This window comes from Balaenoptera borealis, assembly GCF_965194805.1.
Source record: "Balaenoptera borealis genome assembly, chromosome: 5".
In the NCBI taxonomy this organism is placed as follows: domain Eukaryota; kingdom Metazoa; phylum Chordata; class Mammalia; order Artiodactyla; family Balaenopteridae; genus Balaenoptera; species Balaenoptera borealis.
Window position 1 is genome coordinate 16,092,788 of NC_138862.1, and position 144,179 is coordinate 16,236,966.

The following is a 144,179-nucleotide window of genomic DNA, read 5'->3' on the forward strand; positions in this document are numbered from 1 at the left end:
CAGCAATTAGAGAAGAAAAAGAAATAAAAGGAATCCAAATTGGAAAAGAAGAAGTAAAGCTGTCACTGTTTGCAGATGACATGACACTATACATAGAGAATCCCAAAGATGCTACCAGAAAACTACTAGAGCTAATCACTGAATTTGGTAAAGTAGCGGGATACAAAATTAATGCACAGAAATCTCTTGCATTCCTATACACTAATGATGAAAAATCTGAAAGAGAAATTAAGGAAACACTCCCATTTACCATTGCAATAAAAAAGAATAAAATACCTAGGAATAAACCTATCTAAGGAGACAAAAGACCTGTATGCAGAAAACTATAAGACACTGATGAAAGAAATTAAAGATGATACAAACAGATGGAGAGATATACCATGTTCTTGGATTGGAAGAATCAACATTATGAAAATGACTATACTACACAAAACAATCTGCAGATTCAGTGCAATCTCTATCAAACTACCAATGGTATTTTTCACAGAACTACCAATGGCATTTTTCACAGAACTAGAACAAAAAATTTCACAATTTTTATGGAAACACAAAAGATCCCGACTAGCCAAAGCAATCTTGAGAAAGAAAAACAGAGCTGGAGGAATCAAGCTCCCTGACTTCAGACTATACTACAAAGCTACAGTAATCCAGACAGTATGGTACTGGCACAAAAACAGAAATATAGATCAATGGAACAGGATAGAAAGCCCAGAGATAAACCCACACACATATGATGGTCACCTTATCTTTGATAAAGGAGGCAAGAATATACAATGGAGAAAAGATATCATCTTCAATAAGTGGTGCTGGGAAAACTGGACAGCTACATGAAAAGAATGAAATTAGAACACTTCCTACCACCATACAAAAAAATAAACTCAAAATGGATTAAAGACCTAAATATAAGGCCAGACACTATAAATCTCTTAGAGGAAAACATAGGCAGAACACTTATGACATAAGTCACAGCAAGATCCTTTTGACACACCTCCTAGAGAAATGGAAATAAAAACAAAAATAAACAAATGGGACCTAATGAAACTTAAAAGCTTTTGCACAGCAAAGGAAACCATCAACAAGACAAAAAGACAACCCTCAGAATGGGAGAAAATATTTGCAAATGAAGCAACTGACAAAGGATTAATCTCCAAAATATACAAGCAGCTCATGCACCTCAATATCAAAAAAACAAACAACCCAATCCAAAAATGGGCAGAAGACGTAAATAGACATTTCTCCAAAGAAGATATACAGATTGCCAACAAACACATGAAAGGATGCTCAACATCACTAATCATTAGAGAAATGCAAATCAAATCTACAATGAGGTATCACCTCATACCAGTCAAAATGACCATCATCAAAAAATCTGCAAACAATAAATGTTGGAGAGGGTGTGGAGAAAAGGGAACCCTCTTGTGCTGTTGGTGGGAATGTAAATTGATACAGCCACTATGGAGAACAGTATGGAAGTTCCTTAAAAAACTAAAAATAGAACTACCATATGACCCAGCAATCCCACTACTGGGCATATACCCTGAGAAAACCATAATTCAAAAAGAGACATGTACCACAGTGTTCATTGCAGCTCTATTTACAATAGCCAGGACATGGAAACAACCTAAATGTCCATCAACAGATGAATGGATAAAGAAGATATGGCACATATATACAATGGAATATTAGTCAGCCATAAAAAGAAACGAAATTGAGTTATTTGTAGTGAGGTGGATGGAGTTAGAGTCTGTCATACAGAGTGAAGTAAATCAGAAAGAGAAAAACAAATACTGTATGCTAACACATATATATGGAATAAAATAAAAATGGTTCTGATGAGCCTAAGGGCAGGACAGCAATAAAGACCCAGACGTAGAGAATGGACTTGAGGACATGGGGAGGGGGAAGGTTAAGCTGGGACGAAGTGAGAGAGTGGCATGGACTTATATATACTATGAAATGTAAAATAGGTAGCTAGTGGGAAGCAGCCGCATAGCACAGGGAGATCAGCTCAGTGCTTTGTGTCCACTTAAATGGGTGGGATAGGGAGGGTGGGAGGGAGATGCAAGAGGGAGGGGATATGGGGATATATGTATACGTATAGCTGATTCACTTTGTTATACAGCAGAAACTAACACACCATTGTAAAGCAATAATACTCCACTAAAGATGTTAAAAAAAAAAAAAAGAAAGAAAGAAATTGAGGAGAGGTAACTTGCCAGAGATCACACACCTAGTTAGGTGTGGAGTCAGGAGCCAGACTCAGGTCATCTGACTCCAGCTTCTTTACCCACTGGGCCACACTGCCTCAAGGCAGTGTCTTTATTCATTCACTCATTCATGTAACAAATATTCATTTAGTGCCTACCTCATAAGGCAAGGCCCCTACCCTTTTGGGGAAGTCAAATAATTTGAAAGGAGTATGGTGTCATGACAGGCACAGACAATGGGAGTAATGAAAAAATACATAACCCAGTCTGGAGGACACGAGAGAACGTCCCCAGTGAAAAGTGATATCTAAGTGGGGTCTTAAACAAGCAGGCAAAAAAGAAGCTGTGGGGTAAGGATGAGCTTCCCAAAGAAGAGAGAATTACAGGTGCAGGGGGCAGAAGGAGAGAGAGAGAAAAAAAGGTCTATAGGTAACTCTTAAGTGGGCAATGTAACCAGGACATAGAGTAGAGGTGAACGTTTATGAGAGCGGCTGGAGGGCCAGGCAGAGGCTAGATCATGCTCCCCGAGTCTGAGGATGCCCTTGAAAGATACTAAGCAAATAAGAGTAGCTTTCTCTTGAGAAAAAGATTGCTCTGGCTTAAGTGTGTTAAAAGACTGGAAAGTGAGGACCAAGAAGACTAGACAGGAGACTGATCTGGTCGTTGGAACAACAGATTTTGATTGTCTGAACTGAGCTGACAATGGAGGTAGTGAGAAGTGGCAGATTATTGTCCTGTGATGTAAAGCTAGGTCGCACAAAAATAATGAAGCACAAATACTATATGTATGATGAACAATACTTATAACACACACACACGCACCACAGATATATTTTTAAATAATTTTTCAAAAGCATCCAAGAGAAAAACATCCAAGAACAAAGGGATTACATTTAAGAATGAAAAAAGAGAGGATAAATTAGGAAGAAATCATTAAGAATTCATTAAATTGTAGTTACTGCAAATAGTCATGTCCCAGAGTAAATCTCAAGGGATCAGTTTTTCCTGCCACTGATAAGTAAAGGAAATCCTAACAAAAACAAACAAGAAAGGATTGCACAATTTGGTACAATTAAAAAAATAGAGATGGTTGATTCGAGGTACGCAACAGCCAAAATCACGTAGGCACAGCTTCCAGAAATTGAAGCACAGGATAAACACGTGCCAGGAGGCTGCACCCAAATTCCAACTACTCCTGTTACATAAATTTTCTTCCACCTTCCCTTGGCTCATTCCAGCAGAAAACAGGATTCCTGAAATCAGTCATGAGTCCTAAGTTTGCCCCATCCTCTGACATCCATGTCTCTTCATGCCTCTTCCCTCCTACACTTTTGGAATTGTATTTTAAATACTTACTAAATTTTATTGATTTAGGGTGTCTCTCATTTGTGAATACCACGGCACAGCATCACTTTATGTATAAATGGTCAAAACAGGACTAGCTCTTTTTTTAATCTTTAATAATATCTTCTTTTTTATTAATTTTTATTGGAGTATAGTTGCTTTACAATGTTGTGTTAGTTTCTTGCTGTACAGCAAAGTGAATCAGTCATGTGTAAACATATGTCCACTATGTTTTGGATTTCCTTCCTATTTAGGTCACCACAGAGCCCTGAGTAGAGTTCCCTGTGCTATACAGTAGGTTCTCATTAGTTATCCATTTTATGCATAGTATCAATAGTGTATATATGTCAATCCCAATCTCCCAATTCATCCCACACCCCCTTCCCCCCTTGGTAACCATAAACTTGTTCTCTCCATCTGTGACTCTATTTCTGCTTTGCAAATAAGTTCATCTCTACCATTTTTCTAGATTCCACATATAAACGATATTATATGATACTTGTGTTTTCGCTTTGTTTGGCCATGCTGCACGGCATGTGGGATCTTAATTCCCTGACCAGGGATCGAAAAGCAGGACTAGCTCTTAACATCTTTCCTTTGTGGTCCATCCACATTCTCACTGGACTGCCTCAGTGTTAATGAAATAAGCATGGCTACAAAAGGCAGGGCAGTGGAAGGACTAACATTTACTGAATATCTCCTATGCACTAGGCTCTGAGATGGATGCTCTTCATGTGGTATCTTATTGTTTTAGTTCTCATATCCCATGAAGGAAGTGGGATTATCTCCATTTTACAGTTAAGGTTACCATTTAGAAACTTTCCCCAAAGTACTCAGATCTTTATTCCCAAAGTCAGGTCTAGAACCTCAGTCTGATTCCAAAGTCTACATTTTTTCTGCTACATCACATTCTAAAGTCCTTTAGTCTAAAGTCCTCAGGAAAAAAGAATATTTTCTTCCTTCATACTTTGGAAAGACAGCAATAGGATTAAAGAAAAATTTTAAAGAAACTGGTCCCCTGAAAAATGGCAAAATAGGAAATATTTTATAAAGGTCACTTCCTTTGAAAAATCCCAAGAACTCTGCATTTTGTTCATGTTGCAATTTAAGTAAAAAGGTATTTTTTGAACTTTAATTAAGAATTCATTAAGGTATTTTTTAAAAACTGTAACCATATGGAAAAATGTTGGTATTCTTGAACAGAAGCAGTGGTATAGAAATATGAAAATGGGTTCCATAGTCAGACAGAAATCCTGCAATCCTGACTTTGCAATTTATGAACTACATAGCTTTGGGCCAGTTATTCAACCTCCCGGACCATTAGTGTCCAGCTCTGAAAGATGTAGGTAATAGAACTTCTTTGTGTGTTTGCTGTGAAGAGTAAATAATAGAAGTAAGGAGCGTAGCATAGTCCCAGCATATTATAGGTGTTCATAAATTATAGGCATAAGTTGAATATCATTATTTTTTAACTGCGGGTGATTCAACTGTGCAGCCAAGTGTAAAAAGTGGCAGTCTGAACTATTACACATAGAATGGATGGATAACAAGGTCCTACTGTATAGCACAGGGAACTATATTCAATGTCCTGGGATAAACCATAATGGAAAGGAATATAAAAAGGAATGTCTATATAGGTATAACTGAGTCACTTTGCTGTACAGCAGAAATTAACACAACACTGAAATGAACTATACTTCAATTTTTTAAAAAAAAGAAAAGAAAAAAGAATTTCAGTAAAAAGTGGAAGCTCTGCTCAGTGGTTTTAAAAAATACTGATGCCTTGGTGCACATCCAAGAAATGTTGATTCAGTTGCTCTTAGGTGAGGCCTAGGTCCTGAAATCTTGAAAACCTCCGCCGTGTGATTCTAATATCCTGCAAAGTTGAGGCTGTCTGGGATAGAACAGTAGTGGTGGTAAATCGTGGTGGCAGCAGGGGATGGAATGAAGACTCCAAGCCCTCCTAATAGCTTTGACACATCATAGGGAAGGTAGCATGTGGACACCTGTTACACAGGAGGCATTGTTTACTGGTCAGTGCTGGCCAGACATGCTGTGGCAATCTGCCAAAAAGAGGTCTGCAGCCTACCCCCATCCCATGTAGGGAGACTCCACTCTCCCTTCTTGCTAGCCCATACCAGAGGGAAGAACAAGGCAGTGGGAATTTTAAAATTTTTGTTGGGGAGAAGAGTATTTCCCAATTTCTTCCTCTAAGCCGTAAAGAAACAGGCTTATCCATACCAGGGAGAAGATAATCTTTACACCAAAATTGAAATTTTAAAATGAATAAGACTGAGTTTTACATACATTTCTGATTACCTACCACTGTGTACCATATCATTCTAAAATGTAGTGGCATAAAATAGCAACTATTTTATTATGCTTGCCTCCGTGGATCAAGACTTCAGAAAAGCATAATGGGGATGTTTCTCTGTTCCACAGTGTCTGGGACCTCAGCTGGAAAGTCTCAGTCAGTTATTTTCACTAACATAACTGATACCTAGCCAGGGATAATTTAATGGCTCAAATTTTGACCAGAGTTAAATACGGCTTCTGCCTGTTACTTGAGCTTCCTTGCAGCATGGCAGCTTCCAGCTAGTCAAACTTATTATGTGGTCTAGGACTCCAAGAAAAACTGTCAGCTGGTATTTTATAACCTCAGAAATCACATAGCAATTACATCTGTGATTCTCTGATGGTCAAAGCAGTCCCAAGATCACCCAGATTCAAGGAGAGGGAACAGAAACAACACCTGTCAATGGTAAGAGAGTCTTGGAGAATTTTCCGATATTTAAATAGGTCTGAGCTAATGCCCAGAGTGACAGGAAGTTAGAGACTCTGGCCAAGATGTTGGTAAGAGACAACATACCAAGCAGGAGGTAAGATGGTTATACAGTGCATTTGGGAAGGAAGAAGCTATTAAAATAAAAGTTTTATGTTTATGCCATATCCCTTTGAGAATCCTCGATAAACCACTTACAACAATATTCCATATGCAAGAAGAAACCAGAATCCGTACACTTATGTGGAGACAAAAACCAAGAAATCTATCATTTAAATATGACCCGTTGCCACATGCTTGCCTCTCTGCTTAAGAGTCAGTTTCCTCTGAAACATTGACTAATTAAGAATATTCTGAATTAGGTATCTTTTCAAAGTTAAAATAAAAGTTAGAATTTTCAGTTATAAACCTCTTTATAAATCTTATTTGTACATAACCCTGCCAAATATACTGCGATGCGTTAGCATAATTTACCCCTTGTCTCAAATTTTAGGAAAATAAGTGTCTCTCTCAGGATCACGAAATGAATGTACGCAAGCCTCATATTTTAACATATGACCCAAGATAGGTGCTACTTGGAAAGCAATGGATACTTCCTGAAATAGTATATCTTGTTAAAAAAATGTTTTGAAGAGTCCTTTACAAACTGAAATAGACAGGGAAAGCGGGTGATTGCATGCCTTTCCCTATAGCTGGTAGTTGCAATCTGCTGCACTCTTTTTCCTAGAGAGATACTAACTGTGACTCATACCAGCTCCTGCTTTGAACACAGCCCACAGACACTGTGAGCAGATGGGCTTTTTGGCACTAGAACCACCCTTTGCTGTCCACCACAGGTGAGTAGTAGGTACCCCCTTAAATAAGCCACAACTGCTAATTCAAGAACTAGCCAATTATGAACATGACAGGCCAACTCATGGCAGCATGCTATACATATTTAAAGAAAGCTGACAGTCTTTGGACTCTACTTAACTAAAGTAGTTTACACATATTAGAAAATGGTAGCCAATCACTGTATCAACAATCATGCCAGTTTTCATAATTGTATGTTACCTACAAAACAAATTAGGAACCCTTTCTTCAAATAGGTAAACATTGCAAATGAGATTGTAAGATTTTCAATTACGGTGGTAGCAGAAAACACTGTGCTACAACAAAGGTGGGAATTAAGAACATGAGAAAACACTCAAAGAGATGATAGGCCACACTAATTTCAGCCAAATATGTGTGAAGAACTCCAACCCATATGTAAGGAGACATGAATTCCCCTTAAACCTCAAAACCTCCATAAGGGATCAGGCAGACAATTGAAACTACACCCTGTGTAGGGTGTGTGCACACAGTGGGATGGAAGTCTAGGGTGGGAGAGAAGAGAAGGAAGAGTATTCATTTTTTATGGGACACACCATCCATAGCTTAAAAGACTTCTGAAGGATGTGGGGAAAATGGAACCCTCACACGTGCTGGTGGGAATGTAAAATGGTTTAACCATTTTGGAAAAACAGTCCTGCAGTCTCTTAAACCATAGGCCAGCAATTCCACTCTAAGGGTTTACACAAAAGAAATGAACGTATGTGTGAATGTTCACAACAGAATTACTCATAAGAGTCAAAAACTGGAAACAACCTAAATGTCCTCCAAGTGGTAAATGGATAAACAAAATTTGGTACATTCATACAACTGACTACTACTCATCAATAAAAAGAATGAACTACTGATACATGAAAAAACATGAAGGAACCTTAAAAATATTATACTAAGTAGAAAAAGTTAGACACAAATGACTACATAGTCTATGATTCAATGTACATGAAATTTTTAGTGAGGGCAATATTTGGAGACAGAAAACAGACAAATGGTTGCCTGGGGCTAGGAGTAGGAGTGGGAAATTACTGCAAACGGGCAGCTGTGAACTTTTTATTGTTTGACAAAAGTGTTTTAAGTGTCCAGATTTTCATCAAAAATTACGAGTCATACCAAGAACCAAAAAGACCTTCAACCAAATAAAAATGACAATCAGTAGATGAAAACACCGAGATGACAGAGTCTGAAGGAGTTACTTAAAATTTTTCAGTAATACATTATATATTTGTAATAGGATGGTGGCTTGGTGACTTTAGAAATTAATAAATCACTTAACAATTCACCATTTGAGACGAACAGATAAACAAATGGTAGTAAATCTGTACAGTAGGATATACTTAACAATAAAAGGGAACAAACCAGTGATATATCTGACAACGTGAATGAATCTGAAAAACATTACATTGAACAAAAAACCCTGGATGTTAAAAAAATACATACTCTGTGATTCTACTTAAATGGAACACTAGGAAAACTGATCTACAGTGATAAGAGAATATCAGTAGTTGCTTGGGAAACTGGAAGGCTAGAAGACAGTTTTGGATGTGATGGAAATGTTGTAGATCTTGACGGTGGTGATGGCCACTAATTTGTGGCTAAGCTCAGTCTGCCAGGTGTGCATCTGGGCTCTGTCATTTACCTCGGCAGGTTAGTTAACCTTTCTGGGCCTCAGGTCCTTCACCTGTAAAATGGGCATCATAATAGTAGTGTCTAGTGCATAAGGTTGTTGTAATTGTTAAGAAATGGGTTAATAAATATGAAGATGTTAGAGTGCCTGAGAGATAGAACTGTCTAGATGTGTTAGCCATTATTGTTGTTAACAAAGAACAAAGTTATATAGGCATAAGGATGTTTGTTACAGTGGGGTTTTAAAAAGTAAAAACCGGCTTGCATAGAAGTGGAAGCTATGATGCTTTCACCTGATGGAATATTTTGGAGTCATTACCTGCATTACCTGAACATTAGAGAACCTGTTAGTATAACTTGTGGTGTTAATAGTTCACATGAGAAAAATCAGGTAAACATCTCAACAAAGGCAGAAAATAAATGACATAAAATCCAACATCCAATCCTTATATAAAGCAAAATAGGTCAGTTTTTATAATCACATCAAAAGCCAGCATCAAATTTAATGATAAGACTTTAAGTTTTCCATTCAAATTACGCAAACAAAACAAAGGTGCTATCACCACTACTACAATTCATTGTTCTGGAAGCAAAATTCAATGTAATCAAATAAGAAAAGTAAATAAGGACTCTACACACTGGAAAGGAATATACATAATTGTCATTATTAGAGATTATATGATTGCATAAAAGGTTGAACTAAAGTGGCTGGTTAAAAATGTCATTTATAAAAATGAATAGTTTTCCCACATATAAGTGATACTTAGGGAAAAATAATTAAACAAGCTCTCAAAAGAGCAAAACAAATAATTAGGAATCATCTTAAGAGTGAATGTGCAGAACAAATACGAAGAAAATATTACAACTTTGCTGAGGAGACGTAAAAGGAAAGTTGAATAAATGTTCCTGTATTATTATCAATTCAATCTTCAAAGAAAATCAATCAAAAAGGAACAAGACTTTGGGAGGTATTTGACAAAACTATATTAAATTCATCCAGAAGATTAAATACACCAGAATAACCAGGGGAAAAAATTTTTGGAGAAAATAAAATGAGAAAGGACTTATTTTATCAAAGGTTAAAACATAAAATTCCAGGAGCTAAAACATTTAGTGGCAGGACTAGTATATTAGTGATCTATTGCATAACAAATGTCCCCAAAACATCAGCTTACACAACACAAGTTTTTATCTCATCGTTTTTGTGAGTCAGGAATCTAGGCATGGTTTAGCTGGGTTTTCTAACTCTGGGTGTCTCACAAGGCTACAATCAAAGTATCGTCCAAGGACATGGTCATCTCAAGACTCAACTAGGGAAGGATCTGCTTCCAAGCTCACTCATTTGGCTGTTGGAAAGATTCAGTTCCTCACAGGCTGTTGACTAGAGATCTTCCTCATTTCCTTGCCATATGCCCTCTCCATAGGGCAGCTCACAACATGGCAGGTGGCTTCACCAAAGCAAGCAAAGAAAAGGGAGAGGAAGGGAAGGAGGGGAAAAGTGTATCACTTTGAGTCCTAATAGGAAATTGATGGTGCACTCAAATTGGGTAATTTGAGTAGAGTTCAATAGGCTGTTCACAAAGGTAGAGCACAGTGTAGAAAAACAAGCAAGGCTAGTTCAGTATCCTAGGACTCAAATAGCAAGAAAAGGAGCAGATATCAGAGGAGGAAGGTAGGAGCTTGGGAGAGAGAGAGAGAAAGTTTGAGAGAAGAAGCCAGCCTCCAGCAAGCAGACCAGAAAGAGTCTGGGGAGTAAATACCCCAACCTCTTACTGCTTCCTCTTTCTAGCTTCCTGCAGCTGCTCCCATTGGCTGAACCCAGCAAAAAGCTAGAAGCACATTGATATGATCCACATGCAGATCAGTCTCCCAGGGAACAAGCAAGGTGGAGAGTGGTAGAGAGTGGAACTGGAGGGGCCCATGGAAAACATTCTTCATAGCAGAGTGTCATTTTCTAATCCACACAAAAGTGTCACAGAGTTGGCAGCTATCTTAGTACCCCCATTTTATAATTGCAAGAAAACAGAAATAATTTAAATGTTCATAACTGAATTAATGTACATGATACAACAGAATGCTATTGAGCTTTCTTTAAAGAAATTATAGTTTATTTTATTTTCTTTATTTTTTAATTTTTATTGAAATATAGTTGTTTTACAATGTTGTGTTAGTTTCAGATGTATAGCAAATGATTCATATATATATATATATATATATATATATATATCTTTTTAGATTCTTCTCCATTATAGGTAATTACAAGCTATTGAATATAGTTCTCTGTGCTATACAGTAGGTCCTTGTTGGTTATCTATTTTATATACAGTACTGTGTATATTTTATCCCAAACTCCTAATTTATCCTTCCCCCCACTTTTCCCCTTTGGTAACCATAAATTTGTTTTCTATGTCTGTGAGTCTATTTTTGTTATATATACAATGGAATATTACTCAGCCATAAAAAAGAATGAAATAATACCATTTGCGGCAACATGGATGTACCTACTAAGTGAAGTAAGTTAGACAGAGAAAGACAAATATCATATGATATTGCTTATATGTGGAATCTAAAAAATGATATAAATGAACTTCTGAGCTTTTTTAAAAAAGACAAATGAGGAACATGTTTATGGACTGGTCTGAAAAAGAAACCAAGACATTTTAACATGTTAAATAAAGTATGAATGATTCTCTCAATGTATGTGTGCACTTCTAATAACACGTAATGTGGAAAATATTACATTATATAAGAATAAACTTTTATACACCTGGAAATTTCTAGAAGGATACCTGAAGCTCTTAAAAGTGGTTCACTCTAGGGAGTGACGGGAAGGGGGAAGGGACTCTTGGAAGGAGCAGAGAATAGGAGACTCCACATTTTCATTTTATATTACTCATAATAACAAAACAAAACTTACAAGTTTACTTTGGCAAAAACTCTTTTTAGTATTCTTTACCAGAGATGTGATAATACTGTGAAAATACAGATGATATAATATTAAGGCAGGGCAAAATTTCATACACAATATGATTATAAAAATATTTTTTTAAAAATATACAGGGGGAAAAAAAATCTTTAAAAACGAAACACCAGACATTACCAGTGGTTGTGTGTAGGTGGGATTACTGGCATGTTTTAACTCTTTGTATTTCCTAAATGCTTTTAATGAGAATATGATACTTTTACAATGGAGAAAGGAAATATTCTAAAATCATGGTTTTAAACTTTTAAAGAAGTGGAAATCACTTTCAAATGAATTCTTATGCAGAACCCCAATCATAAGAATAATATTTAAATATTTTGTAGGTGAATTTTGAATGTTCAAAGTTAAAAATATTGGGGAACATCAAATATAATAAGATATTAAAACACCTTCAATCTCATTACATAAAGATACAGAAAAGTGGGTATTGTTATCAGTCATCACTGAATGTTTAAAAAAAAAAAAGTACAAACACATTATTAGTACTTTTTTAAACCAAGTTCTGATTTCTCAGTTTTGTTCTTCATTGGACAAAGAAACAGATTCTAGGAAAATTTTGAAAGCTGGAAATGTTAAGTTTAAACATGAGAATAAATAGAATTTTTAGTCCTAGCTTAAGCTGAATAGGTAGTTTAGTTCTAAAAATCTCTACATATAGTCTTCTTATCAGGAGAGAAAAGATGGTTATAAATTGTATTATTTCAAGAGTTTGGATGGAACCCCAGATTTCTAGAATCTGGAAAAGGAGAAAGACAAAGGAATGTTTGTCTTTTTCTTTAGTGATGCTCACCCCCACCCACATAGCTCTCCACAAAGAGTGAGAGCCATGTGAAAATTCTTCTTCTCATTTATGACTAAATGAAACATTAGAACACTTGCTGTAAGATATAATTTTTAAGGGAAGGTTAGCCAGTCTTCTTGGAAGAAGAAATGAAATCATCCAAAAAAAGCACTTTGGAAACTATTATGAAAATGGGGAAATAAGCCCTTCCTCTTGTGAATAAAGATTCAGTGTTACTGTATCTAGTAGCGAATAAGCTGAAAATAGAAACTGTTAAACAGGGAGCTTAATGTCTGTCGATACAAGAAAGATAAGTTTACATAAAATTTACTACCCAAATTAGAAGTTCATGTTACCAAAAGACAAAAATTCTACTGGAAAAAAAATAATTAAAAAAAAAATAAAAATAAATAATAATAAAAAATAAAAAAATAATAATCATTCAGTACTATGCATTCTACTATTTACGTGAACAAGAATCATTACCTCGTAAAGGGGAAACGGCTAACTGGGTGCTGCATGAAATAGCATTGGATAACTTTTATCTTTTATTAACTCAAGAACTGTAGAGTTATAAGGGATTGAGATGTACAGCATAAACATAAGTTTTTCCATTGAGAGATTGTAAAACCCACATTCTGAACAGAGGTCAAAATAAAGTTCACTGCCTGCATTTCCTCACCTTCTTTATCATAAGGATTTTGAAGTATGAGAAAGCTTCATGTGGACATTCTTAGGAAAGATGAAAAAATGTTTTTCATTTTTCCCCTTGTACAATCAATTAAAATATGAATTTTAAATGTAAAGTGTGAATATAGCTATAATTTCTGATTTTTAAAAAATTATTTTAATAGGCTTTATTTTTTAGGGCAGTTTTAGGTTCAAGGCAAAATCAAGAAGAAGGGGCAGATATTTCCCACATACCCCCTGCCCTCACTCATGCATAGTCTTCCAGCTTCTCCATTATCAACATCCCCCCTCCCAACCAAGAATGTACATTTGTCACAATTGATGAACCTACGTCAACACACAATCATCGGAAATTCGTAGTTTACATTAGGGTTCACTCTTGGTGTTGTACATTCTATGGGTTTGAACAAATGCATAATGACATGTATTCCCCATTTTAGTATCGTACAGAGTAGTTTGTCCTAAAAATTCTCTGCGCTCCACCTATTCATTCCTCCCTCCCCTGATCCCTAGCAACCAATGAACTTTTTGTCGTCTCCACAGTTTTGCCTTTTCCAGAATGTCATACAGGTAGAATCATACAGTACGTAGCCTTTTCAGGCTGGCTTCTTTCAATCGGTAATATACATGTAAGTTTCCTCCATGTGTTTTCATGGCTTGATAGATTTTCTTTTCTTAACACTGAATAATATTCCATTATCTGGATGTACCATAGTTATTTATCCATTCACTTACCAAAGGACATCTTGGTTGCTTCCAATTCAATGGTTATGAATAAAACTGCTTTAAACATCTGCAGTTTTTTGTGTGAATGTAAGTTTTCAGTTTCTTTGGTTAAACACCAAAGAGTGCAATTCCTGGATTATATAGTAAGAGTATGTTGAGTTTTATAAGAAATCACCAAACTGTCTTCCAAAGTGACTGTACCATTTTGCATTCCTACCAGCAAAGAATGAAAGTTCCTTTTGCTCCACATCTTTGTCAGCATTTGGTGTTGTCAGTGTTCTGGATTTTGGCCCCTTTCAAAGGTATGTAGTAGTATCTCACTATTGTTTTAATTTCATTTTCCTGATGACATGTAATGTGGAGCATCTTTTCTTATGCTTATTTACCATCTACATATCTTCTTTGGTGAGGTGTCCAGTGTTAGTTCTTTATTTTTTTTTAATTGACATATAGTTGATTTACAGTGTTGTGTTAACCAGTGTTAGTTCTTGGGAAAAATACTCCTCAGAAGCATAGTCAAATCCCTTTCTGCAAAAGCACAGCCTCAAGAGCGGTCAACCTCAAATTAATATCCCTGCATAAATTTCACAAAGCTTTCAAGTGAAGAAATTCTTTCCTTTAGAAGAAAATCTGGGGTTTGCTAAGCCAGCAAATGGCTTGAAATATGGAAACCTGGATTTCAGACTCTGCTCACTCTTAGAAGCTTTGAGCAAGACACAACTTCACTTGACCTCAGTTGCTTCATTTCTAAATCAACAGGTCCCAGATGACTATCACATCCCATAACTCCCACCGACATCATCCCATAAATACCTGTTCTAAGAAATCCAGGTTCAGGTGAAGATTGTTCTGTAGCCTGGTTCTGTGTTTCCTCCTAACATCTTTTCCCGCAAGATCACTTATTTAAACATTTTAGCTTGTTCAAGATAATGCCCTATGATAAACCTATAAGATAATTATGTCTCTTATAGCCAAGCATTCTAAACAGATACCTTTTAGCTAACAGTGTAGCCTACACACTGCTTGTTCTTAATAAATATTTGCTAAAATGCATTAAAGAGTATAATCTGAACCATTTGTCTTCATAATTACTAAAAAGCATCAAATTAAAATGTGGGTTATATTTTCTTAAACCATTTCTCATGAATACAAAATTTGAATTGGGTAGAAATAATAAATTTTAGGTATATTCATGAAACATTTCTCAAAATCATTGGCAAGTCACAACATTATATCTTTGCAGCATACTACTATATTATGTTACTACTCAGCTGTAGTAGCATAATATGACCTTTAATAGGAGTAGTATTCTTATCATAAAATTTGACTAAATATCTACCAAAAAGCTCAAAGTCCTAGGTTTGAAAGAAAATATTAGTAGAGATAAATTTGTGTGCATATTTTTAACATTTGACTGACACCGTTTGGAATGAAAGAATATAGGATTTACAGGCCAGCTCTGTCCCTGTAAGCTGTAACTTGGGGCAATTGATTTTAACCAATGGCCATCACTTAATAATGGTCCTCATAGTTTGGTGTGTGGAGAGTAGAAAAAATACACGGAATCCCAATTTAACTCAGATTTTTGTGCTGATGGCACAGGAAGCTCGGTTCTTTTGTGACAGTTAGCTTGATGGCTCTGAGAAACAGCTTGGGAATGGCATCAAACCACCACAATGTGTTTTGTTGTAATGGAGGTGGTGGAGGTCATTGTGGTTTCAGTGGCTGAGTTTGCAGAGAGTGGGCAGAGAGCAAAAAGTCACCGAAATTTATCTGCCCACGCTCTGCTATAAGGTGAAAGTGTGAAGCTTCTCTGAAGTTGCAAGTGTGAGATCGTTTGCAGCTCCGACAGCCCTGGGTCAGGTCCATGCTTCCAACGGTGGATCTTTTGGATGTTTACAGAAACATATGCCTAAAACAACTTCACCCTCTTCGGCTGCCAGGATGAATGCCCCCATGGAGCAGGTCTGAGCTGTTTTTAGGGGCATGGCTCGGGCAAGCTGTTGAGAAATGTGGCCTACTGTGTACAGGATTCCTGACATAGGTAATTAGGGCTGACGGTACAGTTTTCAGAACTCTCCCAAATTAGAGGAGGTTCATGCTAGGTCTGGTCTTGCCCAGCTCTCTCATCATTGTTTCCTGTCTCTCTGGTAAGGGTCCTGAGGAGATGCTTGCCAAGACGAGCACATGGAGAGACACACTTACCCTAGTAGTTGGCAGATCAGAAACAGAAACTCAGTTGCCTGAGTTTTCGTCTAGCGTATTTCGCAACCCCACTTGGGGAGGGTAAATAAACCATTACTATTTATTCATTTGCCTATGAAAATAATATTTTAACTCTTCTGCTGGATGGAGTACGCATCAACACAGAACCCTTTGCCGTACGCTCTGCTGTGTGTACAGTCTGGCCACAGACTTCTTTTGGAAGCTCCTAGTTTAGCTTCTTTCGATTTACAAGACATCCACGTGGAGGTTCCTGAGGAGCGATGTGTTCAAATACTTGAAATACCCTAGGCCTCATCTTCCTAATCTTTAACACACCGCTCTTAACAAAATTGATTTATATTTTTCAACCATGAAAATATAAGAACTCAATGTGGTTGTGAGTTCTGGAAACCATCCTTCTTGAAAGTACTTACTTTTTTTGAGTCTTTAAAATATTCAAGAATAATTACAAGACATGAAATCCTAAATATCAAGTAATGGGATACTACTTTTGTCCTCCTCCACAATTTTGGGATTTCTCGCTCTTTCATACAACTGCTGATTGATTGAGAGAGGAGTCCCTTGACTTTCTAATTTTTTATTAATAAAGCATGAAAGAATTGTTGCCATTAAAGATGAATCCAAACCCTTAAAGGGATGGTAAATATGGGCAGAGACATAAAAAATATGGGAAGAAATGGGACCCCCTCCACCTTCTAAAGTTCAAAAGGACCCATATGAAATGGAAACACATAGTGTTAGAACAAGAAGGGACTTAGAAAATATCTACACCCCCCCCCACCCAGCTTTCCATTTCATAGAGGAGTACACTGAGGGAAGAAGTTTGGCCCTTTGTGACCAAAGTAGAATCAGAAAATAGATTTCCTGTTTCTTTCCATTAAACCAGACCTCCATTACTAAATCAAGGTAAGTCAACGGTGTTCTAGAAGAAAATCTGCATGCCACTCCACCTTTTTGTTTGTAGCATTCAATCTTGTCCTTTGTTTCACAATGTAGAATGAATAAAGGGGAGATAAAACAAGGGAAATATTGCAACTGGTGAGACATGGTTACTTCCTTATTGCAGTGGGTATAGAAATAAAATATAGGGTGTTCCACAAAGTCAGGAAACATAGGATAAAAAACTCACTGTCAAAAATGCGTCAGTTATATTGTCAAACAGCTTAGTCTGTATTTCTTCAATTTTCAGACCCCTTAAAAAGTATAATGATTATACTAATGCCCTGTACTTCCAGAATTTTTGGACAGTCAGTAGTGTTCTTTTAGAGTTTTTTTTTCCATTTTAGCAATTAGGCCCATTGCTTTAAATCTAGAGCAAATCCACCTCACTTGGAAGCATCTTGAGCCTATTATTTGACAATATAACTAACATATTCTTTAAAAGTGTATCCTATATTTCCTGACTCTGTAAATACAATATAGAATGGGGACCAAAAGACAAACAGCAAAAATTTATTTGTCAAGAGATGCAGTAGATGAATAATGTAAGCTGGCTTATACAAGTGGCTAAGACCTTTTGAAAAATGCTGAATATGTAAAACTATGCTCTGATACTTTTGAACTACTTAAGCCTTAAAAAATACCAAGCTCATTTTTTTTTTAGAATGTGCTGTTTTGATGCTAGAGTTTAAGCTCCCCAAAGGTAAAGGGGTATATGTCAGTTTCATTCACTGTGAGTTCCCAGCAGTTGGAAATGTGTCTTGGCACGTAGAAAGCATTCAATAAATATTTTAAAATGAATGCTACCATAACATGGAAAAAAGATTACTTCGATTTGGCTAGTGAAACAAACAACAACTCATCTGAACATGGAGCAGTAGAGCAAAATCCCCAGCGACTCTTGTTCAAGTATGAGTTGCATAATGAGAATCTCTCTGACCTTGTAAGTTATCTAGAAATTAAATCAAATATGTCAGCTTAACAAAGACACCATGGTGAGTTATCTTGCAAATTCATCTTCTGCATGTCTAAGGAAATACAGCCCCTTTTGACAGACAGCCACAATTCATGGTTTCATGATATAATTGACATAATTGCAGCACTTAAAATAAGTTTTTCTTACTTTTGGATAGCTCTTACCATTCTCTAATGCACAGTGTATATTTTTAGAAGAGGATATAAACAGTGAAGAACAAACATCATAATTATACCAAGTATGTTCACATCATTCTTTTCTAAAGGAAAATTTCCTCATTGCAAGTAAGTTATTGTCAAATATATCTATATAATAGAAACCTAATTCTGAGAGGCTGCTACTTTCATTGGTAGGATGAAAGAAAGGCACTAAGGGAACCTAATGATTTATAAAGAAACTGAGAAAGTGGAAAATATTGGGAATTAAAATAAGACAGAAGAACCAAGCTTTGAGTTTCTATGGTATCAATAACTACCACCTTGCAGTTGGACGTGGAGACTCTCCTCCACCTGCCTGACATACTTTCTGGAAAAGCCTAGGTTGAGGTGTGAGGTATGTAGGCGGGGGCCCCAGAAAAAAATTATGAAGAAGAGTTGTGTTCATTTTGAAACAAAGCAGTGTGTAGATCATAGAAGAGCTACTGCTGGAGGCGTGGGCAGAAAACCCAGGCAACTTGACTGTGAAAATGCCAACCCAAGTGGCTGCATCTCAAGAAAGAGAATTTTATGCTAAATCAATCTCTTTGGGGCATGAAATAGAATCTTTTTTTCCCTAGCAATATATTTTTCCCAAGCATGAGTTGTAGAATCAAAGAACCATTGTTCTCATCTGAGTCTCACCACTGGCCAATGGTGGGGCGCTGGGCAAGTCTCCCTCTGGTCATCTGTTCTGCATCTCCAAATCGGAGAGAACAGTTCCTCTTCTCATGTCTGGAGGGGCCTTTGCACAGGGTCTGGCATACAGGAAACCATCAATCAGTGGTGGCTACTCTTTTTCATCTTTTGTATGAAGGGGTACGGAAATTATTTTTCATTTCTTTTTGTATTTTCCCTTGGTATTTTAATCAAGTTCTTTTTGAAAATATTGAGCTCTATGGGAATTCCCTGGCAGTCCAGTGGTTAGGACTCTGTGCTTTCACTGCTGAGGGCGTGGGTTCAATCCCTGGTCGGGGAACTAGAATCTTGCAAGCTGTGCCGGGTGGACAAAAAAAAAAATATTGGGCTCTACCCAAAGTGCCAACGTGGAGTAAGAAAAGGTGATATTGTCATTGCTTGGATTTGAAAGAGAGTGGCAAATGCAGGGAGTCCTGGCACAGGAGCTGCAGTTCCAAGAGGTATCTCAGCATGAAAGGCAGGGGCACCAAGGAAAGAAGCTGGGGAATCTGGGACAGTTAGTCCTCTCCTTATTAACTGGTCCGTATTAGATATTCTTTTCTTTTCTGGCACTAGACTGTGTGCTCTGTTCATTTATGTGTTTAGTTACTCATTCCATTCAACACAAATGCCAGGCATTGTACTCAGTGTGGGGGAGGGGATAGATAATGGCTGGGAGCCCAAGTGAACTCTTTCAAATCCCAAGATCCAGGAGCGGAACAGACAAGGAAACTGACAAATGTAATGCTGGATGATGAAAGGAAAGGGTTTCAGGAAATGTTCCCATGCAATTCCATTTCTGATAAAAGACCACTAGTTTTGGTGCCAAAACACATGTAGATACGGTAAAATATTTTACTGATATTATGTATTACAATATTTATTGTCTTTCAAAGAGACCAATAAAAAGAAATAATTACAGAAGGGTTTATTTTACTTTATTAGCAAAGATAGTTTGCATATCCAGGAACCATTTTATTTTTTGAAAGAGAGGGAAATTCTCTGATTATTCTACACTGAAATCAGATTCTTCTTCCATTTCAAGTTTTATTATAAGAATTCATCATCATCATCATCATGAAGAACCTAGGGGCAGGACAGGAATAAAGACACAGACGTAGAGAATGGACTTTAGGACACGGGGAGAGGGAAGGATAAGCTGGGACGAAGTGAGAGAGTGGCATGGACTTATATATACTACCAAATGTAAAATAGATAGCTAGTGGGAAGCAGCCACATAGCACAGGGAGATCAGCTCGGTGCTTTGTGACCACCTAGAGGGGTGGGATAGGGAGGGTGGGAGGGAGATGCAGAGGGAAGAGATATGGGGATATATGTATATGTATAGCTGATTCACTTTGTTATAAAGCAGAAAGTAACACACAATTGTGAAGCAATTATACTCCAATAAAGATGTTGTTTAAAAAAAAAAAGAATTCATTATTGCCACAGGTCAGAAGCACCCATCCTCCAAGGAAGTCTAAAAGTGAAGAAAAATAGTTCTTAATTAATTAGTCAACCAATCAAGTAATTCATTAAAATCATACAAATAGATGCATTTATTCTTACATCTCACTTTTCTTCCATCTTCTACTTCTTGAACTCGTCTTGATGCCCAGGTCTCTGGGTATGTCAATTCCTGCATCTTCTGGCCTGGCTCCAAACCACAGTGATTTTGCAGCTGCAAGAGCACTGCTACAGAGTCAGCTAAAAGAAGAACAAAGTGGACTTTTATAAACACCAAAGCCACCAAATGAAATAAAAAGATGAAGTCAAACATATAGAAGCAGCTCACAGTATAGGAGACATGGTTTAAGGCAGGAATCGGGGAACCTCAAGGGAGTTAGTTAGAACAGAGTCAGACTTCATCTTATAAAAGGAATGCTGGTATAGGCCTTCCCTGATGGGAAAACCAAAGAGACCTTCTCTGTCTCTTTCATATGATAGCCCTCAAGGATAGGAAAGATAAATCTGGGGATCACAGGCTTCTGTAGAGAGCCTTGCCTTTCTCATGAACTTACATGTCTGGCATATCAGCCTGATGTGATGAATTACGCTATTCTTCCCCACATTGGCTCTCTTCCTTGTAGGGTGATTACACATCCCAGCCCATTTCCAGGTGACTCAAACTGCCTCTCTATAGGTGGAGTATACTTCTCCGTCATCTTACCAGGTTTGACCATACGACTTGGCTGAGCCAATGAAATGTAAGCAGAGGTGAGAGTGTGCCAGTTCCTAGCAAGCACTTTGAAGAATCACATTTTTTCAGCCAATTCTGTTTTTCTCTCTGCCACTAAAATAGCACGTCCCAACTAAGCACTGCTCTTTTGCTGGTTCCTGGAAAGAAGGGATACCTGGAGTGGAACTGTAGCCACTGATGAACCACTATCACCATGTAATGCAAGTTGGAAATGAAAATGTGTTAGTGTGAGCCCGTGGGATTTGGAGACTGTGTGTTACTGCAGCTAAACTGACTAATACATCTGATACCACAGAGTAGTAGTACAACTCCATTGGGATAAGCATCTCACCTCTAAGGGCATCCCATCCCTTAAGGGACTTGGATTTTATTCTAAAGATGAGCCAAAGGAGATTAAATAGGATTGGTTCAAGCCCTATATCATCTGTAGTCTGAAAGTACCAGGGATAAAAGAACAATGGTTGTACCACGCTAGAAGAGCTGGGTTGCTGTAAGGTAAGTCATAGTTATCCTGACAAGTCATAATTAACTGTTACACATTTCTGGGAGTGGCCAGCAACTAGATCAATCTTGAAGGAATGGGGCATAGCACAGGTTTATATTTGCCCCACTACAACCCATTTCTTGGAATCCACAGCAAGTTAATTTGTCCTCCATTCCTGGAATCCAGAGAATAAACACACACGGTCAGGGCTATTAAAGGGCCACTAAAGAGAAACTACTTGTTTGGGCTCCCAGTTCTGCAACTGCCTTTATGGCCCCACCTCTTCTTTTTAATTTGTTTGTTTATGGGCTGTTTGACAGCTCTACTGCTAAGCCAGTGGCCTCGGGGTGCAATTCCAAATACTTTAAAACTCAAAGTTAGCATGTTGTTTTTTTTTCAAATCAATTAAAAGCATTTAAAAGTATCTGGAGCAGAAGCCAAGAGCAACCGAAGTCCTAACCATCTGGACAGGCCCACAGGGACTGACAGGGCCTGACAAACTCCATCCTGCCAGGACCAGCAGGGAGGGGAGAAGAACTGTGATTCAGAAAATGAGTTGGATGGCAGAAGAGCAGGGCTAGGCAGAGGGGATCTGTTCCTAGAATGCCGCTGCCTAATCCAGGAAGGACAGACAGGGCTGGGAAGCTGACCACAGGCATAGCTGCTCCCCAATCCCTGGCAAGCTTAGCTTGGTGGAGGGGCCCAGGCCTCCTGAGAGCAGCAAGCAATGAGCTGACTGGTGCAATCAGAGATGCTATCTACCGTCTTTGGAGTGATTCTTCAGAAGATTAGTAGCAAAGAGGATTCATTCTTCGGCTACGCCCACTAGAGGGGATGACTCACCCTCCGGGACATAAAAGTCTGGAAAGGATGAGCAGAAAGAACTCAGGGAAGGCAAAGCTCGACTGAAGCAAAACAAGTATTTTCCACGGAAGTCCTATCACGGAGCAGCCACAGCCGGCAAGGACGTTAGATCCAGCTTCCTCCATCAGGCCAGTCCCCTTCCTTTACAGATGAAGAAGCTGAGCCCAGAGAGGTGAAATGACCCACCTAACACCACAGCCAGTGAGAGCATGGCAGAGGCAGGGCTGAGGACCAACATTCCCATCTTCTGCTGAGAACTCTTTCTGAGTCCCCACACTGGCCTGTCTGCAATAAATATAAGGGCTTTGCAGGAACCCTTAATGTCCAATCCAGGTCAGCAATGAGAAGGTGTGACCGCCACAGGAAGGGCTTATGACTCTTGTTGCAATTGACAAGTGATCAGCCCAGGACAATCACCTTTCTACTCTAAATTTCCAAAAAGGATAAGGGGATAAGATATTGTTGTATGGATATTATCTACGTATTGTGGAGGGGAAAATCAAACCATGTGACCTCCAAACCACCGAAACTTCATATTGGAGAATCCTGCAAGTCATCCACGTTGTCAGGGGTACGGAGCCTCCCTAATGAGAATTCCATAAAGCGTAAGTAAGATACATCACCCTCCGCTGGGGCGGGGGATAGGGAAGGTAGGTGGGTGGAGAGGAAAGGGCCTAGAAGAGGAAGGAAGATGAGGGAAGTGCTTAACAAAAACATTTACTGACAAATAATGAAAACAAAGAACTTGGCTGGGGTGGGTGCTCTTAAATTAGGTTTTCACGTGAGAAACGAAGCAAAGGACTCATCTGAAATCTTTGCAGGGAGAAAAGAGAGCTGTTTTAAAACACTGGAGTGGGGCTTCCCTGATGGCGCAGTGGTTGAGACTCTGCCTGCCAATGCAGGGAACAGGGGTTCGAGCCCTGGTCTGGGAAGATCCCACATGCCGCGGAGCAACTGGGCCTGTGAGCCACAACTACTGAGCCTGTGCGTCTGGAGCCTGTGCTCCGCAACAAGAGAGGCCGCGACAGTGAGAGGCCCGCGCACCGCGATGAAGAGTGGCCCCCACTTGCCGCAACTGGAGAAAGCCCTCGCACAGAAACAAAGACCCAACACAGCCATAAATAAATAAATTTTAAAAAACAAAAATACACTGGAGTGACAGAAAGATCTTAGAAATATACAGAAAAATGCACATTTCTGTAGATTTCCCTCACCCTTGCCAGTTGCCATACTTTCGTTTCCTCCCAAATCAGATTCTAAACAACCATTCAGCAAAATATAATACATGACATCCTAAAGAGACAACTTCAGCTCTCAGAAGAGCAACTTAACTTCATTCTACAGTCATTTTCAGGCTTCAGTGGAAGATGCTCTTCCCTGTATCACTTGCTTGCCTTCAGACGGCACCGAATGATGAAGTTCACAGGAGGAAACACTTCTCTGGTACTTGCTGGATTCGCTTAGTCACTTCATCAAATGGCCTCTCATGGTGCCTGTTTCTGCTATGTGGGACAGACTGTAACCAGAGTTTCTCTTTGCATAAACCACACAATAACCATAACCTCAGAATAGCTTTCAGGGAGTACTGAGCTGTGACAAAACTCAAACAACAGTGTACATTAAAGGGTTTCAAAGAATCACTGAGGCATCTGAATCCTTCTGAAAGTGATTATATCACCAGGTTACCTAATAGGGACCAAAACCTGTTTGAAAATTAAGAGAGAATGAGAAAATAGATAGGCAATGTGATACCATGTAACTCGGGCTTTTCCTCTGCAAAGAAAGCTAAAGCAGACACAAGAGGGCACTTGAGCCCATACTCATTTTAGAAGCAAATTCTTTGTAATTCCCTCCATTCTCCTAGTCCCCTCACCTCAGGTCGCCACCCGCCCCCCTGAACCTGTTCCTTAAAGGAACTAAAACCCACCTACAAAAGGGAAAATATTCAGTGGATTGATTTTAAACTCCACACAACAATGCATCACATCTTAGAGCAATACTGATGCTAGGATTGATATTAAAACAGAAATTTAGTCTTTGTCCAGAGCAGTAACTTTATAGCCAACTCTTGATCACAAGGCATGATGGGGTCACAGAGATAGCATGGCTCACACTCAATCCAGAAGCCTTTTCTAGTTTCAAAATCACCCTCCCCAAGAAGGGTGAGCAAGGCTGGTGTGAGAGAAACCAAATTGGTCAGTTGGAGTTTCATTTCCCTCCATTCAAGAAGTCATGATGAAATGCCACAAAAGTAACTGCTTTAAAAACCGCCTAGATTCCCCAGGTTATTTTAGATTACCTCATGGGAAAGAGCAAAATATATGTGTGCTTGTTCATACACACACAAAAAACTTTAACAAACGTTAAAGTACAGATTTTTATAGGCTACATTATCTGATCCTAATTAATAAAATTATAAGTAAATAATAAAAAGGTGATCGAAAATATCTTAATTACCTGGGCTTTAAGAAATAACCTCCAAACTAATCCTAGGTTCGTTTTCTTCCCACTAGTTAAGACCTCAGATAGGGTATACAATGTGAGCTGAATTGGGTCCTCCTCAAAATCCGTATGTGGGAATCCTCTCCACTAGTGCCTCAGAATGTGACTGTTTTTGAAGAAAAAGTCTGTAAAGAGATGATTAAGGTAAAATGAGTTTGTTAGTGTAAGTCCTAATCCAATATGACTGATGTCCTTATAACAAGAGGAGATTAGGACACAAACCCACACAGAGGAAAGACCACATGAAGACGCAGGAAGAAGACAGCCTACTACAAGCCAAGAAGAAAGGCCCTAGGAAATACCCACACTGCCAACACCTTGATCTCAGACTTTTAGCCTCCAGAACTGTGAGGAAATAAATTTCTATTGTTTAAGCTAGCTAGTCTTGGGAATTCCCTGGCAGTTCAGTGGTTAGGACTCAGCGTTTTCACTGTCAAGGGCCTGGGTTCAATTCCTGGTCGGGGAATTAAGATCCCCCAAGCTGTGAGGCATGGACAAAAAAAAAAAGCTAGCTAGTCTTTGCACTTTGTTAGGGCAGCCCTAGCAAACTAATACAGTATATTAACTCTTTCACAGTTTACATACATACCCCAATGCATACATTAGTAAGTCCAAAATTCAACATTAAGAAGTCACTTAAGGGCTTCCCTGGTGGCACAGTGGTTGAGAATCTGCCTGCTAATGCAGGGGACACGGGTTCGAGCCCTGGTCTGGGAGGATCCCACATGCCGCGGAGCGGCTGGGCCCGTGAGCCACAACTACTGAGCCTGCGCGTCTGGAGCCTGTGCCCCGCAACGGGAGGGGCCGCGATAGTGAAAGGCCCGCGCATCGCGATGAAGAGCGGTCCCCGCACCGCGATGAAGAGTGGCCCCCACTTGCCGCAACTGGAGAAAGCCCTCGCACGAACCGAAGACCCAGCACAGCCAAAAATAAATAAATAAATAAAAATAAAAGTAGCTATAAAAAAAAAATTAAAAAAAAAAAAAAAAAGAAGTCATTTAAAAACTAAATACAATCTCTCACATTTAATGTTTTGTTAATGTGCACAATTCACTGGAACCGTGTCTGAATAACTGAAATTATGACAAGGTCAGCCTGGAAATTTAGGCTATAAATCCTTAACACTTTATCCAACTAGGTTACTATCATCTCCATTTTAAAGATGTGAAAAATGAAGCCTTAAAAGGCTAATCAACCTGTTCATGTTGTGCAACTGGAAAAGGGAAGGGCTGGTATTTGAACCTAGGTAGCCAGAGTCAGAAGTTGTGTTTTTGGGACTTCCCTGGTGGCACAGTGGTTAAGAATCCGCCTGCCAATGCAGGGGACACGGGTTCAAGCTCTGGTCCAGGATGATCCCACATGCCGCGGAGCAACTAAGCCCGTGCGCCACAACTACTGAGCCTGCACACCTAGAGCCCACGAGCCACAACTACTGAGCCTGCGTGCCACAACTACTGAAGCCCACGTGCCTAGGGCCTGTGTTCTGCAACAAGAGAAGCCACCACAATGAGAAGCCTGCACACGGAAACGAAGTGTAGCCCCGCTCGCCACAACTAGAAAAAGCCCACACGCAACAAAAAAGACCCAATGCAGCCAAAAGTTAATTAATTAAAAAAAAAAAAAAAAAAGGAAGTTGTGCTCTAAACCACTGTGGGACACTACCTCCCCAAGCAGGGAGAAAAGAGACTGTGATAAATTCTGAGCTTTAATGGCTGACAGAAAGGCTGTATCACTGGCAGAAACAGAGAATATCCCAAAGTTTTGTTTTGAGGAAAAAGCTAATGAGTTGAATGTTAGCTCTGCTAACTCCCACAGGGACCCCGAACAAAGAGCTGGGAGGAAAATAATGGGGCTCCCATTATTTCTCCACTCTCCCAAGTGGAGAAAAAGGAACCCTCCTACACTGTTGGTGGGAATGTAAATTGGTGTAACCACTATGGAGAACAGTATGGAGGTTCCTTAATAAACTAAAAATAGAGCTACCATATGATCCAGCAATCCCACTCTTTGGTATATATCCAGAAAAGATAAAAACTCTAATTTGAAAATGTATATGCACCCCAATGTTCATAGCAACACTATTTACAATAGCCAAGACATGGAAGCAACCTAAATGTCTATCAACAGATGAATGGATAAGGGAGATGTGGTACATATATACAATGGAATATTATTCAGCCATAAAAAAGAACAAAATAATGTCATTTGCAGCAGCATGGATGGACCTAGAGGTTATCATATTGATTGAAATAAGCCATACAGAGAAAGACAAATATTATATGAGGTCATTTATATGTGGAATCTAAAAAGTAATACAAATGAATCTGTATACAAAACAGAAACAGACTCACAGACACAGAAAACAAATTTGTGGTTATCAAAGGAGAAAAAGGGGACAGGGATAAATTAGGAGTATGGGATTAACAGATACACACCACTATATATAAAATAGATAAATGACAAGGATTTACTGTATAGCACAGGGACCAATATTCAATACATTTTAATAACATAATGGAAAAGAATCAGAAAAATATATATACATATATATATAAAACTGAATCACTTTGCTGTACACTTGAAATTGTAAATCAACTATACTTCAATAAAAAAATAATAATGGGGTTCCTTCACAGAAGCCGTGGAAGTAGATAAGACCTCGAAGAAGATCATGAAGAGACAGGAGAATGACAAGGACTTCATCTGAGTAGGGCCACAGTTAAGCTGAGAATGAAAAAGAGGCATCTGGGAAGAAGCCAGAGAGGGAGAGCAGAACCAGGGATCAAGGGTAAAATAATGTTAAGAATACGGTGGTAAATACATTAAATAGCAAACCAATGATTTGTGTCATTAGCAAATTGAAATGTGCTACATTAAACTATTATGACGGCAGGCAATAGATTGGACTCAACTTTCTAATACTGAGTTATTTGGGTTGCTATATGATAAAAAAAAAACTAGCATATTTTAAAACAGTTGTCAGTGTTCTCTTAAGTATGAAAAAATGTAAAATACATAGAAAGAGAAACATACTATTGGCCTTGCAAGTAATCACAATGATCTGAATATGAAAGAATGCTGTAAAATCACTTTTTAAGTTCAGAAAAATATTTAAGGGGTAAAATATCCAACAGAAAGATAGTTACATTTTGACAAGAGAATGGATATTAGTAATGGAAATATCTAGTGATCCCTAATTAAGAAATTAAAGCTGTAGTTTACTAAGAAAAATATAGAAACCCTGTGGCTTGGCTAAATCTATGAAAAGAAAAGATCTTTTAGTGAAGTATTATTGTTAATAGAAAACTACATATATTCCACACATTTATTGTCATTTTTCAAAAAATTATACTAAATCTTACTACTTAACATAGAAACTCTGAGTTGGAAAGGTCATTTAAGCTAAATCAGCCCAACATATATATCAGCAGGAATTCCCTCTGCTACATTCCTAACAAATGGTCATTCAATAGTCCATATCTTTGCCTCCATTAATTATAGAAAGCTCTCCTTAATATTGACTTTAAAACTGCCTCCCTATAACATCGATCAAATTCTTCCCTAGAGACAAGATAAAACAAGTCTGGACCGAAATAATTAGCCTGTTTCTCATTAATTTCCTCTTCTGCACATTCCTAATTCTTCTATTTGATCTACTAGAACATAGTTTTCAGACCCTCCCTGCTGGGCCATCATTATTTGTGTGCATTCCAGCTTAGCCACTGACCCTTAAAATGTGATGGTCAAATTTTCACACAATACTACAGCTATGTCTTGACCATTATAGTTGTTATTCAACAAACAATAACTGAGGATCTATTAAATGCAAGACACTGGGAATATAAAGGGGTATAAAACACAGCATTTAGAACTCAGATCTTCTGGGGAATATCTGCAGTATAAGACTGGGTTAAGTTTCTGGCAGCCATGTGGTATTTTGGTCTCACAGAAAATTCACAGTTGACTGATTTGTCCATGTTTTATTTTTGTTTTCTCAAAAACTGCTGTCAACAAAGATTTGTGTATCTTATCATTGTAAAAGTGACCTTTTGAAGCTGACAATAGGAACTAACATATTTCATGTCATTTTATAGCCAGTTGTCCAGCCTGTTGAGATCATTTCAAGCCTCTCATCCCAGCTTTGTAAACTGCACATTTGTAAATTTTATACATAAGGCTTTTATGTTGATGTCCAAGTCACTGATAAAAATTTTCACAGGAACAGTCCAAGAACAAAGAACAGTGGCATGTCTGGAGAAATTTACTGCCAGGTTAAACTCCCTTGATTTATAGCCTCCCACGTGATTGTCCAACTACCTGAAACGGCGTCTGTTTGTAGCATCAACGATCCTGCATGCCTCCATCTTGTTCTTAAGATTATTCAGATAGCCTTTATCCAATGCAGTACAATAATAAAGATTGCCAAGGGTTTATTTATGCTATTTATATTTACTTCTATGGGAAGAAGAAAAAGAAGAACTGTACAGATAGCTAACTGATAAGAAAGCCAAAGGAGGAACCAACCACACAAACAACAGCAGAAACAGTCCATAAAGAAACCACAGGGCTCCAATAGTGGGGCACACCACCAAATCATGTGTAAATGGTCCTGAGAATGCAGAAATCTTTATCCCTTTAGAAAATGTCCATCTTTCTGGGAAACATGCTTCTTCACTCTCCCAGGAATATTGTGAAATAATTTGGGGTGTGAAAAAGGGACACACGGTATAAATGTTATAGGATGTAGATGCAATGATTATAGACATGGAGGACACCTGCCTGGGTCATGGAAGACAGTCTTCATGGACTCTGGCAAGAGCTGATCATTTTTTGGACAGTATTGAGACTTGTCCTTTTTGGTTATCAAAGGTAGTTTTAATTTGAAGTTGTTTCTTACTTTATCTTCTTCTATGTGGATTTTGATCCAGTGATGACAACTGGAGTTCCCAGAGCTAATAAGTATATACTTTGTCTGCTATTTTTATGATGATCATAAAATCTGGGATAAAAGAAAATGGGAGTTTACTTTGACCTATTCTTAGCAAATATATGTTAGTCTTTTATTGATTACCATCTTCTGTTCCAAGAGTTCATCAGTCATCTATCTAATAAATGGTTCTAGACGTCTCAACTCTATTTTTTAAACATTTGCACATTACCAGGTTTCTCTTCCTTCTCCAATTTCCTAATGTCTCTGACAATACATCCTGAAGACCTTTATACTCTGAGAGGCAATTTATCTATACTGGAGGCATGATCACATTTAAGATCACTTGAGGCTCTCTTACTCTCTCTTTCTAAATCCCAGGGTTGGTGACAAAGTGGAAAGAAAACAACTTTGGATTCAGAAAATCAAATATCAAACTCCTGGCTCTGCACCTGTTAGTTGTGTGATTCGGGGCAAACTGCTAACCCTAACAAGCCTCATTATGTTTCTCTGTAAATTGTAGATACCTCATAATTCACAGGGTTACCATAAGAATTAAATGAAAATATGCAAGCAAACCAAATAAATTTTAAAAAATCAAATAAAATCCAGCAATATATATTAAAAGAGTTATATAATATGACTAAGTCGGTTTTATCCTGGAAATGCAAATGTGGGTCAGTCAATGCAATCCATCATATAGAGAGCCTATAGAAGAAAAACCACATGATCTTATCAACTGATCAGAAAAGGATTTGACAAAATTCAACATCCATTCTTGATTAAAAAGACAAAAACAAAAACCTCTCTGCAAACTAGGAATAGAATCAAACTTCCTAAACCTGATAAAGGGAGTCTTTGGAGGACCTTCAAGATGGTGGAGGAGTAAGACGTAGAGATCACCTTCCTCCCCACAAATATATCAAAAATACATCTGCATGTGGAACAAGTCCTACAGAACACCTACTGAACGCTGGCAGAAGACCTCAGACTTCCCAAAAGGCAAGAAACTCCCCATGTACCTGGGTGGGGCAAAAGAAAAAATAAAAAACAGAGACAAAAGAATAGGGACAGGGTCTGCACCTCTGGGAGCGAGCTATGAAGGAGGAAAAGTTTCCACACACTAGGAAGCCCCTTCACTGGTGGAGACGGGGGGGTAGGGGAGTGGGGGGTGGGCGGGGGGAAGCTTCGGAGCCACAGAGGAGAGCGCAGCAACAGGGGTGCGGAGGGCAAAGCGGAGAGATTCCCGCACAGAGGATTGGTGACGACCAGCACTCACCAGCCCGAGAGGCTTGTCTGCTCCCCCGCCGGGGCGGGCAGGGGCTGGGAGCTGAGACTCAGGCTTCGGTTGGATCGCAGGGAGAAGACTGGGGTTGGCAGCGTGAACACAGCCTGAAGGGGGGCTAGTGCGCCACAGCTAGCCGGGAGGGAGTCCGGGAAAAAGTCTAGAACCGCCTAAGAGGCAAGAGACCATAGTTTCGGGGTGCGCGAGGAGAGGGGAACCAGAGCACCGCCTGAAGGAGCTCCAGAGACAGGCGCGAGCCGCGGCTATCAGCGCGGACCCCAGAGGCAGGCGCGAGCCGCGGCTATCAGCGAGGACCCCAGAGACGGACATGAGATGCTAAGGCTGCTGCTGCTGCCACCAAGAAGCCTGTGTGCGAGCACAGGTCACTCTCCACACCGCCCCTCCCGGGAGCCTGTGCAGCCCGCCACTGCCAGGGTCCCGTGATCCAGGGACAACTTCCCTGGGAGAACACATGGCGCGCCTCCGGCTGTTGCAACATCACACCGGCCTCTGGAATGGCAGGCTCGCCCCGCATTCCGCACCCCTCCCACCCGCTGGGCCTGAGTGAGCCAGAGCTCCCTAATCAGCCGCTCCTTTAACCCCCTCCTGTCTGGACAAAGAACAGACACCAGAGGGCGACCTACATGCAGAGGCAGGGCCAAATCCAAAGCTGAACATACATATTGATAATTACCTTAAATATAAATGGATTAAATGCTCCCACCAAAAGACATAGATTGGCTGAATGGATACAAAAACAAAACCCGTATATATGCTGTCTACAAGGGACCCACTGCAGACCTAGGGACACATACAGACTGAAAGTGAGTGGATGGAAAAAGATATTCCATGCAAATGGAAATCAAAAGAAAGCTGGAGTAGCAATTCTCATATAAGACCAAATAGAGTTTAAAATAAAGACTATTACAAGAGAAAAAGAAGGACACTACATAATGATCAAGGGATCAATCAAAGAAAAATATATAACAATTGTAAATATGCACTCAACATAGGAGCACCTCAATACACAAGGCAAACGCTAACAGCCATAAAAGGGGAAATCGACAGTAACACAGTAACAGTAGGGGACTTTAACACTGCAGTTTCACCAGTGGACAGATCATCCAAAATGAAAATAAATAAGGAAACACAATCTTTCAATGACACCTTAAACTAGACGGACTTAATTGTTATTTATAGGACATTCCATCAAAAAACAACAGAATACACTTTCTTCTCAAGTGCTCATGGAATATTCTCCAGGATAGATCATATCTTGGGTCACAAATCAAGCCTTGGTAAATTTAAGAAAATTGAAATCCTATCAAGTATCTTTTGCAACCACAATGCTATGAGACTAGATATCAATTATAGGAAAAAACTGTAAAAAATACAAACACATGGAGGCTAAACAATACATTAATAAATAACTAAGAGATAACTGAAGAAATCAAAGAGGAAATCAAAAAATGCCCGGAAACAAATGACAATGAAAACACGACCACCGAAAACCTATGAGATGCAGCAAAAGTAGTTCTAAGAGGGAAGTTTATGGCAATACAATCCTACCTCAAGAAACAAGAAAAATCTCAAATAACAACCTAACCTTACACTTAAAGCAATTAGAGAATTAAGAACAAAAAAATAACCCAAAGTTAGTGGAAGGAAAGAAATCATAAAAATCAGATCAGAAATAAATGAAAAAGAAATGAAGGAAACAATAGCAAAGATCAATAAAACTAAAAGCTGGTTCTTTGAGAAGATAAACAAAATTGATAAACCATTAGCCAGACTCATCAAGAAAAAAAGGGAGAAGACTCAAATCAACAGAATTAGAAATGAAAAAGGAGAAGTAACAACCAACACTGCAGAAATACAAAGGATCATGTGAGATTACTAAAAGAAACTATACACCAATAAAATGGACAACCTGGAAGAAATGGACAAATTCTAAGAGAAGCACAACCTTCTGAGACTGAACCAGGAAGAAATAGAAAATATAAACAGACCAATCACCAGCACTGAAATTGAGACTGTGAATAAAAACCTTCCAACAAACAAAAGCCCAGGACCAGATGGCTTCACAGGCTAATTCTATCAAACATTTAGAGAAGAGTTAACACCTATCCTTCTCAAACTCTTCCAAAATGTAGCAGAGGGAGGAACACTCCCAAACTCATTCTATGAGGCCACCATCACCCTGACACCAAAACCAGTCAAAGATATCACAAACAAAGAAAACTAGAGGCCAATATCACTGATGAAGATAGATGCAAAAATCCTCAACAAAATACTAGCAAACAGAATCCAACAGCACATTAGAAAGATCATACATCATGATCAAGCAGGGTTTATCCCAGGAATGCAAGGATTTTTCAATATACACGAATCAGTCAATGAGATACACCATATTAACTAATTGAAGAATAAAAACCATATGATCATATCAATAGATGCCTAAATAGCTTTTGACAAAATTCAACACCCAGTTATGATAAAAACTCTCCAGAAGGTAGGCATAGAGGGAACCTACCCCAACATAATAAAGGTTATATATGACAAACCCACAGCCAACATCATTCTCAATGGTGGAAAACTGAAACCATTTCTACTAAGATCAGGAACAAGACAAGGTTGCCCACTCTCATCACTATTATTCAACATAGTTTTGGAAGTTTTAGTGACAGCAATCAGAGAAGAAAAAGAAATAAAAGGAATCCAAATTGGAAAAGAAGAAGTAAAACCGTGACTGTTTGCAGATGACATGATACTGTACTATACATAGAGAATCCTAATGATGCTACCAGAAAACTACCAGAGCTAATCAATGAATTTGGCAAAGTAGCCAGATACAAAATTAATGCACAGAAATCTCTTGCATTCCTATGCACTAATGATGAAAAATCTGAAAGAGAAATCAGGGAAACACTCCCATTTACCATTGCAACAAAAAGAATAGAATACCTAGAAATAAAACTACCTAAGGAGACAAAAGACTTATATGCAGAAAACTATAAGACACTGATGAAAGAAATTAAAGGAGATACAAACAGATGGAGAGATATACAATGTTCTTGAATTGGAAGAATTAACATTGTGAAAATGACTATACTACCCAAAGCAATCTACAGACTCAGTGCAATCTCTAACAAACTACCAATGGCATTTCTCACAGAGCTAGAAAAAAAATTGACAATTTGTATGGAAACACAAAAGACCCTGAATAGCCAACGCAATCTTGAGAAAGAAAAACGGAGTGGGAGGAATCAGGCTCCCTGACTTCAGACTATACTACAAAGCTACAATAATCAAGACAGTATGGTACTGGCACAAAAACAGACATATAGATCAATGGAACAGGTTAGAAAGCCCAGAGATAAACCCACACACATATGGTCACCTTAACTTTGATAAAGGAGACAAGAATATACAGTGGAGAAAAGACAGCCTCTTCAATAAATGGTGCTGGGAAAACTGGACAGGTACATGTAAAAAAATGAAATTAGAACACTCCCTAACACCATATACAAAAATAAACTCAAAATGGATTAAAGACCTAAATGTAAGGCCAGACACTAGAAAACTCTTAGAGGAAAACATAGGCAGAACATTCTGACATAAATCACAGCAAGATCCTTTTTGACCCACCTCCTAGAGAAATGGAAATAAAAACAAAAATAAACAAATGGGACTTAATGAAACTTAATAGATTTTGCACAGCAAAGGAAACCATAAAGAAGATGAAAGACCATCCTCAGAATGGGAGAAAATATTTGCAAATGAAGCCACTGACAAAGGATTAATCTCCAAAATTTACAAGCAGCTCATACAGCTCAATATCAAAAAAACAAACAACCCAATCCAAAAATGGGCAGAAGACCTAAACAGACATTTCTCCAAAGAAGATATACAGATTGCCAACAAACACATGAAAGGATGCTCAACATCACTAATCATTAGAGAAATGCAAATCATATCTACAATGAGGTATCACCTCACACCAGTCAGAATGGCCAACATCAAAAAATCTACAAACAATAAATGCTGGAGAGGGTATGGAGAAAAGGGTACCCTCTTGCACTGTTGGTGGGAATGTAAATTGATACAGCCACTATGCAGAACAGTATGGAGGTTCCTTAAAACACTAAAGATAGAATTACCATATGACCCAGCAATCCCACTACTGAGCATATACCCTGAGAAAACCATAATTCAAAAAGAGACATGTATCACAATATTCATTGCAGCACTATTTACAATAGCCAGGACATGGAAGCAACCTAAGTCTCCATCGACAGATGAATGGATAAAGAAGATGTGGCACATATGTACAATGGAATATTACTCAGCCATTAAAAGAAATGAAATTGAGTTATTTGTAGTGAGGTGGATGGACCTAGAGACTGTTATACAGAGTGAAATAAGTCAGAAAGAGAAAAACAAATACCGTATTTTAACACATATACATGGAATCTAAAAAAAAAAAAAAAAAAAAGAATGGTTCTGAAGAACCTAGGGGCAGAACAGGAATAAATATGCAGATGTAGAGAATGGACTTGAGGACACGGGGAAGGGAAAGGGTAAGCTGGGATGAAGTGAGAGAGTGGCATTGACCTATATACACTACCAAATGTAAAATAGATAGCTCGTGGGAAGCAGCCACATAGCACAAGGAGATCAGCTCCATGCTTTGTGACCACTTAGAGGGGTGGGATAGGGACAGTGGGAGGGCTACCCAAAGGGAGGAGATATGGAGATATACTTATACGTATAGGTGATTCACTTTGTTATACAGCAGAAACTAACACAACATTGTAAAGCAATTATACTCCAATAAAGATGATTAATTAATTAATTTAATTAATTAATAAAGGGCATGTTCAATAAACCTTTAAATATCATCATACTTAATGGTAAAAGAATGAGTGCTTTTCCCCTGAGATGAGAAATATGCCAAGGATATAAACTCTTATCATTTTTATTCAACATTATACTAGAAGCCTAACATGTACAATAAGGTAATAACCAAAAAAGCCTACATATTGGGAACAAATACATAAAACTCTCCTTATTTGCAGATGATATGATTGTCCACATAGCTAATCCCAAGGTGTTTACAGAAACAACAGCAACAATTACAGCAACAGCAACAACAGTAAATCTCCTCATAATAAGTAAATTTATGATTGTCACATGATACTAGATCACCACCCAAAAATCAATTGGATTTCTATCTTCTAGCAATAAACAATCACAATCCAACATTAAAATCACAACACCAGTTACAATAGCTCCAAAATGTAAATAGGTATAAATCTAACAAAACATGTGCAGAATCTGTTTGCTAAAAACTATAAAACATTAATGAAAGTAATCAAAGAGGACCTAAATATGTTGAAAGACTTACTATGTCCATGGATTGGAAGACTCAACACTGTAAAGATATAAATTCTCCCTAACTGATAAATAGATTCAATGAAATTTAATCATTGATTAAATGATTAATCATTAATCATTTAATACATTTAAATGAAATTTTATCTAAATTCCAGCAAAATTTCTGTAAATATATGCAAACCAATTTTTACATTTGTATGGAATAGTTAAAACAATTTTGAAAAAGAAGAATAAAGTTGGAAGAATCATGCTACTTTATTCTAGTATTTCCTAAGAATTTACAGTAATGAAGACAACGTGGTACTAGTGAAAGTTTAGACATATTGAAGGATCAATTTCCATTGAGGATGCAAAATTAAACCTACACAAATATGGCTAATTAGTTTTGACAAAGTTTCAAAGACAATTCAGTATAGAAAGGTAGTCATTTCAGTTAATGGTATTGGGATCATTGGACGTTCATATGCAGAAAAAGATACAATAGGCTATACTCCAATATAAAATTAAAAGTTAAAAAAAAATACAAATGAACTTATTTACAAAACAGAAGCAGACTTATAGATACTGAAAATAAACTTATGGTTACCAAAGGGGAAATGTGGGAGGTGGGAGGAATAATTCAGGAGCTTGGGATAAACACATGCATACTACTATATATAAGATAGATAACCAACAAGGACCTACTGTATAGCATAGGGAACTCTACCCAATATTCTGTGATAACCTATATGAGAAAAGAATCTAAAAATGAATGAATCTATGTATATGTATAATTGAATCACTTTGCTGTACACCTGAAACTAACACATTATAAATCAACTAAACTCCAATAAAATTAAAATTTTTTTAAAAATTTAAAAAAAGGAAAGCAAAGCATCTTCTCGCTAGAGGAGTCAAGACTCATGGCCAACAAAAAGAATGAATGATATTTTTAAAAATTAAGAAATGGTATGACAACAGTGAAAAGAAACTGTATCATATAGGAGAAGAAGAAAGAAAATATAATATGTAAATATTAAAGAATCTAACCTAGAGAAAACAAAGCAAATAAGAAACAGAGGGAAATTTTTCAGAAGAGCTTTAAGTAATAGAATAAGTCAACAACAACAACATGAATTTGACAATATAAGAGCACAAAGATTAGAATATAAAGGATACTATAATATGAAAAGGGAAAATGCTTTTCTTGGAAATAAAATGAGGATAAAAACGATGTCATTAAATATAAGCAAGATAAGAACAAGAAACAAATTAAGACTGAAAGAGCAAGAAACAAAATCAACTTACTTATCTTTAGAAAAATGTTATGATCACCACAGTAATGTAAAGGAACATGGGGTACTTAAAGAAACACAGAGAAACTGCTAACATAGTTTCTCTATATAGGCCCCCAACAAATATATAATTGGTGTCCTGGAAGAATAATAACAAGTGGAACAAGAAAAGAATTACAAAGATATTATTGCAAGACAGTATCCCTGAAACAGAGAATGAAATCTGCACAATGAATGAACATGAAAATTAGGTACAGCATTCTTTACATTGATATATGTCCCTTTAAGTTAATGAACTTCAAGAATGAAAAAATAATTACTGAGGCATCAGAAAAAACTAATCACCTCCAAGGGGAAAAAAAGTCAAGCCTCAGACATGTCAACATTTCATGCTCAACTGTAAATGAGAATTGTCTGCAGTGTGCTGTCCAATATGAGAGCTACTAGCTTCACATGGCCTTTGAGCCCTGAAATGTGGCTAGTTCAAACTGAGATGTGCTGTAAGTGTAAAATACGTGCTTGATTTTAAAGACTTACTATGCAAAACAGAATTTAAAAATCTCATTAATAATGTTTTATATAGACTACATGTTAAAATGACATTTTGACATATTGGGTTGAATAAAATTTATTATTAAAACTAATTTTACCTGTTCTACACATTATTTTTGTTTTGTTTTGTTTTGTTGGATTTTTTTAATAGCAATTTATTTTATTCTCATTAAAAGTTCTATTTTTTTATCATCTTTATTGGAGTAATTGCTTTACAATGTTGTGTTAGTTTCTGCTGTATAACAAAGTGAATCAGCTATATGTATACATATATCCCCATATCCCCTCCCTCCCACCCTCTCTATCCCGCCCCTCTATGTTGTCACAAAGCACCGAGCTGATCTCCCTGTGCTATGCAGTTGCTTCCTACTAGCTATCTATTTTACATTTGGTAGTGTATATATGTCCATGCTACTATCTGACTTTGTCCCAGCCACCATGGAGAACAGTATGGAGGTTCCTTAAAAAACTAAAAACTAAAAATAGAAAACTATAAGTCAAAAAGAGTCATGTACCACAATGTTCATTGCAGCACAATTTACAATAGCCAGGACTGGAAGCAACCTAAGTCTCCATCGACAGATGAATGGATAAGGAAGATGTTGCACATATATACAAGGGAATATTACTCAGCCATAAAAAGAAATGAAATTGGGTTATTTGTAGTCAGGTGGATGGACCTAGAGTCTGTCATACAGAGTGAAATAAGTCAGAAAGAGAAAAACAAATACCGTATGTTAACACATATACATGGAATCTAAAAAAAAAAAAAATAGTTCTTATGAACCTAGGGGCAGGACAGGAATAAAGATGCCAACTTAGAGAATGGAAGGGTAAGCTGGGACTACACATTATTTTCAATGTGACTACTAGAAAAATTTAAATTACATATGTGGTTAGCATTATATGTCTATCAGATAACATTGACCTACACAGTTCTTTAGGAAAGAATATAATAACCACCCAAGGTGTTTTAAAGTAATTTTTAGCAGGCATACATTTTTTAATATAAAAAAAGGAAATTCAGATCTTATAAAACTTTACTGAAGAAACTCCTTGATGAAATTCAGAAAAGAATCAAAATAAAGGACTCAAAATTGAAGAAGTCATGGTAAAGAGGGCTAGTGATGAGCACTGTATCCATTTAAATGTAATAATACCAAAAAATACAGGAATTACGGTTACAAAGCAGATTATAAGTATTATAAATCTTGATAATATAAAAAGTAACAATATAACAGGGGTCAACAAACTTCCTGAAAAGGGCCAGATAGTAAATATTTTAGGCTTTGTGGGCCATATGGTCTCTGTCAAGACTATTGAATTTCACTGCTGTAGCTCAAAAGCAGGAATGGATCATACATAAACAAATGGGTTTGGCTGTTACACTAACACTTTACTTACAAAAACAGGGACATTTGTCCCCATCAAGACTACTCAGTTTCACTGCTGTAACCCAAAAGCGAGGCTAGACAATACAATAAAAAAATGAGCATAACAGTTGAGCAAGTTACAATAAAACTTTATTTACAAAAACAAGCAGCAAGCCAGATGTGGTTGTAGTTTCCTAACGTTATAACAGAGGGAAGGGAAAAGAAATGTGGTACAATAAAATCCCCATCTTCATAGTGAGTGTTTAAAAACTATCATCTAAAATTGAAATATATTGTTTTTTTAAACACATAAAATCCATTTTTTAATTTTATATAATTTCCTTTAAAGAGGACTTTTCACAGAAAATAATATCTTTGGAGATTAAGAAATCAGTCTAAAATTCATTTATTTCCTCCATTTCACCTAAGTTTGATTTTATCTATCAGTTCAATTCAAATAATGTTGAAAAAATTTCTTATTTAAGAAAATTACTCATAGATTCTTTTCTATGTCACAGGATTAATGTATTCCTTCACTGTTGCTGTTTAACTTTTTTTATAACCACATCCCCAAAAATGAGTATGATTACATTTCTTTAAAATGGTCATTGAAAAATATTTTTACCCATCAATTTCACTTGCAACTGAAAAACTTCAGAGTATAAAATAAGCAATTGTGTTACAATTACGATCTGCCATGTGGGTCTAACATTCTCCAGATTTGACCCATCAGAACCATCCCTGCTTTTTCTCTGAGCTCCATACTGTTTTTCTGTAAAGCGTTAGCTATACTTTAAAATAAGCCACTGTTTTTGTTTTTTCAGCTTAGGCTCATTGGTCATCTCAGGTCAAATATCCTGATACTCTGTGATCCCCTCTCATATCATCTGACCCTAAAAATATATCCCTCCAAAGTCAAAGAATGTGTTTTTCTCTTCAAGTCATTTTGACAGGTATCCAATTCCTAAACTAAAGAATTATAACAAATGGAATTTAGGGCGTGAAGACCACTGAGGGGAGAAAATCCTTTCATCAAGACCATTGTGTCCAGTCACCATTTCTGCTCTAGTTTTTGTCCTTTAGTTAGGAAAAAAAAAAAAGAGCCCATTCTCTGAAGGTAGAGTCCTGTTCATAGAACACAACTAAAATCAAAAGGGACTTCCCAGTTCTCTGAGAAAAACAGCAACTGGAGCTTCATAAGAAAGTGCCAGTAACTCATAAACAACTCAGATATCTTTTACAAGGGAGATTAATTTCCAAAACGATAAATCTTTTGCCTGATACTTGTTCAAACATGAACTCAAACTGCCTGAACCCTTTACCAGATACTGTCTTTCAGGATAATTTCTTTTTTTAATGCTTGAAAAATCTTACTACAATTCCATGCATGGCTAGAGCAACTTGAGCAAGGTTGCCAATCATTAATTAAATGCTAACTATTTAAATGTTAATGATTTTAATAACTTCTACCATGTATTTGAACATTAATCCAAATATAATGGTTCAGGCCTAAAAAGAAAAAAAGAAAAGCTTTTTAACCTGAATAATCCCCATAATCCCTCACAAGTAATCTCATCTCAATAACCATCCATTTTCTGAAAATCGCCCTCACTATGATAGAACCAGTTTATCGTAGAAGAAAAATGAAGTTCCCCATACTGTCCCAATTATATCTATTTTCTTCTGATCTCATCATGGTTCTTAGGCTTTGTCGTCTTGGTGGCAATGTATATTGTGAATTGTAAATTTTTATGATAGATATATTTACTCAAAGATCATTCAAATACTTAAAAACAATTGACTCTTGAAGAGAAAAATCTATTCCGGACTTCAGATAGGATAATTCTCCTGCACTCCTTAAATAGTAAGGTACATCATCAAACCCAAAGTGCCAAACACTCAGGGTCCCTACAGAAATAGTCATTGTGTTTGTTCAGCTGCACATAACCCCACCTATCTCAGCCCCATGCATGCCTGGTATATTTAGTAACCGTTCAAGTTGCTTATCTTTCTTTAGCATATTCCTTAATAATCCTAAGTAAGAAACTTCTGCCACTCTAAAAATGTTTGCCCATTTTGCTTAGAGTCAATGAGTCTTTTGGTTTGATATTCTTTCACCCATGCTCTGACTCAGAGGAGTTTATCACTTCTCCACAAAATTCCATTAAAGGAGTTTAGATATGAGATTGTATTAGCAATGTAAGAATCACCGGTGTCTGCATCCACAAGAGTAGCATTGTGGTAACCACCCAAAGGCAATATGAGAGTCAGAATGGCTGGGCCAATGAAGCCCGTTGCTTTGCTGCAGGATGTCTTGATTTTTACATCTTAGTCAGTGATGAGGAGAGGAGTGAGTAAGGGCTATGGTGAATTTGTATTAATATATCCAAAATATTGGTAGGTGCTTTCTGGATTCCAAAGAAAAAGGATGAACTACTAAATAATTTCTAATGAAGCCTCAACAAATTTTTGTTCCAGGAAGACAAGGAGAAGTTGCTGTATTTGTTCTTTTTTTTTTTTCAATTATGAATAAAGAAGGAAATAAAAAGGAACACAGGTATTTAAACAGCAACATCTGAGATCTAGATTCAATTCTGGAAGGATGTTTAGATCCATCAGTTAAATATAGAAATGATTTACTGGATGAGTTTGTAAACTTCCCACATGTCAGGGTTTTAAGATCCTGAACAGTCATTAGAAAACAACCACTTACTCTGGACTTACAAATAATCACTTTCAAAAAAAAAATCATGGGTCCAAAAACTTTAATAAGTCTCCCTCACTAGTACTGACAATCTGTCTAATACTATGGTTACAAGCATGGCTTCTGAGCCAAACTTCTTGAGCTCAAATCCAAGCTCTGCCATTTATGAGCTTGGTCAAGTTATTTATGAGCTTGGTCAAGTTAATCTTTTGGTGACTCAGTTTCCTTGTCTGTAAAAGTATCCACTTCAAAAGACTGTTGTAAAAATTAAATGTGTTAATTTAATGTGCCTGGTGCATGGTGAGCATTACCTGTGATGGTTGCTATATTTTTATTGCACATCTCACTTTTCATTTCTCACCAGGATAAAATACTTTGTTTAAATTTAATTTGCTTAATGTCTTTATAGATGTAGCCTACTATGGTAACCTGGCATAAAGGCAAAGAGAGGTGAATTATTAAATTCTATTATTCTTCATCTATTCACTCACTTTATGTGTTCACTCATTTATTCATCTGGCGTGTATCGAACATCTATCATGAGCCCTGTAGAGTGTAGGACCCTGAGGGCACAAAGGCAAATAAAATATAATCTTCAGGGAACAAGAGCAAGGCATGTATGCTACTAAGCACATCAATGTCACAGGTCTTATGATAGAAGAATGAACAGTGCACAGTGGAGGTATGAGTGAGGGAAAGAAGAATTCCACCCTGGAGAAGCGTTAGGAAAACTCCATTGAAGAAGGGTCCTTTGAGCTGAGTACTGAAAGATGAGCAAAGTTTCCCTGGGGTCTGGGTCAGTTTGAGAACAGGTTCTTCTACATGCTCAATACAGTAGCCTTAAAAAAAAAAAACATAGCCCAGCTTGAAAGAAGGAAAAGGGAACAAACCTGTAAGTTCAAGACATGAGAGGGAAATCAAATGCAAAGAAGTCAATCAAGCTGACTTAGCAGCCTCCCAAGGGGTTGTCAGCCCTCCTGAGGAATGGAGGCTGCGTTTTAATGTCCAGGCAAGAAAAAGAAAAGGATACAGCCCATGTGAGGTGGAGAGCTGAACTGAGATCTCTGCACTTAGCCAAGGCCATCTATGAAAAGGTAACTAGAAACACTCTACCCACAAGCCTAGAGAAGCAGCAAGTACGTTTGCCATCTGCCTGAAAGTCAGAGTGGGGAAAAATTTGAAAACCCCAAACCCAAGCTACACATGTATGTGAGGGTCCAATTTATATTTTCCCCATGGTATCAAAATCCCAAGCTAAGACATTAGCATAAAGCTGGTGTAGGACCCAAGAAACCACTAGAAAACTAGTCAAATTGGTACTTCCACTGCCTAAAGCACTACTCCCATGGGGGAAAAACTAACCCCTAATGAAGATGATCTCAAAATAAAATAAAAATAAAACATATCATACAGGGACTTCCCTGGTGGCGCAGTGGTTAAGAATCTGCCTACCAATGCAGGGGACACAGGTTCAAGCCCTGGTCCAGGAAGATCCCACATGCCACAGAGCAACGAAGCCTGTGCACCACAACTACTGCGTCTGCGCTCTAGAGCCCTCAAGCCACAACTACTGAGCCTGCGTGCCACAACTACCAAAGCCCGTGCACCTAGAGCCCATGCTCCACAACAAGAGAAGCCACTGCAGTGAGAAGCCTGTGTACTGCAAGGAAGAGCAGCCCTGCTCGCTACAACTAGAGAAAGCCCGCGTGCAGCAACAAAAACCCAACGCAGCCAAAAACAAATTAATTAATTAATTAATTAATTAAAAATAAAATATCACACAGAGACACACTAGGAATCAATCCATCATCACAAGACAGAGTCAGTAAACATAACAAATGGAAAATTCACATTACAAAGACTAGATATGATAGATCTGAGCAAGACTTTAAAATAAATATGTTTTAAATAACCAAGGAGATAAAAGAAGGGATAGAAACAATGAGAGAACAGGATAATGATGCAAAAAGACGAAAAGCAGAGGTTAATGCAGCATGGTCCCTTTAGATAATTACTTGGAACTTAGCACCTCTAAAGTGGGTAGGTGGGTGGGGAGTGGAGAGATGTGGGGTGATTGTGTGTACTGGTGGGGGAGCAGATGGGGGAAAATGGAGAAGATGCATCAAGAGATAACCCCTGAGAGGTGGACAGGATCAAGTTATGCAGGGTCTTGGATGGCATCCTAAAAAGTTTAACTTTACCCCTTAGCAAAGGGAAGACTTCGAAAAGTTTTAATCAAGAAAGTAATGAATAGATTTCTTTTAGAATGTTCTCAGCAGTAATTGGAGAATGCTTGAAGGGAGATAAGAATGAAAAAATGGAGACTACGCAGAGGATTTTTTTACAGTAGACCATATATCTTTAGTTCCAAACTGAATTTACAGGCCCAAGGAACATTCATATACACTAACCAGAGTTCCAAACTTGGATTGCCCTGCAAGCACCAGCAGAGCCCCAGAAGCTGCAGGACTGCTCCCAGCTTTAACGCACATGGAGCACTTATGCTTTCAAACTTTCCAGATATTGGGGGTACAGAGAGAAATAAAACATGAGCTCTGTGTTTCTCTCCTCCAAGTTCTCACAAACTAACAAGAGAATGAGACATGAACATAAATAATCATTACACACTGTGATGTATATGAGAGGTACGAACAGAACACTCTGGAGGCTGGGGCAGAGGGCTGTAGACAAAGGCATTACAGAAGACGTTTGAGTTGAACCTTGAAAGAAGAATAAGAACATTCAAGGTAGAAGGAATTTTGTAACTGCAAAGGCTCATCAATATGATGTAGTTTCAGGAAGACTTCCAATGAACTTCATATAGTGGTGATATTGTGTCATATGAGTCATCATGCTGTGTACGTGAAGAATAAAGCTTTACCTTCAGGGAGCTTCTAATGTAACAATAATTCTTTTTTTTTCACTTTTTTATATTTTTAATTATAGTTAATTTACAATATCTTGTTAGTTTCAGGTATACAGCATAGTGATTCAGTTATGCATATATTTTTTTTTCCAATTCTTTTCCCTTATCAAAATATTGAGTATAGTTTCCTATGTTATACAGTAGGTCCTTGTTGATTATCTATTTTATATATAGTAGTGTGCGTATGTTAATCCCAACCTCCTAATTTATCCCTCCCCCTCCCCCTCCCCCCGCTTTCCCCTTTGGTAACCATAAGTTTGTTTTCTATATCTGTGAGTCTCTCTGTTTTGTAAATAAGTTCATTTGTATCATTTTTTTTCTAGATTCCACATATAAGTGATATAATATAATATTTGTCTTTCTCTGTCTGACTAGTATGATAATCCCTAGGTCTATCCTGGTTGTTGTAAGTGGCATTATTTCATTCTTTTTATGGTTAAGTAATAATCCATTGTATGTATATATATATATATATATATATATATATATATATATATATATATATATATATATATATATATACTACATTTTCTTCACCCATTCATCTGTTGATGGACATTTAGGTTGCTTCCATGTCTTGGCTATTGCAAATAATGTTGCTCTGAACATTGGGGTGCATATACATTTTCAAATTAGAGTTTTTGTATTTTCTGGATATATACCCAGGAGTGGGATTGCTGGATCATATGGTTATAATTCTTTATTTTGGTAAACCATAAACATTTTACAAGCATTACACACATTCTCTTATGTTATCCCCACAATAACTCTGCAAGGTTGGTCTTATTCTACCCATTTTTGAGATGAAGAAATTTATTAACTGAAAAGTAATTAAAAACAAGTGTGTGTTATCATGGTAATGGGTCCACAGTAGTTCCAGCTCACAGAGAAATTCACAACTGTTGTGGTCAGTTGTGAACCTAGACCAGAACACCATGTTTTTCTTTCACTCTTCCTGCTCTGACAAGGTGACTATAGGGTGGCAGAATATGCCACCCCAAAATATGCCACTTCTGGCATAAGGATTATTTTGAGCTGAAGGCAGTTGAGAAGAAGCGGATATAAGAAAAGTTCTCTGTAATCCTCCTATTTGCCTAAAAGCAGGACATAAATTTACAAAGGTATCCCCTCTCCCTTCTCTACCAGGAAGGAAAAAATTAATCACCAGAGATAAGTTAGGTTCTTATCAGCCTGGAGAAGGCACCAGGGGGATCCACATAACAAACTTTACTAATTAGCCTTTATCTACCATTAGTTCCCCATATATTTGCCTTCCTACAATTTACTGCCCTAGAAGCTCAAAGTCCTTCTCCTTTGTCTTGTCATGTTTCTAAAAATGCAGTTAATGTTCCTTCGCTAAGGTGCTATATAAGCCCAAATTCTGCCAACCTTTTGAGTTACTCATCTCTGAGTATTCCCATGTGTAAGTGTGAAACACATGCAAATAAATCTGTTTGCTGTTCTCTTGTTAATCTGTCTTTTGTTTGTCCAATTTACAGAGCTCCAGCCAGAAAACCCAGGAGAGTAGCGCAGAAAAAAAAAATTCCCCTCCCCTGAAAGTACTCCACCTCTGTTCAGCGGACAAATCCAGAACTTTTGGATGGTGGGTTGTCCAGAGACAACAGATTACTGAGGGCGAGTTGATCTCAAGAAGAGTGTGGTATTGACACCCTCCACGTCCTGGTCCTTCCTTCTACTCCCTGGTTCCACTCTGATGATTCTGCGGCCTCCAGACCTTCCTCTCATGTACCAATCACCCTTTTGCTATGTTCTCCTCATGGTCTGAGTCTCAGACTTATATGGTGTTTACAAGCAAGCATCTGAAACTGCTTGCGTGGGTGTTTGATTAGAGTCTGGGAGTGCCCCTGGGTTGAAGTGAAGGTAAGACAGAGGGAAAGGGAAATATCAGGTTAATATTCAAAATAACCTCTTCATTTGTGTTGCAGCCTACAGAGGAAATTGGAGATCAGAAAAGGAACCGCTAATTTAAACTTAGGAAATGTGCCAAGACCAGAGCTGGGCTGGGATGGAAAAGAGGCATTTGGAAAGGAGAAAGAAGCTTATAAGTCTGAGGACTGGATGGGACCTGAGAGATCTTGGGAGTCTGTCCTCCTGTCACCTTTGCATCTTGACCTGGTGGGAAGAGACACGTAAGCAAAGATCCAGTTTGGACCAAATGGAGCCCTGAGAGGAGGCCAACCTAACAAAAGATGTCATTAATGTCAGGAAATGGTGGGAGAACAGGAGGACTCAGAGAAATATAAATCTGTGAATAATGAGAATTTCCTTTGATAAACAGAGCCAGTGTTAAAATTTTATTAAGTACATAATTCTTGTCCATTAAAGCGTCCAATCTCTTAATGACCTGGGAGACCCTAGGGGAACAAATTGTTCTTAAGAATGTACTATTTTTTTGAACAGCTGATATTCATTGTATCCTCCTACTCACAAGCACATTAGAGTTAGTGGGACTTAAACTGCTCTCTCTTCGAGGGGAAGCTACCTCTTGGTTGTAAATTACACATCTTTGATTGAACATCAAATCTGCTAGACCACTAGCAAACTATTGAGAAAATTAATATTCCACCAGAATATACTATCATTTAAATCTGTAAACATACTTTGAGTTCTGGGGAAGAACAGCCATAAACAAACTCTTGGTGTGGAATTAAGTCAAGTCAGTAAACCACTCTTAGTTTAGTGCAGGAGCTGGCAAACTTGAGATCCCTAAGGCCAAATCTGTGTGCCACCTGTTTTTGTAAATAAAGTTACATTGGAACACAACCATGTCCAATCATTTATGTATCGTCTGTAACTACTTTCCTGTTACAATCGCAGAGTCCAGTAGTTGTGAAAGAGACTGGATGGCTTGCAAAGCATAAAATATTTACTACCTGGCCCTTTACCAAAGAGTTTACCAGCTCCTGGTGAGTCGTAGATTTGTTGATTGCAATATGTGATTAGGAATACATCCCGATCCTACCTATTTTCCTCTCCCCAATAAACATTTATTGAGCACCTATTCTGTAATAGGCAGTGAAATAAATAGACACTGCAGGGAGAGGGGTACAAGGATGAAAAAGAGAAGGTTCCAGCCAGGAAAACTCTAAAGGCTGAGAAACATGAGTTATTTCAAATTGTGTGCTAAGTACTGAGATAGAAATATGTGCTGATATTATGAAGGCAAAAAAGGAGGAGAACTTACCAGAAACTAGAGAAGGAACTCTGGAGACATCAGACCTCAGCCAAATGACAAAGGATGAGTAGAAGTTAGCCAGTGAACGGGCTAAAAGGAAACAGATGGCACAAGAGCCTATTGTGACCATCAAAAGCCAAAATTTGTCTCTTTGCATTTCTGCTGTAACAATCTTTACTGAGATAATAGATACCTCAGGCTGGAAGTGGGTGGGAGGGGTCTTGTACATTTCATAGTTTGCATAGCTGACATCATAATGACTACTTAAAGACTAATGAAGAGGAAAGAAAGAATGAAAAGCTTTAATATTAAACTTGTGTAAAAAGAAGCTCTTGTCTCCACAAAACTCTAGTTTTATTTTTAAAAGCCACTTAGAACTTATTGATAAATAATTCTACTTGCAAAAAGTATAAACAGCATATTTTTTTAATGTGCAAAAGTCTGGACAACATCCACTGTTGTAACAGAGTACGAAATAAAACTTCTTCTACCTCATTTTTGCCCAAGCCCCCAAAACCAATTCAATAGGTGGCACAAAACCTCTAGAAGAAATTCTTTGTAAACTTGTCTACATGGTATGAATTGGAGAGAACAAAGCAGGTCCTAAGCACCAAAAGTATCTCTTCCACCAGCCACCATAGTGCCTTAAATTCTGGTCATTAGAGTCACTCCTGTGGATTAACACAGTAAATTTCCAAAGGCCGTTTACTGTTCAGGTGTGTACATTTGGTACCCAAGAGGTATCACACACAAATGTCTTTTCTTTCACCAAAAACACTAGCGGGAATTTTTTTTTTTTTCTGATTAGCAAATGAAAAGGAAAACCTAAGACAAAAGACACACAAATCCTGCCAGGGTTTAGGAGGCTAGAAAGATCTGTAGCTTGAGATACTGCATTGGAAGATGTAAATGGATTATACATTATAGAAAAGGACCAGAGTACAAATAGGAAGCATAAAGACTGAGGGCTTGTTTTTCCATATGGAGTGTCTGTGAATACGTGTCTGTGTGTTTGTGCTTCTGTGTCTCTGTGTTTGGCAGGGGTAGAGGTTACAGAGGGAAGGAAGGCGGGTAAATATATCCTAAGCCTAGTGAAGGTATTTCCACATATTAGTGTACAACATGGACTATTTGGAGGTGATTCAGGGTTAACAAGAGATGAATATTAGTATTTTTCCATTTTGAACATCATACGCTAAGGGTTAGGAAAAGTTTTTTTATGCATTTATAGTTCTTGCTCTTTATAAATCATGTACCCCATCATTTTGGGATTGCTTCCACCAAATGCCCTTTAATTCTCTCCATTTCGTGAGGGTTAGCACAGTGTGTCATTTCTCAAGTCCTAAAGAGAAGTGTTAAATTATCTGTGCATGAGTCACCGAGAAGTGACTCAAAACTCATCTACCCCACATTCTTCCAGCTTCTCTACAGGAGGTGTAAGGAGATTAATAAGGATGTCTTTGCATGTTTGTCCTACCTCCCCATGGGAGAGTGGGAAGAGTGTTTTTCTCTCTTTCTCAAGCTGTCTTAGTCAGTTCTGGCTGCTATAACAAAAATACTGTAGACTGGGTGGCTTAAATAGCACATATTTATTTCTCACAGTTCTGGAGGCTTGGAAGTCCTAGATTAAGGTGCCAGGCAATTCAGTTCCTGGTGAGAGCTCTCCTCCTAGTTATGTGGTAGACAAAGAGACAGGAACCAAACTCATTTGTGTCTCTTTTTTTTCAGGCATTAATCCCATCAAAGGACCCCACCTTAATGACTTAATCACCTTCCAAGGGCCCCACCTCCTAATACCATCACAATGAGGATTAGAGCTTCAACAAGATGAATTTGGGGAAGACACATTTAGTCCATAGCACACAAAAGAACCAGTTATAGAGACAGGGGTGTCTTGCAGGAGGGATTATGACATCTCACCACCACTACTCTCTCCCCACTGAACCCCACCCCCCGACAGCTGATGCCAACTAAGTTGGAGAAACTCCTGGACCCCGCAATGGCATGGGTCCTGAGTGGAGTTTCTCAGGGAAAAATGAACTAGAGTTTCCTGGATTTGTGGGGAGGGATACAGGTGCCTGACTCTCACCTGTCAACATCTAATGAGAGGCTGGGCTAGGGCTCCCTCCTAAGCAAAGTGAAGAGAGGGCCCACACCTGCAGACTCCATCTGGAGCCAGGTGAGGAGTGTTCTATGGGTTAAATGGTCATTCTGGAAGGTAACCATCTTGAGAAGTCTTGAGTGGACCCTATGAAGGGAGACTGCTTGACAGAGCGAAGAAACCTTTGTAGAAGAGGCTGTGGGAGGAGCTCCATCAGAGGAGGTAGCTAAGCACAGCTCATAAGCAGTCATCCAGACACGGGGTTTACTTCGTAACCGGAAGGTCTTGAACTCAAAGCCAGAGAACGAGGCAGCGCGCGAGGGCCCTTTGGGCATTCTCACAAACCACTGCAGGAGAGAAAGTGTTGAGTGTGCATTTGGGCCTCTGTCCCCAGAGGGCCCAAGACACCAAACTGCAGCAGTGGCAGCAAGCTAAGCTTTGCCTATCCTCTGGCACTCCCCACCCTCCTGCATCCTACCCTGGAGGCATGAGGAACAGCCGGTAGTCAGCGAAAGTGGAGGTGGAGGGAGTAAAGAAGCAGACCACACAGCCCTGCCCCACATGCAGACCTCCAGGCCCAACAGACCTGAGCTAAGGTTGGGGGGGAAGGGGGAGGGGGGTTGAAAGAAGATTATTTTCTACTTTGCCTCCTGAAAAGTCCAGCCCATTCAAAACGGGTTCTATATCCAAAGCACAATTATCAAGCAATGGGACTGGTCCCCTTACGTGGTGTATAAACCAATCCGGAAGGAAAGGCCCAAGGAAGATGATGTTTAAACACCATTAGCGTTCCATTTAAAGCAAGGAAAGAACTCGCAGGGAGCCAACCACTGCTGCTAGTTCATTTTCTGAGGTCTTTACTGGGTGGCCAGTAAGCAGTGTACACATCTGAAAACGGAGTCTCTTAATTAGTCTAATTTCAAATTTTAAATGCCAGCCAGAAAAGGATAAAATATACCAAAGGTCTTGGTAAAGTCGTTCAAAAGTAGTATAAAGAGAAGCAGAAGATGGAAGAGTTATGGTAGCAGCAGTGATTTCCCAGCACCAGGCTCATGTGATTTTCAATGTACTCAGATTTTCCTCCGTCCTTTTTCTGGACACCAGTAAAGCCTTCCCCAGAGACTACCGGTGTGAGGGTGTCTTGGACTTTATGTCAAGCACTCCTATCATTTGTATAGCATCATCTAATGGACCACTTATGTTACTATTTCCAAGAATATAACTCTAAACAATGGTTCTACAAATATTATGAAATTTGTTCTCATCTGAGGTACAAAAGGGCTTTTTTCCTACATATCAATACATCAACTAGAGAATAGCATTAAAAACTTAAAATGTTGCTGTAAATTTTAATTTAACAAAGGAAAGAAAATATTCCTAGGGCTGCATTGTTCAACATATTACATGTAGCTATTTAAATTTGAATTAACTAAAGTTTAAAAAATTAAATAAAATTCAACTACCATATGACCTAGCAATTCCACTTCTGGGTATTTATCCAAAGGAAATGAAATAACAGTCTCAAAAAGATATCTGCACCCTTGTGTTCAATTGCAGTGTTGTTCATAATAGCCAAGACATGGATCAGTAAATAAATGGGAAAGGAAGATGTGAGATAGATAGATAGATAGATAGATGTATATACATATAGATATAATATACACAATAAAATATTATTCAGCAATAAAAAAGGAGGAAATCCTGCCATTTACCACAACACGGATGGACCTTGAGGGCATTACGCTAAGTGAAATAAGACAGAGGAAGGCAAATACTATATGACTGTAGGATCTTAAAAAAAATTTTATATGTGGAATCTTAAAAAAAAAAAACAAACTCATACATACAGAGAACAGACTTGCAGCTACCAGAGGCAGAATGTGGGAGGGGTAGGCAAAATGGGTGAAGGTGGTCGAAAGGTACAAACTTTTAGTTTTAAGATAAATAAGTCCTGGGGATGTAAGGTATGGCATGGTGACTATAGTTAACAATACTGTATTGTGCACATCTCAAAGTTACTAAGAGAGTAGATCTTGAAGTTCCTATTGTAAAAAAAAAAAATTGTAACTATGCAGTGATGGATGCTAACTCGATTTATTGTGGTAATCATTTATATATATATCTCACATCATTATGTTATACACCTAAAACTAACACAGCGTTACATGTCAATTATATTTCAATTTAAAGAAATAAATTTTTAAAATTTAAATAATCTTTCGGTCGCACAAGTCATGTTTCAAGTGTTCACAAGCCACATGTGGCTAGTGGCTACCACATTGGACTGTGTAGATATGGAACATTTTCATCATTACAGAAGGTTCTATTGGACAATGCTATTTTAGAGTTTCAGAGCCAATCATTTTTGACACTGAGAAAACACTCCTTTCTCCTCTGCCTGACTAGATTCTTAATATCTTAATCTTCAGTGAATTGAGATTTTATAAAGTATGAAGGTACATGATATCAGAAGCTTGTAAGAACAGAATATTATTTCTTATTTTAGAGACAGGCCAAGTTCCCTTGATAACTCTATTTTTAAACAGCCTTACTAAGGCCAAAAGACATGTAGAAATCCAAAGTTGCAAAACTTTTTCCTAGAAGCCTGAATGCCTTTCAGATTGCTTACAAACCATAAAAATTCAGCACTGGGAGATTTAAAATGTTGAATTAATAACCTCATGCATTCAGCTTTTTCTCAGACGTTTTCATGGCTTCTCTACTAAGCATACAATGCACTTCTTTGTATTACATTCTTTTCCCATATTTGTAATTTTCAATTCCCTTTTGCATGATACATATTTTAATGTATTAAGGCTACATTATTTGCTGATGTGGATAGATATTCATGCGAATATTACAGAAAAGAGAACTTTCAGGAACATTTTTGGAATTCTGTCATCTTAGAGTCTGATAAAACTAGAGACTTTTTATTTGCTTGGAACAAGAAAAATTATGAGTTTTGACTATTTTAAAGTTCATTATACAGCTCTTCTTCTCCACCAAAGAACAAGCTGAAGAAATCTTTGTCAGAGTCTAAATTTTTCTCTAATTACTTCCTCTGGAAAGACTTGGAAGGTTGGGTCATCAAAAACAACATTCGTTGTCTAGGGAAGACATGTTCAAATCTCAGAAATTTTATCTACTATTTAGCCAGAATATGTTATTTAATCTGTCTAGAGTGGGAAAATCTGTGTTTAACCTATAAAGTCTCATTATGATTTTTTTTAAACTGTCAACAGATTATAGGGAGACTGAAAAGACATAGCTTCTTTATAAGCAATATGGCCGCCAACACAGAGTAACACCTCCATGTTCTCCTGGAGCACTGAAGCCCACAGGGAAACAACCTGGATAGAGAATTCTACATACGTACTTGTGTGATGTTTACTGCGGCTACCACTGCACAGTTCTGGCGCCAGACTTCTGAAAATAAATTATTGTGATGAAGAATGTTATTTTTCACATATGCAGAATTTTTTTTTAACTCTTAGGAACCTTTTTTAAATGGAAAGGGATCATTCATACACCCCCCCGACCCGCATTTCTTACAGTTAAAGAAAGACAGAGAGACTGAGTTTGGAAAACTAACGGGCAATATTCAACAATTTGCAAAACGTTTATTAATTTCTAAAGTTTACTGCAGTCCTCTTAGTGTTATCCCAGACCCAGCATGGGTTTATATAAAATAAACTACCAATGATATTAGAATCCAGAGGAAGGAAAGAGTATCAAAGATTTGGATTGAAATGAACGGTCAAGGTTTTGAATTTCCAGGAAGGGAAGCATTGCAATGAATTCTAGATGGAGTAGGCAGGGAGAGAAGGAGGTGACAGGAATGAGCTAACTTCTGTCAGGAAGAGTAATAATGCAAAATGCTGTCATCAGTGATTTCAGACTTTAGAGTGCACAGGAATCACATCTTTCCAAAATGTAGCTTTTAATAAAATAAGTCTGGATTAGAGCCTGAGATTCTGCATTTCTAACAGACTCCCAGGTAATCCAATGCTTTGCTTCCATAGACCACATTTTGAGTAACAAAACTGTGATAGATTCAACTACCACAATCACTAAATAACTCACATTTATATTGATGCTTTGTTGTCTAAGATCGGCTTTCATATGTTTTACTTCATTTGATTCTAAATGAATGAAACAGGATTCTGTGAGTATCTGCTCTTATACATCACCTCAAATCTTCTACATTGCCTTTCCCAAACTGAATGTGATTAGCTATGCCGGCAATAAAAATGCTCCACACTCAAAGAAGCTTGAAAAATGTTGAGTTAAACACAGTTAGATAAATTCCTTTACTACAAGCCTTTCAGAGCCTTTAACACAGATGTACACTATGAATCTTCAAGAAAGAGAATTGATCACACATAATGCTTTCTTCATAGTAAAGCTATTAATACTTCCTGGAGTAGCTTCCCTATGCTGTGAATAATGAGGTTTTGAATACAAGTTCGGAGGTCTCATTGGTTCTTAAGTTCATAGATGCTACTTTGCTCAGTGCAAGTGGTGACCTATACTTACATGAAAGTCGCTGATAAGAGAGTTTTCAAAGATGACCAAAGCATCAGGTTAGAAATAATGATCACCTTTGGGCCAGTCAGGGCAATCTTTGCAATCAATCAGATGAGGTTGAGCAGAGAGCGACTTCTGTAGAAAACACTGGAAAGAGCATGATGCTGAGAATGTACAGAAGACATGTTACAGAATTAGGATGTTACCATTTCATACGGTACAACATAGCTATAACCTGTTAAGAAATGATAGTAGCAAACAGAACAGACCAGTCTTCTGTGTACCAAACAGAAATGGACCGACTCATGAAAAGTAAGACATGAAGTGCCCAACCCAGGCATATGGTTTAAACAGAAGTTTTCCAATTGTGCTGCATAGTGCCTTGTAATCATTGCCTTTGCAAGTGAAGACTAAGAGCAAATGCTTTGCAGCATGAGATTTGGGAAGTCTGATCTCACCCCTGCCCACTATGATGACTGGGTAAGAAGCTTCTAACTATATAAAATATGTGAAACCCAAAGCTTCAAGAAATACTTCTCTGATGTTTACTTGGACTGGTCATGTTGAAATAAATGGTAGATCGAGGGTTTGCCTACAACAAGTGGACACAGGGTGCTGATGGGCCACTTCCTTCAGTGAATTCTGAGTAAGCGAATAATGAACTTCTTCCTTTTAACATAAAAAATGAAAAGGGCTTCAACCAAACTGGCTTTATCTTTTATGCGTATGTAGAATTTTATGCTTTCAAACTTCAGGAGGAAGTAGCAAATATACTCTCATGACAGCTAATGAGGCTCCCTGATATCAAAGTCTCATCTCATATGGAACTAGAATGTGATGATTCTCAACATTTAACTGCATCAGAATCACCTGGAAAACTTGTTAAACACAGATTACTGCAGCCCACCCTAGAGTTTCTGATTCAGCAGGACTGTGATAGGGCCTGAGAATTTGAATTTATAACAAGATCTCAGGTGACGCTGCTCTGCTGGTCCAAGACCCACACTTTGAAGAAGACTGCTGGAATGGAAGGAGCCTTAGTGATCACCGGGGCCATCCCCTCTACCTTACAGATGCAGAGTCTGAGGAACACAGAAGAACTTAGCACCCAAGCTGGGGCCAGAAACCATTCCCTTGACCACAAGTCATGTGTGCCATCCCTGCAGTATACCCAGATCTCCGCTGCTTCAGTCATGTCCAGTTTCTCAGAATGTCATACAGCTCCCCTCTACACTCTCCTCCTCTCCATTCCTGTATCAGGAAAAACTGTGAAAGACTTTGATGTGGACAAAAAATTACTGGGTGTCCTGTTCATCTACCTTTCTAGTCTGTCTGCCTTTTAATGTCTTTCAGCTATTTTATGACTCTAAAAGTTGTAGAAAACTGATAATAAGGCAAATGATTCTTGTCTGTAAAAATGCAAGTGAACTGGGCCTTGTGAAATAAAATTGATCATTGTGTTATTAACCAGATATGCCTCTATTTGTAAAACTATTTCAGCATTCTCAGTTGCCTGTGTGTATATGTATGTGTGTGTGTGTGTGTGTGTGTGTGTGTGTGTGTTTCTTTTAATTCTCTCTTGATTTTGTAACACCTTACTGGGTCTCACATTAAGTAATGAGTTAAGTAAAATCACTGACATGTGCTCATTTCATGTTTGTATGATTTGTGTATCACAATTTTATTTTTTTTTTTAATTATCTTTTAACATCCTAAAAAGGGGGAGTCTTCTTGCATGACAGATTAAGGATCTTCAAAAATCAGCTCCTTCATAGAAGCAATAAAGGCAGTGGCAAAAATTGTCCAAATCAACTTTTTCCGGAAGTCTGGAAATTAACTAAAGGATTGCAAAGTTCCAAGGAGTGTTTATCAAGAAAAATCGTTGAATTTTGGTAAGAACAGCTAGCTGCTTTGTGGCATTTTAACTTGACCTAATCCCATCTTCCTCTCCCCATCTCCATGGTAGCCTTGAAAACAAAAGACATCACAACTATGGTAGTTGTGCAAACTAGCAGTCTAGTAACCACTGGAGAGGGTAGAATGGATTTAGAACTTCCCAAAAGCCCTGTAGTTGTTAAGATTTGACCAGTGCTGCAGCTCACTGAAAATCCCCATTCTCAGGGCTTATCTTTATTTGACCTGACTCAGAACATGCTCTGTGCCAACAGCCCCATCTCTAGGGAATTTGCTGGAAAAAAAAAAATCAGTGACAATTGTTTAATATTGCAGCTGCCTGGGATGATGTTACTGGGCAGAGTTAACCAAAACACTTAAAAAGAACAACTGGGGAATGAGAGGTCCATGCAGGACTTTTAAAAGCTCATGCATATTCTTAGGAATCTAGAAGACCATCATAGGGCTATGTGTTTGCACAGGAAAGACCAAAGAAAGTTCTAAACTCTCATTGTTAGCTTGCCTTGATGCTCTGCACAAACAGAAAGTAAAGGCTAAGGTAGAGTTGTAAACTGCCTGCAGGATCATTGAAGATATACCCCAACACACATATAGCCAATCAACAAAAGCTGGGAGAGTTACTGGTTCAAAGCATTTATGAGAATCTCTTCTAATCATTAGCTGAGACTTCAATGGCCACACATGACAAAGAACACAGACTTAATAGAATTAGTCCAGGAAAGTCACAAACAAATGAATAAACAAACAGCAACAATAACAACAAAAACAAAAACAGCAACAACAACAAATCCTGGGGACAAGACAGTGTCTGATTGTCAGAGTCACAGCAATACATTATTTTATATGTCCAGATTTCAACAACAACAAAAATGAGATACACAAAGAAATACAAATGCATAGCCCATCCAAAAAAATAAATAAATAATCAGTCAATTCTCCCTGACAAAGTCCAGATTTGGACTTACTAACCAAAGACTTTAAGATGAATTTTTTAGTTCATCTAGTGAACTAAAGGAAACCATGTCTAAAGAATTAAACGAAAGTATAATAATTCAAAAATACAATTAAGAAGACAATTCCATTTAAAAGAGTATAAAATATAAAGTATTTAGGAATAAGTTTTTTTAAGGCATAAAACTTGTACTGAAAATCTATAAAACATCATTGAAAGAAATTAATATCTAAATAAATGCAAAGATATCCCATATTCATGGATCAGAAGACTCTATCCTTAGGATGGCAATATTCCACTAATTGATCTATAAATTCAACTCAATCCCTATCAAAATCCCATCTTCTCTTTTTTGCAGAAATTGACAAGCTGATTCTAAAATTTACATGGAAATTCATGGAAACTGAAATACACAAAGCAATCTTGAAAAAGATGAAGAAAGTTGTAAGATTTAGACTTCCCAGTTTCAAAACTTACTACAACATTACAGTAATTTAGACAATGTGGTGCTCGTGTAAGGGTAGACATATAGATTAATGGAACAAAACTGAGTTCAGAAATAAACACTTACATTGATGGTCAATTGGTTTTCAGCAAGACAATTCAATTGATAAACAATAATCCTTTCAACAAATGATGCTGAAACAACTGGATGCAAAAGAATAAAATTGAACCCCTACCTAAACACCATATATAAAAATTAACATAAACTTGACCATGACATTGGGTTAGGCAGTGGTTTTTTAGATATGACACTAAAAGCACAAGCAACAAAAGAAAAAATAGATTAATTCAATTTCATAAAAAGTAAAACCTTTTTGTGGTTTTACTTTACAGTAAAAGAAGTGAAAAGACAGCCCACAGAATTACAGAAAATATTTGTAAATCATATTATATATCTGATAAAGGGCTTATATCTAGAATAAAAACAAAACAAAACTCTTACAACTCAACAATAAAAAGAACCCAAAGAAAAAAGGAGGAAGAATTTCCTCCTTGTAAATGATACTCATGAAAAGATACTCACTATTAGTCATTAGGAAAATGCAAATCAAAATCACAATTCGGTACCACTTCATACCCACTAGATGGCTGTAATCAAAAAGACCAGTAAGAACTATTGAGAAGGATGTGGAAAAGTTGAAACTGTCAGACATTGCTGGAGGGAATGTAAAATGATGCAGCCACATTGGAAAGCAGTTTGGTAGTTCCTCAAAAAGTTAAACATAAAGTTGACCCAGCAATTCCTAGGTATATACCAATTCCTACTCCTACCCAAGAGAACTGAAAACATAGGTTCCCCCCAAAATTTATAAATTAATACCCATAACAGCATTTTCATAATAGCTAAAAGTGGAAACAACTCAAATGTCCATCAACTGTTGAATAGATAAAATGTGGTATATCCATGTAATGGAATATTATTCAGCATGAAGTACTGATACATGTGACAACATGGATGAAACAATATTTTTCTAAGTGAAAAAAACAGATTCAAAAGGCCACATATTATATGATTCCTTTTATATGAAATGTCCAGAATGAGCAAATCCATGGAAACAGGAAGTAGATTAGTGGTTGCCAAGGGTTGAAAAAAGGGGAGTGACAGCTAATGAGTACAAGGTTTCTTTTGGGGGTAGTAAAAACATTTTGAAATTGAATAGTGGTGATAGTTGCACGACTCTGTGAATATACTGAAAATCACTGAATTGTACACCTTATTTTTTCCAGGTTTATTGAGATATAATTAACATATAGGATTGTTTAAATTCAGGGTGTACAGTGTCATGATTTGATACAACTATGTACTGTGAAATGATCACCACAGTAGGCTTAGTTAACACCTCCATCACCTCATATAATTTTCATTTCTTTTTGGTGATGAGAACACTTAGATATACTCTCTTAACGACTTACAAGCATATAATATGATACTGTTAACTATAATCACCGTATTGTACATTAGATTCCCCAAAACTTATTTATTTTATAACTGAAAGTTTGTACCCTTTGACCAAAATCTCCCCATTCCCCACCCTCTGCCCCTGACAACCATTCTACTCTCTGTTTCTATGAGTTTGATTTTTTATTTTTAGATTCCACATATAAGTGAGATCACACATATTTCAAGGTCCATCCATGTGGTCACAAATGGCAAGATTTCCTCCCTTCTCTGGATAAATAATACTATATATTACAGCTTCTTTATTCATTTATCTGTAGACAAACACTTGTTTCCATATCTTGGCTATTATGAATAATGCTGCAACGAGCGTGGAAGTGCATATATCTCTTCAAGATCCTGATTTCATTTCCTTTGGCTATATGCCCAGAAGTGGGATAGATGGATCATATGATAGTTCTATTTTTAATTTTTTGAGGAACCTCCATACTATTTTGCATAGTAACTGCACCAATTTACATTCCCCCTAACAGTGCAGAGGGATTCCCTTTTCTCCACATCCTTGCTAATATCTTGTGTCTTTTGATAATAGCCACTCTAACTTGTGTGAAGTGATACCTCATGGTGGTTTTGAGTTGTATTTCCCTGATGATTAGTGATGTTGAGCGTCTTTTCATGACACTCTTTGGAAAAATGTCTATTCGGTTCCTCTGCCTATTTTTTTTTTTTTTTTTTTTTTGGCTATTGAGTTGTATGAATTCCTTGTATATTTTTATATGAATCCCTTATCAGATATATGGTTTGCAAATATTTTCTCCTATTCTATAGGTTGCCTTTTTATTTTGTTGAACCTGTCCCTGTTAACCAAACTGGAACACTGAATGTATCTTCCCCACAGAAATAATACTACACGTACTTCAGCCACTTGGCAGTAGGATATGCTTGGTGGGCTAACCCAGGAGTCCTCCTAACAATCTTAGAGGATATGTAAGAAACAGAAACTGCATTCCCACTTCCAAACAACCAGTTTATAAATAAACGTTTAGATCAAACTCATTCTTCTGTTCTTCAGCCAAAGATTTTTTATGTCTGTCCTTCTTTCTGTTTGTAAGCAAACTGATGCTGCAGTTCTACAGGAAACTCCTGAATATATGTTCTGAAAACTTACCTCCTGTGACCCAGGACCTTGGCCAGAGAGAGCGCAAGAGGAAGATGGAGCAGGGGTTTTCCTGAGGGTGTGGCAATAGTAATGACTCATGCTGCTTCCTTATTCTAACATTTTCCATCAGTGGGGTGGAGAAAGCCCAGTCAGGCCTGGGGGAAGCCATCTTTATTTAGAGGGTGCCCTTTGTATCATGACTGCTTTTTGTTTTCCTTTTGCCACAATGCAAAGCAGGGAAATTAAAATGCAGAACAAGATAGAGTTTAAGATGACAAGAAGAGTCATCTGTTAAATAAATGCAACATACACTAAAATTAATTCCCTAGTGTATGCAAAAAAGAAAGGCAAACTCAGCATATTTGTGTTTTGTGTGTAGTCAGGTACTAAATGACTCTTGAATCATACAAAGCCAATAAAGAGAAAAGAGACCAAGAGGAAAAAAGAAGAGAGAGGAGTGCAAAGAAGAGGATAAGTGTGAACATAAATTAGCTTTCCCATGTGGGTAGTCTAGATAGTATCTCAGTTCCCCAAACGATGTTTGTTTTGTAATTTCACTGCATTACTCTTTCAGATGTTTTCTCTCTGGATGGCTAGAAGTCCACAGTTCCAGACTCTAAATCTGTCTGTTAAAGTAAAGCACTCATGTCCTTTCTAGGTCTCTCCACTCATAAAAAGAGGAATAATTGAGGTTTTTATACCTTGAGAGATTTCTCAAAGTATTGCACATAGATTAAACATAGCAATTATATAATGCTATCCATAGCTTAAAACTGAGGGGAAAGAAGCCAAGTTGTTGAAGAAACCAGAGCCAAAAAAGGATTGCTGTTTGTTTCATTGAACCATACTGGTTTTGAAATACTGTAACTCAGATCATTCAGTGAAAGAAATATGTTTGCTTAAAACTTTTTCTTCTTTATTAAAAAGAGAGACAGAGTAAGGAAGGCATGAATTGTTGTTCCATAAAACAGGTATAATTATACCCACTGTATGTGATGTTATAAAAATTAAATTTTAAAAATTATAGGTAAAAAACTACAGATAAAACAGTGTCTGGCACATGTATCGGTAAGACTTGTCTGTCATAGTTTTTACTTTTATTGTTCTTACTCGTTATTATTATAGAGGTGGATCTGAGAGTGACAGAGTGCCTGCAGTAAATGGATGACTGATCCAAATCATTCAGAATGCTTGTGTTGTATCTCATGGACCATGTACAGAAAATAGAATGATATTTCAGTTTGTATTTGAAAGTATAATTAGTTGATACCAGACCCTCAAAAGAATCCTTAATTTTCATGTTATTATCCAAAATGAATTTCAGTGCCAAATTCCTGTATGTGAATCTTTGACCCCCCAATAATTAACTGTATTCACTAGCTAATTTCTGAATCTTGAATTATTTATAAATACAAAGATGTAAGATGCACCAAAAGCACCTTTTAAAGAAAAAATATGAGAAAAAAATGTGAAAGATTTTGAACTTTACTAAGTGTCCTGTCCAACTCATACATCTGGGTTATCTAGGCCTTTGTTTGCCTCTAACTAGGCTATTTCACAACCTTTTAGATACAGAAGTTAACTTAGAGAAAATTAATTGTAGTGTAAGTAATGCCTGTCCATAAAAATGCAAATTGTGTTCCTGTGGATATTGACCAGTTTTACCAATTTTGCATCTATTTATAAATTCACATTCTTTACCTGACTATAAATGGGTGCTTCTCTTTTGCACTGGTTGCAGAAGCTATTGGTCTCTCTTTAATTCCTGAGTTAAATATTTGATACATGTACATTTTATATTGAATGAAAGTCATGATTTTATCCTCATTGAAAATTTATCCTTTAATAAGTATAAGCTTCAAACTTATATGACTCTCTGAGGAACACATCTGAAATTCAAACAAGTTACCTCCCTTGCAAACTGTCTAGCCAAGGCCAGAATTATCTTCTTGTGGTTCCTGAACAGTCATTGTTAGAAAATCAGTAAGTCAAACATGGTTGTCTAAGCTTACTAAGTAAAGAGCAGTGCTCTGGGCATTTTTGGATAGCTTCTTCTATACACACACACACACACACACACACACACACACACACACACACCTACCTGTAAAGTTTCTAAGGCAACATACAAATAGTTTAAACAAAATGACTTCCTGGAGAGAAGATGTGGAAGCCAGATGTAAGTTAAAAGAGGACAGCAATATTTGCCCATCTCACAAGAGTTTATTCAAGGCTACTACTCTTTGATGTTTTAAATTAAAATTTAATTAATGTCTTTTGAGATAGAAAAGCATTGAAAATATTTTGTACTCACATTTTATTATTACAGTTGTATTTTTTTAATATAAGAATAGAACTCTTCAGCCTTTCTCTAGGAAATAGGTTGCTAAAACTTCAGACTTTTCTTTTTACTTATTTTAATCTTATGTAATTACAGAATTGAATATTTTACAACTATAATACCATTCCAATTAAGTAAGTAACATTTTATATAATTGAAATAATTATGTGGGAGGAAGTTGCTCGACCCAACTATATAACTATTCCTGTAGGTTATAGAATTGTAAAGACATTTAAAACATATTTCTATGGGAAGGTGTAGTGTTTCTAACAAAAGTGGTAACAAACTATAATCATATGAGTAGCTGAAGATTATAAATAATGACCTTTTAATGATTATGACTAATTATATTAGTGGGTGTTTAATAGAAAAAGGGAGAAAGTATGAGAATTTAATTGTGTGTCATCAATGTGGAGCACTTAATAAAAGATTACAGAAACCTAGAGAGAGCTTTTTAGAATGAACTGCAATATCTGTTTTTAAAATTATTAATACTTCTTTTACTTGTGAGTATTCTTCATGCATTGCCTGTTATTAAACTTATTAGAAGGTGAAATAATTTTGTCAATCACTATTCAGGCATCACTTCCCCTGCAAAATAATCCTTGATGTCTACAAGACAGAAATGTTCTTTCCTTTCTGCTCACACAGTGTATATGCCATAAGTGCTCCGTAATTGCTATTTATACATGGGTCTATATCTATAAGTGTGGTATAATGGAAAAAATATAGAAGTTGGAGTCAAATCAGAATGAATTCCAAAATAATTGCTAGTTGAGTGATCATAGATGAGCAAATAAACATTATGAACCTCAGCAAGATGTGCATAATAATTGTTATAGTATTATTGTATATACTTATATATATATATATATATACAATAGTGTTATAGTATTATCATCAAGATTAAGGGAAATTACATATGTTGTTACCTGGAGCATAGTGAGTGCTCAATAAGATTATATAAGTATTTCCACCTCTTTCCTACATCATAAATAAGCTATTTTTGTCTGTTTCATTATATATTTGCCATAGAGCCTATTACCATATTTACTATAAAATGCTAAATAGATATTATACTAAAAAATTGGAAAAACCTAACATTACAAGTTCCTTTAACATTGTTAGTATTGTTAGTATTTCTCACACCATCCCTTTTGTTTTGATAAGTCATCATTAGTATTCATTATTTCCTCGCCTTCACTAGAAATGGTGTTTTGACACCAGTGATTGAAAAAAATGAAAATGGTTGAGAAATTCATGAACCTTGCAAAATGCTCCTGGTGTTTCTTCTTCATTATTTACAGACTAATGCCCAACCTTGCTGAGTTGGGTAAGGATGAAACTTTCATCCAGGCTCCATCCTGCCTGTTCACAAACTTTGGCCTAGGTGAAGGGGGCAGGGGTGGTCAGAGGAGTGAGACTCTGACACGGGAGGAGTCACCCAGCCCGACTCAGCCATCTAGCTGGGTGTCTCACCACCCAGCTCACACATTCTCACACTGGCCAAACCAGATTCCAGCCAGTCCTGAACCTGCCACTGTCTTTTCCCCTGAGATGTCGTCTACCTGAACTCCATCTCCTCACATTTTGGCTTGCGTCCTTTGCAGCTCAACTTACTTCCCATCTTTTCTAGAAAATCTTTCCTGAATTATCTCCCTTTCTCTAATAACCCCCTTGCACCCCCCACCCCACCACAAGAAACAAAAATAATCTCTTGTAGGCCATGTTCCTTTCTCCTAGGGTTGACAGAATACAGGAAGTCCAGCCAAATCTTAATTTTAATAAACAATTAAAAACTTTTAGTATTAGTATGTCCCAAATATTCCGTGAGATGTATATATACTATTTGTTGTTTACCTTGAATTCAATTTTAATCAGGCACCCTGTATATTTGTTTAGTAAATTGTGCGCCCCTACTCTCCTGTCTTGCGCTGTAGTATGGTATTATGTCACTTGTCTTGTATCACACCGTGAGTCATACGTATTATCCAGGCTGCAGGCTCTTGAAGGCCAGGAACAGTGTCCAATTCCTTTGTGTCACCACCACTTCTACCTCACCCTTCCTGATGCTCCACACCAGTGTCTTAAATGACACTGAGAGAACAGAACTAGGGTCCTCATTCATTCTTTCATTCCTTCCTTCAGTTATCAAATATCCATTAAATACCTACCAGCTGCCAAGCACTGAAGTATATTCTGCAGATACAACTTTAAACAAGATACAACTACTGTCCTCAAGGAGCTCTCAGCTCATTCAGGAAGACAGGCATGTCAGGAAGCCATTTCAATCAGTACGATAAATTCTAAAATAGGGTAAGATGAGAACACAGGGGAAAGGCACCAAACCCAGCCTTCAGGGGTCCAAGGAGACGTCTGAGAGGAAACAGCAGTGAGACGGAGACCTAATCATTAACAAGAGTTAACCAGGGGATGGCAAAGAAGGCATTCCAGACAGAGAGAGTGGCATGAACAAAAGCTGAAAGTAAGAAGAACATGGCATCAATGTTTAATCAATTAAATCTTCCTTTTAGTTCAAGTTTTTTCTGACCCATGGATGCCACTGTCTTTTGAGGACCCAAGCCTCTTAACAGGTTTTCTCAAGGAATTCAATGACAAGAGCTCTTCTTTCTCTCTTACCTCATCACCTCTAGGCTGGTTTCTTTTCTCCTTGTAATCTAAGCATTTTGTTCAATAACGTAGAGCTAAAAGTGACCAACTGTCTTGGCTTCCTCACCTTCCTTTCATCAGTCTCACTCTCCCTGCTCCATCCAAGGTTCTTTCTTATTTTTCCCTCTGTTTACTCCTTCCAACTCTTGTTCTCCCATGGAGACTGACGCCTCTAACCATAGCTACTTTCTAATCCTCTTTAGGTGATTCCACTCAGCCCTCATTCTCTCTTTCCTACATAACCCGACCACACTCCATATAGTGGTGAGACATTTGTAGGGTTCCAACACTAAAAGTGCAATCACAAGAGAAAAGAAAATCACATCCCTGGTGAGAGGGATAAAAATGAAGAAAGGAAGTTCGCAGGTGAAACCCATTGAAGTAAAGCTGCTTCTTAACAATGCATTTTGGATTAATCAGCTGTCCTTAGTCATTTCCACAACCCTAGCTTGTAGCACAAAGCAAGCACTCAGTAAACTGTTGACATAAGAATTTACCTTTTTCTAATTTTCTAATTTACTTTGTTCTAATTAAATCTTCAGTTATGGCAAGTGGTAGAATTGAACAAATATGATGAACAGTAGCTAGCTGTCTGTATAAGTGTGAAGCTAGGAATTCGAATATAGAATTTGTGATGACACGGTATTTGTGATGGTTAATTTTATGTGTCCAGTTGACTGGGTCGCAGGATGCCCTGATATTTGGTGAAATATTATTCTGGGTGCTTCTATGGGGGTGTTTGAGGATGAGAGTAAGATTTAAATTGATAGACTGAGTAAAGGAGATTGCCCTCCCTAATTGGGTGGGCCTCGCTCAATCAGTTGAAGGCCTGAATAGAGCAAAAAAGCTGACCCTCCCCCAAGTAAGAGATTCCTCCTGCCTGAAAGTTATAAAGTTGGGACATCAGCTCCTCCTAGGTCTCAAATGTGCTGGCCTTGTACAAGAACTACACCACTGGCTCTCCTGGTTCTCAGGCCTTCAGACTCAGACTAGGATGTACACTATCAACTCTCCTGAGTCCCCAGCTTACAGACTCACCCTGAAAATCTCGGAACTTACCTGTCTTCATAATTGCATGAGTATATATATATATATATATATATATATATATAACTATATATGCTATTGGCCCTGTTTCTCTGGAGGGCCCTAATACAGTATCACAGGAAATAAGATAATCAGAAGCTACTTTGATTATAATATCCGCCTCTAATTTGCCTTATAAATTTTTCATGATCCAGGTACATCCCTTCTCCCTGGGTAATTAGATCACTCTTCACTACATGTGGGTGATTTGATTCTTATAGGCCATTTTTCCATATTAAATGTCAAGGTCCTTTGAAGAATATTCCTAGTTTATTTGGTAGGAATCAATCCCCTACAAACAGCCCCACAATGTTTGCCACTTGTGTATCCATGACAATAAAGCTGCCTCAGGTACCGCATCATATTAGGGGTGGTCAGAAGACAGGGAAATGTCTGTGAGCTCTGATATTCAGGAATAAAAGGTAAAAAACTAGGTTAAAACCAAGTAATGCTTTCTCATCAGACACTCTCTTGTCCCATACTGTTATACAAAAGTAATGATTGCAGAAGTAATAGAAGATGCAAGGACATGGGATGAGGGGATGAGGTGAGAGTTTAGTGAGGACTTCAAGGACATCGAAGTGTTAAACGTACAGCGCTAAGCAGGGCCAACATCACAGATGTGCCATCTGCACAGATGCCCAGAAGGGCCCTGCACTGACTTTAGCGCTCTACTGTCACCATCTTGAGACTCTTAATAAGTTTTGAAACAAGAGGCCCCAAATTTTCATTTTGCACTTGGCCTTGCAAATTACAAAATTGGTCCTGATGCTAAGTAAATCTTCAAGTTTGGTAACCAGTTATAAGTTAAAAGTAAATGTTTATTCAACTTTCCAACTACTGATTATTCTAATGGTTTTATGTTACGATCCAAGAATAATAGCAAACCAAACTGAAATCCCATCATCCCATGCTCTTCCCACAGATGGAAACAACAGCAGACAAGAAAAGACCTTGAGCAACAGCCATAAGGAACTACGTAACAACCAGTCCTCGTGCAGAGCTTGAGAAGAGATGCAAGTTAATTAGCAGTATTTACAAGAGCTTGGATAACTGCTTCTAAAATCAAGGACTGAACCTCTAATAATGGGATGACATTGGCCCTCCGCCAGTGAAATGGCTTCAAAATGCCCAGTCGAGGAACTAGTAAAATAATTTGGCACCATTGTCAAAACCTTCTTTTGCCATCCTTCACTCTTGACAAGCTTCCCTTGATGTAAGAAAAAAAAAACTGCCTACAATCTGCACGTGTATTACTTGCTATACAAAAATGATCACCTGACTTCCATTTCAGGCATTAAAAGAGACCAAATATCGTATTTCCAGGTTTTAGACAACACATTCATATAAACACAAACGTGCATCAGAGCTTTCCATTTGTAAAAGCATTTGTATTTAACATACTCTGGATAGACATTAAAAGTGAAAGAATTTGAATATGATTAATATATTCCAAGAACTCTCATCTGGTGGGACAGAGGAAGGCACTGCCACCCAATTTGATAAATGGAGAACTTGGCCTGCTGATTTGGCAATACTTCTGACCAGCTACCAAAATAAAAGACTGCACCAACATCACTGCTGACTCACAACTGTCCTGAAGGTTTGAGTTTCCCTCCTGTGGCAGAATATCCTACTTGTACCCTACATGTTTCACCGCCTATACGTCTCTCCTTCTTCACTGCTAAGTTCCAGGCAATAAGATTGTATTAGTCAGAGTTTGCAGAGAAACAAAACCAATAGACATACATATATAGAGAGATTTATTATAAGAAAATGATTCAAGTGATTATGAAGACTGATAAATCACAAATCTGCCATCTGCAAGCTGAAGACCTAGGAAAGCCAATGGTGTAGTTCCCATCTGAAGGTCAGAAGGCTTGAGACTCAGAAGGAGACAATGTTTCTATTCTACTCTAAAGGCAAGAAAGAACCGATGTCCCAGCTCAATGCAGGCAGGCAGGAAGAGTTCTCATAGAAAAGTCAGCCTTTTTGCTCCATTCAGGCCTTCAACTGATTGAGTGAGGCCCACCAACATTAGGGAGGGCAATCTGCTTTATTCAGTCTTCCAATTTAAATATAAATCTCATGCAAAAGCACCCTCATAGACACACACAGAATAATGTTTGCCCAAATATCTGGGCACCCTGTGGCCCAGTCAAGTTGACACATAAAATTAACCATCTCAGGAAGGTCATTGGAAGCATCTTGTGGCAGCTCCCAGGATAATCAGTCCACTCCTAAGTTGCTCCCCTTCTTTGTCTCTTCCTCCTCCAGCTGCCACCATCTTCGACCATGACAACAAGGGACATACCTAAATAATGGCAGAAAAATTTGGGGCTCTGAAGATCTTGTGGAGCAGAAACACCATATCAGCCCAGGACTCTATATCCCCAGTCTTCTACATCAGAGAAGAAAGAAACTTGCACCTCGTTTAATCTGCTGTTATTTGGTGATGATGGTTTGTGGAAAAGGAGGGGATCTGTGAAAGCTGATGCTAATCCTAATTGATATATCTCCCTTTCTCTCCCATTTCACACTACAGGAGAGAATGATGGATTGGGCAACAAATTAGCTAAAATACCTATGACTAGAAAGAGAGAAAACCCTAAGACCTGTGTAGCCCTCAACTCTACAGTGAAGGTAACAATCAAACTTTATACAGCACAGTAAAGCTTTTGTGCAGCCTTTCACGACATTACTTTATATCTTTCCAAAAATAACCTTGTGAGGCAGAGAAGCCTTATGTTTTAATCCTCATTTTTCTCTCTGAAAAACCTAGGATTGTCCTTGCTTAGATGATAATTTGGTTTTGATTCTTCATATTAAGCTAAGCAAAACCATGCAGTATCAAGTGGGCAACAATATCTTATTCAATAGAATTCTATCACTTTACAAACAGTTATGGGGAGCTTTAAAACTTCTTTATAAATGCAAATTAAGCCTTAAAGCAAGATTATAACGGTGAAATTCTGTTTTAACCTGATGGACACCAAAATGACTTTGCTAAATTTAAACTGCATTTCAATGGAAACCCATGGTCACTGTGGAACCAAAGGATATTGAGCCTGTTGTTTGTTTGCTGTGATCATTTGTAGATAAAGCAAGGAAACACTATTATTTGTGTCACAGTGCATGTTAGCACTAAATGCTAGGAGAAATCCTAAAGCTGCAAGAACTCTTTCATTTAGCCCAGAGTTTCTCAAACTTGTGTGACCATGAATCAGTTTTTTCGTTTTTTTCTTTTCTGGTTTTGTTTTTTATAAATACTTTACATTTCAAACACTGGTGTTGCAAGAGCATGTTTTCAGAAGCACTATACCACTTTCTATTTTGAGGGCACTTTCTTCTCACTCAACGTACTACAGGGTAGGACAGGGTTGGAGGGGGCAGGGGACAGAGGATTACATGGCTGCACTTGCGGAGTTTTCTCCATACCACCCTTCTTAATTAGGATTACCAGTATTAGCCAATAAAAATACAGGATTCCCAGTTAAAATTGAACTTCAGATGAACAGCAAAAAAGAATTTTTTTTTGTATAAGTATGTCCCATGTAACGTTTGGGACCTACTTATACTGAAAATCTATTCATTGTTTATCTGATTTCTGAAATTCAGTTTAACTGGGCACCTTGTATTTTGTCTGGCAACCCTACCCTTAATCCATCGCCAGGGAGGAGGAGCTTCTGGTCGACCTGGTGTATATTTCCAGGCATTTAATGGGGCTTTATGACTAGGAAGGAGCGCTGGAGTCAAATCACAAGCCTCTGCCCCCAAGTTTGTAAACAGTCTCTCCATGAAGTTCTCTTTTTTCGGCCTCTTTTTGTGCTCCTCTTCCTTACAAGGACCTGAGTTAATATCCGGTAAGACTGAGATTTAGGGCAAATGGAGATGCCTTGCCTGAGCCTTAATCCTAAATCTCAAACTCAAACCTAGGTTTGCAGAAAGTCTTGCTTTGGGGGTTTTCGCACCAACAGTAAAGAGGTTCCCTTTTTCTTATTTCTGGACCAGCTAGCTATAGGTCAATGCATGCCGCTCAGTAGGCTTAACATAAGCTATTGCTATCCCTACAACTATTATTCTTATTAGCACCCTAAATATCTGTATTGACAATATCGCAATGGTTGTATAACGGTTTGGGGGTGGGGGGTCAGGGTACTCAAACGTCATCAACACTCATCTCTCTCTACTTTAGAGAAAAGGAGAACAGACCACCAAATAGAGATTTGCACACAGACCACAATGACCCCCTGGTAAGTCTTGAGTCTTCTTTCTTGCCTGGGATCTGAGAACTGACCGCTGTGTTCACTGTGTTCATTTCCAGAAATCATAAAACCTCAAAATTTGATTGGCCAGATGTTCTAAGAATACTTAGGGCTGGACACAGTAACAAGTTAAATTTTAAATTTTTTAATCTTAAAAAAAGAAAGCACCCCAACTTACCCGCAATCGATTTCTTGCTTTTTTTCCCAGCTATTTTTAAATAATCAAATCACCATAGTCTCTATAGCATTCTGGAGATTACAGGGTTTGTGAGTCATATCCTTATTTACAGGAATGATGGGGGAAAGTCAGCACTTCAGCATTTACTCCATTTTTGAGAAGTGAACAGGCAATTAAAAAGCTCAGGGTGGCGAGAGGAAAGCCGTTTAATATATAATTTTACCTTGTCCTACTATTTCTTTATCTTTCCCTTTTCAAGACTCAGACCTGAGAGAACTGCCACTGCCCAGACACGTCCAGTGACAGATACAATATGTTAGTGTAGCAGATGGCAGACGCATATTCTTCCTTGTTTGGCTGTTAAAAAACTTGATTCCTCCTTTTTTTCACACTGGCTCAGTCCTTCTGCTTAGAATTTCTTGTCTTAAACTTCTTAGTTCAAAAGAACGAAAAGTTTTTAAAAGAGAAACTCCTTGGGGAAAACTTTGTTTTCCAGCTTGTGTGACTCAGACCATCAACTCATGGCCGTTATTGTAGCCTCGATAATCTACTCTCATAAAAGCCTCCTCTTTTATCTCCCTGCCCCAGAGCTGTCTGAGAAATGTGCAAATAGGAGGACTGATTAGGAACATTTTCAAAGTTTCAGGGAGCAAATTGAAATCGATATGATTTTAACACTAGAACTTAAAACCCCCCTGAGTATATAAGACACTTTTCTTTCAGGGAGCATTTGTTTCTAACCATGGGAAATAATATATTCCCCGTTAATTAAAACATAGAAGGTTAGAACTGGAAGGGTGTTCAATGAAGCTAAAGGTTAAGGCTATCAGCTTTGTGGGTGATTTCATCTCTGCCTTGTGGACATTTCACATGTGTGACGTGATCTGCACATCCATCTTTGATTATTACCATTCTTTAAAAATAACATGGACAGGTGGAAAATATTGTCTCAAAAGTTCTAACTGCTTAAGAATATTCTCTTACGAGCTGTGAGTTTGGCAACTTTGAAACATGAAATAAACATTAAAAAACAGATCATAGAAATCTTCATTAAAAAGCAGGATTATTAGTGTCACTCAATTAAATATGTTAATGGTGACAGTGGAGGTAAGTTCTGTCTTCTATTCTAAGCCAGGCCACATGATACGATTAAGGGTTTACCTTCTCTCTAAGGAGAAAAATAGTCACTAAAATGACTTCTCAAGTAAAATGTATATAATAACCCTATACAAATAACCCTATCAACTGTATAGCTAGCTAAATCTGTATAGTATAAATAACTCCATACAGTATAGCACTCTAAGCAACTTAAAATGAAGTAACTTAACAAAGAAAACCCAAAACATGTTACCCTAGAAGATAATGTGTTAACATGTTGTCCCTGTACTTGAAAGTCTTCAGTGGCTTCCTATTGTTTTTAGGATTAAGGCCAAAATTCTTAGTATGATCTTCAAGGTCCTGCCTTATCCTGCAACCTCATCTTGTACCACACTCTCCATACCTCTTCATGCTCAGCCACATGGGCCTCCCTCCAAGTCTTTGAACATGCCCCAGGGCCTTTGCACATGTTTCACTCTGTCTAGACACCTTCCTCCTCCTGCCTTCTTTGCCTCTTTAGCTCTTACTCATCCATCAGATCTCAGCTCAGTAGTCACCACCTTGAGGAAACCATCCCAGACTCCTCATCTCAGTTAGATTCTCTTTCGTATATGAACTCATAGACTATATTTTTTTTCTGTTTGGCACTTACCTCATTTATTTGTTTTATTTTTTATCTATTGCCACATAACAAATCAACCCAAAATTTAGTGGCTTAAAACAGCATTTATTATCTCAAAGTTCCTGAGACTCAGGAACAGGAGCAGCTTGGTGGGTGGCTTTGGTTCAGAGTCTCTCACGAGGCTGCAGCCATTTGCAGCCTCACCTGGGACTGGAGGACTTGCTTCCCAGCTCACTCGTGTGGCCTCAGGTCCTTACCACGTGGGCCTCTCCGTAGGCCTGCTGGAGCCTCTTCAGAACACGGCAGCCAGCTCACCCAGAGCAAGTGATCCAAGAGAGAACGGACGAGAAGGAAGCTCTGTGTCCTTATGACCTGGGCGTAGAAGCCACATACTGGCACTTCTGCTTTATTCTGTTTGTCACAAACAAGTGAAGTCCACCCCACACTAAAGGGGAGGAGAAATAAGCTCTACCTTTTGAGGGAATTTTTGGATATATTTAAAACTACCCCAGGTAGGTATTTAAGTAAATGTTTACCTTCCCTACAAGCCTAAGGATTCCTTGAGTACAGGACCCACATTTCTGTTGTGCACTGTTGTGTCCCTGACACCTTCCAGAATGCTTGGCAAAATACAAGCATTGAGAGAAAGAAAAGAAAGAAAAGAAAGAAAGAAAGAAAGAAAGAAAGAAAGAAAGAAAGAAAGAGAGAAAGGAAGGAAGGAAGGAAGGAAGGAGGGGGGGAGGAAGGAAGAAAGGAAAGAAAGAAAGAAAGAAAAAGAAAGAAAGGAAGGAAGGAGGGAAGGAAGGAAGGAAAGAAAGAAAGAAAAAGAAAGAAAGGAAGGAAGGAAGGAAGGAAGAAAGGGAGAGAGAGAGAAAGAAAGAAAGGGAGAGAGAGAGGGAGGAAGGAAGGAAGGAGGAAAGGGGAGGGAGGGAGTGAAGGAAGGAAAGAAGGAAGAAGGAAAGAAGGAAGGAAAGGCAGAGTGAGGGAAGGAAGGAAGGGAGGGAGGGAGAGAAGGTAAAAAGTCAATTTGCATTTGAATCCCAGCCCTGCGAAACACTGTACAAATTATGTAACCTTACTTTCTGGCTTTGGGGAATGGGGATAATTATAGCTACCTCTCAGGCTGTTCTGAGAATTAAATAATACAGCCTATATGACGAACCTGGATTTTTCTGGCACAGAAAGGGCTCATTAAACATTACTTTTATTCATCTTTTTGCTTCAGTGACACCTGCCATCCATCCCAAGGCACGTGAATTCTCCTTCTCATTTTGTCTCTCCTGACCCTACTAGTCTGTTCCTCCAGTTCAGCTGCTGCCACTCTCCCTTGCTGCACACTCCTTCCTATGAGCCTCCTGACAATTTCTGGTATCCATCCATCCTGTACACCGCAACCCTATTCATTGTCTTCAAGACCAGCCCTGACCATTCACTCCTCTTTTCAAAATGTTTATTTTGTCCAAACTCTCCCACAACCAGGGCCCATTGGAACTTCTCAACTTAATTTGTCACTATCCCCCTACATATACCCTCTGGGAAGACTATCTACTGCCTCCCAAAGTGTGGAACACTGGGATTGCATCATTCATTTTTGCTGTTATTCTGCCTTGCACTTGGTAAGTAAATAGTAAACTTCTGTTGAATTGAATTTGAATTCCAGATCCCTTTTAGTTCCTTGTTTGTACTGAGTTAATGATACATCCAAGCCCAGGTACCAGAATGACATCAAGATACCAACACCAATGAGTAGAGACTGGACTTTTAGTCACCTGTAACCACATTCTTTTTATGTCTATATAAACTAAATGGCCCACAAATAGCAAATTCTTTAGCAGAGCAATTACACAGTATAATGTGGGTTACATTTTTCTTAAATTCTAGCTCTAAAGCAAGCACTTCATCTTAATACTAATAGAACCTCTGTGCTCATTTTTAATGCTCTATAAATTTTTCATTATTGCTAATAGCAAGAACATTGTAAATATATTTGAAGATATAAAATTCTTAAATGATTCTGTGTTATACAGACGATAGGCAGCGGTAAATAAGATTGGAGGAAATTTGTCAAATGAATGAAAAGATGAAACTGACAATATAAGAAATTTTGCCTTTAGGTTTCTCTGACAATGCTACAAAAGTAGATGTTTTTATATTTTTAATGAATAAAAGTCTGCTTAAAACTCACACTCCTATGTGGAATCACTATATGGTACACCTGAAACTAATATAATACTGTAAATCAGCTATACTTCAATTAAAAAATATTAAAACACACACACACACCTATAGAAATGCTTACTTTTGAGTCATAAATAGATATCTTTTGGAAACATAGTAAAATTCCAGGCTGAGACTAGAGCAGATATGAAAACTATTTACTCAGTGTCTCCTTAACATAATAACAGTGTGTTCAAATATTTTGACCTGGTAAAATTATTTTCATTCTAGTAGAGCAGAGAGATTTTGGAACTATATTTCCCTGCCCTCCCCTCCCATTTTCTATACGGTGCCATGACTGCTTGAATTCTGTAAATACGTGTAACCCTCTTCAGATGGGCAGTGATCAACAACTAATCGTTGTATTTAAAGTTAGGTAACTTACCCTTCATCCTTCCATTCCATTAACCTTAGATTTATATAAATTTAGTCAACAAGTCCTCCTTTATATCAGTATATATAAGCCTTGGGGTTATTTTAAAAAGAAGGCTCTACCAGGATAATAGGGACTTTCACCTTTAGTTAAATGTTAAAGCAGCTGAAAGGTGAGTAGGCTCACATAACATTCAAGCTTTGAGAGCTATCGAAAAGCTTCATTTTACAAACGAGGAGACTGAGGGTGAGGATGCCAAGGACCTTACGGAAACACACCATAGGACAAGAAACCCATGGCCCTGCATCATGTTTCCGCTTGGCATTTGCCCACCTGCCCAGTGATTAGTCTAACCCAAGGTGCATCAACCTCTGTGCCACTGGCACATTGGGCCAAACAATTCTTCACTGTTGTGATGCTGTCCTGTGTATTGCAGGATGTCTAGCATCAACCCCAGCCTCGACTCTCCAGATGCCAGAAGCACTCCCTCATCCTAGTCGTGACCACAAAAATATCTCTAGACTTTGCCAAATGTCCCTTGAGGGTAAAGTCACCCCCAGTTGATAACAACCCCCAAGCCATCTTATTGCTTTAATCAGCTATTCTCTTTTATGTTTTCTGGGCAAATACTTTAAGACACTAATGATCATAGTCAGTATAGAGCTCTGAGTTATTTATATGAGAAACCACAGTCTTACAAGAAAAGGGACTTCACCGCTTTTCTGGCACTTCCAAATACAACTAAGAGCAAATTCTGACTAGGGTTAACCCATCCCAACTTTTAGCATAAATTGAGGTTAAGAAAGAGACAGAATACAGACTGAGAGTTTTGATCTATGTTTAATGAAAAAGAAGTTACAGGAATAGAAATGGACATAAAACAAAGAGATCAATTTGGCAAAATATGGTGATAGATAGAACAAGGGAAAAATCATTTTAATCTTAAATTTACTCAGATATTCTTATTAGTTATCATGGATCCAAAACATCTCCTTAAATCCAAAACAGAGTAATAGTTAGAATTTTACTGTTCAAATTACTGGGATGTTTTCATAGGAACTCACCAAAGTAATGTCCAAACAATACTTTTCCATTTCTCCCAGAACACACACAAGCAAAGGCAGAGATGTTTACCAGGAGGTAACGTGGCATGGAGAAAATGCAGCCTTATCAGCTTTTTATTACAACAGCAAGTTAGCACTGGCAAATGTGCTTCTGGCACAAACATGCTTTCCGCTAATATTTTCATGAGAAAGCTTTTATGATATGCAACCATTTATTCTTAGTACAATCAATCATTGAGGGATTAAACCTAACTCTGATGAACATAAATATATTTGGAGGAGTTTCTGACAGTTCAGATTAGAGCACCGTAGAAATATTAAAGATGTGAAATTTAAAAATACACAGATATGAAACTGCAGTGAGCATCTTACTACTTTGTTTCATGGCTGAATTCTGTTCATGGTTCTTAGTAGAATCAGTCAATGTTCTATTTCTATCATTTTCTACCCGGATCTACAGTATGATTGTATCTTGCTAAATAAGAAAAAAAAAACATCTTTGGAAACGAATTATGATCTCTGAAAACATCTGGTAATAGGTTTGTTTTAATTGCCTTATTTAAAATAAAATAACCCTTCTCTCAAACTATATCAGGCAAGCATTAAACTCGTTAGTATAGACATCGGCCATGTGGGTAATAAGGAGAAGCAATAGATTTTACTCACTATCCTTTTAAAATAAAAAATCTTTTGGCCAGTGCATAGCAGCCACCAACCTCTTACGCTCACATTGAATAATTTCAAGTTAGGACGAGCCCTGTCTCTTCTGATACTGTATTCTAAGTTTCTCCAGTTGTTCTATACACTGGGACTGGGCCAGCTTCAATGTCCGATTCTCCTCCGTCAGTGCCTCAAATTCCCGAGCCAGCTGAGCGGCGTCCAGCTTCTCCTTTTCTGCCTGATCCAGCTTGGCAATGAGCTCCTTTCTGAAGATTCAGGGGGGCAGGTGAGGAAGAAGCATAAAATGTAATGCCAACAAATTAAATTATACAGCAACAGCATAATGGAAGTCGAACATGTCATTCTACTCTTCTCAATTTTACCCATCTCTGCTTGCCTCCAATGAATTACTTTTATTTTTCCCAACTTCACAAATGTTAGATGCCTTTATTTTATTCCAGCACCTCGTCTAGATATATCCAAAATATTAAACATATACCAGCGCAGATATAGAGAACAAATGTATGGATACCAAGGGGGAAGGGGGGGAATCGGATGAATAGGGAGATGGGGATTGACATATATCCACTATTGATACTATGTAGAAAATAGATAACTAAAGAGAACCTACTGTACAGCACAGGGAACTCTACTCAGTGCTCTGTGGTGACCTAAATGGGGAGGAAATCTTAAAAAGAGGGGATATAAATACACATAAAGCTGATTCACTTTGCTGTACAGTGGAAATTAACACAGCATTGTAAAGCAAATATACTCCAATTAAAAATAAATAAATAAATAGAAATAAAATAAAATAAACATATACCAGAAAAAGCTCAATAAGTCCTTTGGCAGTCAAAAGGGGTGATCTTTTAAAGAGTACAACAAATTATAAAAATTATGACTATTTTGTAGGAAGAAAACAGAAAAAATTGCTTATAATTTAAGATGCTATTGTCTTACGGGTGGGTGAATCATAGTTTGTACCTTACCTAAGTTTTGTCCTCCAAATTCAGTTATTATCTTCTTTTTTTTCTATTTCTGAGTTTAACAAATCTTTACTAGGCAAAGTAACAAATCTTTATGAAGAAATTCCAGTTGCCTCCTACAGATATTATTTTCCATGTCTTTCCTTAGTCTTTATATATATCTTGTCGCCCTAACTAACAAAGCAGTATCTCTACGTTTGGTGCTGGCCTGACTCCTGAATTTAGGAAGCAAGCTAAGGTTATTGGAGGGAACTTGTAGTGATAACGCCTAAAACAATAAATATTTGTAAATAATTCATTGATGTAAATACACATAATAAGGAGCTAAAGATTTGCAATCTATATTTAGATTTAATAAACATGACAACCCAAGACAGGTCCACTCCCCTTATATGTGTCAGTTAATCCTAAACTAGACTTAACTGAGTTTTCCTTTGCCTCAACATAAGGGTATGTCATATTTCTTTCTCCTCTGTATGCAAAAGTGCAGAGACCTGGAAGACCACTTGAACCAAGTGATTAAACTTGACATCATTAGTAATGAGACCAATAGATGCCCCATGCATCACAAAAGACACAACATCTTTTCTGTGGTATTCCTGCCAAAAAATATACACATCAGACAACCTCAAATTGAGGGAAATGTTACAAAAGCATTTGAAGCCTGTATGCTTTAAAATGTTAAAACTGCTTCATATTTAGAAAAACTAAAGAGAAATGGCAATGAAATGCAATGTGCAATTCTGGATTGGAAAAAAATAAGCTGTGAAGGACATTATTGGGAAAGTGACGCAATTTAAATATGGCCTGTGAATTAGATAATACTACTGCATCAATGCTAAATTTCTTAATTTTAATTATTGTACTGAGGTCAAGTGAGAGAATGTCCTTGTTCTTAGAAAATACTCACTGTAGTATTTAGGGCAATGGAGCATGATATATATATATATATCTACACACATATATATAATTGTATATGTGCATGTGATATAGATAGATGGATAAACATCCCATCTCCTTAAGAGAGAAAGAGAGAGAGAGCCCCAGTAGTATGTAGTTTTGGGAGAGGGAGAATAAAGCACAACTGGGAAAATTCTTAATAATTAATGAATGCAGTAAAGGAAGTATGGGGGTTCTTTTTACCATTTTTGTAACTTTTCTGTAAATTTGAAACTATCAAACAGTTGCCCCAGGAAAAGGATAAAAAGCAAATCAGAATAGAAGTTCTAGTATTTTCTTCCTGCATTCAACAGACTGCTTTGTGTACCCAATTTGGTGACCACTGAGCAAAACCAGGCACTGGAAAGAAAGTGCCCAACAGGGACAAAGGGAAGATAATCTGGAACATTCATATGCATATACACAAGGTTCCTTTGGGCCCTTATTGATCTTTGAATCTTCCATAGTATTTGGAATATAAAGGGTCCCAGAGATAAATTAGAAGTTTGGGATTAACATATACACACTACCATATATAAAATAGATAAACAACAAGGACCTACTGTATGGCACAGGGAACTATACTCAATATCTTGTAATAACCTATAATGGAAAAGAATCTGAAAAAGAATTTATATATATATATACTTGTATAAAACTGGATCATTTTGCTGTACACCTGAAACTAACACAACCTTGTAAATTAACTATACTTCAATTTTTAAAAATGGTTTTAAAAAAGAATATAGGGAATTCCCTGGTGGTCCAGTGGTTAGGACTCCGCTCTTCCACTGCTGGGGGCAGGGGTTTGATCCCTGGTCGGGTTTGGTGCGGCCAAAGGGGAAAAAAATATATATAAAGTCTCCCAATAAATACTTATTGAATAAATATAATTGAAGAGTAAGGTACCTCAGAGACAACGTGTATTTTAAAGATGAGGAAACAGAAACTCAAAGTGCTTAATATAATTGGAAAAAGTCACACACCTAATAAGAAACAGCCATGAATCGAACCTATCCTTCTGATTAAATGCTTAAGGTTCTTTGCCTCTAAACATAGTTTAAGCAATAAATGTCAATAATTAAATATTAGTAAAGTTTCTTACGTAACTATCTTAAAGAAATCGATTAGTAAAACTTATGTAAGTAAAAAGAGACATGCCTCTAAATCCCTCACCCATCAGATCATCTATTCCTGTTCTTTTCTTCCTTTCAAATTAACTGTGTCACACAAATAATGGCTACTGTCCAGGTTCCATATCTGACCTCATTTAAAACTCCTGAGGATATCTGTTATTAGTTTTGACTAGTAGGGAAAATAAATCACAAAATCACAGATTTTACAACTAAAAGGAATGGTCATGATTGTCTAATCCAATTTTCTTGCATTGGAGAGTCAATAATAATTTCTTCCTTACTGGACTCAAGATGACTCAATTGATAGGTTTCTAAATTAATTTCATGTATTTGATAAGCAGTTACACATCTATTTAATGAATACTGTCAAAACGTCTGTTGCCTCCTGTCCAAGACCTATTTATATAGACAAATTGATGCTCATTCATTAGCAATTCATAATTAAACCCTGGCACATCAACCTACAAAGATAATATTACAAATAGATGATCTGAGGAGCAAGTCAATATGTATAATTGGCTAGAATGTGGTCCTGCCTTTGATTTCTTGTTTATTATTTCCCTTCAGCGTAATGTGATAAAGGTGTAGAAGATCATCATTACAGGAATCTTATTTATACCATAGTTTTCCAGATGATGTACCTCAACAGTGAAAAGGTCATAACCTTGGGTCCACCATAGATCATCTGCTGGCCCCATCCTAAGCCACATGCCTGGAAAAGTTTTTATTTGCTAAAACAAATGGGGGAAGGGGAAATCCAAGTGAGTCGGTAAAGGGAACTTTAAAACTTTCTGCAAACTAATTTCAAAATTAAGGAGATTCTTTATGCTGTAGGAGGTTGGGAAATGGATTCATCATTAGTACAAGTATTTCTCTGTTTCTGGAAAGACCAGAACTCTTGGAACTTTCTAAGTTGACTAAAGACTTTGATTTGGAAAAGACAAAATCCTAGGCAGTTTAGCCCCCAGGAGCTAAAGCGTTTTGAATAATACTGTAATAAAGGGACTTCCCTGGTGGCACAGTGGTTAAAAATCCGCCTGCCAATGCAAGGGACATGGGTTCGAGCCCTGGTCCAGGAAGATCCCACATGCCGCAGAGCAACCAAGCCTGTGCGCCGTAACTGCTGAGACTGTGCTCTAGAGCCCGCGAGCCACAACTACTGAGCCCATGCTCTAGAGCCCGCGAGCCACAACTACTGAGTCCATGCTCTAGAGCCATGAGCCACTACTACTGAAGCCCACGCACCTACAGCCCGTGCTCCTCAACAAGAGAAGCCACCTCAATGCGAAGCCTGCGCACCACAATGAAGAGTAGCCCCCGCTCGCCACAACTAGAGAACACCTGCGTGCAGCAACAAAGACCCAATCCAGCCAAAAATAAATAAAATTAAATTAATTAATTTAAAAAAATAATAGTGTAATAAAATACTATCTTCATCATAGGGAGAATTTTAGCTTAAATTGTGATTTAGACTGTACTGTTAGTGGTTCTTGAAAGATGTGTGTTCTAGCACCAACATTTATACACAGGAGAGGAGTAGAGCTTCAAGATGGCAAAAAGGATGTGAAAGTCCACCTTCATCTTATGCAGGTGGAGGAACAATAAATGGTATTGAAATGGAATTTCAAAAACAGTCTAGACTTTTGTATTGAAGCCCTACAAATGAATGATGCAGGAAAAATAAATCTACCATATCTTCTGGGAGCCAAAGGGCAACACCTTACCTTTTCAGGAAGAAGTAAGATTTGCTCTAGAGTTTCTCAGCCTTGGCACAGTTGATCTTTTGGGCCAACTCTTTGTTGTTGGTGGCTGTCCCAGACATTGGCATTACAGAAGGTTTAGCAGTATCCTTGGCCTCTACTCCCTAGATGTCAGTAGCACCTCCCCTCACCCCACATCATCACAACCAAAAATGTCTCTAGACATCGCCAATGTCCTGGGGGTAGGAGGCTGAGGAATCAGCCTAGTTAAAAACCCCAACTCTATAGGAAATGGAGATTTCCACTATCAATCACCCGAAAAAGAGTTAAATTCTGGGTTAGGAGTAAGGGGAAAGGCAAAATGTTTCCTCATTCTGTTTTTTGTTTGTTTCCTTATTTTAATTAATTAAGTAGTAATTTTATTAAAGTATAGTTGCTGTACAATATCATATAAGTTACAGGTGTACAATACAGTGATTCACAAATTTTAAAGGTTATACTCCTTTTATAGTTATTATAAAATATTGGCTATATTCCCTGTGTTGTACAATATATCCTTGTAGCTTATTTTATACCTAATAGTTTGTAGTTTTATGTGCCTACCTCTACACTGCCCCTCCCCTTTCCCACTCCTCACTAGTAACCACTAGTTTATTCTCTGCTAGTCTGCTTCTTTTTTGTTATATTCTCTAGTTTGTTGTATTTTTTAAATTTCACATATAAGTGATATCATCAGTATTTGTCTTTCTTTTAGACATAGACTTTTAAATAACTATGATTAATATATTCAGGAAATAGAAGAACAGATGATATATTTCAATAGAAGACTGGAGTCTACAAAAAAAATCAACAGAATACATTAATGGAAAAATTAGATGAATTCCAAGTAAAATCTAGAGTTTGTTAATAGTAATATATCAATGTCAGTTTCAACAAATGTACCATGGTAATGTAACATGCTAACGACTGGGGAATCTGGCTGAGGGAAAAACATTTCCTCATTCTGCTCCCCTAAGATTGGAGTTTCTTTCCTTAGCAAGGGAGACAAAGTTAAAGGCACTCTCACTGAAGAGAGGTAAATATTCTGTCCCTTTTAATGTGGTTCCAGGCAGAGAGGATTAGGTGGAGAGATACCTGAGAATGAGATTCCAGTTAAAAGACTGGACTGCCTGTAATTATGTATAAAAGGCCCAAATCATTATGATTGGGGCATAAATGGAAAGTGTAATCTCAGAGTCTAATGAAATCTGGTATATTGGGATTTCACATAAAACTAAATCCTGAAACAAAAGAATCCCCTTGTCCACACGGGGAGGGGGAAGGGTAAGCTGGGACGAAGTGAGAGAGTGGCATGGACATATATACACTACCAAACGTAAAATAGATAGCTAGTGGGAAGCAGCCGCATAGCACAGGGAGATCAGCTCGGAGCTTTGTGACCACCTAGAGGGGTGGGATAGGGAGGGTGGGAGGGAGATGCAAGAGGGAAGAGATATGGGGATATATGCATATGTATAGCTGATTCACTTTGTTATAAAGCAGAAACTAACACACCATTGTAAAGCAATTATACTCCAATAAAGATGTTAAAAAAAAAAAAAAGAATCCCCTTGTCCACACCTCTGCCTCTGAGCGAAGAGTCAAGACAGTTCTTTGGTCCTTCTACTCATTCACTTGACAAGTATTTGTTGAAATCCTATTGCAAACCAAGCCCTGTTCTCAATTCTCCATAGCCTAGTTAGTCTCGGGGAGTGTATCTCCACTGTTGGAAAATGAACTCAAAACCTATAAATTATACAAAAGGCATCTTATCCATATTAGACATCTTAGGAAAGAGGATAGAACTTTCCCACACGTTACTACATACCCTGCAAACATTTGTGGAGAAATACCTCCATTTACTGTTTCTTTAAGACCATGGAAACCTGCTTTCTGAGGTCTGTGTAAAGATTTAAGAAAAATGTGCCTGGAATAAAAAAGCGAAGTTTGGTTTTCAATGTTTTCTAACTGTGGTATCGTTTTGCAAAGAAAATTGTACCCTGAAGTGAAGCAAATAAAACACATAAAATTGAACTTCCCCTGTTTGGCCCTTGTACAGTACCCCGCCCCCCATCACCCTCACCATCCCCAATCTCTGAGAAGTTCCCTAGAACACAGTTTAAAAGCCTCTGCCTTCAGGAATGCCCATAAAGAAATAAATGTTTCTGATTAATCATAAAAACCTCTTGTTGTTGGAAATTTCAGGATAAAGTAAATACCATGACTAAAAACAAATCAGAATAGGGCTATTTCTAGACTATGCCTTTACAAATTACTTACGCTCCCTTTTCCCCCATCCTGATATGTTCCCCTCAATGAGATGTTGCTCCCTCAATCATCATTTTATGTATCTTAAAAAAGCCATGAAAATACAGGTCTTATACTGATTGTGGTACTCCCATATGAAAACACCTTTCTAATGTTTTGCAACTAAAATTATATATAACATTTTTAAACTCAATAATAAAAAGACAAATAATTTAAAAATGGGCAAAGGATCTGAATGGACATTTCTCCAAGAAGTCATAGAAATGCCAAAAAGCACATGAAAAGGTGTTCAACATTTTTAGCTATCAGGGAAGTGTAAATGAAAACCACAAAGAAACATCATTGTACACCCACTAGCATAGCTGTAATCAAAAAGGCATAATAGGTGTTGGCAAAATGTGGAGAAATTGGAAACTTCATACATTTCTGACGGGAATATAAAACGGTGCAGCCACTTTAGGAGCAGTCTGGCAGTTCCTCAGAAGGTTACACACTGGGTTATCATATGACTCAGTGATTCTACTCTTAGGTACACACCCAAGTGAATTGAAAAGATACATCCACACAAACACTTGTACATAAATGTTTGTAGCAGCATTATTCATAACAGCCAAAAGTACAGACAACCCAAATGTCCATCAACTGACAAATGGATAAATAAAATGTGGTATAACCATATAACGGAACATTATTTGACAATAAAAAGGAATGAAGTACAGTCATACCTCATTTTATTGCGCTTTGCTTTATTGTGCTGTGCAGATATTGTGTTTTTTTACAAATTGAAGGTTTTTGGCAACCCTGCATCGAGCAAGTCTATTGGCACCATTTTTCCAACAGCATTTGCTCATCTCATGTCTCTGTGTCACATTTTGGTAATTCTTGCAATATTTCAAACTTCTTCATTATTATTATATTTGTAATGGTGATCTGTGATCAGTGATCTTTGATGTTATTATTGGAAAAAGACCACGATTCGCTGAAGGCTCAAATGATGATTAGCAATAAAGTGTTTTTTTTTTTTTTAAACCTTTCACTTCTTTTTTTTTTTTTGATTAATTAATTAATTTATTTATTTATTTATTTTTGGCTGTGTTGGGTCTTCGTTTCTGTGCGAGGGCTTTCTCTAGTTGCGGAGAGCGGGGGCCACTCTTCATCGCGGTGCGTGGGCCTCTCACTATCGCGGCCTCTCTTGTTGTGGAGCACAGGCTCCAGACGCGCAGGCTCAGTAGTTGTGGCTCACGGGCCCAGTTGCTCCGCGGCATGTGGGATCTTCCCAGACCAGGGCTCGAACCCGTGTCCCCTGCATTGGCAGGCAGATTCTCAACCACTGCGCCACCAGGGAAGCCCAATAAAGTGTTTTTTAATTAAAGTATGCATGTTTTTTTTTTAGACATAATGCTATTGCACACTTAATAGATTACAGTATAGTGTAAACATAACTTTTGTATTCACTGGGAAACCAAAAAATTTGTTTGACTCTCTGTTGTAATACTCGCTTTATTGTAGTGGTCTGGAACCGAACCTGCAGTACCTCTGAGGTCTGCCTGCACTGATGCGTGCCCCAGCAAGGATGAACCTGGAAAATATTATGCTAAGTGAAAGAAGCCAGTCACAAAAGACCACATACTGCATGATTCCATTTATCTCAAATATCCAGAATAGGCAAATACATAGAGACAGAAAGTAGACTAGTGGTTGCCAGTGGCTGGCGGGAGGGAATGGGGAGTGACCACTCAGGGGTACAAGGTTTGTTTCTGGGGCGATGAAAATGTTCTAAAATCGTGATGGTGGTTTCACAGCTCTGTGAGTCTACTGAAAACCACTGAATTATTTTTTAAGCCACTGAATTATTTCTTTTAAGTTATATAACATTTTTCAACCTGACTTTTCTAAGATTTTATCTTTTTCTGACAGTCTAAGTCAATCTTTTAAACACCAGAGCACCTCGCACAATCTTTCATATATAGAGCAGAAAAGTAGTCTCTCCTCTGAACAAGATAAAACACAAAGCAAGTTTTACTAATTGTAAATCTATTTGTAGAACTAATTATAGTTTAACCATATATTTTTAAAACTGCCAAACAATTCAGTGATAAATATCAAATGCCATAAAATATCTGTACCTCACTTCCATGAGTTTCCATTACATACACAAAACCTATATGTGTTCTATAAAAATGCTTATAATATTTATTGAAAAAAGTATGTATACATTTTATGTTACTATATAAGCAATTATATAAAAATACCTATTCACATCCAAAAGGCCTAGAAAAAATAGGCAAAAATGATAGTAGGAGTTCTGTAAAGATGTCAGAATTCTTGGTAAATTTTTAAAGCTTTCAATAAAATTGTCATTTTTTTCAATTGAGAAGAGAAAATTTTCCAATGAAAGTAAGAACAAGCTTTTTGTATACCACTGGTCAATAAGCCAGAAGCTATTCTTTAAATTAAATTCATCCCATGCTGAATTTGTAATCCCAGAAAATGTTTGACTCTCTTTATCCACCCAACAGACATGATTTAAAACAATAGTTATAATCAACTCTTCTCCTCTCCCCTCTGCGAAGTCTCCCAAACTAGGTCCAGGGAGACCCCCTCTGGAGATGAGAGAGAAGTTCAGCTTAACCTGTGCCCACATGGCTCCAATATTCAAAATCTCTCTTTTAAAATACCTGATTTAGTGACTCTCTGTGTGTCCAGCGTATGCTAGCCAATCACTGGAAGCAAAATAATCAGCCACACTTTATTAAATGATGGGGAAGAAATTCTCATCCAAATCATCAAAAAAATGGAAAGTGAATTTACTTGGGTCAAATCCATTTGGCCCAATTTATCTTGCTTGAACACAAAGACTGTTCAGGAAAATACCTGTTGTAAAATGAATTTCTGCTTCAGTAAAGTGTTAATGAAAACACGGATCACCCATAACCCTTGGAGGACAAAGTTCATTTATTTATAGATATAAAATATAACCCTACTTTGAATTTTAACAATTTATCTTAGCAATTCTTTATTGCTGATCTTGGCTCCATATTTTAAATACAGACCATACAAATTACAAATTTAAAAAATGCATACATGGAGGATATAACAGTTTCCTATCATCAGCTACTGTAAATCACCCCTATTCGTATTTTACCCTACGTGCAGCACCCTATTCAGTGATTAGGATCCAAAGAGATGTTAAAGGGTATCCAGGTCTGCAGGGAACTATACACAGTCTGAAAGGACAGAAACTTCAGTGGATAATTATTGATAACACTAGCCCACAAAAAGTGCCCAAAGAATCATGCCAGTGAATTTTCCTTCACCCAGGAAAAGCACCGATCACTGTGGGATGGTTGGACTAGGGATACAGGTTAAGCTCTTTTCAAGGATAGCATTTGGACAGGTGAAGAGGAAGGAGGGAGACTCTATACTGATAGCCTGGTGTGAGCAAGGGCACCGAGGTGGGAAAAGTGAATAGGTCAACGTAGCTGAAGATGAAGGATGAGCTGGAACATTCTGCAGAGGTACTAAGGCCCAAGGTAGATCTTTCAATCCAGGCCAAGCGCTGGGTGCCCTTCTCTAGCAATAGGAAACCATAGGCAAGGAAAGCAGTTATAATATTACATTGATCAAGATTTGAAATAACAAGTGCTGATCCCAAATGGCAGAAGTGGGAACGAAGAAAAGGAACTTGAGAGACTTTATAAAAAAGAAAGGAAAAAAAAAAATCAAAGAATTTGGTCTTTTCCTCACATCTAGTCAATTATTAGGAAGAAAAGAAAAAAAAAAAAAAGACAACATCATGGTTTCAAGAAAACTCCAAAGTTCAAAGAGGTTTAGGGAGGAAGTAAGATTAGTTTTGCAGAAACAGCAGGAATATGTTTTAATAAAAGAGCAGATGAATCACTCTCATATTGTTATCCTATTGTATTTTTTAATGCAATATACAAAAATATAAACTTACAAAATATATAATTTAGTGGGTAAGTCTTGCATTGCCCCCACCCAAAAAAGCTACACATGGGGTTAATTTAAATAACACTGTACTTCCAGTCTAAAGTGTTTACAAATAAATACATAATTACCTGGGGCTTTTTTTCCTATCACAACACCACAGTTCTCACACAGACACACACACAGACACACACACACACACACACACACGTACACCCACTGGAAGATACCTTTATAGGCTACTATTATACGAGTCCTCCTTTAACTTAATCACTGGTCACATTATTAGTAAGCTTCCTCTGTTCCTTTATGAAACTGTTTTTAGGGCTCATATTGTGTGTAAATGGACAATCTAAGCATTCTGACCAATTTATGAAAACTCTTAGACCAAAAAGAAAGTCTCAGACATACGAAGGAAACGTTGTATTTCTGATCTCCTCGTAAGCATCATTCAATGCCGTATAACCAAAAGTCCAGGTAAGACTTCATGTTTGAAGCAAGGAAGTAAGAAAATAACATGCTAACTGTGGTCTTACAGTGAATGTAGAAGTCTGACCCTAAAACCCATGCTGCTCCCTACCATATTATACTGTGCAACCACCATTCTGGGGAGTCTCCAAAGGGTCCCACGAATTTCATAAATCTCTCAAAACAAAATATATTTCATTTATATTCATTTAAAAATTAAGTTTTATATAAATATAAATACAAAGTATAAATATTGATATAAATATGGAGTGATACCATGTATCACTCCAGTAAGAAGAAGGGAAGAAGCAGAAACTTACAGACTCAGTATGTTTGGATTATGTGTCACTCATTCAACAAAAGTTTATTCAGTATCTACATGCCATGCACTGTACTAGGCTTCAGAAATATGATGGTGAGAGACACCTGACTATCCTCCCTTCTATGACACTTACCACTTAGCAGGAGATGCAAATATTCATCAAAAGATCTCCCTAATAAATGTGTAAGTACAAACTGACCAGTGCTATGATGCTTTGAAAGTATGAAAGAATGGGGATCACTGGGTGGACATCAGCAGAACTTAGTGCAATCAAAAGGAGGAGAATTCTGAAGCATAAAGTTATGAGTAAGTAAAGTGATAGTGCTCTAATTAATAGAACTGCCTAATTCCCTATAGCAGAACTGTAATGGTAATAGAAGCTATCAAGGTAAAAACTTACTGGACTATTGGGCTATAAAATGTAGTTAGGCAACTAATCCATTTCCATTATTCCAAAGAGCCATCACAGTGGCTTCTTTACTTGATGTGGGTACTCCACCATTCAAGCATTAATTAAAATTCACCCCAAGACAAAGTACTCTGGGGTCTTTGGGCACATTCACATGGAACATAATGTGGCTCGAGGTGGTATTTTGGCATCTTTAATTTCCTGAACTAAAGAATGCTTATTAAAAAATTAAATTTGAGTCGGAAGCACTCCTGTGGCTCCTCTCACTACTCTGTAAAGCATTTCATCTAGCGCAGTTGCATTTGGATCACTTCTAGAATCAAACATGACATGCATGTAACCTCTGAACCACAGAATGTCAGTTCTCCTCCCGGTATGTCTCCCTCCCTCTTGCTCCCATGCTCAGGCTTTTCCTCCCCTGTCGTTCCCAGTCCACGACCCCTGGTCCATGACCAGCAGTCAGTATTCAGGGCTGAGGGTGCGCAGGGGGACAGTACTTACTTTCTTTCCTCAAGCAGGGCGATTTCCTTTTTGACCTCACGGTATTCTTCTGCTATCTGGCAGTGCTGTGTGAACACCTGCATGGATTCCACGGAGTCGTGACAAGGCGGCAGAGGCTTCACGAACAACAAGAAGAAGAAATCAGTCCATTTCCTTGTGGCAGAATAAATTACCAACCATCCTGCTCTACTGATGTTCTTTCGAAGGAGAGTTTTTGCATGAGAATAGCACTGTCCATCCACGTTGGACAGAGTTCAGCTGATTCTACTTGACTGCAAATAGAGAAGTGGTCTGATCCTCCCCACATGCATCTTCCAGTGTTATTTCGGGGCATTCTCAGGCCCAAGCCAGAGCCATGAGACCCATTACAGGTCAGTTACCTGGCATGGGCTGGAGGAAAAATAAGTCCCCTAATAATTCTGTACTTCTCCCCAGAAATCTTAAACTCTGCTTTAGAGAATTAGTGATGGGGAAATAGTTCAGTTGTCTGTTTCAATCCCCCCTTGTTTTCTGTTCCTGTAGCTCTATCACATCTTCTAGAGTGGAGGAGCCCTACAAGAAAGGAATCCAATGAACTTATTTATAAACAAAAATAGTCACAGATATAGAAAACAAACTTATGGTTACGAGGGGAGAATGGGGGGGGTGGGTAAATTGGGAGATTGGGATTGAGATATACACACTACTATATATAAAATAGATAACTAATAAGGACCTACTGTATAGCACAGGGAGCTCTACTCAATACTCTGTAATGACCTATATGAGAAAAGAATCCAAAAAAGCGTGGATATATTTGTATATGTATAACTGATTCACTTTGCTGGACACCTGAAACTAACACAACATTGTAAATCAACTATACTCCACTAAAAATTATTTTTAAAAAAAAAGAAAAAAGAAAGGAATCCAAACTGAAAAAATGATGCTGGCCTGGAAATAATGCTTCCAAGAATTAGCAAAGCGTATGAAAGACCAAACTCCAAATAAAACGATGCTTATAAAGTGTGTGGCCAAAGAGAACAAGGCTTCCTGTCTTTGCTTCTCTCCCATCCATGAGGGAAACAAAGGCCAGCATGCAAGCCTTTCTAACCGAAACATGTTGAAAATCTTCTTTCCAGAAATTATTTTTAAAGAACTAGCTTTCCCTGAGTTTGTAATCCTTAGTTCTAATTAGTGGCACATTATTAAAAGCATTACTTGGAGAAATACTAGCTAATAGTCTTTTAAAGAGCTCTTTAATCACCTTTTTCAATTATTTATAGAAAAATGTTATATAATATCTGAGAAATATGACTTAATTGTTAAATAGTTCTTCTGTCTAATCCTCTCTTCACAATAGTCTTCATTTGTAAACTATGTGTCTGACTAGGTCATAGTCTCACTAATTTTATATTAGTAAATGAGAACTAATGAATTTCTTACTACTTGCTCCTCTCACAATATATTCTTCAAGGACACAGATTTCTTTGGGTGTCATATTTAGTGACCTCACCCAGGATGCAAAAGAAATTCTAGAAAGTTCTACAAAATTCTATAAAACCTGATTGATAAATAAGATGACCCTTCTTATTTATCATGAAGCCTCTGAGTAGAGATCTTCTAAAGGAAATAAAATTTGAAATAGACTTGGATGAAATTAACCTTTATGTGGAACATCTGTTGTGTTCTAATCCATGGAAATTCATCTAATAATTATATTATGTAGCATCTTTCCCTACTGCCCCATGAACACATTCACAGCATAAACTCAGCCTGTTGGAGCCATTATCTCTTTCTATAGTGAAATAAATTAAAAAGTAGTGCCCAGGAGTATTACAGTACAACTCACCCCAGGATATAAAGCCATTGCCAAAGGCATTCAGAACTCCTGGCTCCTCCAATCCTAGAAATCACCACCCCCTCATCAATTTTCACCTGTTACACTGGCAAATGACCAGGTATAACAGTAAGGGGAATGAAAGCAATTTACTCTGGGCACCCTCACCAAACTGCTATTAAATCATCTGTGCCCTGTTAAAGGATTTGCATACTGGTAAGCCCCAAGACTCAATGCACCCTATTTCCTGTCCTTATGAACACTCATAAACTACACTCAGCTCAGCCCATAACTTGCCACATGGAGGTACCTGAACCACAAATTCAGCATAGTTACCTATGTGACAGCCAGAAGATTTTAGGAGTCTGTGTTTGCATGCCTAAGAGGATACAGATGAGAGCAGCCATGGAAAGGGAGAAATGCCCTTTGCTGCTATAATTTAAAAGAAAAACTGAAAATTACAGATAATAATTTTCTTAAGAAGAGAGAGTCCTCTTTTCCCCCTTGGCTTGCCAACCCACAATGCTTTTTACTAAGGGGGAAATGTTTTCATGACTTCTTTTTTTATTGGCACTATTTAATTGTGGGAAATTTGAAGATATTTTGATGTACAGGTAACATGATCATGCTAAGGGGACATTAGGATATGGAGTATTTCAGGATATATTCAGTATCCTCATATGTTCTCAGCAGGAAGATCATGCTATACGTCACAATATTTTCAAGATTGCCCACAATTAAGAAGTAGTGCCAATTTTTTAAAAAGCCAAAAATACTTAGTGTTCAGTGTTTCAGGGAGTAAAAGGATGCCAGGTGTCACTTCAGTTTCCGGCTCCTAAAAGCTCTGTCTATACCCAGCCTGACATGTAACTCAGCAGCACTACATGTTCTTCCAATTTGTATGAAAGCATTAAAGAAAAAAAATTATTTTTTAAGCAAGAAAGGAAGTTATATTGCACAACACACCACAACACTGTAAAATTATCTCATTATTTGCCAGGGGCTGGGGGTGGAGGGGAGGTAAGTAAATGAGGAATTATTATTTAATGGGTATAGAGTTTCAGTTTTGCAAGATGAAAAAGTTCTGGAGATTGGTTGCACAACAATACGAATAAAAAAAAAAAACAATACGAATATACTTACCACTACTGAATTGTACACTTAAAATTAAGAAGATAACATTTGTGTTATGTGTTTTTACCACGAAAAAAAAAAAGTTTAATGCAAAAAAACGTATCATTAGATCCTTCTGCTGCCCCCAGCCCGTCTTCTAAGCATTGCTACCAGGATTCCCTATCTGAGACTCACTTCATTCACACCCTACCTTTCTCTCCTTCCCAAATTGCTCCCCAGGGAACTTAAAATTTCTCACCCCTTTATAATTCAAAGCCATGTACTACTAAGCCCAAACGTTGCTGGACAAATCAAAGTGCCCTCTGGTCAGCAGGACCCACTGTTCCTAGAAAGCCATTTGACATCATTGGATGTTTACTCCAGTTCAGGAAACTCATCAAAGAATTTTTTAAACACATATTGTTCTCATCCCAACAGGAATTTACCTGATATAAAAAATAGAACTACAGAGTAATGAAATGTATTGTCCTGCATGACATAGCACACTCTCATTGTTTCATGATATAATGTGGGTTTGTGTGTATGTGTGTTGTATCATAAGGTCCTCACTGAGAGTGACTCTCTCTTACCTTCTTATAAGCCCTGAAAACAGGAGAAAATATATGACAACAGGGTTCACTGAATAAAGTGTTTACCCGAGGAAATAGATTCCTAAAATTCAAGCACAAGAATCAGGTTTCCAATTTAAAATTGGAGCTACTAGTAGGCTTACATCATGTGACATTTAAAACACTGGCACCCATGAATTAATCAACTGTACATGGATTTAAGATACTATTTTATTACAAGATATTGAATATATTTCCCTGTGCTATACAGTAAATCCTTGTTTACCTATAAAACTTTTTATTTCAGTTCTCATTGCTTGATTTTGACTATTTCAGCCAAGAGATTTTCATACTTATAATCCTGTGCTGGGAATGGGCAAGCAATAAATAAACTCCATGTTGACAGTGAATTTCTTTTCTCTTCAGGAAGAGAAAGTTTCCTTGTTATTTTCTCCACAATTACCCTACATCCTCCCATGGTTTGGACACATTTATCACATGCTCTTGCTTAAAGAATGAAATATTGAATTTCAAAGAAAAGGAAGCCAAAGATATTTCATGTGAAAATGAAAAGGTAAAAGTATTCTTCAGGCACTAGGGGACAAACTCTGTAGGGTCACAGAAACAACTTTTCCGGTCCACTCAATGCCATGGTATCTGGTCTACTCACAACCCAGCCAGTTCTAAGAAGGTTAAATTAAGACCTTTCCTTAACAGTGTCTCAAGGCAACTTTGAAACACATTTTCCCAAGACACAGATTGGGGTTTGGATGAGGTCAGAGCCCAGGAGGAGGCACTTCCTCCACACCCCCTTTCCCCTATCCCCCCTCATCCTGCTACTGCCTGAGGATGGAGCTTGCAAGGGCTTTAAATTACATGGCAGTGTGAGAGAGCCGCTACTATCTCTGGTATCCACCCCAGTCATCTGGACCAATTTAACAAGATGAAGTAAGAGAGAAACCACAGGCTCCTGTTCCAAGAATGCCGGCTTGAGCCACACCATCCCATCCATCGGTTTATAGCAAAGCTCCTCCCGAAATGGACTCTGTCCTCTGGAAGGAGCCCCGTGGGAAAAGACCCAGCCAAGCATCTCTCCGCAAGAGGCAAAGCCAGCTTAAGCGTTTCCGTTTTCTACTTGGCTTCTTCAAATACTACTGGCCCCATCCACTTCAAAAATGTAAGAATTTAATTTTCCTCTCCCAGCTTCCCACACAAAAGATATATTTAGGAAGCTAAATATTCTACAGTTGCTGAGCAGACTGTATTTGTATGTATTCCTTGATTCTCAGTGTTATCTTTATTTTGGGGGTAGAATGGGGGTGTCTGGCTTAAATTTATGTTGCATTTTAATGTCCCCAAATTAACAAGCATAATTTGTTAAAACTAAATGGAAAAACACAGACAGGACTAATTGCAATATTTGAAAACTCTGTTATCAAGAACTGTAAATATTTTTAAAATATTTTAAGAATTGACATTTCTATAGTATCTACATTATGGTCAAAGTCAGCACTAGTAATAATTATACTACACATCTTACACATTATATAAGATTGGAATGAAGGCTATTTAAGTCATTTCTATCGATGTAGGCAATATTAAAGGGAACAAGAACCCGAGTGTCCCAAACGCTTCTAACAATGCGTATCCTAATGAACTGGGCTTCTAAAAAAAAAAAAAAAAAAATTAAAGGGATCAAATTAAGCTCCAAGTTATCTATATATGTTTACTGTGTGGTCCCAGCAGCCAAAAAAACGACTGTAAGATACTTTTCAACGTGTGCGTGAGAGAGAAAATGGCAGACATTTTTTCAGTGTTTTCTCTGGATGTTCAAGACTAGTGCAGTAGAATCCTAGAATGCTAAGACTCCTCCATTTTCTACCATTTTTGTTTCCCAGATAGCAAGTGATACACTGATGCAAGACCTAAAAGAAGTTTCTGGAGTGACTGCTCGGACAACAAGATACTATAGTACACAACCAAAGCTACGAAATTGTTTATTTGTGGAGGTGACATCAGTTTCTGGACTTACCAAACTCTGTCTGAGAAAAAAGCAAGTTCAATGTGTACCACAGAGACACCTGTTACTGCCTTCTCAGATTAGATGGGAGGACTTTAGGTGGGATTGAAGCTATTGCTCAATTTGGTTTGAAAAAATAGTCATATTGTTTTCCAAGTACCTTAGCTTAAAGAAGAGGGCATCAGCATCTCTGTTCCTAACTCAAAAATCCAAAGAGATGCTTCTCTCATTTCATTTTACACATATAAAGATACTAGTGCTTAAATATTTCACTCAATAAACAATTTCACTAGGGAAGGAAATTAACATTAATTGAGCAATTATTTTGCCAAGCACCGTGCTCGATCTATTCATTATCACATTTAGTTCACACAACGATGTGAGATATTATGTCCAATCTGCAAGTCAGAAAAGTGAGGTTTACAGAAAGTAAATAACATGCCCCAAATCACAAAACTAGTAGGTGTGGAGCTGAGGTCCACATTCATGCCAGCCTAATGCCAGTGCCTATGCCCCAGTCACTGTCACTCCCATTACCAAGTTTATTACAATCTAGTCATCAGCATGTCCTCCACCTGATTACAAATAAAACATATTCTTCTTTCCGGGGCAACAAAGCTTAGCTTTGGATCATCTATAGGTCAAACCACAATCTCCAAAACATAACAATGTGGTTAAATTTTAAGACAAGTTTGGTTCTGACCCAGACCTTGGGACTATTAAAGGATTGTGCCATCCTTCAGAAAAGGGAGGGAGGTCAATCATTACCTCCTCTTCAAATAGAAGGAAACTGAGGCCTAAAGAAGAGTAGTGATTTTTCATTCATTCTTACAAATGGACATAGAATTGTACCTCCTTTCTTTTGACTGTATGGTCTAAACTAGCTCTACCCAAACATTGCCCCTAATGGACATGAAGAATTTAGAAACCAAATTCCAGGAAAGGAATCTGCACAAAATAGAACCAACCTACCACCTGCCCCTGGGCTGAGACCTATAAAGAGATGTTCATTTTAACACCTACCTTACCCCAAGGTCTCTTGCCCAACATTTTGCATTAATAGAGACATTGAGAAAAATGTTTGTCACTGCTATTCTTGCCCAAGACTTTTTTTGGCTTCTGTGAAAATAGATGCCCCACGAATTACATGCTTAAACATGTCCACATTCTTGGCAAAGCAACCGAAAAATCTTGGGGGTCAAATTGGTGATAGCGTATCTACCAAACAGATACTTTATAGCTGCATTTTATAAACTATGAAAGAACGTGTAATGGATATCAGAAAGCCAGAATAGATTTTACTAGGTTGTTCTATAACCACATTATGGCAACTGCGCAAGCCAGAAACCAAAAACTCTCCACCTATCAACATAATTTAAGCAGGCCATAGGTTCCACCAAAGCTGTAAAGAGATGAAGGCTACCTAGATTCAGAATCAGAGATCTAGTCTGAATTAGCAAATTTATGTAGACCAAAATTTGACCTCATATTTCTCATCCCTAAAGTGGAGACATAATAGTTAGCTTACACAATTGTTGCAGGGATCAAATGAGGTTATTTGTGTGGAAACCCCCCTTGCCTAGCGGTACTCAATATGCATGGGTAAGATTTAAATCTGAGGGTATTCAGAGAGTAAGGCTGGCAATAATCAGCTGGCATCAATTATTTTTCACTGGGCACATTTATAAGGCTCTAGCAGAGATAAGTAAGAGTCAGTTCATCTTCAAGCAAATAGTGACAACCACAAGGCACTTCATATGCCTTTGTAACCTAACTTTTATTTTTCTGTAGAGGATTATGATGGTTGGTTAAATGCCAAGAGCCATTATTATGTGATAAAAGCACACCGGACTGACTGTAAAGAGAGCCTGCTCCGTGGAATGGATTGTTCCTTTCATACATAAAGCATTTTCATTGCTTTCAATAGAGACTTCCTGCTGCAGAATGTCTTAAATTTATATACTTATGCTAAGCATGGAAACAAGAGTCTGCTTTTAGATGTAGCTTTCTGTGATATCTTTCCCCTCCCAATCCCTTCCATCTTATATTTTAGTTACTCACACCCTGGAGTGTAGAATAAACGTAACTGACAACAGCCCTAGACAGAGGCAACCCTAACCAAATGGCTTGACCACTGGTAAATGTTTATAACAAACTCAATCATATCGTTCAGCCAAAAACCAAGCCCTTACTTAAATGCTTTTAGTTGTAGTGCTGGGAATGTCCTCTCTGTTCATGAAGAGGCAAAGCAATACCATATTTTAGGGTGGGGGAGTTGGGGGTATCATAACCCCTGAGTCTGAAATCAGCTTCTCAACTGACTAATTCATTAAGGATCAATGAAGATGAAATAGTCTCATTAGATTAAAATAATTAAGTAGACTTAATTTCTAATATATGTCAAATGGAATTAAAGCTATGAAATTCAAAGGGATCTTGCGATGCTTTAACAGAAAAATTATCTGGATAATTGCCAGGGGTGCTATGAATCCTGGGAAGAATGATCCACGAACCAGGGAAGACCATTAATGTTCCCAAAGGAAGAAAACTGTCAGCACAAGAAAGTAGAATTAATGATCCATAATAGTGGTGGGGGAATGTGAATCTAAACATGCTTTCCCTCTTCTATTTTCAAAACGCATTAACTCCTTATTTTCAGCTGACTCCTAAGATAATAAAATAGCTTTGCGGTGACAGTAAAATAAAGGAGAAAAACTGTGACTAGGAAGAAAATATAGTTATTATTTTGCAATCCCAACTACACCATGAGCAGCACACACAGTCCATCAGTGAGGACAGAACCCAAGCAAGGAAGGTTGTACGTCGCGTAAGCACGCCAGGCGGAAAAGCAGAGGAACAGCTGAGTCACCCTCCATGGTGAGAAGAAGAGAGATTGGGGGATATGTTTAGACAGCAGGAACCAGAGAGCTGGGTTGAAGACCCTGCATGGGGGACGGGAGAGGAAGGAGATACGATGGCTGATAGCAGCAGAGGAAATTTTAGAGGAGAACAGAGCTGTCTTTTGGCAGCTGCAAGGTCATTAGTATAACCTCCTGAACAGTCTTCCATAATCTCTACATTACTGATATTGCTCTGCTGGCAGGCTTTCTGTCTGAGGGCTGTGACGATGCCCAGGACTGCGCAGAGATGAGATAAGAGCTCCTCCAAGAGGTCTGGTCACACCTGAGTTGTGCTGGACAGATTTTCAGGGGACCACCCAAGCAGTGGCGCACCAGCTCTTCAGACCCAACCTAGTCGCTTCCAGGTTTTAATTCAGTGCACTGGGCACAGAGACAAGAACTGGAGCCAAAAAAAAAAGGACTCTATCTTGGGTTGCGTAAGGGCTCATTCTTGGTTCTTCCCACCTCTGTCAAGGGCTGTTCTGGTCCAGGGGTCCCAAACTCAAATGACTTCAGGACACCAAGCGCACCCACAAATGGGAAATGCTACCAAGTGCAAGACAAGAGGAAACATCAGTTGGGAACTGGAGGTGGCAGACCCCTCCTAAAGGCTTTCAGAACCAGTATTTAGAGAAAAAAGTGGTGACTAAGCAAATATCTGTGCACAGGATTCAAGACCCCTATTAGACTGGTCTAAATGTGACAGCAAAGTGAAGTACTCAGGCGAATATTTGACCCAAGGCCAATATCCAGGTATTTTAGGCAGAGCCTCTTCCTAAAGCCATCTTTCTGGAATCACCATATATCACCTAAAGAAAATTAAAGTGTCATAAATTAGCTTCTTTCAAATAATTCTGGTGTATTAAAATGAGATATCTTTGATAGGTCATCCATAGACTACACACACAAAATATTTTTCTCATAGGTCAAACCAGACAGTATTCAGAAGGCTTAACTTAAAATAATTACATTCTATTACAAATTGTCAGAGAACTGGGGAGAGGGTGAGCGTGGAGTAGAGAAAGGAAGATTATTCTGAAGTCTCGCCACACATGACGTGTCCCTTGTAGTTTATCACTAAATCACTAATCCAAAACGGGCCAAAACTGCAACAGCCCAGAAACATCCACAGCCAAGGAGAGCAGGGACCAGCCCTGTCCCTAGGCTCCAAAACTCCTTAAAAGTAGGAGCTTACACCCTAAGTTCTTTTTTTTTTAATTAATTAATTAATTAATTAAATTTTGGCTGCATTGGGTCTTCGTTGCTGCACGAGGGCTTTTCTCTCTAGTTGTGGCGAGCGGGGGCTACTCTTCGTTGCAGTGTGCAGGCTTCTCATTGTGGTGGCGTCTCTTGTTGCGGAGCATGGGCTCTAGGTGCGCAGGCTTCAGTAGTTGTGGCACATGGGCTCAGTAGTTGTGGCACACGGGCTTGGTTGCTCTGCAGCATGTGGGATCTTCCCAGACCAGGGCTCAAACCCGTGTGCCCTGCATTGGCAGGCGGATTCTTAACCACTGTGCCACCAGGGAAGTCCCCTAAGTTCTTGCTATTCTCGTGCGATAGCCACATAAACAGACAGGGGCATTACCTGAGGGCTTCATGACCTTGAAACCCTAGAAATGCAAACCTTGATGACGTGAAATGTCCCCCACTCTGTCTCCAGGTCAGTCTTTCTCAATTAGGCAAAATACAGTGACTTTTCCACTCACTGTATTTTGTGAAACTAAGGAGGAAAGAGGAAAAACTGCAGAAAAATCCTTACCTGTAGCTGCTGGTCTAATTCTGGAACGACCAGAGGAATGGCATCTTCAGGAGGTGTATCATCTAAAACATGAAAATAAAATGATTCTTCACTATTAGAGCCCTTTCTCTCAGGACAGTTTTCTTGCTGTTACCATCTTTGGACTTGCACCGTCAGTATACATCAGTTAGGGACAGAAAGAATGCAGAAGGCAATTTTGCTCATTTTTTGGTACAAACAGAAGCACAGAAGGCATAGTTGGTTTGACCAAAATTTTGCAAACAAGTATCAGAATCCTCAAATGTTCAGTCTAGTAGTTCTCCAATTAAGAAGTACTGCTTATCTTTCAAGACTCCTATGTTAGCCAAAACCAAAAAATATGATATGCAGGAAAGTGCTTTATTTAACAAGGTAATAATGAGGTGACCAGAACAACCTCACTGGGACAGAAGAACGTGTTAGTGGAAAAAAGTGTTAGTTCTGCTCTGAAAGACTCCAAGGGTGGCAAGCTTTGATGGGTTTTCCCTCGGCTCTTACCACAAACCACCACTGACAGGCAGTTGACCAGAGCTTCCTCTGGGTTACAGTGGGTGACAGGCAGTAACCCGATCAGGGCGTTTCTTCCCAACGTACCAGGCAGCAATCCCAACCCAAGGCTCATATACTGTCCTGATGCGGGAGAGCCCGCAACTCTGTCCTCAGCTGCCTTCATCTGGCTGACTGGCAATAGGCAGGTGTTGCTGGATCAAAAGAGGTGGTTCACAGAAGCATCAGAGGAAACCTGAGAGAAGTTTATCCAAATCTCTTCAAGAACATACTTCTGCTCTCCTTGCCATAGCCATAAGGCTGACCTCCTTAGACTAAAAAGATGACGAGAATTGTACCATTCAATTATTTGGCAAGGAGGAGAGTTTTTCTACTGCAGAATTTCTAATGGAATTCATGCCAATTGAATTCATATTGTAAGAAAAGGTAAGAACCTAGCTTAAGAAATAAGGTGAGTGGAGACAACTCTATTCCCTTTCTACCCCTTCATATTCAGAAGTAACCACTATCCTGATTTTAGAGGTTATCATGCATATGTATGTATTTATATTTTTATTATGTATGTATACACCCACAAACAATATAGGTAATATAGTATTACTATGCATGGATGATTTTAAACTATAAATTGAATCACATTGTAGATATCCTTCTAAAATTTGTTCTTTTTTTTTTGATGAACATTATGTGTTTGAGATTGAACTAAATAAACTTAGTTTTAGTTTGTTCATTTAACTGATATACAGTATTCACTCATTCATTTATTATTTGAATGTATTTGTCCTTTTCCTATTGGTGAATATTGAGTTCCAATTTTTTGTAATAATAAATAATGCTGCAATGAAAAAAAAAGGAAGAAAAGCTGTGCATACAGTCAGAATAAAGTGCTTCTCAAGAATAATATGATCTTGAAGTAGAGCATTTTGACCCTCACTAGGAAGTTTAAAGAGTTATGGGATCTAGAGCAGTGAGTAGCTATTGGTGTTTATTCCATTATTTTCTACAGATAAAGATAGAAGTATAGCGGTTCAAGTTGGGGTTTAACTAAGTAATTTTAGCACTAATGAAGACTGTCCTTAGAAGTTTAAAAAAAAAAAAAAGAACATACTGCTGACCTAGCTCTGGTACTAGAGGACAGCCCTCTTGTCAGCAGAACCTCTGTATCTGGCTCTGTGGGTCCACTGGCCATAGATTTCCAATCCTCTCCTTGTTGACAACATCTACCACAGGTATGACTACGAGAATACGATGAAATACAGGCTACATGAATAATTTCAATACCAAATCTATTTTAAATTATAAGAAAGAAAGATCATGCTTTTTATGTTCTCACTACCATAAACAAATTTATGTATAAAAACTGTTGAAGTTCTCTTTGAACCAGAAGAAGTAATACGGGCCATACACAACGCAGAAGCAAGCATCTTCTCCCTACTCACTGACAGTACTATCCGGAACAAAACGCAGCACACGAGGAGCTCCTGGCTTCTAAGAGATTACGTTTCTTCGAAGGCACCGAAGATAATCACCAGAAATATCATTCAAACAAGGACAGTATTGACCTCTTCCAAACACCTTAAGGGCCTCTGCTATATTTTAGTCGGGTAGTGTAATAATACTCCCACTTGAGTGGCTTCAGACAATGGCAATGGGGCACCAGCTGTGAATCCATTTGTTCCTGTACCTGCCAGACAATGGATGCCCCCAGGTTCACCGACGCTATGTAGCTGCAGAGAGCAAGTAGAAACAGGGAAATCTTCCCAAGACTCTCGCTGCAGGCTGGAGTGCCATCTCACAAGGAAACAAGGAGAGTCAATCCCTTGGCCCTTGGAATGCTTTCTTCTACTCGGAGGTGACAACTTCTGCCAAATACTGTGGCTTTTTCAATCCACCCCATCATTTGCAAAGAATTGGACAAAAAAACAGAAATTTTTTTTAAAAAAGACAGAAATAATCATTTGTTTCTACTGACCCTTTGGAGATAGCCTTTATATAAAACCTATAGTTTGTATATAAAATGGACTTTGGTCTAAGGTGTATTTCAATTTACTTCAATAAAATATCAATAACCCAAACATCGTGATTATTTCTGCTCATTGAGTTCAAGGCTGGAACAACTTGGTACAGGTAAATGGGAACATATTATACTTTGGCACCCCAACCTTAATAGTCACAAATGAGCAGCCACTTGTTAGAAGGAGAAACCACTTCTACAAAGTACAGAAAAGACAGTACATTCTAGAATTCTAAGATAGCCAGGAATGGAACTCAAGGCTTCCTGGGACTTAATCCACCTTCTTCTCTGTGAAGTCACGCTCCTTCCTGCTTAATTATTAAAAAAAAAAAAAAAAAAAAGGAAAACAGATATTCATTTGCATTACTATAGTAAATTGCAAATATCTGGTATGACCCAGAATTAATAAAGCCCATTATAAAAATCTGTCATTATTGATAGTCACACCATGTAAAGGCATATATATGGGACCAAGCTGATAATTTTGCAGATAAGTAAAGGCTTAAGATTAGATTCCTCGAGTTGGAAAAAAAAAAAAAAGTCTAATTGATTGACATAGAAATAAACATATAATAAATATTTTAGAAAGACAAAATAAAAGTAAGAGTTTTGTTAAAGTTGATTTAATCCAAGCAGGAAATGGCATTGGAAACAAGAAAACCAAAGACAGATGTAAGGAGATGACTGAGTTTGAAAGCCAGTCCTGTATTTCACTGCTTGATGCCATCTGGTTTAGCTGGCATCCCTGCCAGCCAGAAATTTCAGTGCTTGCAAAGCTGCTTACAAAGCTGCTCCAAGTTGATGTGTGGTGTGTTTACTTTTAAACAGTGGCTGCCTTCTTTGACTGGTTTTAAAAATAGGCAAATATTCTAAAAGCAGAATGATGAATCACAGGATTGGGCCAAAAAGAAAGAAGGAAAATGACTCAGGCAGACTAGTAGCACAGCTGTTCCACAAACATTTGGCCAAATCGTTGTAAAACATTTTGACAGTGATATCAGATCGGAGTTCCTAAGAGCAGTTAAGTTTGTTTTGACAATTCCAGAAGCACAAAGTAAATTGTACAGTAGCTATGCAAGACACCCCCTTGAAAATTTTGGCTTTTTTGAAAAAAGGAGAGTAGTTGCTAGATATGTTCATAATGTGATAAAAATCAGAATGCAAGTACTTTTTTGTTGAAATTTATTTATCAATCAAATATTTATTAAATGCCTATTACATTCAAGGCAGAGACTGAGGTTCTATGCCAAACTGGCAAATCACTTTACCACAGTTTTTAATGCATTAAGAAAATAATTCATAGGCTTCCTTTCCAAAATGGCACTGTGGGCTTGATGGACCAAGAAAAATGTATCCTCAGGAATTTGTTAAAGGACGAAAGATAAAGGAAAGAATGAAAGAGGAATTTTTTTTTTTTTTTAATAAGCAGATGTTCACTGCTTGTTTTGCAAACACAATGTGACTAAGTCAATGGTACTTAATATAGAACTTTCTGATTGGTATCCCAACCATTATGACATACCATAGTACATTTTATGATGGGCTTGTCTCAGTGTCTATTTAGCAGCTGTTGGGTTGCTTTGGTGGTTATTCTGTTTCAGATTTCCTTAAATTGTCTGCCCTGTGCTTCTCCATGAATCAGATAAGGGAGGCCCATTGGGTCTGTAATCCAAATCCTCACTGTTATTTAGTAATTATTCAGCCAGAGCTCTCAGGTAATGCTACAGCTGGAAGGAACTGGTGGTCATCTGGTCCCAGACTCTCAGAGCAGAGCTGAGGACAAGGGCCCCACGAAAGGAAGAGTCTCGTAAGACTAAGGGGTGTCTCCCCGCCCAGGGCTCTTTTCATGCTGCCCTGTGCTTCTTCACCTTCGGCTCATGGGTTCCCATGCACTTGTATTTCATGAGACAGTAAAATTTTCCCCAAAACATTGGGAATCATGCCCTTAGACTGTCCAAATTTTTATTCAGCTAGCGAAGATTCCAAAACAACGACCATGTATCTTTAACATCTCTTTATGACAGAGAACATTTTAACACCAAAATTATAAGACAAATATAATCTTAGAATGCAAGTGTATCCATCATAATGGATAAATTTAGCTTTATAGACAAACACACACACACAACCTCACTGTGCTGTCCTTATTTCTTTTGTTTTACATCAGAGAGGAAAACTTCATCAGAACCAGACCAGGTCTGAGAACCAACATTTGAGAACAACTGCTCTAGACAACATCTTGACTGGACTTTGGAGTCAACTCTCTCCCCCTCCCACTGTGCCCTCCATCCTAAATATTGTACAACTGGGTCTACGCTGGGAAACTCCAAATCCTTGGTAGAATGAGTGTCGGTTTCCACACAGAGAAGAAGACCTCAGGAGAGGGAGAAGTCACGCTCAGAGAACATCCCCAAACCTCACTCCACTCCCCAACCAGGAACTTGGAGAGGCAGCTGGCCCAGAATCCGTTCAACCCGTCTACACTTCCGGCAGTCGAAGCCGGCTTCGTGGGAATGCACCTGCGCAGTCGCAGGAGCTCTTCTCCGAGGCGGGCCCGCGCTTGGTTTAATGATCCGGGTACACTGTCTTGAAATTCTTAATAATTTTTGAAGAGCCCCAGAATGTTTGCACTGTGGCACATTATGGTCCTGCCTCCAGGACAACCCCTGAGTGCTGGTCTCCTGGAGACTGTCCTTCAGGGCACCAGTGGCAAGCTGACACTTAAGCGGCAAGTGAGTTGGGGCAGTGGCTGGACTGCAGAGGCTCAGAGGAAAAACCTTTCCTGGTGACTGTTTGCCTGTGAAGGCTCCTAACCCCTAAGGACACAGCAGGTTGGTGCCATTTGGTAGGATGGATAAACCTGCCTTTGAATCTCTGGGTTGACCAGTTTTTAACTGGTGAATGTGGACAATCAACATAACCTCTTTGAGACTCAGTTTTCTCCTCTGCAAAATGGACGTCATATTCCCCGGCTCAGAAACTTATTAGTAAAGGAATGCATATGTCAACCATTTCACCTAAAGCCTGGCACCTAGGAAATAATCAGTAGTAATAATGAATGCTTAATATAATCGAGTTTAAATTCCTTTTCACCAGAAACTCAATCAAAGTGGTAATGGGGAGGCAAGGCACGTGTGTGTGTGTGTGTGTGTGTGTGTGTGTGTGTGCCCGCATGCGCATATGTGAGTATGTGTTTAATGATGGGGGTTAAGGGTATCTTCATCATCCGAATAATCCAAAGAGAACAGGTAGGGTCAAGATCACTGACTCTAATTACTGAGTTCTCCCCAGGCCAAGTTAAGGGAGATTTCCCTGGTGTGGCCATAACCTCAGCTCTCTTCATTTAAGTCTGAATTTTAAAAGCGTTTCTCTTTTGCTTCCTTATCAAAGCACTTTCTATCTAAAATATTATTTAAAAAAATTTTTTTAACTTACACATGAAAGGTCTTTGAGTACTTTCCCTTTAAATCTAAATCAAGATTCACATTTTATTTTTAGAAATAAAATAAGTGACATAAGTTTGCAAATCACATTACCAATATATCAAAAAACTATTTTAAACTTTCTGGATACCTTGGTTCTTGTTAGAGCATAATATCATTTTGAAACACATCAAAAGCTTTTTTAAACTTTGCTTTCTGCTTGTTAAACATTAGAGATGCGAATCTAATACACATTGAATTTTCAGGGACCATAAAATTAAAACTATAGATATGGATATGGATAAAGGTAGAGCTTTCGTATGATGCCTAGCAGATTGTCAATTGTTTATAATTAATAAAAATCACCATGTTACCTTAACCAGCACCTAAAACAGTCAGGCAAACAAGATCATACATCAAATAGACTGAATGATTTTCTCTGCATGGAGAGACCTGATTCAGTTTAAAGACAGATTTTATGTTTCTTTGAAACACTCATCTAGTCACTATTATTGTAGCTATCATTTTGTGAATCTTATTGATTTATCCTTTTGTAAGAATATTTTGACTTATTTAGCTTAAAAGCATACTCCCTCACCCAGAAACATCTGCTTCAAGATGAACTCGTTGGAAGTATAATTATTTGTCAGACACCACTAAATAAAATTTACCTCTCCCTTTCTTCTTTCCTACTCTATGAAAACATATCAGAACTAACTTTCCTCCATCATTTCCCAGGACCATTGGGGAGGCTATCTGCTGACAGGAACAATCATTCTTTTCTCTTATTACTTGGATCCTACCTCCAAATGGGCAATAAAGTAAAAACAGCCCCAAGGGCCTGGCTTTGAATCCCTTCCCATTATTTATTAACTGCTTGATTAGAGGCAAGTTATTTAACCTCCCTTAGTCAATGTTTCCACATCTGTAAAATGGGTATAATAACATCTTCCTGCAGAGTTGTCACCTATACTAAATTGATGAGATAGTACAAGTAAAAGCACCTAAGGACTCCATAAGGATTCATTTCCTTTTTGACCTTTCTTTACAGCCTTAAGCAACAGATTCCAACCAATAAATCCAGTTGTATCTCAAAGAATCTTCACCCCATATCAGAATAACAAACTCAAAGGGGTTATAGATACTGTATTATTGATTTTATAGTAAGTTCTACTGTGGTTCTCAACTCTGTGCTCTGTAAAGGATGTAAATATAGCAGACCCCCCCCCCCACTCCCACCCCACTCTTGAGTGGTTTTCAACTTATTGTTATCAGTACATGCTGAGGCAGCCCTAAAGGTAGGGTCAGAGTTGGGACAGAATGCGACCTGGGAGAGTTCAAAGAGGCTCACCCAGCCCATGTCCCCAAATGCCATCCTTACCAAGTTGGCTGGTAGAATTCCAGTGGGAACTTTATCCCTAGACCTCCTACTGATACACAAAAATACACCCTGAGAGAGATAAAAAGGTAAACCTCGACACTTATTGCTTAGTGTGAATGAGGTTTTCCAGAGTCTTTCCCAAAAGCAAGGATTGAGACTGTGAAGAGAAGAGAGTACGGAAACGTTGGGGCCCTGAAGAGGGAGAGAGAAGTAACACCAAAAGGTACCAGAGGGAGAAAAAAGTTGAAGGAAGGGGACAATGACAAGAGACATTTCACCTGCATCACAATTTTGCTGAGAGCCAGTTTTGCACATGTATGCAGAAAGACATTCACACGATACCCAGTTAAACTAGATTCAAGGATAGCTACTTCAGCTACTCCACGTAATTCCCACTGCCACACAAAACACCAGATGTATGAGGACAAAATAGTATTACTTAAGCAGAGTGGGTCTTTAGTTTTTTTAAACTAAAGGTCTTATGATTAATTCATGCCCAGATATGAAAAATTCTAATAGCTTGAAAAAAAATTTTTTAAACAAATTGTTGAAAGCTACCAGCTAGGGCTGATACCAGTATCCTTGATTCTAAATAACAACCAAAAAAATTTTTTTAAAAAGCCAAGGTCTAGATTTACACAAGAATGTGCCAGATATTGGCTCTGCTGAAGATAAAGAAAATTCTCAAGTAATTAACATCAAATCCTCACGTCTGTCTAACTCTAAATTCTCTCTAATTGGAGAAGGGCCAGTGAGTCTCTAATAACCCAAGAAGTGGGATTCCTATTTCTCTTCTGCACATTTTCTATTGAGAAAACTAACTTCATGACGGTCCCAATTTAGAAAGTCACCTCTTCAGAATTCCCAGTTTGGAGGTAATACCAGTCATATCATAGTTTATTAAAGACAAGCATTGCTGGGAATTTCCTGGAGGTCCAGTGGTTAGGGACTCCATGCTTTCACTGCCGAGAACCCGGGTTTGATCCCTCGTTGGGGAACTAAGATCCCAAGATACCGCAAGCCTCTCGGTGCAGCCAAAAAAAAAAATAAATAAAATAAAATATATTCTTAAAAAAAAAAAAAAAAAAGACAAGCGTTGCTGCCTCTGGGAGTTATGGCTAGCTAAGTGTTACTTAAGGACGGGGTCTAATGGTAGGCTAGAAATGTTGATTGTATTTTAAAAGGCTTTTTTTCCCCCTAACAACTTGCTTCCTTTATTTAAGCCCCTAGAGGTCCCTAGTCTTTTTGAAAACTTCTGGCTCATTCTGCTGTCAATGATCAATGATCAATTCCCCATCTCCCAGGTCAGTCTGTCACCAAGTCCTTTCAACCCTTCCTTCCAAATGTACTCTGAATTCAATCATCCCATTCCATTCTCTAATCCAGGCTTTCATCACTTTGTCTGTGTACCATGATAAAAAGCCCCTTGCATTCTCTCATCTCCCCACATTCTAGACTATCCCAATTGAACACTCACCATTTTCACCATATTACTCCCTTGCTCAAGAACTCTTGAAACTCTATTGCTTCTGATCAAATCCAAACTCTTTCACTGAACTTTTAAGGTTGACTTGGGAACTCTAGTCTACTGCTATCTAAAATAGACATTCTACCTAAGACTCCAGCACAATGCCCAGCTCAGAGTGGGGCCCAATAAATGGCAGGAACTCTTCCACAGTTCAGACCTCTGTTCCAGCTGAAGAGAGTTTTAGTATTTCCTGAACAAATTGTGCTCTTCCTGACTTAGGTTTTGCTCACGTTTTCTGTTTGAAGGGAAAAGGAAGAAGAATTGTTAGAAGATGTGTAGCTTCCTTTTCTTATACCTGGCATCCAGAAATGGCACCTTTCCTACACTACCTTTCTATACACTACCCGCCTTCAAGCCCAGGATGACTATCACATCTTCCAAGAAGCTGTTCCCATCTGCTCTGGGTGACAGATTTTTCCCCATAAGAGAGATCATATTGTACTTCTGCCTTATAAAACCCATAGGAGAGATCATATTGTACTTCTCTTTGCACGTATCACCAGCCTTTGGCAGAATGCTAGAAATATAGAAACTAAGTAAAGCTCAGCTAACTGATAAGAGCAGAAGCAGAGGTACCCACAATCCACCAACTGGATAATTACTCCCTAAATAATTGCAGCTCAGTTATACTATACACCCTGCCTTGACAAGAAGTAGAAGTGTGAGATGTAGGTGAAACACAAAGCTGCTTCATGGTTTATACTTTCCTTCATTTTCCAGAAGCAATCATCATAAACACAGGGGCTAGCTGAGTCCTTAATTTATGTCAAGTGCTATGCTACATGTTTTATTTATATAGTGTCATTTAATTCTCACAACAACTCTGTGAGTTATTACCATACACATCTTATGAGAAACTGAAGTTCAGCAAAGTTGAGTAACTTACCCAAGATCATACAAACAGTGATGGAAATAGATCTAGAAACCACAGCTCACTGATTCCAAAGCCATATTCCCTTAACCTCTACACTAAATTGTCTCAGATAAATATGCAAAAAAAAAAAAAAAAAAAGAAAGAAAAGAAACGGTCCCAACATGACCAGAGGAATAAACACCGTATTAGGCTCGTAAGAAATGAACAAGTCAACATTCACAGGCAAAGACATCTCCTTTTCTCATGGACTCTGCTTACTCCTCAAGAATAAATTCAATAATAAGGAATTACTCCCTAAAAGTTTACCTTAGTTTTCCCATTTATGGTAAAAGTCTAGGATTTTTCCTTTGTTTTCCCCCTAAGTGTGTGGTCTATGGGCCACATGCAGTGGAATTCAAAAGGCATGCACAGTGTGTATGAGGGCAAGTGTTGCTTGGTGTGACACTCCACATACTCCTTATTCGAGAATTCAGAGGGAGTGGCCCCAGATATCTGCAAGGCATCTTTCTGTGCACTTGTAAGCTCAGGTGCATGGGAAAATACAGATTGCTGGGCTTCAGTCTGAGCCTACTGCAGGAGGAGTGGGGCCATGGAACGTATGTTTTTGATGAGTGCTCTCGGGTGATTATTTTAAGAAAGACAGAGAAACACAGAACCCCAGCTCCTGTCTTGGATTCTCTAGTTAGGTGCCCTTTCGAGAGATATGGGGACACATTGATCATTTTACAAAATTTAATTTTAGAAGGTTCTTCATAAGCCTTCAGGAGCATCTTTCTGTAGAACTAGAAGTCAGGAATTACTTGAAATAAATGACAACCCTTATTTGAAGCTACTGTATCAAAAACTGTGAATTTCAGAAGTGGGCATTCTTGGGACATTTGAAAGAGACTGGAACAAACCAATCTAAAATGACTGATGAAAAACATGCAGGAATTCCCAGTCAGGGGCCAAGAGGGTTCAAAGGATGGTGGCAAATTAATTACAAGTTGTACATCTTGTACTTCAAGGGAGAGTCTATTCCTGTAGCCCAGAGAGCAAGATCCACCTCTCCATGGTTCTTTTCTGTACATAAATTAAATTTTGTTAAAATGAATATGAGGGACCAATATGTTTATTTGTGTTGCCCAAAATTATGATATAATAATATTGTTTGAAATAACCAAGCTTTATATACTAAATTTTCTCTGTAACATTGTTGATTGCGACAGGACTTGTCCTGCTCATGTGGGACATGAGCACAAGGAAGAAAATTGTACATCTTCTTTCTCCCTTGGGATTTTGGGTTTACATGTGTCTGTCTTGAGAGCTAGCCACTCAAGCACTGATTATTCCTCAAAATCTTGCATTTATGAAATGCGTAAAAACAGAAGGAGCTTTTCTTTTTTGTTTTGTTTTTAATTATAGACTCTATTTTTTAGTGCAGTTTTAGGTTTACAGATAAATTGAGCAGAAAGTACAGAGAGTTCTTACATACTCTCTTTCCCTACAAACATAGCTTCCTTTTCTTCCTAGAGATGCATGATGGGATAATGAAGAGTTCAGACAGTCCAGTCTAGGAACCTGAGTTTAAATCATAACTCTGTTACTCACTAACAGTGTGGTCTCTGGACCTTGATCTCTGTCTCTGCAAATTGGAAATACTAATGCCTACATTGCATGGTTATTTTAAAGATCAGAAATAATATAAGTGAAGATCTAATGCAAAGACAAATGCAATTAATGGTAGTTGTCATTTCTTAGTTGAGACGGATTGGTTTGCCTTTTGGGAGGTTTCCCCTTCATCATTGTCTTGCAGGGCAACCTTGATTGGGAATATAATATAACAGTGGCCATGGGAAGAGTGTTGGAAGAAAAGATGATGAAGAGTCAAGGCTTCACCTCTTCCTACTCTAGAACGAATTCTCCACTGGGGGCTGCATAGTCCAGGAACCCCAGGGCAGAGGTGTCACCACCATAATCACTTGGTATAGTAAAGTCTAAATGGGTTGTGTAGTGTCAGGCTTCACAGAGCCCAGATCCTTACTTTGCATTATTTTGGGGCGGAAACTGTCCCTTTTCAATCATTACTTTTTAAAGCATTCCTTCCTACAGTACAGGAGCATTGTAGGAGGGAAGGACGGAAGGAAGGAGGGAGTGAGGGAGGGAGGGAAGGAAGGAAGGAGGGAGTCAATCCTCAGAAGATGCAAGGTTTAAATGATAATGTTGTTTAAGCATATGACTATGTGATTTTAACAGATGACATTAGACTGAAAGCAAAAGATGACACCAGTGGAAGAGATCCAAGCCTTCCCTTCCTCACTGCTGTGACCTCACACCACCTGAGGTCCCCTGTCAAAGACGGTGGAACTGAGTATGTGTGTTAAGAGGTCATTGAAGGAAGCCATGACAAAGGGCTCTAAGTATGGCAGCCTCACCTCAGACCATACTATTTCAAGAAGGTCCGCCTCACCTGTCCCATTCATCACTCCCGCTGAAGTCTGTTTATTTAGCCGGAAGTGTGGGAGCACCAGTGAGAAACCAGCATTTGGAACTTAGGCTTCAGGAAATGCTGCTGGAACCGGGACAGTGATATTTTTATATTACCTAGCCAACTGCCAGCTCTTAATAAACATTTCCTCATGCAGTTTTGACAATGACATAATTTGTTCTCATTAGAAATTGTTATAGCTCCATGAATTTTATAATAAAAGAAAACTAAAATGGAAAAAGTAAAAAAATAAGAAGAGGGACTTCCCTGGTGGTCCAGTGGGTAAGACTCCGTGCTCCCAATGCAGGGGGCCCGGGTTTGATCCCTGGTGGGGGACCTAGATCCCGCATGCATGCTGCAACTAAGAAGTCCGCATGCTGCAACTAAAAATCCTCGTGCCGCAAGGAAGGTCCCGCATGCCGCAACTAAGACCCGGCACAGCCTAAATAAATAAATACTTTTTAAAAAAAGAAGAAGAAGAAATGTGCTCAAACAACCAAAGGTTTGGAGATGGAAGCATCACCAGAGGCATTTCTGGAAGCCACTCTTCAACGATGCATGATGAAGAATCACGCTCCCCATCATTGGGTCATGCCAGGCATGCATTTTTTTTTTTGGCCGCACAACCTGCAGGATCTTAGTTCCCCGACCAGGGATCGAACCCGCGCCCCCTGCAGTGGAAGCTCGGAGTCCTGACCACTGGACCGCCAGGGAAGTCCCCAGGCATGCATTTTTAAATGTCCTTTGTGGAACTAGAAAAAATGATGGTAAGAAGGCAGCAGGCAGGGGAGGCAATCCTTTCCCTCAAAGCAGAGCATACCTGAGGCATTATCGAGGCTGAAGGCAATGCGTACTGGCTTATCCGCAGGTACCCTGGCTGTGCTGATCATGTGGGCACCTGAGCCTTGGCCTTCCTCCTGGTCTTCCAGCTGTAAGGACAAGAGAGAGCCATTGTCACTTTACCCAACATTATCCCTCGAATACTCAGGGGCCTTTGGAACTTAGAGGGGAAAGTTAGTAAGCACTGCTTTCTTATTTTAAAGATATTCCTAGCTCCTAGCTTTCTTTCCCTACACCTGCCCCATTTATAATTCTTTTTCTGGCTTATAAAAAAATGTGCTTTGGAAATATATCTAGAACGAAATATAAAAGATGGGGCAAAATCTCCACCCACCTCACTTTTTTAGTATCCCTTACACTGACCAGTCCAACCCTGGCCCTTTGAGGTCTTATATAGTATTTTATTTTTAATTGAGGGGGTTAAAGAAGTCTTAATAAGGCATCAGACATCTTTTCACACTCAAAAGCCTAAATTGGATCTGAATTATTGATCTGGGAGTGGTAACAAATAACTATCATGGAATTATTTCAAGAATACCAAAGACTATTTTAAAATATCCCCCAGTTATATTATGAATAGTATGTGCTTTAAATATCTGATTAACTACCTGTTAATCTACCAAACATTTCTAAGGTTGTGTGATATGAGCAAAAGACACATCCTAAAAACATCCTATTGATGATCTACATCACCTACTAAATTACCATTTAATAAACTAAGATAGAATGAATGGAAAAGCATGCTACAGATAATATGGGTTGGGGTGGGTGAAAATACATGAATATTTCTTTGTATAATAATTTAACCAAGATATTTGATAATTTTTGTTCAATGGGACTAGGAAAAGATATTATTATAAACACAAGATATCTTTGTCATTTAAATCCATATATTTAACTTTTCTATTTTTAGTCATGCTTCCCCCTAAGCCCTCTACTTTCCTTCTCATGGAGACAGTAAACCAAAAACTCTGAATGACATTTTAAAGAAAATGTCTCTAAAAATGGCAAAATATAAATCATCTCTTTAACCATCCTTAGCGAGATTCTGGGAACTGCTTTAGCAGGACATTTTCTCACAGCAAGGTTTCTGATTCTTTCCCATAACTTTTCTCTATCTAAAAATAGTGTCTAGAACACTGAATTTTGTTTTTACAATTATTTATAGAGCCAAAGCGAATGCATACATATATATATATATATATTTAGACATACATACATATGGAATCATCTTATCACCAGTATATGAAAAAAGAACATGCTTATATTAAACACCTAGTATAGCTTTGGAGAAAAACCAGCAACTGTTCATCACCCAGTTAGAATCATATTTGGCCCATTCATTTAACACTACAAGTAGCAATGAACCATAAAGCACTCCAAGTCATGTCATTCTAAGTTAGAAAAAAAGTATTAATGTGAAACATTCGACTCAAGAAAAGGGTAATATAAAATCACTGTTACTTGACTCAAAATTTGCTTTATCTTAGCTCTGACATACATTTCTGTGTAGTCTCGTCTGCTTAGAATCAACCATCTCGTTAGCCACCTGTTCCTAGGGAATAGAACAGACTGTCTCAAATTTAACAAAACAGACAATAAAAAAAAACCCTTAAAGTTGTAGCCAAAAGAAAAAAATCTTATTGTTACGCCCTGTACCATCACCAAACCATTTTATCGTAACATCTGAGGATGAAAAGCTTCACTCCTCTTTTGGCTAAATCTCCCAATGCTCTCCTGCACCAGGAAATAAACCACAAGAGGCGGAAATTTGCCTCCTGGGATTTTGTAAATAGATCTCTGGCAGGGTTTTCAGCCAAGGGAAATGGAATTGATCAACACAGCTAATTAGAGTCCCTCCCCTCCACACAACAGAGAACATCTGTCTGCCTCCCAAAGGATGGCGGCGGCAAAGTTGGGTGGATTTTGAGTTCCACACGGTGTCAGCCACAAGAGCCCCTGAACCAACTTGCCTTTTCATCACACCGCCGGGGGAAATGGGCCACTGATTCCTCCTCTCGGCGGTAGCAGAGCTTTGGTTAAGTTGCTGGTGCTCTGAGCGTTTAGTTGGGTTTTCACACCTGTCGCCTTACCTCACTTAGTTGAGTGTCTGCACTTGTGTAATCCAGGGCCAGTCACTGCCTTGGCCGGTCGTTGCCTTTGTGGAGCACAGACCTAGTGGCAGAGCCGGCTGCACCTGCCGCATAGCAGCCGCTGACAATCTGAGGAGCAGTGACAGCTGGGAGGGCGGCTCGCTGCTACCTGCTGTCCCCCAGACCCCGGCGTCCCACGGGGCCTCCCTGTTCCGCTTCCCTCCACGACCCCTCTCTCCTTTCCTTGTCTCTCCAACAGCCAGGATGTTGTCATGCTTCTAGAAAAAGCAAGAGCAAAAGAAATCCCTCCTCCTGTCAGAGGCATTGATAAACAGCAAGTTGTGGAGAGTCCAAATGTTTTAATTCATTAGTCCTGGCAAACCTAAAATACAAACAGACTTGCTTCACAAGACAGGAATGTCTTCAGCGTGACCCAATCGGTGTCTGTGTCTATTCCAGCAAACTGGCAAAGATAGCATGACTCCAGTCAGCAAAAATGTCGGCCGCTCCAGTCAGCTCCCCGGGACCCAGCCAACTTGGACAGGCCACAAGCCGACTCTCAGATGATGGCAGCGATGATTCGGCTTAAGAACGTGAGGTCTGAGGTTGAGCTGCTGTTGGGCTTGGTGACTTGATCCCATCTACGATGCAACCGACCACAAACCGAGTCAATGGTAAACAGGAAGGGAAAGCTCAAACTGTTCAAACTTTTTAATAGCTATCAACCTGAAGATGGGTAGTACTTTAAAAAGAGTTGGATGGTGATGTTGAGGTTAAATAATTAAAGATAAACAAGTATCCAGAGAATGCACAGACTGGGAGAAAATCTTTGCAAAATACATACCAGGTAAAGGATGGGTATCCAAGATATAAAAAGAACTCAAAACTCAACAGGGTTTCCCTGGTGGCGCAGTGGTTGAGAATCTGCCTGCCAATGCAGAGGACACGGGTTCGAGCCCTGGTCTGGGAAGATCCCACATGCCGCGGAGCAACTGGGCCCGTGAGCCACAACTACTGAGCCTGCGCTTCTGGAGCCTATGCCCTGCAACGGGAGGGGCCGCGATAGTGAGAGGCCCGCGCACCGCGATGAAGAGTGGCCCCCGCTTGCCGCAACTAGAGAAAGCCCTCGCACGAAACGAAGACCCAACAAGCCAAAAATAAATAAATAAATAATCCTTCCCCCCCCCAAAAAAAACAATTATGTTACGTTTATAGATTAAAAAGACAAACAAACAAAAAACTCAACAGTAGGAAAACAACCCAATTTAAAAATGGGCAAAAGATATGAACAGACACGTCACAAAAGAAGATATAGAGATGGGAAATAATCATATGAAAAGATGCTGAGCACCATACGTCATTAGGAAATTGCAAATTAAAACAACATTGAGATTCCACTCCACCCCTCTGAGAATGGCCAAAATCCAAAACACTAACAACACCAAATCCTGGTGAGAGTGAAAAATGGTGTGGCCACTTTGGAAGACAGTTTGGCAGCTTCCTACAAAACTAAACATGTACTTACCATTAGGATCCAGCCATCACACTCCTTGGTATTTACCCAAAGGAACTAAAAACTTATGCCCACACAAAGACTTACACACAAATGTTTATAGCAGCTTTATTCATGATTGCCAAAACTTGGAGGTCAACAAGAGGTCCTTTCATAGGTGAACGGATAAACAAACTGTGGTACATCCAGACAATGAAATATTATTCGATAATAAAAAGAAATGAGCTATCAAGCCACAAAATACATGGAGGAAACTTACATGTATATTATGAAGTGAAAGAAGCCCATCTGAAAGGCTACATATTGTATGATTCCAACTATACAACATTCTGGAAAAGGCACAATTATGGAGACAGGAAAAAGATCAGTAGTTGCCAGGGGTTTAAAGAGAGGGAGAGAGGGGTGGAGAGGGCGAGAGAGATGAATAGGGAGCATAGGATTTTTAGGGCAGTGAAACTATTCTGTGTGACACTATAATGGTGAATATATGTCATATGTTTGTCAAAACCCATAAAATGTACAACACCAAGAGTTATAAACTACAGACTTTAGTTAATAAGACTGTGTCTATATTGACTCATAAATTGTAACAAATGTACCACGCTAATGCAAGATGTTAATAATTGGGGAAATCGGGGAGGAGAAGTGGGGGGGAGGGGATAGAAGGGAACTCTGTGCTTTTCATTCATTTTTTTTTTTTTCTGTAAACCTTAAACTGCTCAAAAAATGTTAAATAAGTAAAAGGATTTAGCAGGTTTCCTTGGTCTAATGAATAAAAGGCTAATTTGTCATGCTATCCACAGTAATAAGGGGCATAGATTCAGATGATTAAAAACATTCACATATAAACCTATTTGCATTTCTGACTGCAAATCTTTCCAGGAATTATTATTACTGTTTGACGTTATTTTATGGATAATAATATCATCTTACGTATTGCATTAAAATTGATCAAAAAGACTCTTTTTTTAAATAAATTTATTTATTTTTATTTATTTATTTTTGGCTGCTTTGGGTCTTCGTTGCTGAGCACAGGCTTTCTGTAGGTGCGGCGAGCGGGGGCTACTCTTCGTTGGGGTGCGCGGGCTTCTCATTGTGGTGGCTTCTTTTGTTGTGGAGCACAGGCTGTAGGTGCGCGGGCTTCAGTATCTGTGGCTTGTGGGCTCAGTTGCTCCGCGGCATGTGGAACCTTCCCGGACCAGAGCTCAAACCTGTGTCTGCTGCATTGGCAGGAGAATTCTTAACCACTGCGCCACCAGGGAAGCCCCAGAAAGAGTCTTATTCAAAAGAGTTTATCTTCATCTTCCCAATAATCCTATGAAATAAACATGGCCAATACTGTCATCCCTATTTAACAGATGAGCAAACTGAGACTCAAACAATTTAAGTAAACAGTTCAAGGATAAATGATCATTATGGAATAATGACCCAGATAAGATCCAGGTTTTCCAAATTTTAGTTCGTGCTATTTCCACTATACCAGGATGCACTGTGTATGAAATATCAAATTGAGTTGTTTCATTATCGATGTCTGACACTCAACTTTTGGAGTGAAGGAGACAAAGGTATAACTTTCTTCATCATCTATTAGCATCCAGGTTCATCCGACACCAGCCATCTTTACCATGACACCTAAATTCAACCTCAAGGAAACCGAAGTTGTGGATCTTGTGTGTGTTGATGGGGAAGTGGATACCAATTCTGCACTGGCTCCCAAATCAGCCCACGGGTGTGTCTTCAGAAAAGCTGGTGGTGACAAGGACATTGCCAAGGAAATCAGTAAGTGGAAGCATCTGGATTCCAGTGAAACTGACCCTTCAGAATGGAAAGGCCCAGAATGAGGTAGCACCTTCCTCTTCTGCCCTGATCATCAAAGCCCTTGGCGAACCAACCAGAGATAGAACACGGCAGTTATACATTAAATACAATGGAAATATCACCTCTTATGATATTGTCAAAAGCACCTGACAGATGCAGCATAGATCTTTATCCAGAGAATTCTCCAGCACCTTTACAGCAATCCTGGGGACCACCCATTGTGTGGGCTGCAATGTCAGTGGCTGCATCCTCATGACATCAACAGTGGTGTGGTGATGCCAGTTGGTAAAGAGATACAAAGGAAAAGATGTCATTAAAGGATAATATGACAACAACAACAAGAAAGGAACAAAAAGAATACATCTAAATAGTCTAAATGTGCTCTGTCCAAGCCTGATCACGTAAATTCAAGGCTTTAATAATAATATTCACCAGTTCTTCTGTTCCCATGGGAGCAGTGATGTATTTCTTGGCTCTTTATCTAAACACTTCCAAGAGGGTAACAAATCTGAAACTCAAGTGAAATCCCTTCCCACAACTGTAACCCAAAATAACTACATGGTATTTTAAGAATTCAGTAGAATTATACTAATTCAATCCAGAAAGGATAGTGTGTGTACATCAAAATATTAACAGATTAACAGTATGTCTCTGGATAGAAGCAATATGTAAAATTTTTATTTTCTCCTTTTCAACAGTAAATGGATTTTTACTGTTACATGGAAAGTTATTTTTAATGGAATTCAAGGAGCTTTTCAAATGATGAACACTTGACTTGTTTCTGAATTATGGTCTATAATGCACACAGCAGCTCATGGTACAGACTGTCATCACAATTAATGTGATCTCAATTTCTTGATACAATTCAATAAGCAGCTTGGGAAGACTTGGTATGTGCCAGTCTAGCATTTCCCAAATTTGCCTCATTGTGGGTTCATGCCTTTTAAAAATACCTATTCCCGGGCTCTGCCATGGGGGTGACTCAGTAGGGCTGGGGTAGGTCCAGGGTTTTATAAATTTAAGAAAGAAGTGCTAATATTTGTGTACAGCATTTAGAGAATGGTTTGAAAGACATTTTCATCAATACTTTAAAGTTAGCTCTCCACTGCTGTGTGACATATGTAGCCTATAATCTCCAAAAGAAATGTTTCACGATGGTGAAGTAATTAGTCTTCCCTTATAACCGTCAGTCAGCAGTTTTTTTCTGTAAAGGATCAGATACTAAATATTTTACACTGAATGGGTTCTTACAATCTCTGTCAGAACTACTCATCTCTGCCATTGTAGCACAAAAACAGCCACAGACGAGATGTATTTGAATGGAGGGGCTCCAACTTTATTTACAAAAACAGGAAACAAATGGACATGTCTGTGTTCCAATAAAACTTTATTTACAAAAACAGACAGCAGCCTGGATTTGGTCCACAGCCATAGTCTACCAGCTCCTATCTCACCTCACCACAGTCTGAAGCTCCAGTGGACATAGCTCTCCCAGAGGGGCAGGGCAGAGTCTCCTTGGAGAAAATTAACTTTTCATTTCTTGCCACTCTCAGTTGCCTCTCTTCTATTCATCCCTCCCAACTCCATCCCCACAGAAAAACTCTTGTATGTCAGAATTTTCTTCATAACAGCCCCAAAGTTCTTCCTTTCTTTCTTTTAACATCTTTATTGGAGTATAATTGCTTTACAATGGTGTGTTAGTTTCTGCTTTATAACAAAGTGAATCAGCTATACATATACATACATCCCCATATCTCCTCCCTCTTGTGTCTCCCTCCCACCCTCCCTATCCTACCCCTCTAGGTGGTCACAAAGCACCGAGCTGATCTCCCTGTGCTATGCGGCTGCTTCCCGCTAGCTATCTATTTTACATTTGGTAGTGTATATATGTCCACGCCACTCTCTCACTTCATCCCAGCTTCCCATTCCCCCACTGTGTCCTCAAGTCCATTCTCTACGTCTGTGTCTTTATTCTCGCCCTGCCACTAGGTTCATCAGTACCGTTTTTTTAGATTCCATATATGTGCGTTGGCATCCGGTACTTGTTTTTCTCTTTCTGACTTACTTCACTCTGTATGACAGTCTCTAGGTCCATCCACCTCATTACAAATAACTCAAATTCGTTTCTTTTTATGGCTGAGTAATATTCCATTGTATATATGTGCCACATCTTCTTTATCCATTCATCTGTCGATGGACACTTAGGTTGCTTCCAGGTCCTTGCTATTGTAAATAGAGCTGCAATGAACATTATGGTACATGTCTCTTTTTGATTTATGGTTTTCCCAAAGTTCTTCCTTAACCCTGCTGTTCTATAAAGCACTGATACATCTGTTTGAAACAAACACAGGGGAATAAATACTTCAATAAGCAAGTAAGTACAAGGATTTAGCATGTTTCCTTGGTCTAATGAGGGGAAGGCAAACTTTTATGAGATGCACCACAATAAAGCTGTATAGATTCAGGCGATGAGATTCTTCCCTTGGTTCACGGGACTGAGAGTGGAAGGGCGGGAAAGCGTTGTGAGGACCTGTTGTGTGCTGTGAGATGGTCTCATGCTACTGTTCTTTTGGGTGGTCTCTTCCTCTCCTCCTGACCCCAGTCAGGCCTCAGCTAAGATTTCCCACGGTCCCAAAGAAGTCTCTTTGCAATCCTTACTTCCAGTGATGTTGCCATTCCTTCCCAAACCTCCTTGTCAGGGTAATACAGTGAAAGATCACAAAGCGAGGATTGAAGCTCCAAAGCAAAAACAAGGTAGCCCTCCTCCGAGGACTTCTGATCATACACTGCCACAGCCTTTCATTTTAAAGGTGACCGGGAGCCACTTTCGTAGTCCAAGTTCACTTCAGCCTTAAGATAGCAGAGTGACCAACTTTCTATCAGTTTTGCCCTAAAGCTCAAGAGAGGTGTGAGTAGGATTAGAAGCTTTAAACCACTCGAAGAGTTCTATTTCCTGGGCTTGGTGTTTTTCTTGTTGAAAGAGACAGAACACTGTGAGGTACTGGCTCTGTCTCTTGCTGGTGTGGGACTTTCATAAAGTTACTCAACTAATGTGTCTCAATTTCCACAAGTATGGGGAATAATTTTAGTATCTCTTACAGGTGGTTTTGATGATTAAAAGACAGTATAGGGCTTCCCTGGTGGCGCAGTGGTTGAGAATCTGCCTGCCAATGCAGGGGACACGGGTTCGAGCCCTGGTCTGGGAAGATCCCACATGCCGCGGAGCAACTAGGCCCGTGAGCCACAACTACTGAGCCTGCGCGTCTGGAGCCTGTGCTCCACAACAAGAGAGGCCGCGATAGTGAGAGGCCCGCGCACCGCGATGAAGAGTGGCCCCTGCTTGCCGCAACTAGGGAAAGCCCTCACACAGAAATGAGGACCCAACACAGCCAAAAATAAATAAATATTAAATAAATAAATTTTTTAAATTAAATTAAATTAAATTAAATTTTTAAAAAAAGGCAGTATAAGTAAAGTACTTACAACAATGCCAGAAAGACAATAAGCACTATGTAAGTAGAAATTATGAATTCATGGGGGCAAAAAACATAGGGAAAACCACACCCAACAGTATTAGAAGAGTTAGAAGATCTAGGTTTGAATTATGATTCTGCCTTCAAAGCTGTGTGAGTTTAGAACAGACACTTTACATCTCTGGGACCTGTTTTTTCATCTATACCAGTGGTCTGCAAACTTTTGCTGTAAAGGGCCAGAGGGTAAATATTTTAGACTTAGGAAGCTGTACAATCTCTGTGGCATTTCCAGTGGACCCTCCGTATCTCTGGGTTCCACATACGTGGATTCAGATGCAGAACAAGGAGATACAGAACCCGTGGATACAGATGCTGTGCCACACTATTCTGTATAAGGGACTAAAGCATCCATGGATTTGGGTATGGGGGGGGCGGTCCTAGAACAAATCCACTGCTGAGGGATAAGACTATACTCATCTCTGCCATTTCTATTGTGGAAAGCAGCAATAGACAATATATAAATGGATGGATGGATGCCAATAAAACTTCATTTACAAAAATAGTAAATAAATGGGCACATCTGTATTCCAGTAAAATTGTATTCATAGACACTGAAATTAGAATTTCACACAATTTCCAAATGTCACCAAATATTATTCTTATTAATATTTGTCAATGGTTTAAAAATTAAAAAAGCATTCTTAGCTCATGGACAACACCAAAACAGGTAGTGGGCCAGATCTGAACCAAGGTCCATAGTTTTAAGACCCTTAACCTATAGAATTCACCAACAAGCAAGCAAAGGAAAAGTTAAGGTTTCCCAAATTGGAATAATATAGTGTGTGTGCGTGTAGCCATTGTTTTGCCTTTCAACCTTATGTAGAATTTGAAATGGTTTTATATTATAAGCCTATCATATATAGTTGATTAGATTTGACCTACATGTTCCTATTTCTAAAATAACTTAGACCTCAGGCTCTTGGAGAGAGAATGAAATTTCCTTTAATATTCTTGACTATGAGAAATCATATTTATCTTATATATCAACATTTGCATCTTTCCCAAGAATACAATCTGGAAGGATTACTAAACCCAAGTTTTAAAATTTGTCACTATAGTACAGATAGATTTATTTTATTGTTTTCATGTTATCCTAAGGAAAACATAAATTTATTATCTGTAAAATTCCCATCGTGCACCCCAACAGGTGAGACCACTCCTGTCTTTAACACAACCAAAAACACTGTCATACCAAACAACAACCAGCACAGCAATAACTCCCCAACATCATCAAACACCAAGACAACATTCAAACCTCCAGTTTTCTCACAAATGTCTTAAATTATTTTGGGGGGTTACCGTTTTTGTTTGTTTTTAGGATTTTTTTTTTTTTTTGCTTTTAATTAATTTTTATTGGAGTATAGTTGCTTTACAATGTTGTCTTAGTTTCTACTGTACAGCAAAATGAATCAGCTATATGTATACATGTATCCCCTCTTTTTTGGATTTCCTTCCCATTTAGGTCAATCAAGGCCCAAACAAGTTTCAAATATATAATTGATTGCTACTCCTCTTATATTTTTAAAAATCTATAGGCACCACCTCCAACTAAGTTTTTGGCAATTTATTTGTTTTAAAAACCATAGAGTTTCCCACAATTGCACCCCCATCATGTCATTTAACATTCTTCCCTGTCCTCTAGATAACCTGTAAATTGACAATGAGATCCAGAAACTTGATCAGGTTCAAGCTTGATTTTTTTTTTTTTTTTGCAGGACTACTTCATAGGCAGTGAATAATATTCTTAAAAGAAAACAGGGGACTTCCCTGGTGGCACAGTCGTTGAGAATCTGCTTACCAATGCAGGGAACACGGGTTCGATCCCTGGTCCGGGAAGATCCCACAGGCCGCGGAGCAACTAAGCCCGTGTGCCACAACTACTGAGCCTGCGCTCTAGAACCAGTGAGCCGCAATTACTGAAGCCCGCATGCCTAGACCCATGCTCCGCAACAAGAGAAGCCACCGCAATGAGAAAACCGCGCACCACAACGAAGAGTAGCCCCTGCTTGCTGCAGCTAGAGAAAGCCCGCACGCAGCAATGAAGACCTTAGATGATTTTGATAATAATGTTATTTAAGTAAGAACAGCATAAAACTATGTGTAAGCTTCTTACAAAACTTTAATAAAACCAAATTTATAAGGCTCTTATAAAACCAAGTTTACAAATTGAATACAAATAAGCACCAAAGCTAAAATAGAATTTGACCACATCAATTTAACATGACAGAATGCTTTCCTGAAAATAAGCAAGTACACATAGCTTGAACATAGGACTCCTTCTGGAGTGCTGATACATTAGGGTTCCTCCTCTCCACACTGCCACGGGCATGATGACTGGTTCCTTGTGGGACTTTTCTTCTGTGACCTGCTTTGAAACCCATGTTTGAGTGGTACCCATGACATTCTTGGCCTTCATACAACAAGCACACATTTAAGGAAAGCACTGAACACCTGGGGTCTGTAAACGTTGGCCTCCTTTATTTTTCTAACCACAACTGCTTCATTTGTACCATATTAACACATGAACACAAGCCTGTTAAAATCAAAAGGCCTAAAGCGATGTATCCCAAATGCCTTTCTGACATTTCTCAAATGAGCTTCAATTTTAAGGTCACAATTTTACTAAAATTATTAAGGAAACTCATTGAATTATTTCTAAAAATCCCAAATACTGAGCTGCATGATCCATTAAATATGGTGGCTTTCTGCCCTTTTAGTGTATGTCTTTACTTCGAAAGCCTTCTGTGCAAGAGAGGACCAAATGCCAGGCAAACCTCCCATGTGAATGAGAGGTAAGAAAAAAGTTTTAGATCTGATTTAGGATTCTTTTAGTTGCAAGAGTCAAAAGCCAATTCAACACTGGCTTGAATAACAAAGAGTATTTACAGGCTCACATCACTAGGAAATCCGGAAGGCTTCTTGTTTCAGAAATGGATTTCTTCAAAGGCACAAAGACATGAGGAATCTGTCTTTCTCCACCTCCTGGGTCAGCCGTCTCCTATGTTAACTTCGTTCTCAGATGGAGTGTCCCCATGAGGTAGCTACCAGCTGCCTAAACTTACATCCTCCCAGCTCAAAAGCCCAATAGAAAGAGAATATCCTTTTCCTCAGAACACTTGGTTAGAATAGTCACTGGTCAAGCTTGAGTGCCATGTCCATTGCTGTGGAAAAGGAGTAGAGCACTTGGACAGTGTCATGAGTAGAGAGAGAATAATTCTCCAAATTGATAAATTAATGTTGGGTGTACGAAAAAGAGAGAGAGAGAGAGAGAGAGGGAGGGAGGGAGGGAGGAGGGAAGAAAAGAGGAAAAGAAGGAGGGAGGGAAGAAAAGAAAAGGCCACTTAAAAATCCTATGCCCCAGGGCATGGAACCAACCTAAATGTCCATCAACAGATGAATGGATAAACAAGATGTGGCACATATATACAAGGGAATATTACTCAGCCATAAAAAGAAACAAAATTGAGTTATTTGTAGTGAGGTGAATGGACCTAGAGTCTGTCATACAGAGTAAAGTAAGTCAGAAAGAGAAAAACAAATACCGTATGCTAACGCATATATATGGAATCTAAAAAAAAAAAAAAAATGGTACTGATGAACCTAGTTGCAGGGCAGGAATAAAGAGGTAGACATAGAAAATGGACTTGAGGACGTGGGCTGGGAGGGTGAAGCTGGGGCAAAGTGAGAGTAGCATCGACATATATACACTACCGAATGTAAAATAGTCGGCTGGTGGGAAGCAGCAGCATAGCACAGGGAGATCAGCTCGGTGCTTTGTGACGACCTAGAGGGGTGGGATAGGGAGGATGGGAGGGAGGCTCAAGAGAGAGGGGATATGGGGACATGTGTATGCATATGGCTGATTTGCTCTGTTGTGCAACAGAAACTAACACAGTATTGTGAAGCAATTATACTCCGATAAAGATCTATTAAAAAAAAATCCTATGCTAATATCCTCATAAGTAGGATGTGTCAGTGTCCCATGAAAATATTCTAGCTCCAAGATGATGATAAAAAATGACCTTGATGGGGCCAGACACTCAGCTAAGCTCTTTTCATACATATGACACCATTTAATTCTGAAAACACCCCTTTAAAATAGCTACTGTCATTCCTGTTTTATAGAAGAACAAACTGAGATTCAGAAAGGTTTAGTAATTTCTCCAGAGTTCCAGAGCTAATAAAGCATTGGAGCCAATTTGTTTGCCAAAATAAATCTCTTCATCTACAAACCAAAATCTGTTTAAAGCATACAGCTAAAATTGCCTTTGTAAGAGATACCTTTTCCTATTGCCAGACTGGGAGTCTCAAAAAGCGATTTCTAAAGTCTCAGGAAATACAAAGAGATTTGTTTATTTTTGTAGTTTAATACCGGTAGGTACAAATCTGATCACCTCATCCAATGAATAAGACCTTGAGTTATTCCTTGTGCAAGGAATTAATATGAAGTCCATATAATTAGCAATCAGAAAAACACGGAATATTAGAATAGAATAGGATCTTAATCCAACTCCTTCTTGAGGAAACAGGCCCAGCAAAACTGTTACGCCTGTGAACTGGAGAACAAAAAGGAAAGAGATCAGTGCTAAAAGTTTATGCCTGTTGCAGCGGCATCATTCTCCGTTTTTTAGCTTAATTTATACAGAAGTACAGTAATACTATCCAAATAATACCTTTGAAAGCAGAATGAGACTCTGAGAAGGCAGGGATTTATAACATTTAGATTTTGAAAGAAAGGTAGAAGTGAGGTAGGAAAAATTCCTAATCTCACCAATCCTTCTCACACAGGACTTCCTCTCCACCGTCTCTGCGTGCAGAATTGGCAACCAAATGGGGTGAATTCTTCCTCAGAGATCTTCACAACATCCAGGTGATGACTTCATCACTAAACTCGTACCTTGACTCTCTTCTAGATCATTCTCCCCACAGCCACCATTGTTTACCTTTCTTCAAAAAGAGAGGACTGGGTCACTATCATACCCTGTGGAAAGCATCTATTGAGCAGAGGCAGCTTTCAGGGACCCTCACTCACACAGACCCCTTCCAAAGCCCTGGGTGGGACCCTTACAATGGGTTCACATGGTCATATGTCTTTGTAAACTTTGCAAAAGTAAGATATTTTCATTGCATGGGTTAAGACTTTTGTCTCTTACCATTCCAGCTTCTCCTCTGTCACACTTCCACACTTGCACTGGGTGAAAATGGAGAAGGTGTGAGAATTTGGCTAAATGGAAGTTGAGTTGGGGATACATTTACTGTCCATATATTTATGTGGTTCTCTATGTCAGTATAGAGGGTGTTGCTGCTCAAGCCAGTGTAGAAATCCCTACCACAATTACCCCACTGCCCACTGTGCCAACTCATACAACATGACAGCACAGAGGTTCAGGGCCATCAGTCAGCTCATCAGTATTAATGTGTCCTAGAGGGCATTGGTGATTTCGTTATAGTTTGAACCCTTTCCCCCGCTTTGAGTAACCTCTGTTGTCTCCCCACACCCCGTTATAGGTTTGTTGTGGGGAGACAACAGAGGTTACCCAAAGGGCACAGTCACTTTGGGGTATGACACGATTCCTGAATAGTGTCACAAAGACCAATAGCATGGCGAGTTGCAACAATCAACTAAATGAGACGCTGCTGGTAGGGAAACATTTTATCGTTGAGGCAGTGGTATTTAATTCATCAAATCACCAACTCAAACTTTTCCATTTGATTATCAGTTTAGATATACTCCATGTTTTCAGAGGTAGGGTCAAAAGCAAAACAACACAGAAGTGCAGTGGGTGGAGAGTGGGGTGTGGTTTAGCAATTCATCTATTTGTGGGAAAATTCACAAAACACAAAGACAGAAGGAAGAGGAGTCTAGTTCCATAAATGGCATCAAACTGGTTTACTAATCTTTTCATCTTGGTTCTGTCTCTAACTCATTTAGCCCCATCGAGTTTGTCACTTCATGTCTCTGGACAACAGTTTCTCATCTGGAAGGGAAAGATTTAAAACGGATGCTCTGAAATTCTTTACAATTCTAAACTCTTTCATTTTAGGAGGTGGAACAGCCTCTAATTGAAAAAGGAATTATCCTCAGAATTCTTTCCCTAGTTTTGATTTAGTAAAGAGTCAAATGGTTTGTAATAAACCAAAAATACATTTACAGCAATCGTCCAGAAAAGAACAGAATGAAGATAATCCTTCTTCTTTTTCCTGTTGAAGCCAGTTACCAACACCACCCCCAATTTTACTGCTAAACTCCCTTAGTCATCAGATATTTCATACCCGACCAAAATCCATTCAGTCCCTGATTATATTGTGAACCCCGAGGACGTCCAGAAAAGTGACACGGAAGAGATCATGTTTTGTTCATCAAAACATTTTTCAAATTAAGCCATCACATCCTAAAATAGTGGATTAGAATCACCCAGCAGGACTTCTTCCTGAAAGCATGCAAATGCACACTCCTAGTTTAGAAGTGGAGTGTCAATTACTTGTGCAGATACAAAAATGACTAATAGCTAAGGCCTAATAAGACACCTGTCAATTTCCCTTTTTTTAGCTTAGCTACTTTCAATTCATAGGAGTTGCTCAACACAAACAACATTTTGCTGACAGTTCTGTATGTGCTTGAGCAGTGATAGCATTCAAATTAAAATGGAGTTTCAGTTATTTCCATCCCCTTCTTAAAAATACATTTTAAGAATTACAGTATTAACCACAAATGAATGGCTGGCCAGCCTCTCAAATGAGTTGCAGAAATAGCATTGTTAAGTCCAGCAGAGAAGGGGCAGTTTCCCATCATTGCTCCAGCTAAAGGAGAATGAAGATTTCCTATAAGAGTCTACAAATAGAAACTGACATTTTCTTGGAACAGACATATCCCAGTGAAGGACAGGAGATCACCTCCTTTTGAGATTTAAGAATACATTAAATATAAGAAATCTATCAATAGTTAGGACAGAGTTCACAAATGCTTTTGTGATAAAATGAGAGCTTGCATTATTTTTTTTTTTAATTTATTTTTGGCTGTGTTGGGTCTTCGTTTCTGTGCGAGGGCTCTCTGTAGTTGCGGCCAGTGGGGGCCATTCTTCATCGCGGTGCACGGGCCTTTCACTATCACGGCCTCTCTTGTTTGGGAGCACAGGCTCCAGACGCGCAGGCTCAGTAGTTGTGGCTCACGGGCCTAGTTGCTCCGCGGCATGTGGGATCTTCCCAGACCAGGGCTCGAACCCGTGTCCCCTGCATTGGCAGGCAGATTCTCAACCACTGCGCCACCAGGGAAGCCCAGAGCTTGCATTATTAACCAACAAATAGCCTTCCTTAAGGTGAGCATGACCAAGATAAGAATCAAAGTGATACTTCACAGACTGCCAAATTAATCCAAACAATTCAAATTAGACAAGTCTGTACTACAGGGCTGTTTATGGTCTGAGTTCCACAAAAATGGCAGAAAAACACTCCTGAACATGAAAAAAAAGTGTATTACGTTAAAAAGCCCTCTGGACTAACTGTAGCTAATTCACACTTTGAATGGTAAAATTATTTATATATTCAAAATCTTAAAGAACTCTCTTCAGAGTCCAATTAGCATGCCTTTAGAATTCTATTTCCAAATTTAGATTCTCAAATTCACAATGAAGAAGAATGACATTCCCTTTTTACCAAGAAAAAGTAAATGAAGATTAATAAGAATGTCGACAGAATAGTATTTTTCACTCTGTTTAAGTTTTTAAACTAAGATTTTAAGAAAATTTTATCTGTCATTGATCTGAGATGTTTTTAATAATTTTCTTTAAGGGCACATTAAGAACAAAAAGTAGAGTAATTTTAACTAGGCCTTTCCATTTGTGTCTACATGGGCAGTAAGAAAGAAGAATTAGGGCTCATGTTAGTATATTACTAATGTTAGAACTAGAAGATTTCTTTTATTTTTTTAAATTTTTTTAACATCTTTATTGGAGTATAATTGCTTCACAATGGTGTGTTAGTTTCTGCTGTATGACAAAGTGAATCAGCTAAACATAAACATATATCCCCATATCCCCTCCCTCTTGTGTCTCCCTCCCACCCTCCCTATCCCACCCCTCTAGGTGGTCACAAAGTGCTGAGCTGATCTCCCTGTGCTATGCGGCTGCTTCCCACAAGCTATCCATTATACATTTGGTAGTGTATATTTGTCCATGCCACTCTCTCACTTCGTCCCAGCTTACCCTTCCCCCTCCCTGTGTCCTCAAGTCCATTCTCTACGTCTGCGTCTTTATTCCTGTCCTACCCCTAGGATCTTCAGAACCATTTTTTTTTTTTAGATCCCATATATATGTGTTAGCATACAGCATTTGTTTTTCTCTTTCTGACTTACTTCACTCTGTATGACAGACTCTAGGTCCATCCACCTCACTACAAATAACTCTATTTCGTTTCTTTTTATGGCTAAGTAATATTCCATTGTATATATGTGCCACATCTTCTTTATCTATTCATCTCTCAGTGGACACTTAGGTTGCTTCCATGTCCTGGCTATTATAAATAGAGCTGCAATGAACATTGTGGTACATGATTCTTTTTGAATTATGGTTTTCTCAGGATATACGCCCAGGAGTGGGATTGCTGGGTCATATGGTAGTTTTCTAAGGAATTTCCATACTGTTCTCCATAGTGCCTGTATCAATTTACATTCCCACCAACAGTGAAAGAGGGTTCCCTTTTCTCCACACCCTCTCCAGAATTTATTGTTTGTAGATTTTTTGATGATGGCCCTTCTGACTGGTGTGAGGTGATACCACATTGTAGATTTGATTTGCATTTCTCTAATGATTAGTGATGTTGAGCATTCTTTCATGTGTTTGTTGGCAATCTGTGTATCTTCTTTGGAGAAATGTCTGTTTAGATCTTCTGCCCATTTTTGGATTGGATTGTTTGTTTTTTTAATATTGAGCGGCTTGAGCTGCCTGTATATTTTCAAGATTAATCCTTTGTCCGTTGCTTCATTTGCAAATATTTTCTCCCGTTCTGAGGGTTGTCTTTTCATCTTGTTTATGGTTTCCTTTACCGTGCAAAAGCTTTTAACTTTCATTAGGTACCATTTGTTTACTTTTGTGTTTATTTCCATTTCTCTAGGAGGTGGGTCAAAAAGGATCTTGCTGTGATTTATGTCATAGAGTTTTCTGCCTATGTTTTCCTCTAAGAGTTTTATACTGTCTAGCCTTACATTTAGGTCTTTTATCCATTTTGAGTTTATTTCTGTGTATGGTGTTAGGGAGTGTTCTAATTTCGTTCTTTAACATGTAGCTGTCCAGTTTTCTCAGCATCACTTATTGAAGAGGCTGTCCTTTCTCCATTGTATATTCTTGCTTCCTTTATTAAAGATAAGGTGACCATGTGTGCGTGGGTTAATCTCTGGGCTTTCTATCCTGTTCCATTGATCTATATATTTTTTTTTGTCCAAGTACCATACTGTCTTGATTACTGTAGCTTTGTAATATAGTCTGAAGTCTGGGATCCTGATTCCTCCAGCTCCATTTTTCTTTCTCAAGATTGCTTTGGCTATTTGGGGTCTTTTGTGTTTCCATACAAATTGTGAAATTTTTTGTTCTAGTTCTGTGAAAAATGTCATGGGTAGTTTGACAGGGATTGTATTGAATCTGTAGATTGCTTTGGGTAGTATAGTCATTTTCACAATGTTGAGTCTTCCAATCCAAGACCATGGTATATCTCTCCATCTGTTTGTATCACCTTTAATTTCTTTCATCAGTGTCTTATAGTTTTCTGCATACAGGTCTTTTATCTCCTTAGGTAGGTTTATTCCTAGGTATTTTATTCTTTTTGTTGTAATGGTAAATGGGAGTGTTTCCTGAATTTCTCTTTCAGATTTTTCGTTGTTAGTGCATAGGAATGCAAGAGATTTCTGTGCGTTAATTTTATATCCTGCTACTTTACCAAATTCATTGATTAGCTCTAGTAGTTTTCTGGTAACATCTTTGGGATTCTCTATGTAGAGTATCATGTCATCTGCAAATGGTGACAATTTTACTTCTTCTTTTCCGATTTGGATTCCTTTTATTTCTTTTTCTTTTCTGATTGTTGTGGCTAAAACTTCCAAAACTATGTTGAATAATAGTGATGAGAGTGGGCAACCTTGTCTTGTTCCTGATCTTAGTGGAAATGGTTTCAGTGTTTCACCATTGACAACAATGTTGGCTGTGGGTTTGTCATATATGGCCTGTATTATTTTGAGGTAAGTTCCCTCTATGCCTACTTTCTGAAGGGTTTTTATCATAAATGGGTGTGGAATTTTGTCAAAAGCTTTTTCTGCATCAATTGAGATGATCATATGGTTTTTCTCCTTCAATTTGTTAGTATGGTGTATCACGTTGATTGATTTGCATATATTGAAGAATGCTTGCATTCCTGGGATAAACCCCACTTGATCGTGGTGTATGATCCTTTTAATGTGCTGTTGGATTCTGTTTGCTAGTATTTTGTTGAGGATTTTTGCATCTATGTTCATTAGTGATATTGGTCTGTAGTTTTCTTTTTTTGTGACATCTTTGTCTGGTTTTGGTATCAGGGTGATGGTGGCCTCGTAGAATTAGGTGGGTAGTGTTCCTCCCTCTGCTATTTTTTGGAAGAGTTTGAGAAGGATAGGTGTTAGCTCTTCTCTAAATGTTTGATAGAATTCACCTGTGAAGCCATCTGGTCCTGGGCTTTTGTTTGTTGGAAGATTTTTTTTTTTTTTTTTTTTTTTTTTTGTATTTTTGGCTGTGTTGGGTCTTCGCCTCTGTGCGAGGGCTTTCTCCAGCCGTGGCAAGCGGGGGCCACTCTACATCGCGGTGCGCGGGCCTCTCACCATCGCGGCCTCTCCCGTTTCAGAGCACAGGCTCCAGACGCGCAGGCCCAGCAGCTGTGGCCCACGGGCCCAGCCGCTCCGCGGCATGCGGGATCCTCCCAGACCAGGGCTTGAACCCATGTCCCCCGCATTGGCAGGCAGACTCTCAACCACTGCGCCACCAGGGAAGCCCCTGTTGGAAGATTTTTAATCACAGTTTCAATTTCAGTGCTGGTGATTGGTCTGTTTATATTTTCTATTTCTTCCTGGTTCAGTCTCAGAAGGTTGTGCTTTTCTAAGAATTTGTCGTTTCTTCCGGGTTGTCCATTTTATTGGCATATAGTTACTTGTAGTGATCTCTCATGATCCTTTTTTTTTCTGCAGTGTCATTTGTTACTTCTCCATTTTCATTTCTAATTCTATTGATTTGAGTCTTCTCCCTTCTTTTCTTGATGAGTCTGACTACTGGTTTATCAATTTTGTTTATCTTCTCAAAGAACCAGCTTTTAGTTTTATTGATCTTTGGTATCGTTTCCTTCATTTCTTTTTCATTTATTTCTGATCTGATCTTTATGATTTCTTTCCTTCTGCTAACTTTGGGGGGTTTTTTGTTCTTCTTTCTCTAATTGCTTTAGGTGTAAGATTAGGTTGTTTATTTTAGATATTTCTTGTTTCTTGAGGTAGGATTGTATTGCTCTAAACTTCTCTCTTAGAACTGCTTTTGCTGCATCCCGTAGGCTTTGGGTCATTGTGTTTTCATTGTCGTTTGTTTCCAGGTATTTTTTTGATTTCCTCTTTGATTTCTTCACTGATCTCTTGGTTATTTAGTAGTGTACTGTTTGGCGTCCATGTGTTTGTATTTTTTAAAGATTTTTTCCTGTAACTGATGTCTAGTCTTATAGCATTGTGGCCAGAAAAGATACTTGATATGATTTCAATTTTCTTAAATTTACTGAGGCTTGATTTGTGATTCAAGATATGATCTATCCTGGAGAATGTTCCATGAGCACTTGAGAAGAATGTGTATTCTGTTGTTTTTGGATAGAATGTCCTATAAATATCAATTAAGTCCATCTTGTTTAATGTATCATTTAAAGCTTGTGTTTCGTTATTTATTTTCATTTTGGATGATCTGTCCATTGGTGAAAGTGGGGTTTTAAAGTCCCCTCTTATGACTGTGTTACTGTTGATTTCCCCTTTTATGGCTGTTAGCCTTTGCCTTAAGTATTGAGGTGCCCCTATGTTGGGTGCATAAATATTTACAATGGTTATACCTTCTTCTTGGATTGATCCCTTGATCATTATGTAGTGCCCTTCTTTGCCTCTTGTAATAGTCTTTATTTTAAAGTCCATTTTGTCTGATGTGAGAATTGCTACTCCAGCTTTTTTTGATTTCCATTTGCATGGAATATCATTTTCCATCTCTTCACTTTCAGTCTGTATGTGTCCCTAGGTCTGAAGTGGGTCTCTTGTAGACAGCATGTATATGGGTCCTGTTTTTGTATCCATTCAGCCAGTCTATGTCTTTTGGTTGGAGCATTTAATCCATTTACATTTAACGTAATTATAAATATGTGTGTTCCTATTACCATTTTCTTAATTGTTTTGGGTTTGTTTGTGTCGGTTTTTTTCCTTCTCTTGTGTTTCCTGCCTAGAGAAGTTCCTTTAGGATTTGCTGTAAAGCTGGTTTGGTGGTGCTGAATTCTCTTAACTTCTGCTTGTCTGTAAAGGTTTTAATTTCTCCATCATATCTGAATGAGATCCTCGCTGGGTAGACTAATCTTGGTTGTAGGGTTTTTCTCTTTCATCACTTTAAATATGTCCTGCCCCTCCTTTCTGGCTTGCAGAGTTTCTGCTGAAAGATAAGCTGTTAACCTTATGGGGATTCCCTTGCATGTTATTTGTTGCTTTTCCCTTGCTGCTTTTAATATTTGTTCTTTGTATTTAATTTTTGATAGCTTGATTTATATGTGTCTTGGAGTGATTTTCCTTGGATTTATCCTGTATGGGACTCTCTGTGCTTCCTGGACTTAATTGACTATTTCCTTTCCCATATTAGGGAAGTTTTCAACTATAATCTCTTCAAATATTTTCTCAGTCCCTTTCTTTTTCTCTTCTTCTTCTGGGACCCCTATAATTCGAATGTTGGTGCGTTTAATGTTGTCCCAGAGGTCTCTGAGACTGTCCTCAATTCTTTTCATTCTTTTTCCTTTATTCTGCTCTGTGGTAATTAGTTCCACTATTTTATCTTCCAGATCACTTATCTGTTCTTCTGCCTCAGTTATTCTGCTATTGATTCCTTCTAGAGAATTTTTAATTTCATTTATTGTCTTGTTCATCATTTTTTGTTTGCTCTTTCATTCTTTCTAGGTCCTTGTTAAATGTTTCTTGTATTTTCTCCATTCTATTTCCAAGATTTTGTATCATCTTTATTATCATTCCTCTGAATTCTTTTTCAGGTAGACTGACTATTTCCTCTTCATTTGTTTGGTCTGCTGAGTTTTTACCTTGCTCCTTCATCTGCTGTGTATTTCTCTGTCTTCTCATTTTGCTTAACCTACTGTGTTTGGGGTCTCCTTTTCACAGGCTACAAGTTCATAGTTCCCATTGTTTTTGGTGTCTTCCCCCAGTGGGTAAGGTTGGTTCAGTGGGTTGTGTAGGCTTCCTAGTGGCGAGGACTGGTGCCTGTGTTCTGGCGGATGAGGCTGGATCTTGTCTTTCTGTTGGGCAGATCTGCATTTGGTGGTGTGTTTTGGGGTGTCTGTGAACTTATTATGATTTTAGGCATCCTGTCTGCTAATGGGTGGGGTTGTGTTCCTGTCTTACTAGTTGTTTGGCATAGGGTGTCCAGCACTGTAGCTTGCTGGTCATTGATTGGAGCTGTGTCTTAGCCTTGAGATGGAGAACTCTGAGACAGCTTTTGCCATTTGATATTACGTGGGGCTGAGAGGTCTCTGGTGGACCAATGTCCTAAACTTGGCTCTCCCACCTCAGAGGCTCAGGCCTGACACCCAGCTGGAGCACCATGACTCTGTCAGCCACCCAGCTGGTCTTCTAAAGTGAGGCCACCTGCAGCAGCCTGACCAATGGAATATTCAAATTGAAAATGTTGCCTTAGCACTGGGTGCTAGAGGAGATCTCCATCGTTCCATACCAGAAATAAAAAAGGAAGGACAGCTCCCTTATATGTTCTAAAGATTTCAGACAAAGGCAAAAATCAATTCAATGGGAGGAAGGACAGTCTTTTCAACAAATAGCGGAGAAATAATTGGCTATTCATATGGAGAATCTTGATCTTTACCTCCAAGCTTGGGTTTTTATGAATCTGAAGTGGTTCCTCCACTGTCTCTTTCCCTTTCTGCCAACTGAAGCAGAAAACTCTGAGGCTTTAGAACAGAGCAGTACTCCTCAACATTGTCGAGGTCATCAAAAATGAGGAAAGTATGAGAAATTGTCACAGCCAAGAGGAGCCTATTGAGACATGAAAACTAAATGTAATGCTGTATCCTTGGCTTCCCGCAGCCTCCCAGGCCCATGTCCCCGGCAAGAATTGGTTCCCGAGCCTGAGGTTTCCAGGTACCCGGAAGAGGGAGGGGGCGAGGCGGCAACAACTGGGCGGGTAAGGGCGAAACGCGCGCCCAGGAGCGCCAAGACTTTAAGAGGCGGTGCAATTGGAAGATTTCTTTTAGATCGCCTAAATTATCCCCGGTTTAACCTATGAGAAAACGCATCCATAATTTATATTTTTATTTTTAAAATAATTTATACTCACAACTTTTGTTCATATTTTAATGACAAGGTCCCAATGTCATTTCCTTGACTCTTCTAAATTCTTATGGCTTAATAAGGTAAGAATCTCATGGCTTGTCCAATGACAGAGTTAGAATAGCTTGAGGTCTATTCTAGAGTTCTACAGCACTGTCAATAAAGGACAAATGCCAAATAAATTTTTAAAAATTCATGAGCTACATATTGTCACTTTCTACCACTGTGCATGGAACATTAAAAGCATTCAAAAATACTGATTGAATGACTGAACTTCACTGAAGATAGCATGGAGTATATGTAAATAAACTAGGCAGGGAGCCATAGAACAGACCCTGCTAAGCCTCACTTTACCACCAACTCACTGTTTCCCTGAGCTGGTAACAAGCTCTTCAGTTCCCAGATCAACCCACTGCCATTTTTTAGATTTAACTAATATTTACATAGATTGCATATGTGCCAGACACTACTCTAAGGGCTTTAAATACAATAATTCATTTAATCCTCACAACAGTCCTAAGAGCAGGGCCAGCTCCCTGGGCAGCAACACCAGGCCTCATGCTCCAAAGGACCCCACACTTGGTTTAATGCTCTGTTCCCGCCATCTTGAAATTGGATCAATGAGCACAGCATTTTCATAACACTGGAATTTGAACAAGGGGCTCTGCAAGTTACGTAACCAGTCCTGTCTAGAGGATTAACACTATTCTCACTCCCATTCTATAGATGCAGAAACTGAGGCAAAGAGAGGTTAAGTAACTTGCCCAAGGTCAAAAAGCTAGTCATTACTGGAGCCAGGATTCACACCCTACATGTCTCTAAACTCACGGGGGAGACATTGGAAGCCATTATGCTCAGTTCCCTGCTAGTTCTACAATTCCAACTAAGGTGATTTACTAAAAGGAATGTTGATTTCACTCTCTCCTCCTTCAATCAATGCTTTTTATAGATGCAGAATTGCAGTGGATAAAGAAAAAGAGATGCTGCATTTCACAAAAAAGCCTAATTTGAAAAAAGAACTGCTTAGCTAAATGAAAGGTGAGAGGGTTTTAAATGGCCATGGCAGGGGCTTAGCTATTTAAATGACCAGCTAAACAGGATACTTTTTGGCTGTTTCAAGCTCTGATCCCTAAATTAGAGCTCTTAGGAGTGGGATCCAGAGCCCTACATGGGGAAGACCAAGTTAGCTGAGAATGGCGATGCCACAGCAGGGGCGGGTCAGATCAAAGGAAACACTCTGCGCTTCCTTTTATAGAGGTGAAAACAGCCTAACTGCCCTGTGGTCCAATGGACAAACATAAATAAAAGGCTTGCGTCAGCTAAGGATCAACTACTAAAGAAAAGAGTCAAGACTGCCTGAGGGCTCCGAGTCAAAGGTCAAGTAACCCATTGAGAGAAGCATTTGCATCCTTTGGCTTTCAGAGTTTCCTGCCTGACCCTTTCCATCTTCATCTTCTATCTAAGGAAACTGTGGGTGTTTTGCCTTGACTAAAATCTATGAGCTCAAGGGGATGGACTGCGGACATTCCTCACGAGTCCAGGGCCTGATCCACATCATGTAAGCTCTGAAAGTTATTATCAGCAGCAGCAGCAGCAGCATTTGCTAATGTTTAGTTTTCTATCTGCATTCTGCTTCTGTTTTTTTAAAATCAGAATAAAAATCTTTTGTTTTATTAATTGTAAAACTAACTTCCAAATATAGTCCACTAAAAAAAAGCCACCCAAGTTTTTAAGTAAAAAATAATTTAGTGTAAAAAAAAAAAAGCCACCCAGATTTGGGCAAGAATGATATCTCCAAGGAGAACCATGGAAGCTGCTATCCTAAACCAAGTATACTCCTCATTGCCAAGTGCCCTTGCCCAGTGTAGACTAGACCGTGTGAGCAACACTGAACAGACCCAGAAATTGATGGTGTAGTCTTACACGAAACGAATGGTTTTAAAGAATCTTAGTGTTCTCTGATAAACCATATTAAATAAATAAATCCAATCATGTTATCTTCTGATTGGATTCGGTAAAGGCAATGGGATCCCATAGTTCTTAGACTCTTTTATGATTTTCTGCTTAGTTGATATGAGCCTCTATGACTTTTTTTTTTTTTAATAAATTTATTTATTTATTTATTTATTTTTGGCTGCGTTGGGTCTTCATTGCTGTGCACAGGCTTTCTCTAGCTGCGGCGAGTGGGAGCTACTCTTCGTTGCTGTGTGTGGGCTTCTTGCTGCGGCAGCTTCTCTTGCTGCAGAGCCTGGGCTCTAGGTGTGCGGGCTTCAGTAGTTGTGGCACACGGGCTCAGTAGTTGTGGCTCGTGGGCTCTAGAGCACAGAGCCTCTATGACTTTTAATATTTAGTCAATTAACCAATAGCAGTGTCCTTTAGGAGGTCTCCCAGCCTGTCTCCCTGCTTAGAACTACCAGGGACCAGGTAAGGATTCCGTAAGTGTCTTCCCCATCCTCAAATCCATTCTGCATTTGTCTTTTGTGAGACAACCTGTCCCTCCAATCTGGCCCAGAATTCCTTTTAGTGGCATCATTGCTCTGTGTGCAACCAAAAGTCAGAAACACTGACCCTCAAAGAGCAGAGCTGAAGACACACCTATGAAGGCTGTGACTGGTAGCAGACAAGCATGGGAGAATGGTTGTCTGATCCTGACCCCTGAGCCCAGGAACCAACTGCAACCACACAGCTCACTATCTACATTAACATCACTCTACTATTCCAGGAAACTTGGAAGATGAAGTTGCAAATAACTTGAGCATTTCAGGAACCTCCTCAAAAAATTCATTTATCCAAGCACTAGACCATTCACTGGTCCTCGTCAGAGCAAATATCCCCTTCTCAGAACAACAGCTCCCTTAACCAGGTTTATCAGATGAATGTCTATGCTTCCTGACTGGTTTCACAACTCTCTTTATGTCTCCCAATTCTCCGTTACTATATTACAAACTTTGCCCAAGCCCAGTCAACCCCTGCCGCGTTGAAAGACCCGCCTTACCCCAGACCCCCTAAATATCCCACCTTTACCATCTTACCCCTAGGAAGCTTCTTAGACTCTGCTTTGCTTTATCCACATTTTTGGAGGCTCCTTTCAGGGAGTCAGTAATCAATATTCCCTTCCCTTCCACTACCAACTCCAACCCATTTTTCTCCCCTGCTCACAGGATGCTGAGTAATAAGCAACTGGAAACAAGGAAAGCCTTGGGCTCTGTGGGGGGTTGCAGAGGAGAGAAGTGGTGCAGGGCTTTCTTCCTGTGGGTTGGAAGAGGACTTGGCAATCAGAGCTAGAGAACCCAGCTTGGCCTGCAGGGATCTATGGACCCCAGGGAGACCATCTCCCTGGCCCTCGAGAGGTGAGCTAAGCACTCACAGATCACAAAGCTGGGAAAGCATGAGACAGAAGGAGAAGGGATTGTCCTTCTGCATGTCTCAGCAGTGGGCCAGTGGTCTGCCTGCATTTATTCTGCTTTCCTAGGAGGCTTGGCTGCTGCCATTTGGAGACCTCCACAAGCAGAACTATGCCACAGGGGGTAATGAAGAAAAACTGACACACATAAGAGGCTTAGCGGTCAGAGAGAGAGAGAGAGCAATCAATTGGATTGTTCCGATTTAGCACAGGCCAAGAGAAACAGAGGTGGAGGAGAATGCCTAGGGGAAAAAAATGAAAAAAGTCCCAAATCAGGTTCAAAACCAATCTGAAGCTAAAAATGATCATTTACAGCTGACATTTCATGAGATGAGTTGCAGGAAAAGAAGGCCATGTTGAGATTCAAAACAGTGGTGTAAAATATCTAATGGAATAAATATCTTAAAGCACAAAGCAAAAACATAAATAGGTGGAAATCATGAAAGAAAAATAAAGAATTTGGAGAGAAAACGGCTACAATCCAAGAATTCTATAACCAAATATCCTGCCAGTAATAACAGAGGTTCCAAGGCAGAGAGGGAGATAAAAAGAGGAAAAACAAATGAGTAATAAACTATGAATATATACATACATACATACATACATAATATAGATAGGTCAATATAAGCACTAAAACATTATATATATGTATGTGTGTGTATATATATATATATATATATATACACACACACACGTAGTTACATACATATATATCTTGATAATATATATGTAAATGAACAATGATTTAATATCTAAGAATGAGTTAAAAGTATTAATAAGTTAACATTGGGCTTCCCTGGTGGCACAGTGGTTAAGAATCCACCTGCCAATGCAGGGGACATGGGTTCAAGCCCAGGTCTGGGAAGATCCCACATGCCACGGAGCAACTGAGCCTGCGTGCTGCAACTACTGAAGCCTGTGCGCCTAGAGCCCGTGCTCCGCAACAAGAGAAGCCACCACAGTGAGAAGCCCGCGCACCTCAACAAAGAGTAGTCCCCGCTTGCTGAAACCAGAGAAAAGCCCGTGCACAGCAACGAAGACCCAGCGCAGCCAAAAATAAATAAATAAATAAATAAATAAAATTTATTAAAAAAAATAAGTTAACATTTACTTACCTATGAAAGAGGTGCTGTTTTAAGTTCTTGTCATGCAGTAACTAAACATTTGCAAAATCCCTTATGACGACAGCACTAGTATTACCCCCACTTCACCAAGGGAGAAACTGAGGCACAGAATGATTAAGTTTACTTAACTTGTGACTTTTACCATAGTCACAAAACAAGGAAGGGGCAGAACCAGGATTCCCATGTTTTTAAACACAACAACCCTGCATCATTCTCAAAAAGGGACACTTGAAGAAGAAATATACGGCAAGGAGAAATTCTAAGAGGAGTGTAAAATCAAAAGTTCTCAACTATTTCACCCCAAAGTAGCGGAGTTGAGAATTAAAGCTGGGAGGTAGGGAGGATTTAGAGTAAAACTTCCAAAGGTCTCATTTGCTGGGAGGGAAAGTGGAAGGAAGAGTAAAATATTCTGGAGGAGTCAGCTAATCAAGATGGGAGGGATGTATGGTAAAGTATAAGGAGCATCTTGATAAGAGAGATAAGTGATATCTTGTTTCCAACAATGGTAAAGAAGTACATATATAATTATGAGGACCACATACAGAAGATACAATGAAAAAGTATAGTCATTATCAAAGGAAAAGGAATGAATTGCAATATGATCGGATCTAACAAAGAAACAAAAAAGAAAAAAATAGAAACCTAAAATAAATAAAAAATGTAAAATCAGGTGTGGAATAAATAGAATGCCTCGATCATTAAACTACAAAGCAGAGATTGTCAGATTTGGTTAAAAAAGAAACCCTAGCTGTATACTAATTACAAGAAAGACACACAAAGCAAAGTGATTAAGAAAGGTTTGCCTCTATAAGGATAGAGGATTACATCTAATTTCAATTCTTACAAAACTACAGCAAAAGGTTCTGTAATGAATGAGCACAGAACCTTAAGGAGATGGAGAATTGGAGAGGCGGCAACACAAAGTTTGGGTTTGGAAGTATCCAGATGTGAGAAAAAGATGGCTTGGCTCACCGGAAGTGGTAAGCCATCAGCAGAGAAGGTCAGGAACCAACTTGAGGACTTCGCTGGTGGCACAGTGGTTAAGAATCCGGTTGCCAATGCATGGGACATGGGTTCGAGCCCTGGTCCAGGAAGATCCCACATGCCACGGAACAACTAAGCGTGTGCGCCACAACTACTGAAGCCCATGTGCCTAGAGCCGGTGCTCTGCAACAAGCACAACAAGAGAAGCCACCGCAGTGAGAAGCCCGTGCACCGCAACAAAGAGTAGCCCCCGCTCGCCGCAACCAGAGAAAGCCCGCGCGCAGCAACGAAGACCCAACGCAGCCAAAAATAAATAAATAAATAAATAAATTTATTAAAAATAGAAAAAAAAGAAGAACCAACTTGATACAGTGCAGAATCCTCCAAAGGCTCAGGAATTGGTGGCAGCAGGTACATCTGGAAGTGGGGACAAAGCAAGAAACTAAAATAAGAGGATGTGTTGAAATCTGCTTGAGACACAGGCAGGCCCTGAAGTCCCTTTTCTACTCCACACTCCTGTCCCCCACCTAGTGGAAGAGTGGGGCTTTGTTCTCTGGAGAAGGGGGAAGAGAGGCTGTGTGGGTGCACGAACTGGCAACGGAGGGATTAAGTCAAAGTACACAGGGTTCCTGCCCTTCTCCACTTCCACAATGCTGATGAGCCCTTGCTCTCCAGACAGGCAGGAGACTGGAAGAGTCTTCTCAGGGGACCCTGACGGGCCTAAGAAGACAGATCTAAAGATAGTGATATCAGGAGGAGAAGGAGTTCCCAACAAATTCCACAGCCAGATCACCTGCAGTCTGCCAGCCTGAAAGGGCACTCGGAGTTTCCCTCCAGGATTTCAGCTCCTCCCTTTTAAACAAGGGCAGGGCTTCCCTGGTGGCGCAGTGGTTGAGAATCTGCCTGCCAATGCAGGGGACACGGGTTCGAGCCCTGGTCTGGGAGGATCCCACATGCCGCGGAGCAACTAGGCCCGTGAGCCACAACTACTGAGCCTGCGCGTCTGGAGCCTGTGCTTCGCAACAAGAGAGGCCGCGACAGTGAGAGAACCGCGCACCGCGATGAAGAGTGGCCCCTGCTCGCTGCAACTGGAGAAAGCCCTCGCACAGAAACGAAGACCCAACACAGCCAAAATTAAATAAATAAATAAATTTATAAACAAGGGCAGACCACGGAGGATTACCAGATACCTGAGGAACATCTCTAATGTGGAAGATAAAGACCAAAGTTGGATATGTATAACTGATACACTTTGCTGTACAGCAGAAACTAATGCAACATTGTAAATCAGCTATACTCTTAAAAAAAAAAAAACACACAAAGAAGGCATCTTGGAAGAAACAGAGACTG

At 38.6% G+C, this 144,179-nt stretch overlaps 2 protein-coding genes and 1 long non-coding RNA gene across 10 annotated transcripts; 1 reads left to right on the forward strand and 2 right to left on the reverse strand.

Moving 5' to 3' along the window:
* Positions 1-493: 493 nt before the first annotated feature.
* Positions 494-63,402, reverse strand: LOC309628714 (uncharacterized protein). 4 transcript variants are annotated; one of them, XR_014244662.1, is made up of 5 exons: positions 61,266-63,402; positions 55,403-55,492; positions 54,178-54,227; positions 20,586-20,711; positions 494-20,496 (listed from the first exon to the last, which is right to left on the reverse strand). XR_014244662.1 is itself a non-coding variant. In XM_082392013.1 (5 exons), the coding sequence occupies exons 1-4, from the start codon at positions 61,423-61,425 to the stop codon at positions 54,198-54,200; spliced, it is 339 nt and encodes a 112-aa protein (XP_082248139.1). In that variant the 5' UTR covers positions 61,426-63,402; the 3' UTR covers positions 494-20,711; positions 54,178-54,197. The 4 variants fall into 4 exon arrangements, 3 of the variants coding, with proteins under 3 accessions (XP_082248139.1, XP_082248138.1, XP_082248140.1); XM_082392013.1 differs by adding an exon at positions 54,885-54,943 and having other exon boundaries at positions 494-20,711; XM_082392014.1 differs by lacking the exons at positions 494-20,496; positions 20,586-20,711 and adding exons at positions 46,021-47,369; positions 54,885-54,943.
* Positions 23,048-52,637, forward strand: LOC309628733. Of its 2 annotated transcripts, none has more exons than XR_014244680.1 (2): positions 23,048-23,169; positions 47,451-52,637. It is a non-coding gene; the product is annotated as an uncharacterized lncRNA (long non-coding RNA). The 2 variants fall into 2 exon arrangements; XR_014244681.1 differs by lacking the exon at positions 47,451-52,637 and adding an exon at positions 23,386-23,710 and having other exon boundaries at positions 23,107-23,169.
* Positions 63,403-76,927: 13,525 nt separating the features above from the next.
* Positions 76,928-118,441, reverse strand: MAP3K7CL (MAP3K7 C-terminal like). Of its 4 annotated transcripts, none has more exons than XM_082391997.1 (6): positions 115,874-118,441; positions 115,282-115,335; positions 113,761-113,869; positions 100,730-100,791; positions 90,550-90,665; positions 76,928-78,096 (listed from the first exon to the last, which is right to left on the reverse strand). In XM_082391997.1, the coding sequence occupies exons 2-6, from the start codon at positions 115,315-115,317 to the stop codon at positions 77,916-77,918; spliced, it is 504 nt and encodes a 167-aa protein (XP_082248123.1). In that variant the 5' UTR covers positions 115,318-115,335; positions 115,874-118,441; the 3' UTR covers positions 76,928-77,915. The 4 variants fall into 4 exon arrangements, with proteins under 4 accessions (XP_082248123.1, XP_082248122.1, XP_082248124.1 ...); XM_082391996.1 differs by lacking the exon at positions 115,874-118,441 and adding an exon at positions 115,754-115,853; XM_082391998.1 differs by lacking the exon at positions 115,282-115,335.
* Positions 118,442-144,179: the final 25,738 nt, after the last annotated feature.

What these genes read in the sequence shown, in the direction of transcription:
- MAP3K7CL (XM_082391997.1), bottom strand. Translation starts at nt 115,317, where the DNA reads ATGGTTGATTCTAAGCAGACGAGACTACACAGAAAT. An exon ending in CAGCCTCGATAATGCCTCAG is followed by an intron (nt 100,792 to 113,760) that starts GTATGCTCTGCT and finishes TTCATGTTTTAG; the next exon opens with ATGATACACCTCCTGAAGAT. An exon ending in AATTAGACCAGCAGCTACAG is followed by an intron (nt 90,666 to 100,729) that starts GTAAGGATTTTT and finishes TTGTTCGTGAAG; the next exon opens with CCTCTGCCGCCTTGTCACGA.
- LOC309628714 (XM_082392012.1), bottom strand. Translation starts at nt 61,425, where the DNA reads ATGGCTTCCCCCAGGCCTGACTGGGCTTTCTCCACCCCACTGATGGAA. An exon ending in AAGGTCCTGGGTCACAGGAG is followed by an intron (nt 55,493 to 61,265) that starts GTAAGTTTTCAG and finishes GTACATTCTCAG; the next exon opens with CATCATGCTCTTTCCAGTGT. An exon ending in CCGCAGTAAACATCACACAA is followed by an intron (nt 20,712 to 54,177) that starts GTACGTATGTAG and finishes CTGACTCTGTAG; the next exon opens with CAGTGCTCTTGCAGCTGCAA.